Source organism: Ornithorhynchus anatinus, chromosome 2 (assembly GCF_004115215.2).
Source record: "Ornithorhynchus anatinus isolate Pmale09 chromosome 2, mOrnAna1.pri.v4, whole genome shotgun sequence".
Lineage (NCBI taxonomy): Eukaryota > Metazoa > Chordata > Mammalia > Monotremata > Ornithorhynchidae > Ornithorhynchus > Ornithorhynchus anatinus.
The window spans coordinates 37,285,878-37,405,509 of NC_041729.1; the positions used below are offsets into that span (position 1 = coordinate 37,285,878).

At 48.5% G+C, this 119,632-nt stretch overlaps 1 protein-coding gene and 1 long non-coding RNA gene across 10 annotated transcripts; one reads left to right on the forward strand and one right to left on the reverse strand.

The window, feature by feature from the left end:
* Positions 1 to 519: 519 nt before the first annotated feature.
* On the reverse strand, positions 520 to 3,324 carry LOC114807938. Its single transcript, XR_003755938.2, has 4 exons — positions 3,184 to 3,324; positions 2,959 to 3,072; positions 2,619 to 2,732; positions 520 to 1,195 (listed from the first exon to the last, which is right to left on the reverse strand). It is a non-coding gene; the product is annotated as an uncharacterized LOC114807938 (long non-coding RNA).
* Positions 3,325 to 3,452: 128 nt separating this feature from the next.
* On the forward strand, positions 3,453 to 115,272 carry TNRC18 (trinucleotide repeat containing 18). 9 transcript variants are annotated; one of them, XM_029054775.2, is made up of 31 exons: positions 3,453 to 3,829; positions 6,249 to 6,604; positions 38,495 to 38,650; positions 50,832 to 50,957; positions 53,379 to 55,244; positions 66,121 to 66,226; positions 66,666 to 66,719; positions 67,360 to 67,565; positions 67,950 to 68,096; positions 68,590 to 68,774; positions 71,034 to 71,457; positions 72,252 to 73,226; positions 74,126 to 74,301; positions 74,613 to 74,749; positions 75,102 to 75,230; positions 77,464 to 77,638; positions 78,656 to 79,019; positions 81,969 to 82,247; positions 89,056 to 89,310; positions 96,368 to 96,804; positions 97,874 to 98,041; positions 100,425 to 100,566; positions 103,685 to 103,802; positions 105,024 to 105,099; positions 105,621 to 105,729; positions 106,894 to 107,010; positions 108,497 to 108,661; positions 110,014 to 111,413; positions 112,659 to 112,895; positions 113,591 to 113,665; positions 114,974 to 115,271. In XM_029054775.2, exons 2-31 carry the CDS (start codon positions 6,397 to 6,399, stop codon positions 115,178 to 115,180), a joined length of 9,219 nt encoding a protein of 3,072 aa, XP_028910608.1. In that variant the 5' UTR covers positions 3,453 to 3,829; positions 6,249 to 6,396; the 3' UTR covers positions 115,181 to 115,271. The 9 variants fall into 9 exon arrangements, with proteins under 9 accessions (XP_028910608.1, XP_028910626.1, XP_028910617.1 ...); XM_029054793.2 differs by having other exon boundaries at positions 97,877 to 98,041; XM_029054784.2 differs by having other exon boundaries at positions 74,129 to 74,301.
* The last annotated feature ends 4,360 nt before the right edge of the window (positions 115,273 to 119,632 follow it).

Consider the following 119,632-nt stretch of genomic DNA (forward strand, 5'->3'; position numbering starts at 1 on the left):
ACTCCGCTATCGGTGGCAAAGATCAAGGCAATTAAACATTGGCTTCAAAATAAGGCCGCATTTCATTAGAGAGAGCCCGATCTAGGTCTAACACACATTTATACACACACACGCACACACACACACATTTATACCCTATATAAACACGCCCGCCAACTTGTTTACTGCTGAAAGAAGCCAACGTTAACAGGATCCACTTGGCGTTTTCCCCCCACCCCCTTCACCCCCTCCCTTGGTAACAGCTTCTCCAGTCCTTCGTCTAGGCAACGATTTGATTACATAAAAATGCTCTTAAAAATAATTCCTTGGTTCTTCTGGCTCTCAGGGAGTTAGGAAGGGGCCGCTTCCCTGAATCTCTCTCAAAGCTTTTGGGGGGTTTGGGGCAGTGACAAAAGACGGGAGGGGTGGGGGGAAGAAAAGAGATTGATCAACAGAGAAATTGCAGGTTTAATGAAATGCAGATTCTCTTTGCCGACTGATGAGAAACACACTTGAAAAATGCAAGCGCCATTGGCAAACTCAAGACAAACAGGCAGAATTTTTATTAGGAACTAAATGATTTATTGCATACATACCCCACCGTCACAATTACAGCGTCTTGTAGCATCCGGGTGTGAAAACATTAAACATTTATAAAATGTGCCTTTCCAGCCCATCACGCGATTAAGCCCGTCTTATTTTTCTCTGGTCTATATTTTTTGGAATAGGAAAACAACAACAAAAAAGACGACATTTCTCACTTTTTTTGAGTAGGGGAGGAGGGGAGCGCACCCAAAGCTGAGCATCGGTGAGTATTAAGTGGAGGTGGGGGAGCGGGGGAGGGAGGAAGGGGGCTCGGTTTGAAATCTGCAAGGTTTTCAAGGAATAAAGCAGTACTTTTTAAAAAGCTTAGAGGGAGCCTGTCACTCATTGCTGCTCCAGTGACCACTCAAAATCCCTCAGCATTCTCTGTTCAGGCAGCCATAAGCTTCAGACTTGCATTAATTTTCCTTGCAATCACCTCCTTTTTCCTCCCTCCCCTTCTCTTCCCATTTAGCTCCCCACCCCAAGCTTTTCCCCCTTTTCTCCCCTCTTTTCTTCGCGAGGTTCCTCCGCTAATTTGGGCGCCGTCCCTCGCCGGGTCTCGGCCGATGTCGCTGTCCTCTCACCGAGGGTCCGGAAGGTGCCAGGGTGATATTTAGAAGAGCGCTTCCTTCTTTAACATAGACATTGCTTTTTCCCCTTGGCTCATTACTATTTTAGTTACTTTCTTTCTTTCGCCACCCCCCCCCCCCCACCGATCTTCTGCTTCCAAAAGAGGGCAGCCTAGAAACCAGCTCGATAGGCTTCGGCGAAGGGTAACTTGAAACTGCCCTCCAGAGGCTCAACTTTTTTTTAAAAATTTATACTGGAATTAAATTAGACCTCTCTCCCTCCCCCCTCGCCCAAAAAGAAAATAGAAGGAATGGCCTCTAAGTAGCAGAACCACTCCCCTTCCTCTATAAAGTTTTTTTTTTAATAGGATAAATCGTTCAAGTCGAAATCCTAAAGTTAAACGGATTGGCAAAGAACAGAAGATTTTCTTGTTTTAATTAAAAACAAATAACAATGGTTCCTTTCCAGGCCGGGAACACAAACTGAACTGATTTGTTGTGTTGTGTCCCCTCCCACCACCCCCCCCCACACTAGTTTTTTCTTTAATAATTAAAAAAGAAAACTCATAACCCCAAGATAGTCATTAAATTCAATGTAATCACACGCGCACACACACGCACGCACACCTCTTTGTCGTTTTCCCCCATTTTTTTCCTCTTAAAAATAAAACATAGCCGCCGGCCCCCAGCCGTTGGAAGCCCCGTTAAAAAGGCCAGCAGAGCTGGTCAGCTTCCCAAAGGACACTGGAGCCCTGAAAGTTCAGGTGACTCGGGCTTCATCCAGGTCGAGGGCAGAGGGGTGGCAGGGTGACAATGTGCTTTTTCTCTGGAGGCGCTTGGCTCTGTCCTTTCCGAAAAAATCTGTGTATTCTTCTCTTCCCCAGGCAGGCGAGAGCGAGCGTGAGAGAAATTATGCTGAAAGGGCAGTATGGAAAGTACAAAGTCTGGGGAATTTGGCTTTCGGATCTTATTTTTTTTTTCTCCCTCTCCTCCCTCCCTCCATTCGGGAGTGGCTAGCAAAGCAGTTTTCGGGCTTGGCTCTTGCTTCCTCCTAGCTAAACAGATTTTTTTCTCCCCCTTGTTTCACCAGCCCCCCCCCTCCTCTCCCTGGAGTTGGGAGAAGGGGTTGGAGGAGCTGTGCGGGGCTGTAGGCGGATGGCGGGGAAATAAAGCAAGCCACCCAAGAGTTTTTAATATTGCAGGTGGAAAGGTTTCCTAAGTCTCCGCAGAGAAATGCAAATGGAATGAAATGTAACAAGGAGGAATTCTGTTCTAGGTCAACCATTTTAAATCCTGTTTTCCTCTCCGATTTCTTTTTCTGGGGGTGGGGTGTGTGTGGAAATTAGGGTAATCTGTTTTAGGCTCCTTTACTCTTAGTCCGAGATTGTTTTAAATGAGGGAAGCTCTTCTCATTCACACCCTACTCACCCCCCCACCCTTTCCCGTTTCTATAGGGACCCGTTTTAGAAGATTACAGACACTCACCCGGCCGCTGAGGCCTCCCCAAAATATTAAATCACTGGAGATCTGACACTGAGTTTCAAGGAGGAAGCAGGACAGGGAAAGCGGCGATTTCCCTCTCCCTTCATTCTTGTCCTCCTTCCAGGATTCGGGGAGAGAGAACGAATCGCCGTTTCGAAAAGACAAAAAAGAGAAGGGATCCTACACTTAGCCCGGATGGTCACTTACATTTTAGGGGTTTGGGGAAGGGAGAGAGAGGAGGACAGGGGAGACACGCAGAGAAGGGAGGGGAGAAGTCGGTCCCACAACTTTCTCTCCCTTCCCTCCCTCCCTTTCCCTTAGCCTGCAAACCCTAAGGAATCACCTTCTGCAGGCTGGTTCCCAGCAATCGGGGAGTTGACAGCGTTTCCACTGAACAGCGGAATGAAAAGAACTGAATTGCAGCTACAAGCATCTCCTACTATTTTGATCAGTCAGCCTAGACGGAGAGAGAGAGAGAATGGGGTGGGGGGGGAGAAGAGAGGGCGGGCAGGGAGGGGGTAAGCGGAGTGGGGAGGGCTGCCTGGAAACGGCCGCGAAAAATTCTCACCGCCAGTTTTGATCATTCAGCTCTGGCGGGGGGAGCCTAGAAACCGCTCGAGCCCCTTGGTCCATAATTGGTTTTATAGGAATGGCTGAGGGCCAAAGTGTTTACATGAGCGTGATTGGCAGGCCGGGCAGCCAATGGGAGATTTACTATGAGGCGCTGGCTGGCCAGTCCAGGAGGAGGAGGGAGCGGAGGAACAATGCTTGTTTCATTGCTAAAGAGTTGTTTCTCCCCCCCCCCTCCTGCCCCCCTCCCCCTCCCCCCCTTTTTTTTAGATCCAGAGAGAGGAACTTGAAAGGGGGGTTGTGTAATGTACCTTTTCCAATCCCGGGCTGTATATGGAGATTTGGGATTCTTTAAACCAGTGCTACCTGGATTTTATTAAAAAGCGGGGACCTTTGGAGAAGGAAAGCTGGATTTTCCAGGAAAGCAGAGCGAGCCGGGATCGGGCGCCTCTTTGCTCCGGGGTGGCGGAGTTGGTGAGCCGAACGGACGGACTAAAGGACATTTTTATACCAAAAAAAGGAAAGGCGGGCAAAAAGTCTGAGTTGGATCTAATTCCTGAGAGGGAGGTAACTACGAGGGCAAAGCGACAGGATGGCGAAGAAGCGAGATTGTTAGAAGGGAAGCGGACGATCCGCTCCACCAGGTAGGGTTTTGAGTCTTGTATTTTTTGCTAAGTTCTCTAGTTGGCTGGGCTTTTTTTCCCCCTCTCTCGGAAGATCAGATCCCCTCGTCTCCTCCACTCCCTTCTCCCCAAGTTAGCCCCTCTATCCTAGCTACATTCCTGTGAGATTCATGGAACCTTTCTGGGGACTAGAACCGAGAAGGGCTTCTTGGTCTCTCGTCGCCTCCCTCTTCCCCCCCCAGTTTCCCATCTAGTCCCCTCCAAGACCTCCTCTTCCCGCCTTCAGATTCCCGGAAAATAAAATGAAGTTCTTTAGAAACGATCCCTCTCCATTCCTGCTGCAGCCTACGAGAGAAGGTGGGGAGAAGGAGAGACATTTTATGATTACAGGCTGTTTTTAATTAAAAGCCGGAATTCAGCCATTTTAACTGCATTTAAGGAAGACTAAAAGTAGGGAGTATTAAGAGCAGCAACGTAGATGGAAAATCGGCCCCTCCAAAAAGCCAGAATGAGAAGTTTCAACTTCTTCATTTTTTGCCCTCTGCATGTTTTGAAATGCAGAGGTTTTAAAAAAAATGTATTTTTTTTGGTCATGTGAAGCGCAGCACCACGCTGTGCTTAAGATGGAAAACATGCATCCAAGGATGTTGCGATTTTATATTTTAAAAAGTAAATGTTTCATCTGGTAACCAGAGAATGGAAGGAGGGGGGAGGGAGGAGGGAACGGGTGGGCTGCTTGTAACTAAAACCAGGTTAAAATAAGAAACCATTAACAAAGTTGGTAAAAGATCAGTGGTAAAGGGCTAGAGGATAGATATTTTTGGTCCAGGATATTTTAAGCTTAAATTATGTGCAACTCGAAAGGAAAGGCGAATTCGGCAAACACATCCCAGTAATTTGCGAGCAGTTACTCATGAGATAAGACAAACTAGACTGGATGTTTGAGAGTTACCTACCTAATATGAAACCTTTAAGCTTCTGAGGGATTTTTTGTTATTGAGGTTTGTGTGTGTTGGGGGGGGGGGGTGGAGGGGGGACTGAGAGAGAGAGAGAGATAGCTGGAGGTGCTTTTTTTTGGTGAAGAAGTTTAAGGAATCCTTGTGGTTTTTAATCAATCACGTCTCTTCCATCTAATGGGAGAGAAAAATGTTGAGTCTGGTAGTCTCTCTTCCCCCAGGAAATCAGCAAATGACAAATCTTTTAAACAAACAGTTTTAAACTGGAACTACAGGGATATTTACCAAACACTGGGGAAGAGGTTTCCATCTCCGAACACGGTTAGGTTAGCGATGGGAAGGATTCATTTTTGCTTCTTTCTTTTACGATGGACACAATTGAATCTTTATCATTTTCCCCCCACTCCACTACTAGCGATCTGCGAACCAACCAGTTGCGGAATTTCCTTGCGAATTCTGTTGAAAATGAAACCAACCCGTGGTTTTAATTTCTGGGCAAAAAAAAAAATAAAACCCCAAAACAACAACCAAAAAAAAAAAACCAACAACCCAAACAAAACAACCAAACCAAACCAAAAAAAAAAACAACCCGAGTCGCGACTCCTCTAGAATCTAAGCAAATCGCAGTTATAGTAGAGGGAAAAGGAACCGCGTCTTCAGTAATAAATCAACTTTTACCGAAAAAAAATATTTTTAAGTAGGCTTCAGTAAAGCACATTAAAGTAAAATGAGGAAAGAAAAGGGTATGGGAGCTTGCGAATTTATCAGCTCGGGGGGGGCTAAAAAAAGGTTAAATATTAAACTTTACGGATCAGATAATAAGCAAATGTTTAGTGAGACATTTTGATCTCTGGAAGTAAAGGTTTCACAGTTTTAAAACCCAAAACATGTGACACTGCGAAACAAAATACATTTCGGCGGGGTAGATCGGGGCTCAGGAGCAGCTAAGCGAGGCTCCTCATCCCGGGAAGGAATTTCTGGAGAAAAGGGGGGGGGGGGGGGAAGGAACAAGATTTGAAAGCTTGGCTAAAGGGGAGAAGGGAAAATTCCTCCGCTTTACAGGACCGGCCGACTGCCTCTACAACGGCCGTTGTTCTTATTTTAGAGTAAAGCCGGGCGAAGATGGAAAGAGTTTTTTAAAGCATAAATTTAAATCGTAGTGTCCTTTTATTTGATTTATTTTCCTTGTCGACTTTCCAGAGTCGGAGACCTCCGGGGATTCATTCAATAGCATTTATTGAGCGCTTACTATGTGCAGAGAACTGGACTAAGCGCTTGGAATGGACAACTCGGCAACAGATAGAGACCGTCCCTGCCCAACAACGGGCTCACGGTCTAAACGGGGGATGAGGAGAGAGGGTTTCTAGGGTTTTTTGGCTGGCGGGTGCGGGGCGTGCGGGGTCCCCACTCGGGGTCTGCGGTTTCTGCCGGCTCGGCGGCTAAAGTCTAATCCGGCTTCTGTGTCTGATCTCTTCCCGTCGCAGGCAGAGGAGATGCCCGCAGCGGACGGTCCTCCGGCCGAAGACCATGAGACTTCCCCGCGACTCGGGCTCTAAACCCCTCTGATCCGGGGCAGGGGGGAAAAGGGTCCCGGGAGAGACCCGCGGCAGCCGGGAAGCTGGCTCTCGGAGGATGGATGGCCGAGACTTTGGCCCTCCCCGGTCTGTCCACATCCCCCCTCCGCTGCTGTCCGGCCTGGCCATGGACGGCCACCGGGCCGGAGCCGCCACGGCCGCCGGACGCCTGCCGCCCTCCTCCGGGCACCTGGCCTCGGGGCTGCCCGCCCCCCTGCCCCCGGCCAAGTACCTGTCGGCCGGGATCAACCTGCATTCGCACCCCGGTAAGGCCCCCGCGGTCGTCGTAATGGCGATGGTATCTGGCAAGCACTTACTAGGTGCCGAGCACTGTGCTAAGCGCCGGGGTATTTAGAAGGTCATCAGGTGGTCCCTTGTGGGGCTCGCAGTCGTTGTCCCCTCATCCCATTTTGCATCCGAGCGACCCGGGACTTGGGGGACGCCACTCCCGCCCCGATTTCCCCCGGGACCCGAGAAACTCTTTTTGCAGGAGGAAAAAGAGGTCACCGCTACCAAGGTGGGGGCAAGGAGGGTCTGCCCACCGACGGCTGCTTTCGGCCCCCTGCTCCCTTTCCCCGTCCTTCCCTCCTTCCCTCGGAGCCCCGGGCCAGTCCGGCATTCGACCTCAGCCTCTCCTCCCGCCCTCTCCCAGGACCGGCCTCCCTTGTCGACCCCGGGCCGGGCAGAGCGCATTCCCCTTCCCTTCCTGGAGTTTTGTGGGGACGCAGATCCTGGAGGTTGTGTGTGTGTGTGTGTATTTGTGTATGAGGGTATGTGTGTGTGTGTGTGTGTCGGGGAGGAGAGGGGACCTTCCTGCCTCCCCGCAGGGTCAGGTCGGTCCTGGCTGATGGAGCTGGGCCTCGGCGGCTCCCCGGGGACTGACCGAGCCCGCATGAGCACCCCAGGCTGGGAACCGGCCTCTTGGGACCCCCCTTGCCGGCAACCGAGTCCCGCTCCCCTCCCCGTTCCAGAGGCCGAGACTCACAGAGACACACAGAGACAGAGGGAGACGCGGGGGACATTGACGGCCAGGGACCCGGCTGCCAGAGAGTGTGCGATTGTGGGTGTGAGTGTAGGTGTGCGATGTGTGAGTGATTGTGTGTGTGTTTTACTCTGAGTGTGATTGTGTGTGTGTGTGTGAGAGAGACCCCAGGGGGATCGAGGCCCCTGGACTGGGGCGGGTTGGGCAGTGGCTCTCACATCGGGTCCGGACGGGCCTGCCTGCGGCCAGTGTGTCCCGTTCGGGGCCATGGCGTTGTCCGCTCTTGACCTTCGCTGCCCCAGTTGTTTCTCGCGGGGCGATTCGGAAAGTTTGTGGGTCCACGGTGGGGTCCGCCCTTAGAGAAGGGGATTGACCAGCGTCGGGACCTGGACTAAAGCCTAGGCCCTTTCTGCAGCGCCTGGGCTTTGCTAGGGGAAGAAGGACTGGATGGTCCAATCCGGCTCGGATGGTCCAGCCAGGCTCGGATGGTCCAGCTCAGTTCGGATGGCCCAGTCCGGTTCGGATGGCCCAGCCCGGCTCGGAAGGTCCAGCCCGGCCCGGATGGCCTCTTGTGCCCGGATCGTTCTCCTCTCCCGGGCTGGATTTCCTAGTGTCCGCTGCACCCCTGGCACCCGAGACCTCGTGCGAGGAAGGATTGGATTTTTAGAAACGGGGGTCCCCGATTTTCTAAAATTCCCCTTTTCAGGAAAATCTGCCTCTCCTAGGGGCCGGGATGGGATGTCTGTCTCTCCATTGAACTACCGCTGGAAACCACAACTATATACGCACATATTAATCTGCTGGATAGAACGGATGAGGCAGGGACTACGGGTCGAATAGAGCAATCTCCTCCCGTGCTTTTCTCTTCCCCTTCTCGAGTGGAGTTGAGCCCGAACGATTCGCCAGCCTCCGGTTAAATCGGGACCGTAGGGCCCCGATCCTCCCGGCTCAACCGAGCCAGCAGGCCGCCCCCGGGACCGGCTCCGGGGCGGCGGGGGAGAAGGCGGGTGGGTATTAAACTCCCCGGGATTTTCCGGCACATCTTCGGTGCAGATTCCGTCCTTAAAGTTGCGACGAGATCGCGGGGCCTTGGCGGGCAATTTTATTTGCGTAGTAGCTTGGCTTAGTGGAAAGAGCCCGGGCTTGGGAGTGGGTTCTAATCCCGGCTCCGCCACTCATCAGCAGTGTGACCTTGGGCAAGTCATTGTGCCTCAGTTCCCTCATCTGTAAAATAGGGATTAAGACTGTGAGCCCCACGTGGGACGACCTGATTACCTTGTATCTACCCCAGCTCTTAGAACAGTGCTCGGCACATAGTAAGCGCTTAACAAATACCATTATTATTATTATTTGTATTTTTCCTGTAGGGACGGGGTAGAGTGTAAGGCGTACGGGTGAGGGATTGGCGCTATTCATAAGGAGGAAGGAGGCTGAATTTCTGGGTGCCACGATCGAGCCGCATCGCCCTCACAGGCTTACAATGAATGATTTTGAAATTTGCAAACCTGATTGCCAACATTTGCAAAAAAAAGGAAACGGCCCGTATCAAGGGGAAGATTTATGGGCTGGAGGGGAGGTGGCTGTGCCAATTTTCCAGGTGCTAAAACAAGAGGTGTAAAATGAAAAAGCAATAAAATCAAGCACATGGGCAAACACCCCTTTCCCTCTTTTCCACCTCCCCCCTGCTGCCGCCGTCACCGTTGTGGCTTGACTCAGTCAGGCTCCATCCCTAGGTCTTCAGAAAAATGGTTTTTTTAGAGGGGAGGAGGGAGTGTTGGGAAGAGGGGGAGAAGCTCTGGGAAGAGGGGGAGAAGCGCCGGGAAGAGGGAGGATTGTTTTGCTTGCTTTGGAATGATCGATTCGAAATCTGGTTCAGAGAACAGGGCCGGAGAGGGCGGGTCGACAGCTTTGTGTCTTTGCAATCAATCACCCGTATTTAGTGGGCGCGGAGCACTGCACTAAGCGTTTGGGAGAGTACAATAGAAGAAGAAGATAGGAGTCCCGTTCCCGAGGAATTTACAATCCAGGGAGGGAGACAGACATAAAATCATTTACAAATAGGAGGAAGAAGTGCCCAAATTGTAGCGAGTGTAAAACGACGAGTACAAAAAGTGCGACTGGAAGTAGGGAGAGCAAAAGTGCTAATAAAGAGGATCAAAAGTGCTGAGAAAAAGACCGGGAAAACCTCCTGGAGGAGGTGGGATCTCAGAAGGGTTTCAGGAGATGGGGAGAACAGTGGTCCGTCTCGCCAATTTTCCCAGAAGTGAATCTTGTTTGATCGCTTCTCCTGTCCGGTCCTGTCCCGTACCGTCCTGTCCCGTCCTGTCCAGTGCTGTCTTGTCCTCCTTCTCCCGGGCAGTTTTCCTTTTTGGCTCGCCCCGGGTTTATTCTCCTGACTCCCTCTTGGCCCCGGGGGATTTGGGTAAGAGCGTGTGGCCGTCGCGGGTTTAGGGTTAGGGGTCGGGTGAGGGTTCGAGTTAGGGGTCGGGGAAGGTCGGGGGGGGGGGCGAAGGGGGAGGATGAGGGGAGGAGAAAGCGCTCATCAGAGCGGAGGGTCCGGGGGGGTCGCAGCCCGCGCCGCTGACGGGGGCAATACCCCGGCCCCCTTTACAGCTCACCCCCTGCCTCTGTTCCCGGAGGCATCGGCGGCTCCGCGAGCAGGGGGCGGAGAGGGAGATACCGCAGGCTGCCTGCGGGGAACTGACTGCGGGGGTCTTGATGCGGGTCTCTGGGTGTGGGGTACTGGGTGTGGGGTACTGGGTGTGGGGATCTTGATGCGGATCTCCTGATGCGGGTCTCTGGATGCGGGTCCCTGGGTGCGGGGTACTGGGCATGGGGCTCCTGATGCGGGTCTCTGGATGCGGGACCCTGGGTGCGGGGTACTGGGCATGGGGCTCCTGATGCGGGTCTCTGGATGCGGGACCCTGGGTGCGGGGTACTGGGCGTGGGGCTCTTGATGCGGGACTCTGGATACGGGTCTCTGGATGCGGGGTGCGGGATACTGGGTTTGGGGCTCTTGATGCGGGGCTCTGGATACGGGTCTCTGGATGCGGGGCGCTGGGTGCGGGTTACTAGGTACGGGTCTCTGGATGCGGAGCATGGGGTGCGGGGGCTCTTGATGCGGGGAGCGGCGTTCTGGATGCAGGGGTCTGGGTGTGGGGTACTGGGTACGGGGTACTGGATGCGGATCTCAGGATGCGGGGTTCTGGGTGTAGGGGTCTGGATGCGGAGACGGGACGGCCACCCGGCAGGGACCCGGGCTAGACTATCCAGAAGCTTCAACCAACTGCTCCAGAGGGCAAGCAGCGATCGTGTTATTTCAAGCCGAAATTTATGGCTTTAACCTCCCCCCCCCCCCCGCCCCCGTTGTTGGAAAGCGGCCGGGGTCTAGGCGGGGAGGAGGGTTATGGAGCCAGTCGGGATTTCCCCCACGGGTGGGAGTCCGTCTCGACCCCTTCCCTCTCCCCCGGGCCCGGCCCGCTGGATTCCTCTGTTCCTCTGCTTTTAGACACACAACTTCTGGGAAACTTTCCCCGGGGGCTTTTGAGCAGGACAGAGGGGTTCTGAGAGCCCGGTGGGGAGGGGGATGAGGAGGACGAGGGGAGCGAGAGACGGGGGTCAAGTCGTGAAATGGGGGAGGGAATGCCGCAGGAGCACAATCCCAATCCCCCGAGGAGCCGGGCTCCCAGACCACCACCGCCTCTCCGGTGTCCGAGCCGGGTCCGAGTATTATGGTATTGTAATGAGCTTTCCTTCTTCCCCTTTACACCCCACCCTCTGTCCCCTCCGGTGTCCCCCCACCCCCGCGACCTCCCTTCTTGGAGAAACCTTGGTCAGGAATTCTCCCTCCTGCAGGAAAATCCAGAAGAAAAGAGGGCCTGGATGGACGAAGAACCTGCCCCAGCCCCGGGGCCAGGGTGGGGCTTTAGCACGATGAGGACCCATCGAGGGAAATGGGGTGCTCAGTGGCCACCCGAGTGGCAGGATCCTGCCACCATCCTGGGCTCCGGGACCGGGCAGGAGGGGAGCCAAGCAAACCCAGGGCACATCCCAGTTCCAGGGGCAGGCACGCCATCCCGTTGACAGATTCCGGGGTCTCCCATGAGGTTCCGGAGTCCCCAGAGACCGCCCTGCCCCGAACTCCAGGCCGGTGTCTGTGGGTCTGGCACCGCAAAGATCCAAACCCAGTCCTCCCGCCTCCCTCACTCAAAAAGGCCTAGAAAATCCTGCTCTTTTTACAAGAAAATAACGCCTGCAATGTCTTCTATTTTAGGACATTTCGGAGCCCTGCTGAGGATCTGAGCTCCTCAGTCTGCCCAGACCCATCTCTCACCAAATGTGTAGGGGTAAGAGGGCCAGAAAAGGGGCCCTCTGTCCCCTGCCCTCCCCCCTACTCCCTTCTAATCCAGCCGATCCTAATTTTGTTTACCCCAAGGTCACCAGCACTGAATTTTGTCACCCCGTTCACCTTGACTGTGTTTTTTAGGGGGTGTACGTTTGCATCTACATAATCAAGTAGGTTTTAATGAGCAGAGGAATCTTCTAGGAGCGAGGAGGTGGAGAAGGGAGGGGAGGGCCATGAGATAGGAATGCATTTTGTTTTTCTCCCTCCCTTCTTTCCTCAGACCCCTTCAGTTAGCTAGGTTACACTCCCCCTCACACTGGCCTCACCCTGTTTCCCAAGGCCACTGTCTGCAGGGAGTGAATAGTAGTGGATGGACCCCTTCTATAGGCTTAGGTGTGAGGGGGGAGGTGGAGACAAGTGTCGGGTAAATAGAACAGGATATCTGCTCCATTGTCTTCTGGTGTTTGTGGGGGGGAGGGGGCTGAGGCAGGGGAAGCCTGAGTCCTCTTGGGACCTCACCTCTTCCTCTCCTTGCAGGTGGAGACAGACTAAGGGTTTGCTTTGTGCCAACTCCTGCAAATTCTTTCTCTTCCCTCTGCTACACTACTGTAGCTTGGACAGTCTCTAGAGGAAAAAAGAGGGGCCAGGAATCCATGGAAACTGGAGGTTCTGAAGAAGTTAATCTCATAATTCTTGCTGACTGATGTCATAGAAAAATCGCAGGCGCATGCATTAGCTAAGATAGACGTATGACAGTGAAAGGTCTCCAGGTACCCAATGAGGGTAAACTTGAGGTGTCTAATATATTGTATCCAGATGAGTTATTTTGTTGTAAAGAGGCTGAGTATGCCAGACTCCGCAGAATTCGCATTGGCCGTATACACATATGCACAAAAGCCTGCAGTTCATTTCCTCCTCCTGATTTTGATGAGAACACCACTTCCTTCTCTCTCCCCTGTGTCCTTGTGGTTGGCCATGTTTCCATGTGTCACATTTTAGAGGGTTTTTTGTTTTTTTGTTTTCTTTTGTAGGCCCATCCCCAGCCACGCAGACTTTTTCTCAGTAATCAAATTAGCCACAGAGAGTGGGATGTTTTGCATGCTTGTAATTTAGTTTTGGGGTGGGCTCCTGCTGGGGTATCAGGCATCCCTCTTCTGTGCCTGCCCTTCTCTCCCCGCATGCTCCACGTTGGCTGATGGTGAAATTTATTTCTGCCTTTACTGGAACTTATAACCTCATTCCTTGTTTACCTAGTCAGCCTCCATTTCATCTGCCACATGGGAGTTGGCCCAGAATAAAACCAGGGAGTGGAGAATACGTTCTTTCTAGGCCTAAAACTTCCTTCTCTTCACATTCTTTTCACATCTTCCTGGTAGTGGATTGGGACAAGGGAGAATGACACTGGTTTAGCTGGTGCAGTTTCACAGATGCAGACAGTGTTTAGAGGACCCAGTGTGGAGTGGAGGGAGGCCTTTCCAGAATACAGACGCTCCATTTCAGAGTAGGGAGAGCCCATCAAATCAGTGACTTTTCATTTTGGTCTGGAGCTTAAAGTAGCTCCTAAAGTGATTCACCTTCCAGAGAGGGTGAGTAATGTTTCCAACATCCTCTCCTTGTACTTTCCCAGCTAAGGAAGTGGGGGTGACCTTACGCTAATATTCAGTACCACTAACTCCATCTGTGGGATGGGGAGCTTCAATTGGGTTCTGTCTCCATGGAGACGACGGGTCTGGCTATCTCTGAGGATGCACAGTTGGACTTCGGATGGGAGAGGAAATGCCAGTAGAGAAGTTGGGGCGGATAGCAATCAACTTTGAAGGTTGGACCTGTATAATATTCCTTTTCCAGACCCATAAGACCCATTCTGCTAGTCTGCTAGACCTTCTCTGTCATGGTCTCTTGGCAGTGGCCACAGTTCAAACCCAAAAACAGAGCAGTCGCTTTACAGACCATTGCTGCCTATCCCTGGAAAGTAACGGGGAAGACAGTCAAGGCTCAGAGGTGGGGTGGTAGAGTTTGTGTCCCCTTTGGACAGTGCCTGGAATTTTCTGGCAGATTTACTGGCTTGGGAGATTTGAGAGGCAAAGAAGTTGGAAGTAATGATGAGAGGAAAGATTGGAGCGGGAGGGGGGAGAATATGTTGGCTGGAGTCTGATCCTGGGTGATTGTGGTTTGGATGAAAAATCTGATTTGGTCCTATTGTATGAAACTAAATTAGTCTAAATGGGAGTTAAATTTAATCAATTATGTAAACCTTCCCTAATTATTTTAGACATGAGGGAGCGCAGTCCACCTGGTAGGGAAAGGGCCAAACATCCCCCAAACCTTGAAATTGGATGAGGGCTGCATCTTTACAATGTTGAATCCACTTTTATCAGGCTCTTCCTTGGCTGCCCTCTGGATTGTAAATGCACTTGGGGTTCTCACAGTGGGTGAATCGGCAAAAATCCGAGGACGAGTGGGGGTAATTGTTGGGAAGAGGAGTGAGGGGAGAAGCTTCCCCTGTGTTTGTTCCCACTGAGTGACAATGTCTGGAGAGGGGGGTTGCTATGGAGAGTCTTTAGAAGCCGAAGGCCAAGTCTACAAAAAAGCCCTTGAAAATGGCAAGGTTATTGCTAGGAGGAGTCTGAATCTGTGAGAAAATCTCCAGCCCTCTCTCTCTTATCTCCTTCTGTAAACTACTCTCTCTCCACCTCTAAATCCCACTATGCAGGGCTTTGTCAATAGACAAGATTATAGCCTCTATTAGGTGAGAGAACCCTGCAGAAAAGTGGGGATCTAGTTAAAGGAGCCCACCTCAATAAAAAAATTGGGGAATGGCAGAGGGAAATTTAAGTTGGGTAAGGAGCAGTTCTCTGGGGCTCAGTTTTTGGGTGATTAGTCAGTCAGTCGTATTTACTGAGTGCTTACTGTGTCCAGAGCACTGTACTAAGCTCTTGGGAGAGTGCAGTATAACAATATAACAAACACATTCCCTGCCCACAATGAGGTTACAGTTTAGAGGACTGTAGACTGAAAATCTTAGAGAATTAGCTTCGTCTTCAAATTCAGCTTCCCCAAAGGACTCTTTCCACCTTCCCTCCCTCTAGTAGTAATAACTTTGGTGTTTGTTAAGCCAATCTATAAATCACTGTTTTTTCTTGAGCATTCTATTATGTGCTGTACATTATACTACACTTTACTAAGTGCTTAGAAGAGTAAACACATTCCCTGCCTACAAGGAGCTTTCAGTCCAAAAGGAGAGGCAGACTTTAAAATAAATTATGACTATCAATCAATCAATAGCAATTATTGAGAGTTTGCTATATGCAGAGAATTGTACTAAGTGCTTGGGAGAGGGTTGTCAGACACATTCCCATTCCACAACAAGCTTATAGTCTAGAGAGGAAAACAGACAGTATAAATAAATAATTTTTAATATATATTTAAAAGACTTGTACATGTGTACACATGTAAAAACCTACATAAGTGCTGTGGGGTGGAGGATGGGGCAAATATCAAATGCCCAGAGGTCACTGGTCCAAGTGCTTAGGTGTCACAGAAGAGAGAGGGGAAATGAAGGCTTAGTTGGGGAAGGCCTCTTGGAGGAGATGTGATTTTTACTAAGTGGTTTAGTGGTTACTATTCGCCAAACACCATCCTAAGCGCTGATGTATATTTAGTCCAATTAGATACAGTCCCTGTCCCACATGAGGGCCCCAGATTAATAGAGAAAACTGGTATTGAATCCCCATTTTACAGATAAGAAAACTGTGGTTCAGGGAAGTTGTGACTTGCCAAGGTCATACAACAGGCAAGGGGTGGAGGCAGGATTAGAACTCAGATCTCCTGACTCCGGGGCGCCGGTTCTTTTTCCACTAGGCCACGCTGGTAGTTAGGTGTTAGGGGAGAGGTTGACTAACTGTGGGGACTTGGGAGAGAGAGGAGTATATTTTTAGGTCCAGGTTTACCCTTCATTTCAGGGGGATTGTGACCTTTCCCCTTTAGGAGTAGTGGAAAGATATTACACCTTGGAAATAGCCACTTGCTTGTTTGCTTGGGGTGAGTAATCATTTAATCCGGGTGAGTAGGGAAGGCTGCTGATGACATTCATTTTATTACCAGTGTGTTTCCTTGGGGGAATGTAGGCTGGTAAGCATTCTGCACTTATTTACAAGCCTAGATTAAAATGTTCTGGCAAATACTGTGGGTTTAGTACAGTGCTTTCCATAATGTAGATGCGTAATAAAAATCTGAAAACATGATGACAAGGATGGAGGCTTAAATGAAGGGGACAGGGAGTGGCCAGCAAAACAAGAATCTCCTCCCGTAGAGGGATATGACCCCATTTGGTGGTAACTGCTGGAAGACTGGGTTTTGCTACCTCAAAACACTGTAGTAGCCACTCATAGATTTTCTCCCCCCCCCCCCCCCCCCCCCCACCATGCAGCTTCTTCATCCTTAGGAGAGCACAGAACTCTGATTGAAATGAATTCCCCCTGATGTTGGAGGAATCTTTCGTTTTGAGCCTGAGGATTCAGGAAGCTGTCTCAAACCATCCTGCGAGATGATGGCAGCCCAACGAAGAAAGAAATCTATTCAGAAAGAGGGTAGATGACTCGCAATGCCAGAACCCAAATGGGGGCCCTGAAAGATCCGTTGCTGTCTGTCTCAGCCAAGGCCTCTAGGTGGGGGCTGCTGCTCAAGCTAGGGCTATTCCATTCCCAGAAAGGCCCCCCATCTGTGGACTTCCTTAGATTAGGGTATCAGTTGCTCTCACCCTGGGGAGGAGGGGGAAAAGGTGAAGGTGAGTCAGGCTTTCGCTTGAGAAAAATGCCTGGAAGGCTCGGCAAGAAAGGCTGCGGTGTTCAGCGAGTCCCCGACAAAAGGAACAAAGGTTGGAGCTGATTCTCTATTACTTTCTCTAATTTCTCTTTTTTTCACTTACTATGTGTCAGGCACTGTACTAAGTGCGGGGATAGATACAAGGTACTCAGGTTGTTTACAGTCCACGTCTCACATATGGCTCATAATCAATCCCCATTTTGCAGCTGAGGTAACTGAGGCACAGAGCAGTGAAGCCACTTGCTCAAGTTCACACAGCAGACAAGTGGCATAGCTGGGATTAGAACCCAGGCCCTTCTGACTCTTGGGGCGGCGCTCTGAGTGACCAGGAACGAAGCCAAGAGGGACTGGGTGGTTGGGGACGCACCCTTTTCAGACCTGCCTTTTCCTTTTCTCTCTGCTTTTGGAACTAAAGAGATCAATTTCTCAATGGAAGGGAGATGGCAGAGTTATATCTAACCTGCCAGTGACCTGGTCTTAAGTCATCGAGTCTGAAAATAGATGGTGTTCCCTGCAGGGCACGACTAATGATTCTATGAAAGCTGGATTCTCTCTTAATACTGACTTAATTGCTGCTGCCAGAAACCTGGCACAGGTAAACTTGGGCCCAACACCTGGGCCATCCAGTAATAAAAGTGGAGAGGATGCTGGTCGCCCGATTGATCCCCACAAAGAAGAATTAGCTAATCTGAGGCCTTAAGTTCTTTTTAATTAAAGGGACAGAGCCAAGTTTCTTGTTCAGGTTCTGCCGTCTGGTTCATGTTGTCATCCACTGGTGGGGCGAGGTTAGAGAAATAAAAGACCTCAATATAAGGAGACTATTCCAATTTTTCCCTAGGAAGAAGCAAACTATCTCTGCCTACCCACAGAAGCCCCCCACCCAAAAAAAATCCAGGTAAACAGTGCTGTCCCCAGAGCAAGCAGGAAAGAAAACAAGGAGAAAAATGCAACGACATTGTGAAGCAACAGAACCATCGCTCCTCCGTCTCCAATTTAGGGAGGAGAGACTTTGTTTAATTCCCCCTTTAAGATCGGTCCTCAGAGCATATGGCATTTCCAAGGCGAGTTGCCAAGGGAAAAGATGGAAAAACCCACAACAGCTTTTTTTTTTGTTTTGTTTTGTTTACTTCCTTGCTTTTGCTCAGGCATCATCTATCATGTAGAAGCTTGGGAATAGGGCAGAGGATAGGAATGTTTGTGTGGTTGTGCGGAGCCAGTAGAGGGCACGCAAGAGAGCTGTTGTGGTGGGGAGGTAGGTGGGGGAGTGTGTATGTGTGTGTTTGTATTCCACTCGGATCAAGACGGTAAAAGAAACTGCAAAGGGAACAACTAAGGTTTAAAGTGTGCTGTGTTTACCTTTCTGATTTGTGCTGAGTGCCCCCACTCAGATGATTCCAGGAACAGACATTTTTAAAAAATGACTTCTGGAATCGAGGCAATGACAATACTTGCCGTATACAAAATGGACAGATAAACAGCACTTCCTTCCCTTGAAGAATTCTGTTGAGGTCAAGAGTCTGTGTCCTCGGGGTGCCCTACACTATTCTAGGGGAACTGGCAAGGCTGCTTTCAAGGAATTAAATATAGTGGAATTTTGGTTTACTGCATAGTTTATCCTTCTGGGAGAGGAAAGTGGGTTGCCTTCAGTGAAGGATATCCAAGGGTTGTTGGTATGTCTTTATGCACTTTTCTTTGGAGGAGTACAGACCACTTCAGGGGTCCCCTCTGAAGACCCAAAGGAGGTGGGAATGGGGGAGTTATCATTATGCCCATTTTATTGGTGAGGCAGTTGAATGAAGCCTAGCAGATGCAATTTCAGAACAGACTTTTCCCTACCTGCAATTTATTTCAGTGTCTCTCTCCCCTGCTGGATTGTGAACTCCTGAGGGCAGGGATCGTGTCTGCTAACCCTACTGTACTCTCCCAAGTGCAGTAAAAACACGATTGATTGATGGATTGGGTTTTCCCAATTGTATTAGGTCACCACTGGGGCAAGGTGGTAACTTCCAGACAGTAGAGCATTCAGGATCTTAAAAATCTAACCCGATCCATTGTCTTTGGTTGATTATTCCTTTGGCTTTCAGGTTATTATTATTATTAGTAGTAGTAATAATAATAATGTTTATTAAGCACTTACTATATGCCAAATACTGTACTAAGTCCTGGGGTAAATTCAAGATAATCAGATTGGACACAGTCCCTGTCCCACATGGGGCTTGCAGTTTCAGAGGGAGAAAGAACAGGCATTTTACCCCCATTTTCCAGATGAAGTAACTGAGGCACAGAGAAGTTAACTGGCCTGCCCAAGGTCACACAGCAAACAAGTGGTGGAGCTGGGATTAGAACACAGGTCCTCTGACTCCCGTGCCCTATGCTCTTTCCACTAGCCATGCTCCTTCACTCTCGCTGGGCTGGAGATAGTGGAATGCGGGACTGGATCCTGGATTCAAGTCCCAGTTTTTCCTCTGTGAGGGAAATGCCTCCCCGGGCCTCCTGGGAGTGTGGGAAGAAATAATCAGAATAAAATAAAATCTCCACTGCACTAAGAGCATCTTGGAAGATGCTTTTTATAGGAACAAGGAGAGACTGTGATATGTGCTTGTTAGGTGTTATCTGTTTTTAGCATTTGACAAAAATGGCATACTGTAGGCATTCTGTTTAGTTGCTCAGTCTGCCGTTTACTGCTGTTCTGCTCTGGGTGTCCATGTCAATAATGTATCTTTTTCATAACGCAAGGTCCGTGAGGAAGTGGATCCTGTCTTTGCTTTTATTAACCCCTGTGGCTGAGCTACTATAATGGTCCGCCCACAGCATTACCTTTAGTGAAGGGTGTCCTGAAGGAACTACCATGTTTTAGGACCCCTTTCTTTGGAAGAGTAGGGCGCATTTTATAGACACCCAAAAGAATGATCCCTTTTTTAACGATGAGGCAGTTGTAAGCCTAAAGAGGTCAAATCGCATCGCTTCTGAGTAGGATTTTCCTATTGCAATTGGGGTGACGAAGATGCTGGTGGCAGTCTTCCACAATAGCTTTGCAAACTACCCCAGGGCCACAGACCCAGGATTTTTAAGAAACAGGTTGTGGGTATGTGATTGTAACTGGACTCTATCTCCTCTTAGAAGCCTTCCCCAATTAAGCCCTTTTTTCCCTGACTCTCTCTCCCTCCGGTGTCATCCATGCACTTGGATCCGTACCCTTTAAGCACCTGATCTTCACCCCACCCTCAGCCCCACAGTGCTTAGCTTCACATCTGTAATTTATTTATATTAATGTCCATCTTCCCCTCTAGACTACAAACTGGTGGGCAAGGAATGTGTCTACCAACTCTGTTGTATTGTAACAATAATAATTATGGTACTTATTAATTGCTTTCTATGTGCCAAGCACTGTTCTAAGCACTGGGATAGATACAAGGCTATCAGGTTGGACACAGTCCCTCTCCTCCCTGGGGCTCACAGTCCAAGCAGGAGGGAGAACAGTTATTGAATCCCCATTTTACATTTGAGGGAACAGGCACAGAGAAGCCAAGTGTCTTGCCCATGGTCACAAAGCAGGTGTGTGTGTCTCTCAGATGGTGAAGCATTATGGAGTAGTGGATAGAGCACGGGTCTGGGAGTCAGAGGGTCATGGGTTCTAATCCCGGTTCTGCCACTTGTCTGCTGTGTGACCTTGGGCAAGTCACTTCACTTCTATAAACCTCAGTTACTTCATCTGTAAGATGGGGATTGAGACCGTGAGCTTCACGTGGGACAGGGACTGTGTCCAACCTGATTTGCTTGGATCCACCCCAGCACTTAATACAGCACCCTACACATAGTAAGCGCTTAACACATACCATAATTATTCAGCGTGGCTTTGTGGAAAGAGCCCAGGCTTGGGAGTCAGAGGTCATGGGTTCGAATCCCAGATCTGCCACTTGTCAGCTGTGTGACTGTGGGCGAGTCACTTAACTTCTCTGTGCCTCAGTTCCCTCATCTGTAAAATGGGAATGAAGACTGTGAGCCTCACTCATTCATTCATTCAATAGTATTAATTGAGCGCTTACTATGTGCAGAGCACCGTACTAAGCACTTGGAATGTACGAATCTGTAACAGAGAGAGACAGTCCCTGCCCTTTGACGGGCTTACAGTCTAATTGGGGGAGACGGACAGAGAAGAATAATGGCAATAAATAGAATCGAGGGGAAGAACATCTCATTAAAGCAATAGCAAATAAATAGAATCAGGGTGATGTACATCTCATTAACAAAATAAATAGGGTAATGATAGGGTAAATAGATAGAGACAATCCCTGCCCCACAACGGGCTCACAGTCTAAATGGGGGGAGGCAGACAGGAAAACAACACAAGTAGACGGATACAAGTAGACAGGCATCACTCATGTGGGACAAACTGATGACCCTGTATCTACCCCAGCACTTAGAACAGTGCTGTGCACATTGGGGAAGCAGCGTGGCTCAGTGGAAAGAGCCTGGGCTTCGGAGTCAGAGGTCAGGGGTCTCTGCCACTCCCGGCTATGCCACTTGTCAGCCGTGTGACTGTGGGCAAGTCACTTAACTTCTCTGTGCCTCAGTTCCCTCATCTGTAAAATGGAGATTAACTGTGAGCCTCTCGTGGGACAACCTGATTACCCTGTATCTACCCCAGCGCTTAGAACAGTGCTCTGCACATAGTAAGCGCTTAACAAATACCAACATTATTATTATTAAGGCGAGGAACACTGGCAGGGCACAAGGGAGGTGGAAGAGGTGGCTGGAGAGAGCTGGCCCAGGGACACTTGGGAGATGTAGGTGTGGGAAGTCCAGATCTGCCTAGCCATGTTGGGAACTGGATCCTACTCAGCCCTTTGCTGAGTGGGCCCTCCTCTCAGACCTTCCACCACTCCTATAGGGAGCGGCGGGAGGGTTCTTCAATGGTCAGAATCTCCTGACTCAGATGTGGGTGTTTCCAATACCCAACCAACACCCAGGGCACATTACTAAAATAATTCAGTCCATCAGCTACAAGTGTTGGGATTGTACTTGAGAAGCAGAAGCAGCGTGAGAAGCGTTGAGAGGCAGCGTGGCTCAGTGGAAAGAGCACGGGCTTTGGAGTCAGGGCTCATGAGTTCGAATCCCAGCTCTGCCACTTGTCGGCTGTGTGACTGTGGGCAAGTCACTTAACTTCTCTGTGCCTCAGTTCCCTCATGTGTAAAATGGGGATTAAGACTGTGAGCCCCACGTGGGACAACCTGATTCCCCTATGTCTACCCCAGCGCTTAGAACAGTGCTCGGCACATAGTAAGCGCTTAACAAATACCAACATTATTATTATTATTACTTCTGCAGGCTATAGAGACCTTTCCTGTCTCTCGTGCATCAGTGTCAATTGTTACTAATTGGTAATTAATGATCCAATCAACCGAGACATCTGCATTGTACATTGTTTCACATTGAGGGATAGGCTGTGAGGAAGCATTTGCGAGCTGATTTTTTTTTTAACTTGCCTGCCGTGTCACCTTAGGCAAGTCATTTACTTGCTGTGGGCCCCGGCTTCCTCATCTGTAAAGTGGGGGTGAAATACTTGTTTTCCCTCCTGCTTAGACTTCGAGCAGACAGGAACTGTGTCCCTTCTGATTAGCTCAGGTCTACTCCAGTGCTTGCCACATAGTAAGTGCTTAATGAATACTATGATTACCCTCATTATTACTGTCGAGAGAGAACCAATTGAAACACAGTCCTTGTCTTCTAGGAGTTTGCATTCTCAGGCCGTAAGGCAAGCCTCTCCTCTACATCTTCCCTTCTGCTTCCCGCTCTCTCCCTCTCAAAAATGAGCTGTTAGGGGAGAAGTGGGGAAGAGGATGTTTGCCAGCTTCGCTTGGAGGAGGGAGAAGGGGGCGGTTGATCATCAGTTCTTCTGGGTGGGTGCGATGTCTGCTGCAAGCAATGCAGGCAGCAAGTGAAAGCAAAGTAAAACACTGCTTTAGCAGGTGTAGTGAAAGCATTTCTCTTTCTAGTTCTGGGGAATTTTTCTTTCCATGAAAGGTGTAATTCAGAGTCAGCTCTACCAGACCCAAGCAGGATTCTCACAGGCAAAGGAGATTTGAGTGGTTATCTGGTGAATTCAATTAGTAGGGATGGGTCAGTCTGGGTCATGCAGATCCCCAATATTTCTCTCTCTTCAGCAGTGGATTATTTTTCTTCATCTAAATTTTCTGGATAATTGTCTCCAGTCTCCAATCTGTGTTATTGATGGAGACGCAGCCAGAACAGCTTTTCCTATACTACTATTAATACTATTAATAATGATAATTATTGTCAATCACTATTGCGAGCGCTGGGCTAGATCCAAAATAATCAAGTCCCACATAGGGCTCACAGTCAGAGTAGGGGGGAGAACATGTATTGAGTCACCATTTTGCAGATGAGGGAACTGAGGCCCAGAGAGGTGGCCACACAGCAGGTGAGTGGCAGAGATGGGATTAGAACCCAGGTCCTCTGACTGTCATGCCCATGCTCTCTCCACTAGGTCATGTTGCTTCTCCAATTTGAATGATGATGATGATGGTAGTAACAATAATTACTACTACTAATAATGTTAACAGTTATTAAGCACTTACTGTGTGCAAAGCCCAGGAGTAGATACAAGGTTGTCAGATCAGACACAATCCCTGGTCCACAATCTCTACTATCCCCATTTAAAAAATGAGTATACTGAGGCTCAGAGGAATTAAGTAACTTGCCCAAGATCACACAGCAAACCTGCGGCAGAGCTAGGACCAGAACCCAGGTCTCCTGACTCCCAGTCCCATGGTTTTTCCACTAAGCCACATTGTCTTTTGTGATTTCCATGCTTTTGTCCGACTTCCTGATTGCTCTACGTGTTTCAGTAAAAATCTTGAGTTTCCTTGTGCCCCTGAAATCCTGGGAGATTTCAATGCCAACAAAGCCTGGCCAGAGCATGAGGTTGGCCTTTGACACTGGCCCCTCTCTGCCAGACTGGTTGCACAGGTGATATTCTCTTATTGAGAATTTTCCATAAAAGGCAGCATGGGCTAGTGGAAAGACCACAGGTCTGAGAGTCAGGAAACTTAGCTTTACACAGCGTGGCCTAGTGGAAAGAGCACAGACCTAGAAATCAGAGGATCATGGGTTCTAATCCCGGTTCTGCCACTTGTCTGCTGTAGGACCTTGGACAAATCACTGAACTTCTCTGTGCCTCAGTTACCTCATCCGTAAAATGGGGAATAAAGACTGGGAGCCCCATGTGGGACATGGACTGTGTCCAACCTTATTAGCTTTTATCTACCCCAGGGCTTGGAACAGTGCCTGGCACAGAGTAAGGGGTTAACAAATGCCACACAAAAAAAGTCTCAACTCTGCCTCTAGCCTCCTATGTGCCTCGGGTAAGCTACTTAACCTTTCTGGGCCTCAGTCTCCTCAGCTGTAAAATGGGTATATGATAGATGGAGAGCCCAGGTGGGACAGGGATAGTGTCCGATCTCATAACCTTATATCTACTCTTATGGGTAGTTTATGGTATGCTTAGCTCTTTGTAAGTGCTGAAAAGACATTATCGTTATTGTTGTTGTTAGTGAGACTCTGATTCAAGTTGTCTGTGGCTGGGATAACTCTGAAGCTGGTAGTACAGCCCACTCGGGTTAAAACAAGGAGGGACTATGAGGCCCCCACAGGTCCTAAAGATGTTTTGTGATTGTTCATCTGGAGGGAAGCAGGGGAGAGTAATAGCCATGGCTCTTCTCATTCAGAGTTTCATGGGGAGGAGCTTGAAAGTAATGAAACTTGGAATTTTATAGCACCAAAGCCAAAGGATTTCCCCATCTGGAGGGTGGCAAGAGCGCTGAAGTATCTTTTGCAGAGCCTGAAGAGCAGAGAGGGAGCAATCACTCCCTCCAGGTCTTTAGAGCAAGTTAATCTCTGAGACAGTAATAGAACCAGGTCTCTTAATTTCCTGACCGGCTCCCTCCTTAGGTCACTTTGCTTCCTGGTGGGTCGGTATTGGCTGCCTTTAAAGTCCTAGGGACAGGAATGTGTTGCCGGGACTTGAGTGATTTGCTCAGAAAAGAGATTAGGAGGAAAGCTTAGAGTCCTCAACCCCTCAGCCTTTACATACATATCCATAATTTATTTTAATTTCTATCTCCTCCTTTATCAGTCAATCAGTCAATGGTATTTGAGTGCTTACTGTGTGCAGAGTACTGTAGTAAGTGCTTGGGAGAGTACGAAACAACAGAGTCATGGTATGTTCCCTGCCCATATGGAGCCCACAGTCTAGAACATGTCTACCACCTATTATATTGTATTGTATAAGTGCTTAGTACAATGCTCTGCACATAAGTACTCAATAAATATGATTGATTGATGGTTGAACCTCTGACAGAGCATTTCCATGAGTTTTCCACTTAGGGGCAGAGTCCTACACAGGGACCTTGGAAAAGAGGCCAGGAGGAAGTCAGAACTAAGGGCCCTTAGTGAATGCAGAGCCAGAGAGAGAAATTAGCCATCCCTCTCATTGACAGATGGTGACCAGCAGGCACGGGGGCTCCCTAGATCCAACAAGGGGTTCTGGCTGGTCTGTCACAGATAATCAATCATATTTATTGAGCACTTACTGTGTGCAGAGCACTGTACTAAGTGCTTGGGAGAGTATAGGACAACAGAAGTAGAAGACACATTCCCTGCCCACAATGGGCTTACAGATTCGAGTAGTTAGACCAAAGCTAGACCCCCAAAATAACCCCAGGCTGTTCATCAGACCAGGTTTTGCCTCAGTGAGGGCCATCTTTCTCATCACCGGCATTCTTGAGGGCCCTCCTGGATGTACTTGGAACAGAACATGTGGAAGGGAAAGTCAATTTGGCTGCTGACTCTGGGAATCAAGACAGAGAAGGGTGGAAGAGGAGGGAGAGAGTGCTGGTCATTTGAGCTTCCCCCTTCAGGATTTGGAGGATCAGCTCGTCAGCCCACAGCCTTCTTTTTCTTAACTCTGCTCTTCTTTCTTCTTCCTCCCCTTCTAAAGGTCAAATTTCCCAACTGTTGTATTATCAGAGTTGGCCAAGAGCTGCCAGCAAATGGCTAGTTTTACCGGCAATGCAGCCTACTGCTTTCTCCCCTTTTCTTGTTCAGTGGTCTCCAATAAGCACTTTCTCAGTAGACCATCCAGGTGGATTAAAGGGTTAAAAGGACCATACTTGCCTGAACATATGGTTTGCCCACAATTTTCATAGGCTTCTCAGGCAATTTTCCCATTCTATTTTGATTCTTTCATCATTGAAGTTTGACCTGTTGACTTTCTTTGTTTTATCTCATCTATCTACTATTACTGACAGAGATCTCTTCTTCCAGAAGTGTACAGCCGAAGGAGAGGAGGCCCACACACCTAGGAAAGAGGGAAAAGGGCTTATGGCTCAGCATCCCAAGAATGCTCCAATCAATCAGTGGTATTTATTGAGTGCTTACTATGTGCAGAGCACCGTACTAAGTGCTTAGAAGGTACAATACAACAGAGCTGAGAGACGTGATCCCTCCCCACAGGGAGTTTCACTTCACAGGGGGAGACACACATTAAAGTAGATTATGGATAGGGGAAATAGTAAGGCTATATTGTTGAATGCTGGTCTTGGCCCTTCCAGAGGTCTCTGCTATCGTTTACCATAGTAGGGATGATCCTCAGCCCTTTTTTTGTTGTTATTTTTTATGGTATTTGTTAAGCACTTACTATGTACCAAGCACTGAGATAGATCCAATTAAAGCAAGATTGGACACAGTCCCTGTACCACATGGGACCCACAGTCGAAGGGGGAGGGAAAATAGGTATTTAATTGCTATCTTTACAGATGAGGAAACTGAGGCACAGAGCAGTTAAGTGACTTCCCTAAGGTCACTCCTACTATTCCTCTCCAAACTCCAGCTCCTCTCCTCCAATTCTCTCCTTGACTGTCTCCAATCTGGCTTCCACCCACTTAAGTCCACAGAAACTACTCTCTCAAAGGTCACCAGTAATCTTCTTGCCAGTTCCAGTGGCCTCTCCTCCATCCCGATCCTCCTTGATCTCTCAGCTGTCTTTGACACTGTCAACCACCCTCTTGTCGAAACATTATCCAACCTTGGTTTTACTGACAGTGTCCTCTCCTGGTTCTCCTATCTCTCTAGCTTCTCATTCTCACTGTCTTTCACCTCTTCCTCCTCTGCCTCCCACCCCTAATGGTGGGAGTCCCTCAAGGCTCAGTTCTGGGTCCGCTTCTACTCTTTATCTACACCCACTTCCTTGGAGGACTCATTTCCTCCTGTGGCTTCAACTACCATCTCTATGTGGATGGATTCCCCAATCTACACCTCCAGCCCTGATCTCTCTCCTTCTCTACAGTCTCACATTTCCTCCTGCCTTCAAAACATTGCTATTTGGATGTCCTGCCTACACCTCAAACTTAGCATGTCCAAAACAGAACTCCTTATCTTCCCACCCAAACCCTGTCCTCACATGACTTTCCTGTCACTGTAGACAGCACCACCATCCTCCCTGTCTCACAAGCCCGTAACCTTGACGTTATCTTCGACTCATGTCTCTCATTCAGCGCACATATTCAGTCTCACCAAATCCTGTCAATTCAGCCTTCACATCATTAAAATCCTCCCTTTCCTCTGCATCCAAATTGCTACCACGTTAATCCAAGCACTTATCCTATCCCCTCTTGATTATTGTATCAGTCTCCTTGCTGACCTTCCAGCCTCCCGTCTCCCCAGTCCAGTCCATACTTCACTCTGCTGCCCAGATCTTTTTTCTACAAAAACACTGGGAGTCAGAGGTCATGAGTTCGAATCCCGGCTCTGCCGCTTGTCAGCTGTGTGACTGTGGGCAAGTCACTTAACTTCTCTGTGCCTTAGTTACCTCATCTGTAAAATGGGGATTAATTGTGAGCCTCATGTGGGACAACCTGATTACCCTGTATCTACCCCAGCGCTTAGAACAGTGCTCGGCACATAGTAGGCGCTTAACAAATACAAACATTATTATTCAGTCCATCTTTCCCCACTCCTCAAGAACCTCTTTGCATCCAACAGGAACTCCTTACCATTGGCTCTAAAGCACTCAATCACCTTGCCCTCTTCTACTTTACCTCCCTGATTTCCTACTATAACCAGGCCTGCAAACTTCGCTCCTCTAATGCCAACCTACTCACTGTACTTTGATCTTGTCTATTTTGCTGCCGACCTCTCACTCACGTTCTGCCTCTGGTCTGGAATGCCCTCCCTCTTCATATTCGACATAGGATTAGCCTCCCCACTTTCAAAGTCTTATTGAAGACATATCTCCTCGACAAGGCCCTTGTTTTTTCTTCTCCCACTCCCTTCTGCGTCACTGTGGCACTCACCTTTGCACCCTTTATCCACCCCTCTCTCAGCCCCACAGCACTTATGTGCATATCCGTAATTTACTTATATTAAGGCCCATCTCCCCCTCTAGACTGTAAGCTTGTTGCGGGCAGGGAACGTGTCTCCCAACTCTTATATTGTACTCTCTCAAGCACTTAATACAGTGCTTTGCATTCAGTAAGCACTCAATAAATACCATTGATGAATTGATTGATTGGTCACACATCTGGCAGAGCCAGGATTAGAACCCAGGTCCCCTGTTTCCCGGGCCCTTACTCTTTCCACTAGATCACATTGTGCCTCAGTACTGCATTGCCACTGAATTAGAGCCTCTGTGAATGTATGAGGTGTGAAGCATTAGCAGTCCTGTGACCCTGGGGCTCTTGGTGTGAGCAGAAAAAAAAGATGCAAGAGGAGAGGGAAGGATTTTTGGTGACTGTATATAGTCAAGTAATCATAGTGAGCACTTGCCAAAAGGGAGTTGGGAAAGGGAAGGAGAAGGAGAGTGTGGTTTTCCCACCAACCTAAAATATCTGGAATTAGATTTTAGTTTAATGAGAGAGGGGGTGGGGGAAGGTGAGAAGGCATCTGGTGTGGAGCAGGGAGGTAAATTTGTCTTCATTCCAGGGCAGATTGATTGGCTAGGCCAAGATTGGGTTGTGGCCTGGTGGAGGGGTGGAGAGGAAGAACCTGGGGAGAGAGGGGAAATTTTGATCGTTCCTGGTTTTTATAGGTCTTCATGGGTCTCTACTGAGGCAATCAATAGGAAATGGTCAGTAACCGTTATGAGGATTAAGAGACACAACTCACAACAAATGATCAAATTAGGTGACCCCCCAAATTAGAAACCCCAACTCTTTGATTCAAAGAAGATTGTCAGAAATCCAGGGTGTCAGAAAATAGCTTTACAGACAAGATTTTTTCTCAGTTTAAGGTGGGAAAATGCAGATGCAGAAAGATATGCTAGACTTGTCAGTCAGCCAGCCAGATTGGCAGTAAACCTATGCTGAGTTCACAGGGCATGTGTCCATTGAAGAATATGTTAAAGAATTGGTATCCCTGCCCTCAAGGTGCTTTTAGTCTAAAAGGAGTTCAGGAGGTTCAGCTAGCAGATCTGAAACTCCAGTACCCAAATCTCCTGACTGTTCCTCCTCTGCCCTCTCTACACCAGGGTCTTTCTTCTGTTGCTGGGTCCCAGAATATTCCTTGGTGTTAAATATGAAGCAATCTGTTTTTGTTTGTTTTTTTAATGGCCTTTGTTAAGCACTTACTATGTGCCAGGCACTGTATTAAGTCCTAGGGTAGTTACAAGATAATCAGGTTGGACAGAATTCATGCACATGGGGCCCACAATCTTAATCCCCATTTTACAGATGAGGAAACTGAGCCATAGATAAATGAAGTGACTTGCCTAAGGTCACACAGCAGACAAGTGGAGGAGCCAGTATTAGAACCCAGGTCCTCTGTCTCCTGGGCATGTGCTCTTTCCACTAGGCCACTCTGCTTCTGGTGGGCAGGATTTAAAATAAGGGTCTTCTCTCCTCCTTTTCCTTCTCTTCCTCCTCCTACCCCACCTCCTCATCCTCCTCCTTTATTCTCCTCTTCATTCTCCTTTTTCCTCCTCTTCCTCCTTCCCCCTCCTCTTTTTTCCTATCCTTCTCCTCCTTCCCCTCCTCTTCTTCTTCCTACCCGCCTCCTCCTCTTCCTCCTGCTATATTATAAGACTGTATAACACCAGACTTGAGAAGGAGGTAGGAGGGAAAGGGGAAAAGTGCAAAGCCCCAGGTCCAGAAACCTGGGGGGTTTTGGAGTGGCTATGAAACTGTTAAGTAGGAGGCCCTGAGGTTCTAAATGGGCCTCCTCAGTTCCAGAAGCCCCGGGCCAAATACTGGTTGCCCCTAGAGCCTGTTTAGAACCCTGTTTTTGTCTGAGGGGTGATTTTATTCACTCCCTCCTCTTTTCTCTGCATTTTACGTGCAGCCATTCCTCCTATCATATCTACAGGTTGGGGAATCTATTAACACCTCTCTGAAATGGCCAGGAAAGCTGCTGAAGGAAAGGCAAGGTTGTTGATCCTGACCTTCATAGAGCACCTTAGCTCCAGCTCCAGTCATTAGTAATGATAACATCAGCAATAATAATAATTTAAAAATGTGGTATTAGTTAAAGCACCTCTTAGGTGCCAAGCACTGTACTAGATACAAGACAATCAGGTTGAACACAATTTCTCTCCCACGTGGGGCTCACAGTGTAAGGGGGAGGGAGCACAGATATCTTATCTCCATTTTACAAATGAGGAAACTGAGGCACAGAGAAGTTAAGTGACTTGCCCAAGGCCACATAACTGGTAAATGACGGACCAGGGATTAGAACCTAGGTCTTCTGACTCCCAGGCCTGTGCTCTTTCCTCTAGATCATGCTGCAAGACCTTGGGCTAGTCATGGGTTCTAATCCTGGCTCTGCCACTTGTTAGCTGTGTGACTTTGGGCAAGTCACTGAACTTCTCTGTGCCTCAGTTACCTCATCTGTAAAATGGAGATTAAGACTGTGAGCCTCACAAGGGACAACCTGATCACCTTGTATCCCCCTCAGCGCTTAGAACAGTGCTTTGCACATAGAAAGCGCTGAACAAATGCCATCATTATTATTATTATTTAACCCCTTTGTCCCACAGTTTTTCTACCAGCAGTCCCCCAAGTTTGTGCACCTCCCAAGTTTTCCAGGCAGTTCCGTTAGATGAAAACAATCATACTTTTATGCCTTTGATGATGTGTGTTTCCTAAACTCCAACTGTATTTTCGGGTGATGATGATGATGATAGTCTGTGGTTCATATTCAGTGAAGAATGTGATCAGAACTGAGAGGTTGGTGGATCAGCAAAGATTTCTGGAATGAACTTTGCTGTGGGCAGGGAGGGGGAGAGGCAGTTGGGGAATCGGCCCCCTCACCCCGCTGAGCGATTGGCTGGCTCTTCCCAGGGCCAGAAGATAAAGCAGTCCTAAACCCTCAGCAAAGGAAAGCAAATCTGCATCCAGAGGATTTTTAATACCGACAGTAAAAAATAAAAAAGCAGCATGTGCAGGACGGATCTTGGCAACGCTTAAGGAGGTGAGCAAGAGAATATCCCAGGCACGGCAGGACCAGGACCAAGAACAGGAAGCCACCTGCTCTGCAGCACAGTTCATTGATGTTAGCAGAAACCTGGTGCTCCCTAGAGCTGGGGAAGATTAAGAACCGTGTTAGAGGACGGGGGAGGGGTGGCATTCAGAGTGGACTGGACGGATGGGAGAAGGAGAGACGGGAAGAAATACTAGGAGACTTTAAGACCCTCCAGGGGATTGGGAGGATCAACATTGCAAATAAGCTCTTTGAACTATTCATTAGTCTGGGGAAGGAGGTAGGGAGGAATCCTTGCAGGCAGAGAGGTGGTGGCTCGGCTATGTTAGATGCCTTGACCGTAGGTCGGAGAATCCTCCAAAGTCATTCAGTGCAATTTTTGGAGCACTTACTGTGTGCAGAGAACCATACTTAGCTCTTGTGACAGTACAATACAACAGAGCTGGTGGACTCATTCCCCCTGCCCTTAAGGAGCTTCCAGATTTTCTCAAGGTTGCTTCCAGTAAAGAGTATCCATTCGCTCCAGTTTTGTTTATAATTTACACACCCGGCCATGGATTGGGTAGAATCATCTGTTTTCAAGTTAAATTATTATTAATAGCCCCGCAAAGGTTGCTATTTCTCTATTCCTCCTGAGCCATTAACTGTCACTGGCTCAGATCCCCTACATTGAAAATACACAGTCGAGGAGGGGACTCGCAGGGGCACTCAAGGGGGAGAGACCCCACTTCCAACAATCCCCACGGGGTTTGCCCAGAATGGAGGACACTAGTCTAGAAGGACATCCCCGGATAGAGTGGAGGAAGTCCTGTGAGACAGACCTGAACAGAGGCTTGTCTTCCCTGTCATAGCATCCTCGAAGGTCACAGTTGTTCCTGGCATAGCATTGGTGGCACCCCCGTGGACACTTATGTAGAACTAACCCAAGGGTTGGACTGGGACTGGAGGGAGGAGACTGTTAAATGCCTCCTACTTGCCAAGCCCTGAGCTAACTAAGCATCAGGGTAGATAGAAGACAATCAGATTGGACTCATTCCCTTCTCTAAACGTGGTGCCCAGTCTAAGGGGAAAGGGAAACAAGCATCTAATCTCCATTTTACAGTTGAGGAAATTGAAGTGCAAAGAAGTTAAATGACTTTCCCAAGATCCCATAGCAGGCAATGGTGCAACCGGGATTAAAGCCCCACATGTGAGCCCCCTGTGGGACAGGGACTGTGTCCAACCTGATTAACTTGTATCCACCCCAGCACTTAATACAGTGCCTGGCACATAGTAAGCACTTAACAAATACCATTATTATTATTATTTTGCCTGACTCCCAGTCCTGGGTGATTTCCCCTAGGCTACTCTGGGTCCAGTGAAAGCACACTTCAGGGGGTGCATATTCCCCAAGGAGTTTGCTGAGGGTTGCAGACTGTCCAGGGCATGCTCCATGGGCAGGATCGAGGCAGGCTCTGGGAGGGAGGGAAAGAGCCTGGAGCAACAGATTCTGCCACCAGGTCATGGGGAAGGGGAGAAGCTCAGAGTACATCTTATCATCAGCCCAGCACTTAAGCTGGGAAGGTTTTGAAAGAAGGTCCTTGCCCTTGCTATCACTAAGTAGATGTCCAGAGTCCCCTAGCTGTGGATTTGAAGGCCAAAATTATTGAGAGAGAGCACTCTCTCTCTCTCTCTCTCTCTCTCTCTCTCTCATTTGCTTGGCTGGTTCCCGCCAGTGTCTCCCCAGAACTCCTCCACTAGGGCCCTTTAGCAGCTCTTACAAGCCCACACAGGTTCCACCCCCTCCCCCAGCCACCCCTTCCCTCCTCCCCAGTTCTGCAGGGCTGGATTCCAGTTACCTTGTGTAACTGCATTCCTGTCTCAGGAGGAGCCTCGGGCCGAGAGGCACAACGCTCCCTTGGCTGAGGCTGTGGATTATAAAGAAAACAGAACCAGACATGTGGGCCAGGGCCAGAGGCCAGAAGGGCCCAGGGCTCTGTGTGTGGGGGCGGGGTGTGGGGGTGTGTTTGTGTGTCTGTGTGGGGAGGGGGTGGGTGGCAGAGTGAATGAGACAGCGCCTGGTGTAAAGAGAGTGGGCTGGGGAGATGTGGGGGTGTGGGGAAGGGAAGGCAATAGGTTTTTGGAGAACTCTATTCCTTGGAGAAGACAGCTGTTTCTGGCCCCAGCTTTAAGGTTCTTTGTGTGTGTGTGTGTGTGTGTGTGTGTGTTGGGGGGAGGGGGCTTGCCCAGCAGCTCAAGCTCATCTTCCTTCGACTCTAAGTCCCTAGAGAGCTGGGGCCATGCCATGTGCTCCTGGGGGGCCTCTCCCAAGTACTCAGTAGGCTACTCGCCCACGGTAGGCACTCCAGACATTCCACTGCTGATGCCGATGATGTGGCACAGGGGCTCCGTTCAGGGCTGAGTCAGGGCTGTGGTGTAAGGCAGTCCGCTTCATATGGGAGGAAGGAAGCAGCAGTTCTGCCATGAAATGAACCGGGTAGAGCTGTTCCTGTTAAGAGGGAGGAGGACCAACAGCCTCCCCTTGCAGGCCTGGGAAACATATTGTACTTCCCCAAGCACCTAGTATGGTGCCATGCATACAGCAGGCATTCTGTAAATATGCCTGACTGAATGAAGGTGCTTGCTGAAAGGACACCCCGGTTTCGCTTCCCCCCCGCGGCCCCCAGGGTACACCGCAGCCTGCTTTGCTGTGGTTAATGCCTTTTCTGCATGCGACCTGAGCCTCTTCCCTGTCTCAGATTCATCCCTCTTCACTGCGCTTGGAAAGCTGGATTGTGCCAATATTGGGCAGTCCATGGTTATCGGGGCTGACTTTTGAGGGGTCTGGGATTAATGCTTCTGTTGTGACCGGTTAGAGAGACAGACTGAGGCTGAAAAGGAGTTAGCATCTCCCTTCTAGATTGTTAGCTCGTTGTGGGCATGGAATGCATCTATCAATTCCGTTTGTACTGATAGCATGGAGGGGACAGGGTAATATTGAACAAGGATAAACTAAAAGGAAAAAAGAGGTCAGAGAGCATACCCTCTTCCCCCAGGACTGTTTCCATTTCTCCCAGCCACAGTCTGGTCCCTGCCTCACTATAGTCAGAGAGTTAAAGTGTGTCTTTGCTCCTGGGTATCCCTGTCTTCCCAACTCCAGCTTTCCCCAGTTTAACAATCTGCTGGTGGGTGTCTTGCCCTGAACCTGGAGTTTGAATACAGTTGCAGAAGGTTGCACTAATTCATTCATTTTATTTTCCCCTAGGGACTCTTGAATGCAACATGCAAATTTAATGGCAAATAACATGTAAATGAGCATGGCAGGCCCTGGGCCCAGGCAGTTTTAAAAAGCAGAACCTCAACCCTGGGTTTTCATAAATCTCTTGGAAAAAGGTTCCTGATTCTCCTTCAGGGAGTCTTCCTCCCCCATGGGTTGATTTGGTGCTGATCCAATATTCCAAAAGAGCCCTGGTGTGCATGTGATGTGTATGTAGTCTGTTTAGCATATGATGTTCCAAATATAATAACACATATAGCATGAATTGTTCTACTTTTCAGTGTCTGGAAATACAATTCCTATCACCATCTGCCCAGCAGAAAGCATCTCTGCTTTTCCCTGCAGTTTTCATCTCCTGCGGCTTGGCTGCATGGGTGAGAAAATTAGATACTGAGAGATGCAGGAGAGCAGAAGCAAGGCATCTGGGAGAGGACTTTTCTACCTAAGTGGATTGGAGGATCGTGTTTACCCTAACCTCGCCATCCACCAGCCCTTTCTCCCCTGTGGAGCCACCCAGAGAAATCTGTGGGTCCTCCTTGGCTTTCCTTGGTCCAACATGCCCAGGGCACTTTGGGATCCAAGCAGTAGGGCAGCAAGTTATTTATTGTTATTATTATTATATAATCAATATAATATAGTGGTAATATATTACAATTATAATAATAATTGCAATTCAGCACTATATGCCAAACACTATTCTGAATTTTGGGGTGCATACCAGTTATCAGGTCGGACACAGTGCCGGTCCCATATGGGCTCACAGTCTAAAAGGAAGGGAAAACAGGGATTTTAGCACCATTTTACAGGTGGGGAAACTGAAATCCAGAGCAGTCAAGTGACTTGACCAAGGTCATGCAGGAGGCAAGTGACAAAACTGGGTTTAGAACCTAGATCTCCTGTCTCCCAGGCTTGTGCTCTAACCACCAGGCAAGTTAGACGAAAAGCAGCATGGCTTAGTGGATAGATCACGGGCCTGGAAGTCAGAAGGACCTGAGTTCTAATTCCGGCTCTGCTACCTGTCTGCTGTGTGACCTCTGGCAAGTCACTTCACTTCTGTGTGCCTCAGCTACCTTATCTGTAAAAAATGGGGATTAAGAGTGTAAGTCCAATGTGGGACAGGTACAATGTTCAACCTGATTAACTTGCACCTACCCCAGCGTTTAGAACAGTGCTTGGCATATAGTAAGAAGTACTATAATTATTATTATTATTATAGGTGGCAGGTTCACGGGGAGCAGGCTTCATCATGGTCATAGCAGTGTTGAGCAAGAGTTTGTCTTGCAAGGGGAGAAAGAGGGAGGGGCAAGACACTAAAAGAAGGGAAGCCAAAGGGTTTGTTGTCCCCACCAGGGCTGTTGACTGTTTCTCCCCCTGCAGCTCTCTCCCTCTTCCTGCCCCCTTGACAGGGCTATCTATCAAAAACCAGGATGAGGAGGTCAGTGTGGCATTGGTGGTTAAGTCATATTTTGTAAGAGGCAGAGACCCGGAGCTGCTCCCAGGGCGGCACCTGGGCGCTAATTTGATAGGGGCTACATCTGCGGGAAGCCCTAGGAAGCCTGCTGGGCCAACGGAGAGGCAGCAGGCTTCCGCAGCTTTTCCTGTGGCCTGAGGGCAGAGAGAAAGCTGCGGCACCTGGTTAGGTCTCCGACAGGCAGGCCGATGGATGGGTCTTGCCTTCTGCTCCCTCTCTCTGGAGCTGGCCTGAGGAGACACTTCTTTCCCCCACTGAAGCAAGTCCCTATGCCCTATTGGATGTAGAAATGGGACGATGTCCAGGGTTACCCGAGGCTGTGGAAATTGGGGGTAGATTGCAGGTGAGCAATCTACTTTGTTTATGTTAAGGGACTATTAAAATGCATTTGCTGGACATCTGATTTCTTTATACACCTCATTTCTTTAGCTCCCTTGGCCTTTGGGCAGATACTAATTTGCAGGACTTTTTGCTTTGTTTAGAATGGGATAGCCTTAGGCTTGGGTTGGGTTTTTGGAGGGCCATATACAAGCTGGGTTGGGTATCTTGGGCTCCAGACCACCTGCATTCCAGGTGTGGGGGCAGCCAGGATATGAGGAAGTTCAATAATAATAATAGTAATAATATAATAATTTTGGTATTTAAGTGCTTACTATGTGCCAGGCATTGTACTAAGCGCTGGGGTAGATACAAGGTAATCAGGTTGGACACAGTCCCTGTCCCACATGGGGTTCACAGTCTTAATCCCATTTTAAAGAGGAGGTAAATGAGGTGCAGAGAAGTGAAGTGACTTGCCCAAGGTCTCATGGCAGACAAGTGGTAAAGCCGGAATTAGAACCAGGTCCTTCTGATTCCCTGGCCCGTACTATATCCATTTCCCCATGCTGCTCATGCGTTGCCAGGCTTGCATTCTGTCGTGTGGCTGGAAGAGTGGCTATAGTACCACAGGGTCCAGCTTGGCCCACGTCTGCCCTCGGCCCTGTGTTGCCCCATCGGTGCCCCGGGACGGTGGCCACTGAGTCTGGTCTACTTCATGCTGAAGAGAAAGTGAGCTCGAGTGGAACTGGGGTCATCCTGTTCGTGCAGTTGGCCAGTGGGTTGCTGGGATCCACGATCCCAGCAGGCTCCTTGAACAATAGTGCAGCCCCACTGCTGCACTTCTGGGGCTTGAAATGGCTCTTTGGGATGATTGCAAGGTGCTATAGTGCTGTCCGTGCCCGACTGGACTGGCTTTGTGCCAGCCTGAATTAGCTGCCAGGAGCTCAGCCTGTGCTTCAGGGCTCTCCCGGAGGGAACCATGTCTGTTCCAGTTTGAGGCGGTTGGGGAGATTGGTTCACACCAACTGTTCGTGGAGCAGACTCTGGGGCAGCGTTTCCTGTGTGCAAGTCAATCTGTAGAGGGAGGCTGAGGAGCCAGTTGAGTGGGAGGAGCCCCATGTTTATGTGGCAAATGGTGGGGGCTAGCAAGAAGGGGATAGTGGAGGCAGAGGGAGAGCGGCCTGATGGTTTCTATAATCATTTTTCACTTAGAGCCCAGCTAGCCCACCCCTATCAATCAGTCATTCGAATCGTATTTCTTGAGCACTTACTGTATAAACTGTAAGGTCGTTGTGGGCGGGGAACGTGTCTGTTTATTGTTATATTGTACTCTCCCGTGAGCTTAGTAGAGTGCTCTGCACACAGAAAGTGCTCAATAAATACAATTGAATGAATGAATGAATACTAAGTACTTGGGAGAGTGCAGTATAATAGAGTTGGTTGACATGTTCCCTGCCCACATCAAGCTTACAGTCTAGAGGAACTATCTAAGAAACAAAATCTCCTCCTGGCTGTTTCGCCTCCTGCTTAGATTCTTGATAGAACTGCAAGTGCCCTGTTTCCAACACCACCCAGAGGACAGGACCTTTAATAATAATAATAATAATAATAATAATAATGGTATCTGTTAAGGGCTTACTATATGACAGGCACTGTAGTAAGTGCTGGAGGGTTGAGAAACATCTATCCACCCCAGTGCTTAGTACAGTGCCTGTCACATAGTAAGCACTTAACAAATGCCATCATTATGTTACAAGAAAATCGGGTTGGACACAGTCCCTGTCCCAAGTGGAGCTCACAGTCTAGATCCCCATTTTACAGATGAGGTAACTGAGGAACAGAGAAGTTAAATGATTTACCCAAGGTCACACAGCACACAAGCCACAGGGCTGGGATTGGAACCCATGACCTTCTGACTTCCAGGCCCGTGCTCTATCTACTACGCCATTCCAGGTTGTCTTTGAGTAGGCAAGTCCTCCAAGGGCAAATTTGCTATTTGCCCTTCATCTTGTGATAGCTTCTGCCTCCCCTGGCCCTAGCCCTTGAGTCAGCCAAGGCCCTGTCTCTTTCACTGCCCCCATCTTAGGGATGGGGAGGTGCCACCGCTGCCGGCCCCAGAAATCGTCCCGGACACTGCCCATCCTGGAGGGGAATGGCAAAGCGGGTCAGGGGCCCGAGACACTCTGTCCAAGCTAAGGGGCCCAGCCAGGGTGAACCCCTCAGGGAGGGTGTCTGTGCCTGACTTCCAGGCAGAGCTGACACAGAGTGTTGTGCTCTCCCAAGCGCTTAGTACAGTATTCTGCATAGAGTAAGCGCTCAGTAAATATGACTGAATGAATCGAATGAGCGGCCTGGGGAGGGATGAGGGAGTGAGGGGGCATAATTTGTGGGCGGGGGGATTGTTGTACAGAAGCACTGCTTTAATCCTGCTGCCTAATCGTGACTTCTTTCTCCATCCTCCCCCATTCAGGTGAGGCCTTCCTGGGTGGGTTTGTGGCCAGCGGACTAGGGACCTCCTCCACGCCCCATGGAAGCCCCGCCCCTTTACCCTCTGACCTTTCCTTCAGGTCACCCACCCCCACCAACCTACAGATGGTGCAGCTCTGGGCCGCTCACTCCCACGAAGGTAACATGACACCACACGAAATGGTGGCATCAAGCGATCAAGCGCGGGTGGGGTTCCTGGGGCTCCTGGGACTCTGGATCCCTCCCTTCCCCGAGGGATGGGGGTGGGTACCTTTTGGGGATGAAGGATGGGGAGGGTCTGCAGCCTCCCAGAGTTAGGCAACCTCTGAATGGTGGGAGTGGGGGGAACTGCTATTCCTGAGTCAATCAATGCTATTTACTGTGCAGAGCACTGTATTAAGCATTTGGGAGAGAGCAGTAGAGTTCAAAAGTAAGATCTTGCCCTCCAGGAGCTTACAGATCTTACCTGGCTTATCATTAGAAAGGACCACATGGCTCCTCAAGAAACATGGGGCTGCTAATAATAATAATGGTATTTGTTAATTGGCTTATATCCCAAGTGCTGGGATAGACACAAGATAATCACAATGATGATACACACTCTCTGTCCCACGTGGGGCCCACAGTCTAAGGTGAATTGATGCTGTGAGTCTCCTTGGTAGTTCTTCTATCACACAGCTCCTTGTGTGGGGTGGAGCATGTGGAGTTCAGTGTCACAACTGCGGTATAGGCAGCAGAGGTTAGTGTTTAATCCTTCCCCTTTCTCCACCAGTAAGTCATTTTGCTCTTCTCTGCTTGGCTTGCTCGGTGGAAATCTTAACAGGTGGTGTGGGTCCTTTATCTTATTGAAGCTGTTGGTAAGCATGTGTGTGTGTGTGTGTTTGTATAGGCACATGTGTATGCATGTGTGTGTGGAGGCAGGGAGAGAGAAAGCTCCCTGTGGTGATGGTGATGGGCGCAGGCATCACCATCAAAGTGGGGCAGTCTTGACACTGTAACGCTTCCTCTCCTGGTGCCGCTATTGCAGATATGGGCTCCTGGGCCCACATCCTGCATCCCTTGAGGCAGACCTGTTACCTCTTAATTGAGAAGCAGCGTGGTTTAGAGGATAAAGCCCAGGTCTGGGAGTCAGAAGGACCTGAGTCCAAATCCTGGCTCCGCCACGTGTCTGCTATGTGACTTCACTTCTCTGGGCCTCAGTTACCTCATCTGTAAAATGGGGATTTAAAGTGTGAGCCCAATGTGGGGCTGGGACTGTATCCAACCTGATTAACTTGTATCTACCCCAGTGTTTAGAACAGTGCTTGGCACATAGTAAGCACTTAAGTACCATAATTATTATCATTTCCCCATTCATGAGAGCAGCTGGGCAGGTGGGATTGACACCAACCACTTAACAAATGAACAGCAGTTGTGGGAGGCAAGGAGAGCTCCCCCCAAACTCTGCTGCAAATACCCTTCCTGTCCTTGACTTGGATGTCCTCCTTAGTGTGCAATAATAATAACAATAATAATAATAGTGGTGTATGTTACTTGGCACTTACTTTGTGCCAAACACTGCGCTAGGTGCTGTGGTAGACATGATAATCATATTAGAGTCCTACACGGCTTGGCTTTTTTTTTTTTAAAAAAAAAAAGGTATTTGTCAAATGCTTACTATGTGCTAGTCACTCTACTAAGCACTGGGGTAGATACAAGATAATCAGGTTAGACAGAGTTCCTGTCCCATATGGGGCTCCTAGTCTTAATCTCCATTTTACAGATGAGGTAACTAAGGCATAGAGAAGTTAAGTACCTTGCCTTAGGTCATACAGCAGACAAATGGTGAAAGGCGGAATTAGAACCTAGGTCCTTCTGACTCCCAGGCCCATGTTCTATCCACTAGGTCAAACTACTTTGTATGCTACTCACCTCCCTAATTAGGGCTGAGTTGTTTCAGAACTGCCAGCAAGGGACTCAAGTGAACCGCAGTTTTACTTTTTATTTTCCCAGTTCACTTTCTGGCAGGAGGTATGAATGAGCAGTAAAATGCTTTAGGGGTGAGCAACAGATAGGAGAAGTCAAAGGGCCAGGCTAGTCTACAAACTGGTTAAGCCTCTGAATAACTCCAAGTTAGCTGGATTTTCAAAAGGTAAATCTCCTCACCTTCTTGGGAGGATATGGAGCTCAATAATAAATAATAATAATATTGTGATATTTGTTAATTGCTATGTACCAGGTACTGTACAAAGTGCTGAGGTAGACACAAGCTAATCAGTCAGGTCAGACATGGTCTCTGTCCCAAAGTGGGCTCACAATCTAAGTAGGAGGCACAAAAGGTGTTGAATTCCTATTTTACAGTTGAGGAAACTGAGGCACAGTGGAAAGTTTGGGCCACACTGATAAAAACCCAAACCAACTTTCTTCGCATTTGTATTTATAGACAGATGTAGAGGCAATCTTTCATTAGTGACCCTTAGTTTACCCACCAAGTCAGCAGTGTTTAGTAAGCTTGGGCTGTGTGCCCCCACTAAGCACTTGGGAGAGTACAAGAGAAGCAAAAGAGTCAGTCCCTACCCTCAAAGGGTGTACATTGTTATGGGGGAGACAGGCAGACACAGATTGAAACATTGCTCTAAATAACAATCTGTACATAAAAGCTGAGGATGGGAGTAGGCACACTGTGTGTATTTGCATTGTGCATTTTGGCTACAATGTTGTTGGGAAATTAGGGAACATTTGCCAGGCTATTTGGACACAGAATGCTGGGGTAGAACCGGAGAAATGGTTTGTCTACATGGTGAGGCATAGTGCAAAGAGCCCAGGCCTGGGAGTCAGAGGACCTGGGCTAATAATAATAATAATATTATTTGTTGAACACTTGCTATGCGCCAAACACTGTACTAAGCGGTGGGATGGATACAAGCAAATTGGATATAGTCCCTGTCCCACATGGGGCTCACAGTCTCAATTCCTATTTTACAGATGAGATAACTGAGGCACAGAGAAATGAAGTGACTTACCCAAGGTTACACTGCAGACACGTTGCAGAGTTAAGATTAGAACCCATGACCTTCTGACTCCCAATGCTCTATCCACTTACACCATGCTGATACTCGACACCATGCTTGGGTTCTAATCTGGGCTCTGCTATTTGCCTGCTCTGTGACCTTGGGCAAGACACTTACCTTCCCTATGCCTCAGTTTCCTCATCCGTAAAATGGGAATTCAGTGCCTGTTCTCCTCATCACTTAAACTGTGGGTCAGGGACTATATCCAACCTGGTTATTTTGTATCTACCCCAGTGCTTGGCACATAATAAGCCCTGAACAAATATCACAAGTATCATTTTTATGTGGTTGTGGCTACCTTGAGTACCAAAATGTGAGTATTCCTTGATACAGTCCCCACTTTTTAGGAGATCTGGGGGTCCATGATTGCTGCAGTATGACAGTCTGCTGGATTGTAAACTCCACAAGAGCAAGGGTCATGTCTACTATCTCTACTGTACTTTTCCAAGTGCTTAGTACAGTGCTCTGCACAGATTAAGAGTTGAATAAATATAATTGATTGACTATTCAGGGTCAACTAAAGTGTCCCTAGCTAGGGGAACCCTCTCTAGCTCAGTGCCTCAGTGACCCATCTGGGTTCACATTAAGCTGCCATGGACTGAGCTATGAGTCCCTGCTGGACTGAACCGTGAGGAGCCCGCTCTTATCAATCAATCATTCAATCAATTAACCATCAGTCAATATCAATCAGTTGTATTTGTCAAGCACTTACTCTGTGCAGGACCCTGTACTAACCTCTTGGGAAGGTCCAACAGACTAAATAGACATGACCCCTTCTCTCAGTGAGTGTACAGTTTAGCAAGGGAGATTGAGACAGTTATTAAAATAATTACAGTTAGGAGAGGCAATCAAGTATACGGGCACGTATATGAGCACTGTTTTGGGGGGCCCAATGCCATATTATGGTGGTTGTATTTATCGCTATCCTTGTCTGTGATATTTTTGGTTTTCATTTTTCCTTATGTCATCCCCTGCCCATGTCTGCTCTTAGCCCCGTAGCTAGGGACCTTGTCCCAGCTCATCCACGTTACCTTTTCCCAGTGCTTAATAGAGTTCTTTGCACTCAGTAGGCGCTTAATAAATAGTTACTACCTGGAAATCAGTTTGGTGCATTTGCTGCACACTGAGCTGTTTCCCTCAGAGTCCCGCACTGCAGTGTCAGTGAGATGCTGGAGATGAGTGGGCTTAGAGCCCAGTGATGAATTTCTCTGCATTTAATTTTAGTAGCAGGCATCAAACTGTTCCTGACTTGGGGTGGGCAATATCTGTAAATTATAGGGAGCTACCATAAAGGTTAATATTTATGACTGCCCAAGGTAAAGCTGGCAGAGAAGGACTGCGTTCCACCCTGGTTATGTAAAACAACATACATACCGCCAGGATCGAGTAAGTTTCATAAATCTTTCTGACTTCCTTTGCAATCCCTGGAGCTGGCCTTGTGCATTTGCTCAGGATGAAGCTGTCTTTGACTGGATATGTGTGTGTGTGTGTGTGTGTGTGTGTGTGTGTGTATGAGGTTAGTGGTATTTTTTAGGCGCTTACTATGTGCCAAGCACCGTTCTAAGCACTGAGGCAGATACAAGGTAATCAGGTTCCTCATAGGGCTCACAGTCTTGGTCCCCATTTTACAAATGAGGTAACATGCACAGAGGAAAGGGAGTGACTTGCCCAAGGTCACACAGCAGACACATGGGAGACTTGGGATTAGAACCCACTTCCTCTGACTCCCAGGCTCGTGCCCTTTCCATTTGGCCATACTGCTTCTCCATCCTGCCTTACATCCACTCCCTACTTCTGAGAGATTAAAGGGCAAGGTTCCATGTCCCCAGACATTTTGACTGAGAAAGAGGCAAATAGAGATATAGTAAAGAATCCTAAGGAAGCAAGAAGGGAAGCTGTGATGATCTCCACAGTTTCAAGGATTTTTATCCAGTCATCAGGGAACCCCTACTCTCTCTCATCCCTCCTTTGGGTCAGTTGTCATGGTAGGGTGCCCCAGGAACCTGAAGCAGCTGTGCACTAAATTGCTTTTTCTACTCTTATTAATTTGATTTTGTTCGGTCTGTGGATATGTCACTTAATTGCTCTGTGCCTCAGTTTCCCTATCCACAAAATGGGGATTCAATGCCCATTTTCTTTATCTCAGGTTGTAGTCCCTCACGGGACAGAGATGGTGTCTGACCTGATTATTTGGTATCTGCCCCAGTGTTTAGTACAGTACTTGGTACATAGTAAGTGCTTAATGATCACATTATGATGCGAATGGCTGTGACATTTTATCACACAACCAATGGTATTTATTGAGAACCTGCTGAGAGTTAAGCATTGTACTTAAGCCAAACCTAGGGGAGAGGGCACCTACTGGGCGTTGAGACTTGGGTTCTAATTCTGGCTCCACCTCTTGCCTGCTGAGTGACTTCTTGGGGTAAATTATTTAATTTTTTGGGTCCTCAGTACCCTCTTCTATAAAATAAGGATTAACTACCTCATTTTAGACTGTGAGCCCTATGAGGGACAGAGATGCTATCTAATCTGATTGTATTATATCTACCTCATCCTTAGTATAGTGCTTGATAAGTGCCTGGCACATAGTAAGCGCTGAACGAATACTATAAAACATAAAACAAAACACACAAATAATGACAGTTATTTTTCTTGTTATTATACTAAGCTTTTGGGAGAGTACAACATTAGCAAGTCACATATTCCTTGCCCTCAAGGTATTTACAATTTAATTCCTTGAATATTGACTTGGGGTCTTGAGTAGCTGTTTGGGGTACAGAATCCTGTTCAGTTGGATGAGTTTTGTATGCCAGTCAATCAATAGTATTTATTGAATACTTACTCTATGCAAAGTACTTTGCCAAATCAATTGGTAGACAGGATTCCTGACCTCAGGGAGTTTACAATCTAGTAAGAGAGACAGAGTTTAAAAATGCATACATTAAATGCTGGTGGTTGGTGAGTGCCCAACTGCTTGTGGCTTATATCCTCAAGTGGATTAAAATACCTTGGGCTCTTGATGTTCTTTTGTTGTTTTTGATGTTGTTGTTGTTTTTCTCCCGTTAAGCACTTACTGTGTGTCAGGCACTGTACTCAGTACTGAGGTAGATACAAGCTAATCGTTTTGTACACAGTCCCTGTCCCACATAGGGCTCACAGTCTTTATCCCCATTTTGCAGATGAGGAAGCTGAGGCTCAGGGAAGTTAAGTGACTTGTCCAAGATCACACAGCAGACAAGTGACAGAGCCGGCATTAGAACCCAGATCCTCTGACTCCCAGACCTATACTCTTTCCACTAGGCCACAGTGCTGTTGCCTGAAGTTTACTTATCAAACTAGGTGTGGCCCAGTGACATGAATGAAGATCATGGCTTTCTGTTCCCATTTCTTCTGAACCTTTTTAACTGTGTTTTACATGCTCTTCTGGGCTGGTTCAGGGGTTTGGAGCTGGCCCCTCTGTTGCTTGTGAGAATTTCCTTCTCAAAGAGGTCAGGCTCCCTCTGTCTTTCTGGGTCTATGAGCAAATACAAAAGATGGGGTGATGGTTTGCTGGTCTGATCCCTGTTTCAGTTTATCTGGAGACTTTGGGTTTTTTTCTTAATGTTTTTTGTTAAGTGCTTACTATGTGTCCAGCACTGTTGAAAGCATTTGGGAACACAAGATAATCAGGTCAAGCAGGCCCCCAAAGGAGCCACACAGTTTAAGTATTGAATCCCCACTTTACAGTTGAGGAACTGAGACCCAGAGAAGTTAAGTGATTTGCCCAAGGTCACTCAGCAAGCAAGTGGTAGAGGTGAGATTAGAACCCAGGTCCTCTGTTTTATAATTAATTTAATTTAAAGCATTTAAGCACTTACTATATGCCAAGCACTGTTCTAAGCACTGGGGGGGATACAAGGTAATCAGGTTGTCCCATATGGGGCTCACAGTCTTAATCCCCATTTTCCAGATGAGGTAACTGAGGAACAGAGAAGTGAAGTGACTTGTCCGAAGTCATACAGCTGACAAGTGGCAGAGCTAGGATTAGAACCCATGACATCTGACTCCCAAGCCCATGCTCTTTCCACTGGAGCACGCTGCTTCTCTATTAGGCCTGTGCTCTTTCCACTAGCCCATGCTACTTCTGGAATTCAGTCTCTTTGCCTCCTCCTTTGTTGCCCATCTCTCAATGGCTGCAGAAAGCTACTAGCCTGGCTCGGGAGGTGGGTCTTGGCAGTGAGAGTAGGCAGGTGGGTTGACTAATTGTTTGGAACATTAAGACCAGCAGGAAAGGCTAAAGGAACTAGCGTTTTTCACCCGGGAGTTAGGAAAATCTTATAACTCTGCTCTATCAGAGACTACTTGTTTTGTTCTGTTTTGCTTCGCTCTCTGTTTCCCCCGTTTAGACTGTGAGCCCGTTACTGGGCAGGGATTGTCTCTATCACTCACATTCTCGAAGAGGCCTTCCCAGACTGAACCCCTGCCTTCCCTCTGCTCCCCCTCCTCTTTCCCCTCCCCTCTGCTCCTCCTCCTCCTCCTCTCCTCAGCACTGTGCTGATTTGTATATATTATTTATTACCCTATTTATTTTGTTAATGAGGTGTACATCTCCTTGATTCTATTTATCTTGATGATGTTGTCTTGTTTTTGTTTTGTTCTGTTTTGCTTTGCTGTCTGTCTCCCCCGTTTAGACTGTGAGCCCATCATTGGGCAGGGATTGTCTCTATCTGTTGCCAAATTGTACATTCCAAGCGCTTAATCCAGTGCTTTGCACACAGTAAGCACTCAAGTACTATCGAATGAATGAATCTGTTGCCGAATTGTACATTCCAAGCGCTTAGAATAGTACTCTGCACATAGTAAGCACTCAATAAATACGAATGAATGAATGAATGAATGAATGAAAGCTGAGAGGCGAGTGAACCGGTATTTGAAAGATTATCGTAGAGACAATGGTAGCAACTGGCTCTTAGTAATAGTAGAAATAGGAGTAGTCATGACCTTGGGCAAGTCGCTTAACTTCTCTATGTCTCAATTAACTCATCTGTAAAATGGGGATTGAGACTATGAGCCCTAAATGGGACAAGGGACTGTGTCCAACCCGATTTACTTGTATCCACCCTGGTGCTTAGTACAGTACCTGGCACACAATAAATGCTAAACAAATACCATTATAATAGTAACAGAAGTAGCAGCACTTACTGAGTGACAATGGTACTGACTGACTCTTAGTAGTAGTATTCATTCATTCAATAGTATTTATTGAGCGCTTTCTATGTGCAGAGCACTGTATTAAGCGCTTGGAATGGACAATTTGGCAACAGAGAGAGACCATCGCTGCCCAGTAACGGTCTCACAGCCTAAACGGGGGAGACAGAAAGCAAAGCAGAACAGAACAGAACAAAACAAGACAACATCATCAACATCAATAGAATCATGGAGATATACACCTCATTAACAGAATAAATAGGGTAATAAATAATATATGCAGCACAGTGCTGAGGGGAGGGGAAGGGGGAAGAGCAGAGGGAGGCAGTAGGAGGAAGGGGTAGTAACAGTCGCAGCAGGAACAGCACTTATTGAATAACCATTTCATTCGGTGAATCTACTGGACATTTGGGAAGAACAGAATAATCAAATGACATGGCCAAAACAGGCGGAAAGGGACTTCATTGCTGTGTGAAGAACTGAGGTTGGATGAGGCTTCCTTTCAGTGGGGCTTGTTAAAAATGGAAATGGATTTCACTGAGAGAAGCTACGGAATCTCCTTTCTGGAAAGGCTTTTAAAAACAGTCGTGACAGATTCTCATTAGTCTCCAGGGTGGTTGAGTTGTGATCCTGGTCAGACGAGAATGTCATAGATGGCTTCAGCCATAGGATTCTGTGATTCTCTGGCATCCAGTCCCAGAAAAATGACTTGTAAAACTCACTGACAGGCAACCTGGTGTTGTGTCAGAGGTAGCTTTGTCTGTATTGGGAGGAAAAGAACTCCATTCAATTTTGGATGGGAACAAAGTGACCCCTATCTGGAGAAAAGGTGCTAAGAACCTCTGTTCAAAGAGAGAGAGAGAGACAGAAAAAGAAAGGAAGGAAGAAAGAGAGGAAGAGAGAGTGACTGGTCCTTGTTTTGGAACCAGCCTCCCAGGTGGAAGCCAGCCTTGACCAGCCACCAAAAGGCTGACAGAACACCTCAGGACACCAACAGAGTGAGTTGTCAGTTGTGGGTAGCTGGTTGAATATCTCTACCCAAGCTGCTGTTGCTGGCTGCTGGAGGTTGGCTGACTGACTGAAAACAGCAAACAAGGAAAGGTGTTTCTGACAGATCAATCCAGGTAAATGGATCTCTGAATCCCATTCGCTGGAGACACTTGAGTCATCTTCCTTGTGGCTTTATCCCACAGACGAAGTATTCATCCTCTGTGAGCTGAGGGCCAGGTTTTGGGGCAGCCTCTTTAAAATGGGGCCTGTGGAAATCCACAATGTATTTTTAAAATGGTATTTGTTAAGTTCTTACTCTATGACAGGCAGGGTACTAAATATTCAAGTTACTCAGGTGGACACACAGTCCATGTCCCACATGGGGCTTCCCGTCTTAATCCCTGTACTATAGATGAGGTAACTGAGGAAAAGAGAGGTTAAATGACTTGCCTAAGGTGACACAGCGGACAAGTGGTGGAGCTGGGTTCAGAACCCAGATCCTACTGATTCCAAGGCCTGTACTCTATCCACTATGCCATGCTGGATACCATTTTCCATGGGACGACCTGTTGCTAGGAGCGATTTGATGCTTAGGTGCCTTTTTACCTCTAGCAGACCGAATGCCAAGTTGGGTCTTTTTTGCTACAGCACCTTTGCTCTTTGTTTCTAAGTGAAAACCTTTCTCACCTCTTCCCCCCCACCCCTTCAGCAATCAAAATTAATGTGACTCATAACCAGGAATGTGTGAGGGTGTGTAGAGGGCGGAGAGATGTGTGGGTGAGAAGGGGCATGTATGACTGTGGGTGTGGGTGATAGTAGAATTGAACTGATTATTTAATTTGGCCGTTTGCATACTTGTGCCATATTTAGCATTTTCCAGATTGAGACTCTGTAACTATAAATCTCAGTTTTTAAAACGGCGGCTGCAACTCTTCCCACCTCCTCCCTCCGCCTCCAGGCTTTTCAATCTTACACTATAGTCTAGAGCTTTCCACCTAGAACAGACCAATGGATTCTATCAGTAATCAATCAATCAATCAATGGTATTTATTGAGCTTTTACTAGGTGCAGAGCACTGTACTAAGCGTTTGGGAGAGTATAATGCAACAGCATTGGTGCCGGCATGGAATGCGTCTGTTTATTGTTGTATTGTACTCTCCTAAGTGCTTAGTACAGTGCTCTGCACACAGTAAGAACTCAGTAAATACAAATGAATGAATGAATGGACATCTTTCCTGCCCACAAGGAGATTGTGGTCTAGAGGGTGAAACAGGTATTAAAATGAATTATGGATATGTACATAAATGCTGTGGGGCTGAGAGTGTGGTGAATATCAAGTGCTCTAAAGGAAAAAGATCCAAGTACATAGGCGATGCAAATGGGAGAGGTAGTAGGGGAAATGTGGACTCAGTTTTGGAAGGCCTCTTGGAGATGTGATTTTAATAAGGCTTTGAAGGTGGGGAGAGTGTGGTCTGTCATATATGGAGGGGGAGGGAGTTCCAGGCCAGAGGCAGAATGTGGGGAAGTGTTCGGTGGCGAGATAGACGAGATTGTACCTGAGGTTCAGTGAGTAGCTTGGCGTTTAGAGGAGTGAACCGTAAAGACTAGATTGTAGTAGAAAATCAGCGAGGTAAGATAGGAGGGGATGAGTTGATTAAGTGCTTTAAGGCCTATGTCAAGGAGTTTCTATTTTTCCAGGACCAGAGAAACCTGTGTCTTCTTTGCTCTGGATCTCAGTTACCTCCTCCGTAAAATGGGAATGAAGGACAGTACCCTTATAAAGGTTCATGAAAGTAGCTAATTCAAGGGACACTTTCCTAAGGCTCCAGGATCTAAAAGAAATCAGGGAAGGCCTAAATTAAATTAGGCAGTGGCCTTTATAAATGGAGCAGACTGCTTCTCCTTCATTTTCTCCATTAGGGAGGTGTTCTTGGATTAGAGATGGAGAACTCCATTGTGTTTGCTGTAGGGAGATTCTGTGTTTCTTTTTGTGACCCGCACAAGCACTTTGATCTTTGGTCACCTTTGGTCTCACAATCTGAGAGTTTCTGATGAAAGCATCCAAATAGTGACTTTCTGACCTACTGGCTCATTGAAGCTTTCCCCTCCTAGGCCCCATTCCTCCCTCAAATCTCAGCCCCCCTTTGATTTCCACACTTCTCCTTCTACCCCCTACTCCAGCCAGGACAGCTGGGTCCACCTGTCCTGTTGGAGCCGGGCAGAGAGAGGAAGGGGGCTCTTGCAGCCCCTTAGAAACTGGAAGCCCTGGGTGACCTTCTGCCTCCCCCACTCTTAAAACTGACTCTGTCTCTTGGTCTAGTAAACTGAGGAGCATTTGCCTTGGACAAACAGTCCTTGTCTTCCTCTATGGTCAAGTTGGAGAGCGGGACTGAAGTGCTGTGGGCTCTGTGGAAGAAAATGTCATTTGCATTTATCGAGTGCTTACTTTATGCAGAGCAATGTCCTGAACTCTGGGAAGAGTGCATTATAACATCGAGCTTCCCTTCCCACAACGAGCTTACAGTCTAGAAGGGGAGTCAGACATTAATATAAAGAAATAAAATTACAGATATGTACATAAGTGCTGTGGGGCTGGGTGGGGGGATGAATAAAGAGAGCAAGTCAAGGTGGAGCAGAAGGGAGTGGGAGAAGAAGAAAGGAGGATTTACTCAGGGAAGACCTCTTGGAGGAGATGTACCTTCAATAGGGGTTTGAAGGAGGGGAGAATAATTGACTGTCGGAAGTGAGGCAGGATGAGAGAAGGCATTCCAGGCTAGAAACAGGATGTGGGCAGGAGGTTGGCGGCGAGATGTTCAAGTATCGGTGGTGGCGATGATTATGGATGGCCTAGGTCCTGAACCCTAGGGTCCATAATGGCCTCGGCAGCCTACCGAAGCAGGGGCCGCGGGCAAGATGAACGGATTCCCAGAACCCTGGGCAGCTCTGAGGCCTTGTTATGCAAGATAGCTTGTTCGAGTAAAGACACGCTAAATCTAGCATTGCCTCATCTGGCATTTGGGGTTGCCAGCCATAACAATCTGCGGTTCTGTTTGTTCCAAAAAAATGCTAGCATGCTGTTCCCAAAACATGTTTCCTCTTTCTGTTTTGCAGGCTTTTCCCATCTGCCTAATGGTCTGTACCCTTCGTACATTCCCCTGAGCCACCTGGAACCCCCCAGCAGCGGCAGCCCCCTCCTAGCCCAGCTGGGTCAGCACAGCCTCTTTGACTCTCAGAAAGGTCAGTGCCCGTGGGCGGGTTGTTGTAGCCCGTGCGCGTCTGTCTGTACACAAGTGACATATGCTCGCCCCTCCCCTCTTTGCTGCTTCTTTCCATATGGAAACTCCCCCTCCCCGCTTCCTCTTGGGGCTTTCGTAAGGCAAGATTTTCCCTCCAACTGGCCCTGTGCCTTGTCTGCCCTAGCCTTGGATTTGCCAGTCTTGCTGGCAAGCTGGGGAGGGGAGGCTAGGGGTGGCCGGGAAGGCCAGGTCTGGTGGAGTTGGCCCAGGGCTCTTGCTGCAGCAGGGAGGTCTTGGGAGCTGGAGCAGAGCCTGATGGCTAGTGATGGGGGGGGTGCTGAGCCAGGTGATACTTGACTTTCTTCTGGTTGGTTCCAGCTAGACCTGTCTTGACTTCTAGGGAAGGGGAGCGGGTTGCACAAGTGCGATGCTTTGCCCAGGTGCTGCTGGACATCGCTGGGTGTTCTTATCACACATTTCTGTACACACAACTTTAGGGCTGCCACCCTTGGGCCACCGGTTTCCATCCCACAACCTAACCTGGGGCATCTAAGACCAAGCCATCCTGCCCAGTACAACATTCTTGTTGTGAGATCCCATTCCACAAGTTCAAGTTGGCCTGTCTGCTTCATGCTCAGCCTATTTCCACCCTCTCCTGGGAGAGCAGCAGGAAGCTTACAGGAACAGCTGCCCCTTTGTCCAAGTGAGGGAGAAGCCAGGGATCCCAGTTTAACTCAGCCAAGAAAGATGCCCTTAGAAGGGTGAAAGGGCTCCTGTTACGGGGTAGCTTGGGCGGGGCCATGGTTTTTCTTTCTCTGTGGTTTCCCTAGGGAGGAGAGGCCAAAAAAACAATATGGAGAGCCCTTGGCTACTTTGGGTTTATCTCTTTGGCATCCTCCACTTACCATTCTGTAAGACAAATTCTGATGCCCAGTGATCTATGCCACAGGTTTGAGCCAACTGTAGGTTATGTATTTAAACTACGTCACCAATAAAGGTGGGTATGTCATTCAGTGTCCATTGGCACTAAGTTTATTGGCATCCCTTAACTATATATAAAAAAAAAAAAAGCCCTCATCCTCTCCTGTAAGCCAACCACTGCACCCTACCAAGTATCTGTTTTGCAATTCCTTCAGATAGTAAATGGACTATTTAAGCAGTTTGTTTTCTTCAGAAAACTTTCCACTTTCCTAAAATTTTTGCCACAACTGGCCACTGACTCCCAGATGTACTAAGATCTTTGCTGCAGGCCTCAGTCCATCTATCCACTGCAGGGGCAAGCCTGTCTGGCCTGGATCCTGAAGGGTGATGGATTTCCAGGTGACCAGGATGGAAAGGTTGGCTTTTGTATGATGGCCCTACCTGGCCAAACCTTGAAATTGGTTTAGAGCCAGGGTCCTTCCTTCTTCCTTCCCTACTTCAGATTAAACAGGGAGAGGAAAGGGCAGTGGGGCCAGAAATTTTGGCGAAGGATAAAGTAGAATTCGACTCTTGGCTGCTGCTCTATTTGCCCTCAGTGCTTAAGACCAAGGCTTTCGGGCATCTGCTTCATCAGTGACCTGGGTCTAATCTCAGGGTCACTCCTATGGGGGGCCCTTACTCCCAGTGAGCCACCATGTTGCTGTCACCACTTCCAGGGCCACATGAGGGCTAGGGGCTAGAAACTGGGTGCATCTGCTCTGTCCTCTCCCTAGGATGAGGAAACAGTGTGGCCAGGAGGTGCCAAGTTTTGGAAGGCAGAGAGAAGAGTTTTGGAGAGGAAGAGGGCAAGGACCTGAGAGGGTAAAGAGGTCAGGGCTGGATTCAGAGCCCATGAGTTCAGTGGAAGTGAGGGACTATAGAGAAAGGCAGCGGGAGGGGAGAAGGGGAAGGAATAAGAGGAAGGGCAAAGATAAACATCCACTAAGCGATGCCCAATAATTAATCCTGAATGAGTCCTGCTCCTTCCTTGTTATGAACAGGTCCTTTACACCGTCACTCAGAAGCTTGGCTGGCCTGGTCTCCATTCCATGGAACCTTTCCTAGGAGTCCCTCTCAGGATGTCTGAATGGAGCTTTTTGACCAGAACCCAGATGCCCAAGGATGCCAGAGCTGAGTCCAGGGCACTTTCCCACCCAATCTCAGGCCTGTGGGGATGGGGAAGGGAGAGGAGCGCCCGCTGTTGCCCGCATGCTAGAGGCAAAGCCCCCACTGGAGCTGGAACTGGTCCATTGGATTGTTCCCAGGGCTCCGGGGGGAGAGCGGACCTGGTTCTGACATCTGAAATCTTTTCCCTGGAATTCCCAAATATCAGGAAAAATCAGGCAAGCTCTTCCCAGGGGGTAGGAAAGTGCCTCTCCAGTTGGTGCTCCATCCAGCCCCATCTCCAGGGGTCCTTCTGCTCTTCGTGCAGGAAACTAACCTCTGCCCTGCTGTTTTGCAGATGGGTTTTACTTGCCAGGCCACGCGGGCCAGCCAGCCATGCATCCCCAGAGCAGCGTCGCCCGGACCCCGGCCGGCCACCCCGCTGGCTCCCTCCTCCGCGAGAAGGACCTCGGTCACCTACACAAGGGCTCGCGAGAGGGTCCGAAGGAGTCCAGCAAGGAGCGGGGGTGCCGAAGCGATCTGTCCCTGTCCTTCGGCAAGAAAGAGAGTAGGGCCAAGGAGGAGCCCCGCCCCCGCAGCGTGGTGGACCTCACCCAGGACACTAAGCCCGAAGGCGACCGGAAGCTGAGTGGGCTGGAGCGGGCGGCCAAGATGGGGGAGAGGCTCTCCCCGTACTTGGCCGAGCATGGGCCACACCGGAGCGGGGGCAGCGGAGAGCCCAAATCCAAGAACCCCCTGCAGACCTCTTCCCTGAGTAACTGTAATGGTGGCGGGGACCCCCTGCTGAAGGTCCTGGGCATGGAACAAGACCGCTGCACCAAGGACCCCAACCGCCATGACGAGAACGTGAGGCCTTCAGCCCACGCCCACCTGGACCGGCTGAAACGGGGGGATGCCAGCCTGCCCTCCGCCATTGGCACTTTGCACGTTTCCTGCACCTGCCCCCCACCCCACCCTTCCTCCCAAGCGGGAAAAATGACTCCCGCCTCCTCCTCCTCGTCCTCCTCCTCCTGCTCCTCCTCCTGCTCCTCCTCCTGCTCCTCTACATTCCCCCCACAGCCCATCCATTCCAACCTGTATACCATCTTCCCGCCAGGCAAGGACCTGGGCCGGGAGCACAGAGTTATCGCGCCCACCTTCGTGCCTTCGGTGGAGGCCTATGACGAGAGGACCGGGCCCATCCAGATCGCCTCGCAGGCCCGGGATGCCAGGGCCAAGGACAGGGAAGTGGGCAGGGTCGGGGTGCTGCAGTCTCCCCCAGAGAGGTGCCTGGCCGACCTCACACGCCCCCTCCGGTCCCAGGAGTTCCCTTGCCCCGGCGAGGCCAAGCGCCTGGACGTGCTGAGGGAGAAGGGCTCCGTGATCCGCTCCAACTCCCTGGTGCTGAAGCGTCACGTGACCTCGGAGCCCTTCCTCAGCCGGCCGGGGCCGGGGCCAGGCTCGGGCTCCCCGGACAGCAGGGAGTACCTCCCGCCCAAGGATGCGCTGAAACCTGAGGCGGAGCCCCGAGCCTGCGAGCGCGGAGAGCGCTTCCCCAGGCCGGCGGCCAAGGAGGCGGCCAAGGTGTACGGGGCTGGCCCGGACGGCTCGCGGCAGCATCCGGACCTGGGCCAGCTCAAGCTCCCTGAGCAGAAGTGGAAGCCCTTCGAGATGGGCCACTTCGCCACCACCCAGATGGCAGTGCTGGCCGCCCAGCACAACCAGGCCACCCGGGCAGAGGAGGAGGCGGCTAAGAAGGCGGCCTACCTGGACCCCAGCGGGCTGCCCCGGGCACCGGTGGTGGGGGGCCGGGGCGGCGGGGACTTGCACCCCTCCGCCCATAGCGAGGGGTCTGCCATGCAGAGCCTCATCAAGTACAGCGGCAGTTTTGCCAAAGAGGCCGCCTCCCGCCCTAGCAGTGGCAAGAAGAGCCCCTTTGGTGGGCTGGGCAACATGAAGCTGGATCCCTCCCACCTGGGCACCTCCAAGATCCAGCAGCTGCTCTCCCACCAGGGTGGGAAGCAGCTCAAAAGGGACCCAGAGAGGCCAGAGAGCGCCAAGTCCTTCGGGCGGGAGAGCATTGGGTCGCAGGGCGAGGTGGAGGTGAGGCACCCCCCTGTGGGCATCGCCGTGGCGGTGGCCCGGCAGAAGGACAACAGTGGGAATAAGCTGGCGCCCAGCCTGGCAGACCAGGACCGCTCCCTGTCCCTGAGCAGCATCAAAGGTAGGACGTCAGAGGAGGCAGAAACTGCCCCCTCTGTCTCTCTACCTCCCTCTTCCCTATGTGCCCTTTCACCCTCTCTCTGTCTCTCTTGTCTCTCTCTACTTTGTTTCTCTGTCTCCCTCTCCATCTCTCTGTCTCTCCATCTCTATCTCTTTCCACCTCTCCATGACACTGGATTTCTGGCTTTTATCGTCCATCTTTGCCTCTTCCTCAACCCATCAATCTGTGATATTTATTGCATGTGAAACAAATATTAGATGCTCGAAGGGTACTGTCGAAGCAAGACAGTCATTCCCTGCCCTCACAGAGCCTGCAGTCTAATCGAGGAGACAGATTCAGATTGTTTACAAATAGTGGGAGCAGGAGGAGAAACAAGAATGTGACAAGAAATAGTATAAATAGCCAAAGAAATAATTGAATGTACAGATAAATGCAAATATATGAGTGTTCAGAAGCGCTGAGGATAGGAGTCATATTTCTAAGTACTTACCCTGTGGAAGAGTCCGTGGAACTGCTGTTTTGTCCAGCCTGCTTAGACGTTTAGTGGTAGGTCCACGTTAGGGAGAAAGTGACCCTGGGTTTAAACAAATGACTTGAAAGTGAGTTTGAATTCTGCCCTGCCTATCTCTCTCATACTTTCCAAAGCAGAGTGGTCTGGTCTTCTAATAATAATAACAATAACAATAATGGTATTTGTTAAGCGCTCACTGTGTGGCAAGCTCTGTTCTAAACTCTGGGGTAGTTACAAGATAATCAGGTTGGACACAGTCCCTGTTCCACATGGGGCTTACGCTCTTAATCCCCATTTTACAGTTGAGGTAACTGAGGCACAGAGGAAGTGAAATGACTTGCCCAAGGTCACACAGCTGACATGTGGTGGAACCGGGATTAGAACCCTCATCATCAGTCCTGTGCTCTTTCCAGTAGGCCACACTGCTGCTCTTGACATCAAGACCAACTGCTGGAGTTATTCCCTGTAAAATACCCCTTTCACGGATCCTGGAGGGGCTTTGTTTAACCTTGTGGGACTACACTGGGAATTAGAATTACACCTACCAACAATGCATACTGATTTACCTTGATCCAGTAGTGTTCTTTAGCGTTCCGCCCTCCCCCCCACCCCCCCGGCCCCTGAGTGAATCAATAGTATTTATTGAGTGCTTACTCTGTGTGGCATTGCTTATGTTGCTATATGTTAGTGCTTGGAAGAGTATAAGAGAAGTATTAGACAATCTCTGCCCTCAAGGAGTTTGCAGTCCAGCAGGGAGGCAGAAACAAAAATGAATTTAAAATAGCAGGAAGTAACTGAGTATTTAAGATACGTATATAAGTCCTCCAGGGAGTATATACTTAAGCACTTATGTGGCGTAAAAGTGTTGAAATGGCAATTAGGGGTGGAAGAAAGGTGGGCAGATGAGAGATTAAACAGGGAAAATGGAGATGTGCTTTCAGGAAGGGCTTTGAAGATGGGAAGAGCAGTGGTCTGCATATGTGAAGGGGGAGAGAATTCCAGGCTTGGGAAGGGCATGAACAAGAGGTTGGTGGCAGCCCTGACTGACCAACAGGGAACACAGCTGCTCGATGCCCAGGTGGTCCTGCCCTGGTGCCTTGGGAAGTCCGCTAGCACTCAGGAGGAGCCGGGGCCGAGGTCTAATGTGAGCTGCTGTACTACTCTGCACCGGACCTCTGGGATCTGCTTTGCAGGAGATAATCTGCTCCCTTTCCCATCGTCATGCCATCTAGATTGCCATTCTGCACTTGCTCCAGCAGCATGTGGCCTTCTCCACTTTCAGAACATTGAGAAGACTGCACCTGTGGCTTCTGTTGTGGCTGGAGATGTAACCGTGGTTGCTGTTCTGTTGTGATTTTAGTGACGGACTGAGCAGCCACGAGCCTGAAACCCTCCTCCTCTAGCCCCAGCACCCTACTGCTCTGATCATATTAATCCTCCATCCTTGTCTTTGATATTTTCTGTTTTCATCTTTCTTTATGAACCTGTGGCCACCTCTGTCTCTCCCTTAATCTTAGACTGTGAGCTTCTTGGGGGTCAGGAACTGTGTCTTCATGTCATCTAGTACTTTTTGCCAGCTCTTAGTACCGTGCTTTGCACACATTAGGTGCTTAATAAGTACTTCTCCTCCTCCTACTGCCAACTGTCTTCAGCCCCAACCAGAGCCTTAAATCTTCTGAATCTGGGATTTTCTGGCCATTGTCTCCTTCTCATTTTATATCTCTTCTCTCAATTCTTTTTACTCTCTGCCTCCCTCTCTACACCTTTAACTCTCTCCTCACATTGTGCAGGTAACTCGGTTTCTGTAGGAGTGCGACTTAGCTTTCCTTAAAGGGATGGGGAAACATTTTCTTTGGGACATTTTGATATTTAGGTAATAGCCATAGGGTGATGATAATACTAGTGATATTCGTTAAGTACTTACTCTGTGCCAAACACTATACTAAGCACTGGAGTAGATATAAGAAAATCAGTTTGGACATAGTTCCTGTCCCTCGTGGGGCTCACAGTTTAAGTAGAAGGGACTACAGATATTGAATCTACATTTTACAGATAGGACACTGCAAAGTTAAGTGATTTGCCCGAGGTCACACAGCAGGCATGTGGTGGGATTAGAACCCAGGTTTTCCAACTCCCAGACCCATACTCTTTTTGCTAAGCTATGATGCCACCCTGAACTCATGATTAGATAAATTCAATTCTTTGTAATTGTTTCGGCCTGCAAAACTCATTAGTTACTTTACTTAATAGAGTGTGAAGCTCACATTCTGTTTGCCATTAAGTGGCCATTTGGTCATGTACTCTTCCTGGAGTATGAGAGGCCAATTCCTTTGTTTCACATTTCCATCACTCTCATTGTTGTTGAATATTTAATTGCGCAACAGTGGTGTGCTTGGTAATGTTAAAAGTGTAGAGGAAGACATGTTCTCTACCCACCGTCTCAATAAGAAAAATAAGACAAGTGAGACAGAGATGTCCCAGGGGCAGGGGTACTAATCTCCCAGGAGTGGTAGCAAGTGGGTTGTTTTGTTTTCTGTCACTTTATTGTCTGACCTTCCCCCTACTCTACTGGTCTCTTGGTTTCTAGGCCGATCAGTCAGTGACAACAAACTGATGGAGTTTGCAAGGAGAGGAAGGGGGGAAATCTAGGAAAAACAACTTGGGAGAAGTGGCTTTCGAGTAGAGGATTTCAAGGAGGAAAGCCAGTTGGCTAGGCAGCTAAGCAAGGAGCCTCTGTATGTAACAACAGAGAATAGAAGGGGCCTGGGGAAGATTTCTTCATCAGAACCAATGAGAAGCGGGTTGAAACCCTGCTCAGGACAAGCGACTTTTCTTACTAGGCAAATAGAAAAGATGGATTTCATTCATTTTAGTACCCAATAAAGAGAAGGCTGCTAAACATTTTTGGAACTCTGGTAAAGTTTTGAGCTTATTTGCAAGGTTGGCTTTTGGGAAACTCCATATTGGCCAAGATAGAATTAAGGCCGGGCAAAGGAGAAGTAAGAGTTTGACTATGACATGGGTAATAGGGAAAGCCAGTGAGGCAAACTAGGGGACCAGCATGGCTGTTGCAGTGGGACATGGCAATGTCATTTTTTGGCGACAGACATTCAAATTGACTGGAAGGGGAAGGAAGCAGGAGAAAAGAAGCTTTGAAGATGCTCTTCCTCTAAACTGTAAGTTCCTTGTAGGCAAGGAGTGTGTCTACCAACTCTATTTTACTGTACTTTCCCAAGCACTGAGTAGAATACTCTGCCCACAGTAAATGCTCAATAAATACCACTGATTGATTGAAGAGGAGGTCTTAGATACTAAGGAGGGATTTGAGTGAAGTAAGATATAGATCGAGGGGGTGAGCCAGGGAGGTGTGAGGGAATAAAGAAGATTGTAAAGGACGAAACTGGTATTGATGCTGGCCTGATTCAGACCCAGAGGAAATTGTTCAAGGCATAGTGGGCAGGGAACATGGCTATAAACTCCTTTATATTGTTCTTTCCCAAGCACTTAGTACACTGCTCTGCACACAGTAAGTGCTTAGAAAATACAATTGATTGATAGGTAGAAATTCAATCTGCCCCTTTCCAAATCAAGGCATTAATGTCCAAAAATATCTGAAGCTGACCCTGCATTCCATCTGGGTCCAACCCTGCTGTCCTCTTAGTGGCATCCTGGGCCCCAGCCTCCATTCCTCCTTTTCATGCTCTACCCCTGAGGAAGCCCCTATTCTGCCTTTTATTTTAGCTCCAGGAGCAGCAGGAATAATCTCTCCCATGCTCCTGGCTCCTCCTGGAATATCCACCTGGCAGCACAATCCTTGGTCCAGAACCGAGCTCTAAAAATTCTGCCAACATAAGCCCCCCTCACCTCCAGGAACAGATGCAGTGTTGCCCACTGGCCCTCCAGGATCTTTGCCCTGAGGATCTATTAATATATTAATCTTAGCTTGGGTTCCTGAAATCCAGGGAAGAGGCTTACGGCTCTTTTCTAGAACTGTAACAATCTGGAGACTGGGGAATCTGTAACCAAATATCATTTAAGAAAGCTGAGCCGATGTGGTTAGGATACAGTGAGAGAGAGAAGGTTATAAAGAGGATAGGTACAAGGTAAGGAGAAAGAATAGAGAGGCAGGAGGGGTAATAACAACCTAGCTCTAAGCACTGGCCTTGAGTCATTCTGCCCATTATAAAGATCTGTTGATTAGGAAGTTTCTCAGATTCCCTTCCACCCCATAACCCATCGACCTTTCTGTGCCCCTCACCCTGAGGACAGAGCTCACAAGGTGGATATTGACCAAGAGTTTCCCTGCTGCTTCTGAAGCACTGATCAGAGAAGAGTAAGAGGGGCCCAGAATGCAGTTAGGAAAGAGGCAAACGAATAGAATCTGTTATCAGGGGATTAGTCCGTGGGCTAATGACAGAGATGAAAAGACTCCAGGGACACGGGCACATCCCTCCTGGCTTGATTGGATGCTGCCGATACAGTGTTCCTGTCCATCACGGGCGGGACCCAAATGTTCCTGGAAAGCTGGCTCTGGGGGACGGTGCCACCATCAATGCATCCTTCCGATTGGTGTAGTTGCCCTTAGGTCACCTGACCTGCCTTTCATCTGTCACTTTCCAGGCCAGACGTGCTTCTAATGGCTGAATCTAAATTGATTTGTAGCACTGAGGGATCAGAGGAAGATAAACATATTCACTGGGGACTGTTGTCTTTTCCTTCTCCCCTCACCTTCCTTTTCAGGAGAGACATGGGGAGAGCCATCAACCTAGCCCTCGCACATCTTTCTCAAATCTTTTTTGTCTCAGTAGTCAGTTTTCTCTCTCTCTTTCCTCCCCACCTTCCCCATTTCCCCATTTCCTTCCCTTTGCCTCTTTCCGATCTCCACTTTCCCGTGGCTGTAACCAACAGCAGGGCCCCATCACTAACACAGCGAGCTGTTTGTTACCACTATTCAGTCATCCAGACCCTCCCCGCCTGCATTAAATGTAATTTACTGAGCTGAACTAAAAGCTGCAAACAAGGGTTGAATTCTAACAGGCCTCTGGGTCCGTTGCTAAGCAATGGAATTGGCTTTGAGACAGAAAACAAGACCCCCTCCACCCCCAACATTTTATTTTCTGTCCCTCCCTTCTTTACCCTCATGTGCCAAGAGAGTCTAGTAATAACATTAGCTTGCCTGCACCGAGTGGAGAGTGCTTGAATGTTTAGACCTTTTAAGAGCGAGAAAGCAGGCTTTAGATGACTAATCTGTAGTATTTGGCGAGTAAAATGCAAGTATTTAGTACTAGGCCTTGGTTACCAAGGAAACCAGGCCTAAGCCTTTCCTCTGTGCATAATTGATTGAATTTTGTATGCACTCCCTGCGTCATGTTATATATGGACAAAATGGTCATTCACGGAGAGAGACAATAACTGGTTTGTACCGAAATGAGCCATCCCATTTCTGGGGGAGGGAGCAAGCAGGGTTTGGGGGTTGGAGATGGGCGTGGAGAGGAGTGGGGGAGGGGGTGCCAGTGGGGTGGACTGTGTAAGCAGCATAGTGCATTAAAATTAAACCCATGATAAATTATGGAGCTGAAATAATATCAACAACCAAAATTAGACCTGCAGTTTGGAAGCTGGGAGGAGGCTGGCAGAAAAATGGGCAGAGAAATGCTAGGAAAGCAAATCAGGGATATGCTTCCATCTGAATTCTAGTCGTTTGAGATGTTACCTCTTCCTGTTTGTTTGTGGGTGGGTGTTTGTGTGTTTTTAAATAATGAATAGAAAAAGCTGGATGGGAAGGACCCGTGAGCCAGAGGTATGTGCTTGTTGGTAGAGTTAGCCAGCTCTCAAGATGCAAAGATCAATCAGAGATAGAAATAGAGTGCTATTACAATGGGTTCTCCTTAGGTAGGTTTGATGGATTGTCTTTTCTTGCTGCTAAGATGATCTTGTTGTATTTGTTAAACACTTACTTTGTGCCAAGTACTATAGTAGGGACGACAATCAGGTTGGACGTAATCCCTGCCCTTCATGGGCCTCACAGTCAAAGAGGAAAGGAGAAAAGATATTGAATCCCTATTTTACAGATGAGGAAATTGAGGCACAGAGAAGTTAAATGACTTGCTCAAGGTCATACAGCAAGTAAATGGATATCAAGCAGCAAGCTGGGATTAGGCCCATGCTCTTTCTATTAGACCACCCTGTTTCTCTCCCCCATTCTTCAACCAACTCCTTCAGAGGTTTGATGGAGGTTTTATAAGTCCAAAATCAAGAGAATGTTGATAAAAAGGTCTGTCTTGCACCTTCAAAGATGAGCTGCAAAAAGCAGTTCTCTATGCCCTCTTTAAAGCCCACTGGCTTTAGGGGATAAGGAATGGTTTTGCCAGGACAATGAGAGAGATGTGAAGGAAAGGACCTCAGTAGTTAACTCCTATGAATGTTACAGAAGAGGATATGTCCTTCATAGCTAAAAATAAGTCTATATGAGACCAGTAACTCAGTTCTGGGTCTCCAAATCTCTTGGTTAGCTCTTCTGTCCCTATGGCCTCATGGCTTCATGATTGTGTTTCTGTTGGATTTGGAATAGAGACAAGTTGGAATTTCCTGATCACTGAGAACTATCAAACACTGTGATAGGCTCTACTGAGGAAAGTTAGGGAATCTCCTTCGGGGCTTTTAAAAATGGGGAGAAATTCTCATCAGCTTGTATAGTTTAAGTGATTCTGCAGAAAGGTGGGAGTGGGGGGAAAGAGGTGTGAAGGACTGCTCAGAGTAACTGCACCGTCAGGTTCTGAATTGTTGGGGTGCAGAAGGATTAGTTTTCTTCTTATTAGTATGGGTTTTCGTTTTGTTGGAATCAACCCCTTTGCTCTTCTAGTGGAGGGAGAGAGGTGAGCCTCCCTTTCCCTGTGAGAATGTAATCCTGTGCTGAGGGGAGAGGAGATCTCAAGATCTGTTGGCTATAGTCTCCCCATGGCTTCAGCCAGAGGTGCTTGGCTAGGCCCTCCCAGGACACTGGATTCCAGAAAGGGAAGATAGGAGTGGGCAGGGGAGGCCGCGGAGAGCTACTGGGAGCTCTTTTGGCTCAGATCCGCAATGACAGGGAAAACCCAGTGAGAGAGAGAGAGAGGTAGAGAGAACCAGCTCCAGTAGAGGGGCTATGTAGGACCCTCCAGGCTGACCAAACAGAGTCCAACATGCCACTTTCCCGGGGGATTTTAATTAATCTTGATTAACTTGTAGTCAGTCAGTTGTATTTATTGTGTGCTTACCGTATGCAGATCACTGTACTAAGTGCTTGGGAAAGTACAGTATAACAATGCAACAGACATATTCCCTGCCCACAGTGAGCTTACTTGTACTTACTTGTATCTACTCCAGTGCTTAGAACAGTGTTTGACACATAGTAAGCACTCACTACTTACACATCATCATCACCACTGGTATTTATTGAGCACTTACTGTTCGCAGAGCAGTGTGCTAAGCATTTGGGAAAGTACAGAGTAACGGTTTGTACATATGTTCCCTGTCCATAACGAGCCAGCAAAAGACAGATTTTGCTGACTTCTTATTCAGTGTTCTGTCCACAGCACAAGCAGATCTTAATAAGTCAGAGACCTGCATCTCTCTGGGGAGTCACAGACAGAAAGCTCCAAGAAGAATGCATTATCAATATGATCATCAGTATTTGTGGAAAAGGGGTTGGGTGCCGATCACTGTACTAGATTCTTAGGACTATACGCTAGAAGTGAAAGAAGTGGTTTCTGCCCTCAAGGAACTTAGAATAGAATGGGGTGAATAATACAAGAACCAAAAGTTGAAAGCAATACTACTATCGGGGATCTGCCCAGTTTAGTAGTCTGTCTTGTCAGTGGAAAGGCAGGGGTACCAAAGGACACTAGGAGGCAAAGCGTCATGACCTGATGGAGTCTTCTGGTCTCCCCAGGTTACTCCTCTTGGGGCCTGGTATTTCTGCTGGTAGTATGAGAGCCCAAGCTTGCCAGAGTCCACGGAGTGGAGGAGGGATTGCTCCAATTCTGCCTGAATAGACCATGTTACTTTATTGTTACACTCCCAAGTGTTTAGTACAGTGCTCTGCACATAGTTAGTGCTCAAGAGAAGCAGCATGGCTTGATGAATAGACCACAGCCCTGGGAGTCAGAAGGAGCTGGGTTCTAATCCCGGCTCCTGCACTTGTCTTCTGGGTGACCTTCGGCAAATCACTTCACTTCTCTGTGCCTCAGTTATCTCATCTGTAAAAAGGGGATTAAGACTGTGAACCCTATGTGGGATGGGGACTCTGTTCAACTTGATTAGCTTGTATCTACTCCAGCATTTAAAACAGTGCTTGACACATAGTAAGCGCTTAACAAATACCAACATTACTATTTTTATTATTAATAAGTACCATCGATTGATTGACCAGGCTCTAGTGTTCGACAGCTAGTTGAAGTAAAGGAGGTCTGGCACCCTATGCTGGGCTTGGTCTCAAGATGGAATATTTTGAAATTACATGAAGCCTCCTGGTACTGGTGTATTTTTATAAATCAATTAATGGTATTTATGAAGGATATTGTTGGACCATGTAGTGTAAGAACCACAGACATGCAAAGGGTGGGCAGGATAGCTAGGATTTCTGCCAGGGAAGGCATCCAGACTTTGGTGGAACTGAAGAGACACCCACTACGAGCTGCCCGTCAGGCAAAATGCAGAGTGACCCACTTGGAACCTCTCTGGGGAGCAGAAACCCCCCTCCCCTCACCAGCAGCTAACATGCATGGTGCCCACCAGGTCAGCCCCCAGAAAGCAATCCCAGGGAAATGAGCAACAAGAAAAGTAATTAACCAGATGTAAATGAAAGCATATGGAGCCTGGAGACAATGAACATATTTCTCCTTTTAAAAGAAGCAGACTTTATTGTTTACTCTTGGGTCCTGGGCCATTGGAAGAACAGGGTATACATGCACCCCTCACTTCCCCTACTGTGTTGGTGACGAGCCCTGGATGTTTCAAGAAAGTCCAAGAGAAGACCCGTACTCTGTCGAGGCCAGTATTCAGGATGGGAGGGAAAGTTGAGGAGGGGAAAAGTCAGGGAGAGGGAAGGCTGGGTTTTGTTGTGAGCAGAACTGCCATCCGGGTCTGTGGCCTCGAGTCTCCTACTTTCTCGGGGCCTCAGTTTCCACACCTGAGAAATGGGTGTGTGGGGGGAGGAGGATTTGGGAGATGATGTCTGTAGAATGCTTTAAGCAACCTGACCTTCAAGATGCCAAGTTGTGGCAGTGCCTGCTTGGCCACTTGCCTGGGGTCATCGTGGAGCTTTGACCTGGGGCTCTTGAGGCGAGCTGTAAGTAGTCTTGCAGGGGCATCCACAGTGTAGCACCATCACTTCTGGGGATTACTTGGACTATGCTGGCCAGATGTCAGGTGGATAAACCCCATGAATGAACTAAACTCCCATTTAGCCTACAGTTGCAAAGCTTGATTGTGTCCAACCATTTAGCGGGCACCTGTTCCCTCTTCCGGTGGAGTAAGCTGAGAAGGGAAGTCAAGGGGTTGCTGCTCAGGAGCAGGGATGGGTCAACGGTTCGCTGCTCGGGAGCAGGGATGGGTCAACAGCTCGCTGCTCAGGAGCAGACAAGTCCAGAGGTAAAAGGTAAAGCAGGCTGGAGGATGAGGAGGGCTCGCCCCATCCGCCATTCCCACAGCACCTTTGTGCCCATTACTGTACACTGTAATTTATTTTCAGTTAGATTGCAACCTCCTTGAGGGCTGGGACCATGTCTACCTACTTTATTATATTGTACTGTCCCAAGCACATAGTACAGTGCTCAGCCCAGAGTAAGCACTCAATAAATACCATTGATTGATTGACAAGGGAGAAGAGTGCTGACGGGGAGAAAATGCTCTTTCTTGTGAGGTTGTCGTAGAGAGACTGTTTCTCCCCAGTCACTCATATTTATTGAGTGTTTACTGTGTGCAGAGCACTGTACTAAGCTCTTGGGAGAGTACAATATAACAATAATAGACACGTTCCCTGCCCACAATGAGCTTACATTTTACAGGGGCAGACGGGCAATAATATAAATAAATAAATTACAGCTATGTTGAAGAAGGTTGTGGAGGACTGGGGGAAGAGATGGTATCATCTAAGCCCCAACTGGATCTAGGCAGATGCAGGACGTTCTTTGAGACCATCACTGTCCTCAAAGTGGGAAAATGTGTGTCCACCCATGACCTGTGCTGATCACCTCCTCTGGGGACTCCAGCAGGGGTCCCTGGCCTTAGATTGGAGGGTTGAAAGTGCTGCCTCCAGCCCACAGTTCCAGAACAGGGGAGATGAGCCCGATCAGCCCCCCAATCTAACTCCTGTCCATTGTTTAGGACACTGTGGTCGCTCAGATGAGGACTGTGCAGAAGACCACAGCCGCCACAGAGAAGAACGTCTCCTGGGCGGGCGCTTGGAGCGGGACCAGGAGAAGCTGCTCAGGTGAGCGGTGGAGTGGCTACCAGGCTCGCTTGCTGGGGCCACAGAAGGGGTCCCTTTTCACTCCAGCTGACTTGTCCCTCATCTGGGATGAGGCCAGGGTTTTATCCCATTGCTCCCGAGATGGTCTGGACGTGTAATGCCTGCTCTCTGCCGACCTGTTGAGGGGGGTTTAGGGTATCAGATCTCACTGATTTCTAGATGGGAGTAGGGATCAAGGAACCAGAGCCCATCTAATTAAAGATGGACCTCTGCGGGAGGGTTTGGGAAGTAGGGATGAGGAATTGTCTTATGCTGTTGAATCGTCTCCGACCCATAGCGACTCAGTGGGGACATCTCTCCCAGAATGCTCACCTCCATCTGCAATTGTTCTGGTAGTGTATCCATAGAGTTTTCTTGGTAAAAATATGGAAGTGGTTTACCATTGCCTTCTTCCGTGCAGTAAACTTGAGTCTCTGCCCTCGGTTCTCTCCCATGCCGCTGCTGCCCAGCACAGGTGAGTTTTGACTTGTAGCAGATTGCCTTCTACTTGCTAGCCACTGCCCAAGCTAGGAATGGAATAGGTATGCCTCTGCTTGACTCTCCCTCCTGAAGGCGAGACTGGTAGAGTACTGGAAACTCTTCAGGTGAGAGTCTGAGAGGGGAGGGATGAGGAATGGAAGCTCTAAACTCCTAATATGTGTGGGACTCCAGCGGGATAGGCTTCAAACAAGATACCTCAAGTCCTACAAAGTCCAGTCCACAGACCCATATTTTATCGCTGACCCCCAAGACTGAGTCTCCAGAATTCCAGGAATCCCAGCTTTCTCTGCCTCTTTCCCCTATATTCCCCAGGCCCCTTCCCAACCTCTCGTCATCCCCACTTGCCTGGGGAGCTCAGCTGTCTAGGTAGTTCTTTGTCAGGACAATTCCTGGAGCTGGCTGAGATCTCTTCCCCTTTCCATCTTGCTTGGCCCCTAGGGCTTCTATATTAGTGGGCTGAGCTCCCCTGGGCTTTCCAGGATGAGTGAGTTTGCCAACAGTGGTACATCCTCCTGGGACCCGATGGTTTTGGGTGGGGTTTGGGGCAGAGAGGCTGGTACTAACCCCTCAGTTTCCTTTGTTCTCCTTTTCTTTTCCCTTGCCTATACCACCAGAGAAAGCAAAGAACTGGCCGACCTGGCACGGATCCACCCTGCTGGATGTGCCACGAATGGCCTCAACCCCAACCTCATGGTGACCGGTGGCCCCGCCCTGACCGGCTCAGGGCGCTGGTCTGCTGACCCAGCCTCACACCTGGCCACCCACCCTTGGCTCCCCAGGACCGGTAGCCCTTCTATGTGGTTAGCTGGCCATCCCTACGGTGAGTGCTGGGAGATAAAGGGGGTGAGCGGGGTGTGAAGTGTGAGAGTGGTGGTATGTGGAGAGAGTTCACGGAATTGACTTTTTCAAAAAGCTACTCACCCAGTCACAGTTGAGTCCGGGATCATTGGAAGATATTCAAAAAAGTTTATTTGGCTACCTGTGCCTGAGAAGTAGTTTTGAACTTACTGGCAAGAAGACTCATCTGAATCCAACAGGAAGGCTGGAGCAAGTAGGCTGAATCCCTTCCGTATAGTTCCCGTTCCCAGTTTCTTAAGACCCTGCATAGAGCCAGTGAGGCTCCTGTCCTTGTTCAGCAGGCTCCTGGACCCCTGGGCCGTGCCCTTGGTCGGACTCACTCATGTCTTGGTGTCCCTTCTTGCAGGCCTGGGACACCCCTCCTTACACCAAGGAATGACACCGGGTTTCACCCCTGGCATGGGGAGTTCACTTCCTTCAGCCTACCAATTTGCCAGAGACCCTCAGTCCGGGCAGCTGGTTGTGATCCCCAGTGAACACTTGCCCCACTTTGGTAAGTAACCACTTGGGAAGCAGAGCCTGGAGGCACCGCACCCCACCCCCCATTTCCCCTCACCCTCCTGCTGAGCACTGGAAAAGAGAAGAGGCCTTTACCTATCGCCGCCCACAAGCCTCCTGAACACAAGCTTCCACACTACCAGAATGTCAGGACCCAAATCCTGAGCTGGTGGGGACCTACCTCCATCTCTGGCCCTTGGGGACAAATAGAGTGGATCCGGCAGAACCTAGGGAGAGAGAAAAGCTTGAGGTGGCCGGACGAGATGGAGAGGCGAGGGGGAAGGGATTCTTACTCAGGGGGATGGATCTGGTGGGTTTTCCTGGGCTCCTTCTGGAACGAAACCTCCGGAGGGAGAGAGAGAGAGAATCTCCCTCTTCTACTGCTGTCTCCACCCTGGGGACCCCGCCCAGGCCGATGGCGAGGGTGGCACTGGGCCTTGTCATTTTATTGAGTCGTTTTTAGTTGTGTGTTTGTTTGCCCTCCTCAGCGGAGTTGATGGAGCGGGCTCCCCCGCTCTGGCCCGCGATGTATCCCCCGACTCGCAGCTCCCTCCAGCACGCTCACCAGCTCCAGCTGTTGTCTCACCAGCAGTTGCTTCGGCAACATGAGTTGTACATCTTGCAGCAGCAAGCGGCGCACGCCATGGAGCTGCAGAGGAGCGCGCAGCTGGTGGTGAGTCAGGGTTGGACCCCAGAGAGGCTTTTCCTACCCCAAAGCAGAAGAACCATGAGTGCATCTGTGTGGGGGCCAGAGCAGAGAATCCTAGAACTGAAAAGATCCTCTGGAGATCATCTGATCCAGCTCCCTGCCTTCCGGCAGGTTGACTACCTAAACCATCCAGATTGGTGGTGTCCATTTTTGGGGGATGTAGATTACTTCAGCCTGCTTGGCAATCCGTTCTTTGAATGAATCAAGCCACTGAGCTGTTTCTGACTCTTAAGCAAAACCTTACTATACTGCTGCGGTTAATCGATCAATCAGTGGTGTTTATTAAGTGCTTACTGGGTGCCGAGCACTGTGCTAGGTGCTTGGGAGAGAACAATACAGTCGAGTTGGTAGACATGTTTTCTGCTCACAAGGAGCTATTACTGCTATTATTAATAGTACTATTACTACTAGTGATGATATATAGGAGAAGTCTGACCTAATGGAAAGAGCACGGGCCTGAGAGTTAGAGGAACTGGGTTCTAATCCAAGCTCTGTCACTTGCCTGCTGTGTGACTTTGGGCAAAGCAGTTAACTTCTGTGCCTCAGTTTCCTCAACTGTAAAATGAGGATTAAATGCATGTTCTCCCTTCTACTTAGACGGCGATCCACCTGTAGGACAGGAATGGTGTCCGAACTGATTAACTTGTATCTAACCCAACGTTTAGAATAGTGCTTGATACATAGTAAGTGCTTAACAACTGCAGTAGTGATCATATGTGGCAAGCACTGAACTGTATGCTAGATTAGGCACAACGTTTTCTGAGAGAGGTTCCCCCTCTCAAAAATCTGAATTAGTTCATTTGTAGGTGGGACTATGTATAAGATATTGTGTGTAAAGCCTTTTGCCTGTTTTGGAGCCTCGTGGTCGAGTGTCCGCAGCTAAAAACACAGGTCAACAGTGACCTCTCCTGTTTAAAAGCGATTAGTATTTTCCACCCCTCTCTCTATTTCAGCGACATGCAGTTGCCCCTTTCATCCCAACCCTAGTGCAGTCTCTTTTCTTTCCTTGCTTCCGACAGTAGCTTCCATTATAGGAGTTTGGGGGAATTAAATCCTTAGGGGAAACCATCTATTCAGTCTGGATTTGATGCTGCTGTCACTATTGATAGGCTCAGCTTCCCTTGAGTACCCAAAGATCAGAGTTCATCCCCCCACCCCGTCATCCCCTGCTTTGGCCAATGTGGTGGTGTTCAGCTAGGGAAGGAGCCAGGAAGCCCATCACTATCTAAGTTGGTGCAATTCCAGGAATATTAGACGCTCCAGTGTGGGAGCAGGATGGAAGAAAGATACCGTCTTTCCCACTCTCCGTTTCCCTGCCTTGCCTCTCCCTCCTCCCCATCATACATTCCAGAGTGGTGAAGATGAATAGACATTGCCCAGAGTGGGCATTGTGACTGCAGGTGTGCCTGGCACTTGATAGAAATGTCAAACATTTTGATTCCATTGGATGAGGTGGAGAGGAGGAAGGAGGAAATGGCTGAACTCCACTATCTCCCCCTTTGAGGAGCAGCTGGCAGTAGTTCCCACACCTTGGACTTGTAGCACTTTGCTTAGTTGACTCCAATATTGTCTCAGTCTAGACGGGGCTGAAATCTGCCTCATGGGTAGCAAGGCCTCTAGAAAGGCATTTCATCAGTCCTGCTGTTCAAGTGTCAGGGACAGTCAAGAAACAGTCGTGGGTATGCCATTGGGGATGGTCACCTGGATGTGCCTCTGCTTCTCCAGGGTGGTAATAGGCCCCTCTCATTGGCATAGATTGTTTTGGTCGGTCTGCAGAGCAGTTGGCTACAGGAACAATTCCTGTTTTTCCACTGGCATCGACTCCGCGGGAGTCAAATTGCTATGTGGAGATGATCCTGTTATGCGACCCAAACTTTATTAAAAGCACATCTCCTCCAAGAGTCCTCCCCAGATTAAGCCCTCATTTTGTCTTCTCCCACTCCCTTCTGCTACAGCCTTGCACTTGGATTTGCACCCTATATTCACCCCTCAGCCCCACAGCACTTTTGTATATATCTATAATTTATTTATTTATATTAATGTCTGTCTCCCCGTCTAGACTATAACCTTGTTGTGAGCAAGGAACATGTCTACCAATTCTGTTATGTCATACTCTCCCAAGTGGTTAGTACAGTGCTCCGCACTCAGTAAGCGCTCAATAAATATGATTGATTGATCCTGGTCTTGGAAATGTTGACTCCATTTTATGTTTTTCTGCAACAGGAAAGGTTAAAAGTCAACGAGCAACGGGCTGAGATGGAAGAGAAAGTCTCCAAACGCAGCCTGGAGGGCAGCAAACAGGGTCTCTCCTCCTCAGCTTCAGGCCTGCTCCATCGCAAACCCCCGATCCTTTCCCCCAGCGCCTCTGCATCCTACAGCAAGGCCTTGAGTCCCCCTCCCTTATCCCCCCGGGCCTCACCCGTGACCGTGCTTAAAGCCAAGGTGATCCAGAAGATGGAAGAGGCACCGAAGCCACCAGCTTACTCCTACCCCGCCACCCCGAGCTCACATCCATCTAGCCCTCCCCCTGCCTCTCCACCCCCGGCCCCTGCCATCCCCCCCAAAGAAGAACTTCCTGAGAATGTGGAGAAGAAAGATTTGGAAATGGAAAAAGAGGCCTCCAGCCCATTCCAAGCCTTGTATCCAGGTAAGGGAGTCCCAGCCTGTGTAGCAGGTGAGACAACCATGGGACTGTAGCTTGGATTATGCCTTGCATTGCCTCTTGACGTCAGGAGATGGTGGTCTGCCTGAATTTGAGTTCAGCCCTTCTTAAAGAAAAGTCCACCATTATGAATGGCCCAGACTACAGCTATTAGTAAACAAAACAATAAAAAACTCTATCCCTCTCCTTCCTTCCAGGGAAGCACTTAGACAAGGCCAGAATGTAGATCAGCTTTCCTTGCCACTAGCTCATCATAAGTCAGTCACTTCCTGTCTGAGCAAGACCACCAGCTGAGCTTGGAACATGGAGATTGAATCTCTGTCAATCTGAGAATGGGTTGGGCCGACTGATTCCTTGGATCTCCTAGCCTTAGCTTGAGCATATAGCTATAGCTTGAGCCTTAGCTTGAGCTTAGCTTAGCACAGTCTCTAGACTGTAAACTCTAGACTGCAAACAACTCTGTTGTATTGTACTCTCCCAAGTGCTTAATACAGTGATCAGCACACAGTAAAGCATTCAGTAAGAACAACTGATGATGATGAATGATGATGAAAGGAAAGCATCCTGGTCATTTCTTTGAAAACATGTGTCATGGATTGGCCATCCTCTGTTGCAGTTTCATGGTCCCATTGAACACTCACCATGTCCTAGGCCCCAAACAGAATATACACTCAACTCACTGTCAATCTCCTGTCACCATTTTACAATGGAAGTTCCAGGAGGACAGACTGCTGGTGTTCCAACTCTGAACCTAATCGTCTTCCCTGTGTTTTTGGCAGAGATTCCGCCAAGATATCCATTCCAGTCCCTTCCTGCCTCTTTTGGGAGACATTATCCATACCTACTCCAGCCCACAGCAGCTTCCGATGCGGATGGCTTGGCCCCCGACGTCCCGCTGCCCGCGGAGGAACCCGAACACATGGCACTCACTCCGGAAGTCAAGCCCATACACCTGTCCCCATCCAAAATAGTGGAGCCTCTCCAGGCCTCCCAGGATGAAGAGGAACCCTTGGAGGAGAGGGTGAAGGCCGAGGTGGAAGAGGTGGAGGAGACTCGGGAGGAGATGTCTGAGCCGAACCTGGAGCCTCTGACGCTTCCCGCTCCTGCCTCTGGGCCAGCCCAGAGCCTGGACAACTGCGACCACTTGCTGCGTCCGGTGGAAGCGCTGAGCACCGTGGAGCAGGAGATGGCAGAGCTCCAGGATTGTCCGGCGGAATACCAGGTTGGCCAAGCTGAAGGGGAAACCCAAGCCCAGAACGAAGTGACGACTAGGATTGAGAGCTGCACTATTCGCATGGACTACAATGACAGGGGGACGCAGGAGGAAGAGGAGGAGGAGGAAGAGGAATTGAGGGAGGCTGCCCCCAAGGAGGGACTTGAAGCTGAACCAAGTGGACCTCCCCTTGGGGTAGAGCCACAGGACAGAGAAGTGGGGAGGGAACTCTTCAGCCTGGCCTCAGAGGAGGCAGTGCAAGTGCCAACAAGTCCCCCTTATCCAGAGGAAGTGATACCCTGCCAGCTTCCCTCGCTCGATATCAAGCCCGACGACCCTCTGGCTGGCATGAACGCCTTGGTGGCTGCCACGGAGCTGCCCCAGGCATACTCCTTGCTGACGGCCAGCAGCGTCACACAGGCTCTGGTGAACCTGGAGGTGGCCCACAACCTGTCCCTGGAGCAGAGCTTTCTGCAGGGGATCACCCTGCTGAGTGAGATCGCTGAGCTGGAACTAGAAAAGAGGAAACAGGAAGTAGAAAGTGAGTTGGAGGGATGTCTTTTTTTTCTCTAGAGGTTTCTAATCTGGAGGGCCTTCTAGGCTGCTAAAGTTGCTGGTCTGATCCCTGTGGTCACTAACCTTGGTAACGCTTTAGGGATTGGTGGTTCCCACCTTGGGCACCTTGACTCAAGGGAGCAAACCCATTTTCTAGTTTTATACATAAATGATTGTTCCTTAAACCCTAATGGCCATGTTTCCTTGCCTTCACACTAGTAAAAGACCCACCCCCAACAACTCCCTACGTTCCTCCTTTCCCATTCAAAATCACTTCTTTCTTCTCCTATCTAGCTACTCTTTCCTCCCGATCCCTGCCAAAGCCTTGTTTCTATCCTTCCTGCCAATGTTCCCTTCTCCTAAAGTCTCCCTCTGGGAAATACTGTCCTCAACTTCCACGAATACCTGATTCACCAGGTTTGCTGCTACCAGCCTACACTGTCCTGTTGAAACTGGCATAGCAGTAACCACTCTCCTTGGGCCTGTGGGGTCTGACTTTGTTTTTTGGCCTAGCCCAGAACCCGAAGATCCAGTCATAAAAAACTAGGTTCTTCTCCTTTGAGCGCCTTTAGGTATTTAAGATAAACAGTCCTTTGCCCAGGGGTCTGACTTCACAGATTCCTGTTTGTGAATCTCTGAGTCTTGTGTGTTGTCAAGAGGCCTCCTGGGAGGGAATCCTTCATTCTCCAAACACCTGTAGAGAATACGAAAATCTCCAAACACCTGGCAGGTTTCTGTAATTCACAGACGGGGCAGTGGGTTCAGGGAGGAGAGAAAGGATGCTCGGTTAATCCTTCCTAGGTGGTTGAGGGGAGAAAAACTTGGCTGAGACCCAAGGTGCTGCCCGAGTCTGGACACAGGCTACATCTCCAGTTTTCTCCTAAGCAGACCCAGAGAGTTGCCCTGTCCGACCCACCATGGAGAGCTTGCTGGCTGCCAGCACCCACATGCTGATGGAGGTGCTGTCCAACCCCTTCATGGACCCTCTGAAGACCATCCGACTGCCCCGTGAGCTGAACCCCAACAAGAAGTACAGCTGGATGCAAAAAAAGGACGAACCAGTGAGGCGTTCTCCCTTCTGTTCTTTGTAGAAGCTCAGCTAATAGCCCCCTTCCCCATAGAGCAAGGCTTTCTCAAGGGCCCCTTCCTGTTAGTCTCTCACTAGATGGAGGTTTAACCCCCATCTGTCCAAGGTGTGGGCTTCCACCTACCGAGCTCCACAGGCTAGATTTCTGTTGAAGGTACCCCTTAAAGCTGGCAAAACGAGCTCTGTTCCCACAGAGAGGAGAAAAGTCCGTCTCCGGTTGTTTGTGGTCCCGCTGGCGGAATAGGCAGCGTCTCACCTTCCCATCCTCTCGTTCCTTTCCTCAAGATGTACTCCATCAAGTCAGCTATCGAGAACATGGATGCGATGGAACTGGACTACCGGATGAGGCTGGCTGAGCTGCAGCGGCGGTACAAGGAGAAGCAGCGGGAGCTAGTGAAGTTGCAGAGGCGCCGAGACTCTGAGTAAGTTGCCCGTCTTCCCCCGGTGACAGGGGCTTCCCCACCCGCCCTTCATTCCCAGGCCCCGTTCAGGTCAGAGAATTCTTCTGAGAGGGAAAAAGAGCTTAGGAAAAAACCTCTGAGATCAACCAAAAACATTCTGAGGCTAGCGGTCCCGGTCTCTCCTTGAGAAAATCATTTCTCTCTCTGGTTCCTTTAGCTCCGGGTAGTGGTTTTGTGGCAGCAGGCAGTTCAGGGATGTGTGTGGGTATGCTTGTGTGAGTGTGTGTGTGTGTTTGTGTGAGTGTGTATGTGTGTGTGTGTGAATGTGCTGTGCCTTCTCTGGTTAACAGTCAAGCGTATGGTTCTTTTAAAGGGAAAAACGTGAAGAGAAAAGTAGAAGCTTGGCGAGAAGAGGCCCAGGAAGGCCCAGGAAACGGAGGCATGGATCAAGTGCTCTGTCGCCCCCTCTGGAGAAAGGGAAGAGTGACAGCAAGAGTGGAAAGTAAGGCCGGCACCTGGGGCAGCGGGGAATGGCAGGGGGGCTTCGCAGCGGCATACTGATGGGAGGACCGTGGTTCCAGGGGCTGTTGATGTGGCGTTGTGGCCCAGTGGGCCCGCGTTAAGCAAATGTCACTGTCCCAGAGGTGGTGTGGACGTGGTAGACCGGGCTCACGCTCCCTGGGCCAGAGCAGTAGCGTCTTTCATCAGTTGGGTGGCCACGCGGTCAGCTGTTGGTGCCCAGGCCCGCCGGGTAGCCGAGGCTCGGGCTGCTTGTAAACGCAGCTCTCCCAGTGGGGGTGAGTGTTGGCTTTCAGGGAAGGGTGACTAGGTGAGAGAGGAAGAGTGATGGGAAGATTTCCAGGCTGATAATTGAGGTTAAACAACAGGTAGGTGGATGGATCTTGTACTCAACTAGAGCTTCGGCATAAAGTGGCAGAAATCACCTTAGCGGGAGATGGTTGCATTTTAATCCAAGTCCTTTAAAAATTTGAGATTATTTTTGCTAAACTGTTTCTCTCTCTGGCTAGGAACAAACTTCTCTTCTCCTCGCTTGTCCTTAGTGAAGGAAGAGACTCAGCTTTCTTTGCCTTGGGACCATTCCCCTTGCCGTCCCTGCAGCTCAACTCAGTGGCCTCCGTTCATGGCAAATTGTAGCTTTTCTCAGTGACCTGCCCCTTCCTGGTTGCTCTTGATGGCTGTCAAGAGCTTTTTCCCTCCGTTTCTCCTGCCAACTCCCCTTCCCAGCCTTTGGCATGTTGGGGGTGGTTCTGGGGAGCTGCACTTTTCCTTTGCTTGTTTGTTAGGACTCCAGTGGGGTAATGTGTGTCCTGGTTTGCCTGATATTTCCCAGCCTATAGATAGGTGAATGTTGGAGTGAAGACAATGGATTTAGGTTTGGGTTAGAAATGTGAAGCAGGGAGGAGTGGGAGAGAAGTTCCATTCAGTTTTTGGTGAATCTTGATTGAGTCATCCAGGCCCAATCTCTATTGATATTAGGGGGGGAGGAGGTGGGGTGGAGGCAGCCCCTAAACTGTAAAATGGGTGTGTCTTGGATCTCTCAGGGTGGAGCTTGGGCACCTAGTAGTGGATTTGGGGCCAAGGTGCCAGAGAACTGTCTCTTCCTTGTTGCTAGTCACTTCACACTGAGAAGACTTCAGAGACTAATCCGACTTCTGGCAGTTTTTGATATCCCCGTCGGCAAAGGAGGTGGATGAAACAAAGGAGATAATTAGTAACAATGCCAAATGAAGAGTGGATTCTGAAGGCTATAGTTTTGGGAATGTGGGTTTTAAAAATTAGACTAAGACATTGGAATCCTCTTTATACTGGCCATTTTCCATGGCCATCTCTCCCCTGCCTGTCCCACTGAGAGCAGAAGAGAGTTGAGCTCTTTGTCTTTGTAACCCCATTCTCCCCGATCCTTCTCAAATCTCTGAAGAATCTGAATCCTTGTCCTTCATAAGACTCCCGGGTCAAATGGAGTGAATGTTTGTATGGTTGTGTGTTTGAGGGTGTGGGTGTGTGTGTATGTCTCTGTGTGTGTGTGTGTTGCTGTAGTTAGTTTATGAGGGTGAGAATTTTCCCTTCTCTCTGTGACGATGTGTCTGAACTGAACATTCAAAGAGGGGGGAAAAAATGATGCTGTACTTCCAAGTATCACATCTTGATGACTGGAGCGATTTTTACACTCAAGTGTTCCCCGTTTATAGGACCTGTTTGAGAACTGCTGATAAGCCACCCCCCTCAAATAGGTGCTGGATTGGCTAAATGATCATGGAGCTTCAGTGTGTAGCTGTGGAAAAATAAAGTGAGCTGTGATATATGCTCAAGTGGTGCAGTTAGTTGTGCTATTTAAGTGCTTTATATGTGCCAAGCGCTGTGGAAAGTCTGGGTTTAGATTCAAAGTCAGCACTTCATTCTGTTCTGCTGCATAATGTCCCAGAGACTCCCATACTAACTCCTGTGTGGTGATTTTGCAAACACCCAGTACAGAATCTCTGGATTCTGGGGAAATTGACGTTTTCCTATAACCCTCTCTCATCTTGCAGTACCCTGGAGTGTTTCTATTCTGAGCTGCCAAAGGGGATTAGAGCATTTTCTCCCTGTGGCAGTCAAGTCCCTTCTGTCCTGCGTTAGTGGGGAGGGAAGCCCCACCAAAACCGAGAACTGTATATAATCGTGGCCAATTGGGTAACAAGTCTGAGCTGGTCACCAACAGTGCATCTGGGTTGCAGGCTGAGCAAGACCTTGCTGCTGTCAGAAGATTCGGAGACTGGAGAAGGGGTGAGGAAGAGGCACAAGGGAGCCCTCCCTGAGGAGGAAGATGATGCAGACAGCTCCAGTGGGAGGACGAAAGGGAGAAACCAGAGCTGGGAGGAACATGAAGCTGTCTCAGGCTTTGCAAATGAGGTCAGTACACCCTGGTGGCCTTCCCCAGTTCAGGGTCCAAAAGGGGAAGGCTGATCAGGTCCCAGCCTTTTCAGAGCACTTCACAGGGTGAAGGTCAAGAGGTCAAGGGAGGGCAGAGGATGGTCCTTATTCAACCACATAGCCTAATGATTAATCTGCTTGCATCACATAATTCTAAAATGCCTTGAGTCACCGTTCTGGAGTTTTAGGGAAAACGGAGGTTGTAATCCTTTATTCAGTTGGTTTTCCATCATTTGCATTAGTGAAGGGGAGAAGTGGCCAATGGGTAATTTGGAAGAGGGCGAGGTGACTTGGGCCCTGATTGGGTAGCTGAGAGAAGGGGCCCTGGAACCTGTCTGGGGCGGGGTGCATGGCGGGGGGCAGAGCGGCTCCACTTTAGCCAGAGAGGAGCCACCGATGTGAATTTGAGTGCCATAGTGTGGGTGGTTAGAAGGAAGGGAGACAGCACAACTAGGGAGAATTTAAAAATCTGCTGTGGATAATCCACCCACAAATCATTGAGAGTTGACTAAAATGTTCTCTCGTTGGTGATAATGATGGTATATTAACTTACTACTTTATTTTTATGCCACTACATAAAGTTTCTGGTGAGTGAAATGAGCTGAGTAGGTAATTATTAGGTTCTAGGTTGGTCAGGGAAATGTCTAGGTCTTCTTCTGTCACCTTCTCTAGTTCCTTTTCCACTTCCATCACCATCCCCAGCTTTTGATCCAGTTCTGCCATTAAAAGTGCTGTCCACTCTTTTTGAAGGTGCACCCAAGGTTTGCAGGGGTCTCTAATGGTACTAGAAAATACCAGACACCTCTTTGTATGGGCTCCATCACCCTTCAAACAGTCAGGGAACAGACCAGGTGAAAACTGGCCACCCTACCAATCACTCAGTTATACTTTCATGTTCCAAGACCCAGTGGCTTCTGAAAGCGTGCACGGCGAGCAACCACCCAGTGCCCCGCTAAAGGCATCGTTATATAACTGTAACATCTCCTTTCTCTCCAGTTGAAGATCAAGAAGAAGAAGATGGCAAGTGACCAGGAGCAGCTGGCAAGTAAGCTGGACAAAGCCCTGTCTCTCACCAAGCAAGACAAGTTGAAGTCACCTTTCAAGTTTGCAGATAGCTCTGGTGGGAAACAAAAAATCAGTGGGGGTGTCAGCAGGTACTTGTCATCCCATGACACCTTCCTGAGCAAGGAAGAGAAGAAAAACCTGGCCAAGGGCTTAAGTCTATCGCTGAAAGCCTCCAAAGAAGGTAAAAACAAAATGGCTTCCAAAATGAAGAAGATGGAGGTGGGGTTAAAAGTCAAAGGTCAGCTGAAGGTTTCCCACTCACCAGCAATATCGGAAATGAGCAGCTACTCCTATAGTAAGTAACATCTGTGTTGCACTTTCGTAGGATGTCCCTTGGCTCTTCTGGTTTATTTTTAATTCAGTGGGTAACTTATGAGAGATGGTGTCATAGCAGACTGGACGTGCAGTCATCTTGCTGTTCCTTACAAAAGCGAAGGCTTCTCTTTGCCATCCACATGGTGCAAGCACTGCACTGGCAGGCTCATGTTTCTTTGAGTGAATTTGCTTTGTGTGAGGGAACCTGATGGTTTGGTTTTGAAACTAGTTTGTGTGTTGTTTAAGAAGGAGCTGCTGTTCATAGAGTTGAAGCGTGCTTTCTGTCTGGATATTTGGTTGTTATTGGATTTTAGGGAATTTTATCGGGGTTTGGGGTGGAAGGTGACAACCGCTCTGAAGGGTCTTATATGGATGGAGTCCTCACAGTCCCTGTGGGAGGAAGATGGAGCCTCAGGTGGCTGAGTCTTGGCTTAGAAAGTCTTTGGAATTTTCTTGTCTTGTTCTTAAAGGGCTCCAAGGGATTCAGAAGTGTTTCTGCCTTTCTCAGGCTTGTGTTAACAGTTCGCCCCATGTGACCTCACCATCTGGAGCTTGTGATTCCTTCCAGTGACTGGTCGTATTCTTTGGGTTTGAGAATGGGATGCTGGTGACCACAGTCAAGAGAGCTGCCGTCCAGGGTTTCTTCGGTTCAGCTGCCCCGATAATCTCTCATCAACCCTGGTGGGGAACCATGGCCGGGAAAAGGAGGGAAGCAACAGCATCCTGCCATACCTGCCTTGAGACTTATTTTATGAAAGGGAGAGAAGCAGCATGGCTTAGTGGCAAGAGCCTGGACACTTGGATGTCAGAGCAAATGGGTTCTAATCCCAGCTCTGCCACTTGTCTGCTGTGTGACCTTGGGCAAGTCACTTAACTTCTCTGTGCCTCAGTTACCTCATCTGTAAAATGGGGATTAAGACTGTAGGCCCCATGTGGGACAACCTGATTACCCTGTATCTACCCCAGCACTTAGAACAGTGCTTGGCACATAATAAAGTGCTTAAAAAACACCATAATCATTATTATTATTATTCCCCTTTCCACGTTTGTTACTATACCGACCTACTTTCTTGCTATGCATACTTCAAGGATCATGCAGGCCAGACTCCACATTTCCATAGATTGGCCTTGCTTTTCATTTCAAGAGTTGGCCAGCAGTGGAAATAACAAAGTTAATTTATTTCAGACCACCTATCTCCTCCTTTGGGTGAAATTTACAGGTAACAGAGATGCTAACCCTACAGGATTAGCATATATGAGGAGGGCGCGCTCCACCCCTTCTGTCTTCCACTCTTAACTAGCTCTGATTGGCTACTTGCAAGTAGACAATTGGAACTAGATGTGGATGATGCAGCCCCGTAAACCTACACTGCGATAGTAACCTCTTGGGAGGTGCTGATTTAATGGAATGGGAATATTATTATTTTTATCATCATCATTATAATAATCATTACTTAATAATATATCACCAATAATATAATTGTATATTGATAATAATAATTGTAATTGTTAAGCACATACTGTACGTCAGGCAGTGTTCTAAGCGCTGGGGTAGGTGCAAGATAATCAGGTTGGACACAGTCCTGGTCCCACAGAGGGCTCACAGTCTTAATCCCCATTTTACAGATGAGGAAAATGAGGCATGGAGAAGTGAAGTGACTTGCCCAAGGTTACACAGCGGACAGGTGGTAGCGTCAGATTTGAACCCAGGTCCTTCGGACCCCTGGGCCCATACTCTATCCATTAGGCCATGCTGCTTCTCTATTACCAATCTTTAATCCAAACACCTCACTTCCTTTCCTTCCAATCAGGGGTGCCCTGTACTGAAATTTCTAAATGGTCCCTAGTTTTAGATTATTTTAAAGGTTAGCTTAGAAATGGTCCTTGTTCAGCATTCCCAAAAGAAATTTGGACTACTTATGTGATTTGGGATATATTTTATTTCTGAGCAAAACACTAAGGATAATTCATTTAACGTTTGAAAAATGGAATGGTTCAGTGATGTGGGCCTGAAAGCCCTCACTCCGGGTCTGTGCAGGAAATAAACTGAGCGGATTTTGTCTCATTTGGAGTTAGGACAGGTTCTTTGGTAAGAGCAAGATTAATAGTGACTTTGGAGAGTAGGGAGGGATTGCGGGTGTTGGCAGATCAGAATTTTGGTGTGTTTACTTCTTTTGACATTGTTTTTGTTTTGTTTGGTTTTTTTAGGTGGGGGATTAGTGAGGGTATGGGCTATAGGCTCTTGTGTTTAACAGAGGCTATCTTAGTATAATTGTCACCAAGGAGAGGGCCTGGAATGGATTCTGGGAGCCGGGTAGAGGAAATAAATCCTCCCCACATGATTGAACTTGAGGGTTTCTTTTCTCATGCTCACTAGGCCATGCAGTTGGCCAGAAGACTTAACCAAACCCAATTGGTTTGGAGAAGAGTTTTAATGAATCCCTACTTCCCACCGGGCCATTCCCCGGCTGTAAAGGAGGCTCTTGATTTGGAAAATTGCCTGGGAGTCAAAGGGAAATTTGAGCCTGCATGAATAAGTATTCCATACCAACGCAGGGAGTGTGTTCTACCTCAATCACCTCCTTACCACCACACCTCTCCAAAAGGCCTACTGAGCTACTGGATGGTGAGTGCGTGGCCAACTTATAACCTAGAAAAGAGTATCAGGACTGAATCTTGCCAAGACTCAAGAAAGATGATATGCTGATTTGATGCCTCAACCAAATCCCAGTCAGGGTGGTCCAGGACTAGAATGGAAATTAGATTGATGGTGCGTTGTGAAAGTGGCATGGGGGAAATTTAGCTCGACCTTTACCTATGAGTTCTGTCTCTTTGTTTCTTCAGCACTATTTCACCCAGCCATTAAAAAAGGAAAAGTTAAAAAGAAAATTCTTTGACTTATCTCTGTTACAAACTACTTTGACTGCAGATTCGGACTCAGAGGAAGATGATGAATCCTTGAAGGATGAGTGGCCTTCTCAGTCTCCCTCCAGCTCCAAAACGAGACCTTCCAGTCTCTACAGTGTAGTGACCAAAAAGAGCAGCAAGTCGGCTGGAGGCCTCAAGCCAGTCAAGAGGGGCATGCCCACCACTGGAACTCTCAAAGCTAAGCAGGCTGCAAGCAGAAAGCAGCCATTTTGTTTGCTGCTTCGGGAGGCTGAGGCTAGATCTTCCTTCAGTGACTCTTCGGAGGACTCGTTTGATCAAGGTTACTAGCTAAAAACACAAAAATCCTTCCATATTTTGGAGAGAGCGAGTGAGCGAAAGAGAGAGAGAGAGAGAGAGAGAGAGAGTGAGAGAGAGAGTGTGAGAGAGAGAGAATGAGAGTGAGAGAGATGGTAATACTGAGGTCTACCATCTTGGATGGCCAAAAGAAGGGTGGCCATCTTTGTTCTTGGCAGCGTAGCCTGCTTTTATCAGTATAACTTTTTTTTTTGTATTTGTATCACTGTGATAATATTATTGGCTGGCTCTTTTAGAGCTCTTATATGGACTGGTTTTTAGTCTTTACTTTTCTCTCCACCTTCCCCTCCAATCCCTTCAGCAAATTCACTCCTTTCCTGGCCAACATCACCATGAATTTTTGTTTATTTTTTGTTTTGTTTTGGCATGGGCCCTATTGAGGCTTCAAAGGGACTTTTTTGTAAATGGAATACTGTTGTGTGGGCGTGTGACTTGATGTTTGTATTGCGATTTGGTATACCAAGCTTTATTAAACATATCGAGTTCATTTTTAACTAAACCAGTGTGCCTTGTCTCTCTTGCTGTGTCTCTTATTAGGTGATTAGGTTGACGCTTCACTTCATTCGCTCTACCCTCCCCCACCTCCTCACCACTCCAAAAAAGTAGAAATGGAATTAATGCAGTCTGATGCTCTCTCTATTATTCAAATATCCCTGTTAGCAATTGGCATTCATTTCATTTTCAAGATGAAATTAACTGTTGCTACCACCACTATCATCCCCATGCCTTTTTAAGCTTCTTTTTATTTATTTTTTATTGGTTTTCTGTTTTTTGTTTGGTTTTTCAAGGATCTGTAGTGCTTCAGCAGTGATTTTAAGAATTCGTCTGTAAGAAATCTCTTGGTCGTAGAGTTCTATTTTGAAGGATGGTAGTTCAGCTCGAGGTCCCAGAATACTTACCATATCATTTTGGGTTGGTTTTTTTAAAAATATTTTGTCCACTCTTTAGGATTGGAATATTTGACATTTTACACTTTCATCAGGAGTGTTCAAAGAAGTGGAAACTAATTGAGTAAATGACCAAAGTTGGGGAAGTCCCAGGTTCTGCTGGCTTTCCAGCTCTCACTTTGGCCTTTTGGAGCTGCCTCAGAAGCCTTTCTGGTTGTCCTTTGTGATTGGGAAAGGAGATTGCTAGAGGCATTTTTTCAAGAGAATCATGGGAGTTAATGTATTAATACACTCCCATTAAATGAGATTAAGAGCAACGAGCCCGTGGAATTTGCAAAATTCTCTTAGCATCCTAACAGAGTGTAACTGATCTGGAGTTTAAAGTTCAGGGTGGGAGAGATGGAGTATAATCTGACATATTAAGGAGAAAACAATTTCTGGGTTGTGTTTTTTTGTTTTGTTTTTCCTCCAACCCTGTGTGTACTCTTACCCAGTTCCGCTCTTTACTCCTTTTCCCCCTTTCAAAACATTTTTTGAAGACTAGAACACAGAGTAAAGGCAGAAAAATGGTTCATTTTTGGTTGAAATGGTTTTGAAGGGACCTTCTGATGCAACTATCATATCAGCAAGAAATCAGTGCAGATTTGAAAAGGACCAATGTAAGGCTCTTAACTCTTGTCCAGAGCCCCTATGGTCATGGTGGCTAGCCTTGCTTTTTAAGGTTTTAGTGTTTCCTCGAATAATCTGGTTCATTTTCCATTCAAAACTACATCTTCCATGTGTCCATTTGATCACTTCTTTGTTCTTTTTGGTTCTTTTTTCTTCCTTTGTTTTTTGTTGGGTTTTGGTTTTTTTTTTTTGGTGGGAGCCAAGTGCCCCAACCTGCAACCTTTTGAATTATCTGGACCTGGCAAACAATAGGAAAATGTGTCCAGAGCCACTGAGAGAAGACCAACTAGCCTATTGTCTAGTCCATCTTTAATAGAGTTGGGTGGGGAGGGGTTGAATGCAAGAGGGAAATGCATATGGTCATCGGATGGGATCATTTAGTGGGGAAAGCACTGGGAATTTGGCGGGAGTGGGGAGGGTAGATATTATTTCTTTTTTTTTTTTTTGGCAAATGAATCTTTTCGGAAGTTTCTCTAAGGGATATTTGGGTAATAGGGTTTCTAATGGCTTTCCCTGATACTAAAACGATTAATAACTTCAGCTTTTCTAGCGTGCTCGCTTTCTCCTTGCAGCTGCTTGACCATCCCTTCACCCTTGACCCTTATCCATGATGCTTTGAATGTCTGTATCGGTCTCTTGCATTTGCTCTCATGCTGCACTAAAGAAGCAAAGTGATGGCTGGGAGTAGGGCAGACACTGCTCAGCGAGGGGTCACTAACCTTGAACCTGAACCTTGCACATTGTTATGTAGGTAGGAAAAATACATTTTCTTTCTGTCATCTGTAAAATCTTGGATTTTTTGGTGTTTATCCCCATTTTATAACCCTCAGATTTTTTTTGCATTTCTTGGGTTTTAAAAAAAAGAAAGGAAGATTACACAGTGTCCATTTGGGTTTCTCTGGTGGAAAGCATCCTTTGCAACTTGACTCAGTTTGTTCCCATGCTGCAGACTCCAGAAAGGCTTTCCCAATTCTCCAGTATCCTAATGGGATATCATTTCCAGTCCCAAGCACAGTGGGGCCTAAGCCACCCGCACTGGGCAAGAAGAACCCTCTGAAGGAAGTTCCATGATTTCCTTACAGAAATTTCTCTTGGTCTCATGGACTTTTGAGTCGGGTGAGAGGCCTGTGGTTGGGATGGAAATTGGAGAGAATGAGCCCAGCAGTAGAAAGTTGACTGGATGAGTTTTAATTCTCCTACATTAGAGGACTTTAATGTCAAAGTTGATGGGGCAAGGGGTGTCTTTTGGCCTCCATTTTGCTCTGAGCAAATATCACAGGGGTTTGTGGAGGTCATTCCTCTTGAACTCTGTGATTTTGTAGGAGACCAAGATATTCTGCCATTCATTTTGTACTAAGACCAGGAACCTCAGTAATTAATTAATTATCTGTAGCAATCTGGTTCCCTTTCAGTGAAGTCAAGAATCGTCCCCTTCTTGGGGGAATGGCCAGCAAAGGCTCTCCCTTCCCAAACCAGCCACCCTGGATGGTCTACCTCCCCTGCTAGACCCATAAGAATTATTGTGGCCGGAAAAGTATTTCTGGAGTCAATAGCGTTACACATGGAAGTTAAATCTTCCCAACCAAGGGAGAGACATTTCTGTGCTTGAAAATCCAGGGTATAATCTTTGGAAAGGAAATGCCACACAAAAAAATAAAACCCGCCTCCAAAAATCCAGAATTGGAGAGCCCAATGAAAGCCAGATGTGTAGGGGACCCAGATGCTGTGGAAAGTCTGCCTACACTTAGCCTGCTTTGTATGCTGTAGGCCTGCTTGGCGCTATGACAAACCATATTATTTTATACAATGTGAAATGAATCTCAAGTGTGTGTTGTTCTGCCCTTTCTCTCTTCTCCCCTCTGCCCTGCTGCTTCCTTCCTGATCATCTTGTTCCATCCATTCCTTTTTGAAACCTGATTACTGACCATTTTCTATCCATGGTAACAAAACTTTTTTTCTTCTTTTCACTTACCACTCACTCAACTAGCTCAGCTGATTTTGAAAGATCGACTAATAACAGATAAATTCTGCCTCGGTCTGGTATCTAGTGCCAAATTAGACAGATAGAATGAACTTTTGTTCTTGTCAGTATACCTTGTGGCTGTCATTTATGGTCATGGATGGCATTAAAAACAAACCAACTCTTTTTGGCATTTCCTTCCCCCAGTTTCCTTCACAAAACACAGGCTGCTCAGTATGGAAAAGATTTATCATTAAAAATCATATTTTACTTTAATCAGCAGCCCATATTTTAAAAAACATCAGTGAGATGTCCAAACCACAAAAGTTTGCCCGCCCTGGGCCACCAAAACTAGGCATGCCAAAGAAGTCTCCTTTAAGTGTGTTTTTACCAGTTGAAATATCGGCACATTCCATGTATAGGTGTATGTGTAAGACTGGCATATTCTCCAAAACCTGGAAAAAACATTTGTAAAACCTCAACTTTAGATTTTTCTTTGACTCGAGATGTGAATCTTAATTTTCAACCTTCAAAAATATTGAATTTTGCTCTGTTTACATATGGTAAATTGATGACATCCCCTCTGGCCTTCCTCGGGTTTGTCCCTGAAAGAGAAGGATGGATGGAACTAGGCTGATGTGCATGAATTGGCCAAGGAGCGTGCTTAAAGAAAGTTGGGTGAATGAGCTGCTTTCTTGGCAAGGAGGCCTGAGGGCTTTACTGCCTGTACCCCTTGAAGAATGGCTCTTTTGTGAGTACAAGGGAGGTAGCGTTCTCTTCTATGGGTGTTGTATGTATTTCATAAAGTGTACTGGACGCCCATTAAATTTGAAATAGTATGAGTCCTATCATTGTACCATCTATTTTTCTAATAAATAGAATGCATATTGGCCAATCCAGTGAAGTTTTAAGTATATTTTATTATTTTGTTACATTACTAATGTCTCTATCATGTGTTTTATGGAAAATGTGACTTGTATCTGGAAAATGACTGTGATGCCCATATAGGATTCTTGAAGTATTAAAGAGAGAGGGCAGCATTACCTGTTGGCTTCATTGTATGGTTCCACTCACTCACCTTAACCTTGCATCCTAATCCCTGTAAATTCAGATAATAGAATTTTTTTTCCCCTTGCGTGAGCAGGGTTCCTTTGGTTAGAGAGGAGGGGCTGAGATACTCCATATCCAGAAAAGATATTTGGAAAAAATAACCCCAGTAGGGCCGAGGAAGATGTTCTTGGACCAAGGAACGGTTTGCCAGAATCTTGGTCGATCCAAAATATGTTCCTGTTTCTCTGCATCTCTTTTCCTGCCCCATCACTCACTCCAAAAAGCATAGAACCAAATCTCTTAGCCCGTTCAAGATTAAATGAGCTTTGGGGGTGACTGAATGTCTGGATTCTGCTATTGAGTCACTATAGTATTTTTATGGAGAAAACTCCATATGCTCATCCTTGATCGATAAGTTCCAGTCTACAGGACAGGACTTCTTTGTTGTGGACTCTGTTTTGATGAAAGCTCCTCCTCTAGATTGTCAGCTCTTTGTGGGCAGGGAGCACATCGATCAATTCTGTTGTATTGTAGCCTCCCAAGTGCTTAGTACAGTGCTGAGCACAAAACACTCAGTAAATATAATTGATTAAAAACAGACACCAAGAATAACTCCATGGTCAGTCTTCTCTAGTCAGCCTGTTTATCTCAGCTTACTTAAGTGCACTTGCCCTAAGTCAACACACATCTCCTGATTAGGAGGCGGGCAACCTTCTCCTCCATGTTTGCTTTTGATGAACTCTTTGTGGCCCAGGTTAGAGAAGTGAGTTTCGTTCTTTCCTCTCTCATTTGATTGCCTTCCCCTTCTTCCCACAATCTGTCTCTTCTCCCTGCCCGTCCAACCACGTTTCTCACAACATGGAGTTGGGTGCTGACAACCAGGACTATCAACTGTTCTGGGGGGTGCTTAGCCCTTCTGTAGAAAACCAATTCTTTTTTGATGGTGATTGTTGTGTGTTTACTATGGGCCAGGCACTGTTCTAAGTGTTGGGATACAAGCTGATTAGGTTGGACAGTGTACATGTGCCACATGGGGCTCACAGCCTTAATCCCCATTTTACAGATGAGGTGACTGAGGCACAAAAAAGTTAAGTGTCTTGCCTAAGGTTACACAGTAGGCAAGTGGCAGAGCCAGGATTAGAACCCAGGTCCTTCTGACTCCAGGCCCCTGCTCTATCCACTAGGCCATGCTGCTTCTTGACTATCTTCCTTTAATTCCCAGCCTCACCTTCCCACATGGCAGTGATGCTTTGTGAGGGAAGGACAAATCCTGAAGTAGTCCTATTCGTCTGCTTCATAAGCTCCCTGCTCTGGGAGGTTGTTAGCTGAACCTTCTATGAACACCCCTCAAAGCACATGAATCAACCCCCTGTCACTGCCCTCTGCTTGTACCTACCCAAGGCCACATAGGAAGAGCTATATTTCCAAGCCTGCTCTTTTTTTTTTTGCCGGTATTGCTCCTTAAAGGGATCCTATCCCTGGGATCTCCCAGACCCGAGTTAGGCAAGACAAAGGAAATCATTAGCATGACCTCTCCTCTTCCTTTTTTCTCCCATCCCTGCAGTTTCTCTCTTTCTTATCTTTACCTTCCCTCCCCTGCATATTTGAATTTCGCTTTGCTTTGTCTTCCTTCCTTCTTGGCATATCTGTGTGACTGTGCTTTTGGGTACATGAGTGAGTGGGTGTGGTTGTGTTTCTCCCTGTCCTTTGTAAGTGTGTCTCTTTTCCCCTCTCCCTTCCACAGCACATACTGATGGTTGTATTCCCTTACAAAAACTGATTTTCCGATTAGTAAGCCAGGAAGAAATGCTACAAAGCTATAGATACAATTCCTGGAGTTCCAAATCATTTTCCTCCTTGGATGGGGAAAGGGGAATTTGTTTTTTTGTTTGTTTTTTCAATGCTGGGTTCGTCTCTGTCAACCATTTATTAGCTAGGGAAATCCAATGTCCTGAATTCAGGGCTGAGTTGATCAGTTGGTTTGAGCAATTTTGGGAAACAGATTTTCTGTTGCCGTTCCAGACCACCACTTTTGGAGCTCTAAATCAGGTCAGATATGGCAGAACGAAAGCTCCAAAATGTTAGTGGCCAGACTGATTTTGAGGGGTTACTGGTGAACTTGGGGATGGATTGTGTTGGGGGACAAAGACTTGGTTGGCTGAACTCTGCCAAGATGGATAATGAGCTTCCTGTTTTCTGCGTGCTAGATTATAGTTCAGAAGAGGAGGAAGAAGATGAGGACGATGAAGAGGAGGAGGAGGAGGAGGAGGAAGCTGACGACTATGGGATGAATAGCCATGATCGGCTCTCCTCCCCATCCTTGGATGAAAGTGGTTTGGGGCTGTTGGCGAGGTTTGCTGCCAGTGCCATGCCTAGCCCCATAGTGCCTCCCCCTCTCTCCATTGTCCAGCTGGAGGCCAAACAGAAGGCTAAGAAGAAGGAAGAGAGGCAGAGCCTGATGGGTAAGTCGCATACTCTGGGAAGGGGGTCAGGAGGGAGATGGGAAAGAACCGACAGACTCAGCTCAGAGGCAAGGCTCCCACTGACGCCGCCTTCTTCTTCTTCTTCATCATCATCATCGTCATCATCATCATCATCATCATCATCATTACCATCATATAATATTTGTTTGATATTTTAGAACATATAATGTGACCTCTTGCAGACAGGCACTGTTCAGAGCCAGATGGAATTAACTGGGGCCCTTTTGAAATGAAAGAATAATGAAGAAGATTGAACCCAGCATCAAAGCCCATATTTTCATGGATAATGAGAGGGCTAAAATCTCTCTAACACCCCAAGCAGTTCTTCTCTCTGATTTCTCCCTGGCCCTAAAACAGCACTATATGGGAAGGGAGGACATCAGTTATTTACAATAGTCATCTATCATCAGATCTAAAGTCTGGTTGTTTTGACTCTAGATATTCGGGTGGCATATCTGAACCAGGGATCAAGAGAGATCTGGGTAGCTCAAGGATACGGGGGCTCATGGCCATCTGATAGCTATCTGTAGCAAGAGGGGAAATCCCAATGGATAGAGGAGATCTGGGTTCTTTCCTTGGAGTCTTAAGTCAGAGGAACAGAACAGGCAAGTGAAGGAACTTTTCCAAAGGCGACACAGTGAGCTAGAGGCAGAACCGTTTTCAGGAACCAATTGTGGTGTAAGTCGAAACATTGTACGCTGGAACCAATTTTCCCACAGGAACAATGCTTATAAATGGGGGATTGGTTCCTGAACTAAGGCTGGTTATCCTATTTTTATCAAAATTACCCAGAATCGTATCCTCAGTCAATTATAGATGAGGAGTAGAGCTCCATTAATGTGCTTATATTGTGACTAGCAATCATATTGACATAAAAATCATATAAAGTTAAAAATACAGCACATAAAAATATAGTATTGAATTGTACAATGTGCATTATCCCCACCTACTAGTGGTCTAAAAAGCACAGACAGATTTTGACTGCGTATTTTATTTTTAAAACAATAGCTCATGTCTGAGCCTGATTGTCCCAGTCCAGCTCTCTTCCTGGCTATGGAAGAGAGGGGGTTCACCAGTCATGTAGGGGTCCTGCAGTGGTGGCAGGAGCGGCATTACACAGGGAAGCAGAAAAAGGGATGAAGAAAGGAGGGGATGGGGTTACATAATGTTCATTCATTCATTCATTCAATAGTATTTATTGAGCGCTTACTATGTGCAGAGCACTGTACTAAGCGCTTGGAATGAACAAGTCGGCAACAGATAGAGACAGTCCCTGCCGTTTGATGGGCTTACAGTCTAATCGGGGGAGACGGACATACAAGAAGAATGGCAATAAATAGAGTCGAGGGGAAGAACATCTCGTAAAAACAATGGCAACTAAATAGAATTGAGGCGATGTACATTTCATTAACAAAATAAATAGGGTAATGAAAATATGTACAGTTGAGCAGACAAGTACAGTGCTGAGGGGATGGGAAGGTAGAGGGGGAGGAGCAGAGGGAAATGGGGGGAAAAAAGGGTTAAGCTGCGGAGAGGTGAAGGGGGGGCGGTGGAGGGAGTAGAGGGAGAAGGGGAGCTCAGTCTGGGAAGGTCTCTTGGAGGAGGTGAGTTTTAAGTAGGGTTTTGAAGAGGGGAAGAGAATTAGTTTGGTGGAGGTGAGGAGGGAGGGCACCTAGTAATCACAAATAGGGTAATCAGAATAAATAAATTGCTCACTCATACATAAATACATAAGTGCAGAGAGAGGCTATTACAAATAAATATGGGATCGTATCAGCCAGTTCTCTTGTACTTCCCCAAGCATTTAGTCCAGTGCTCTGCATCTAGTAAGCACTCAATAAATACCCTTGATTAAGTGATTGGTCTAAAGCTGGCTGATGAGCTGTCATGGCTTGGGAGTTAATCGGGGAAGAAGGAGGTGGGATTTAAGAAGGGCTTTGAAAGTAGGGAGAGTTGTGGTCTGTTGCTCTGTGGTGGGGAGGAAGTTCCAGACTAGTGGAACAGTGTGAGTGAGGGATGGAGATGGAAGAGAGAGAGTGAGGTAGAACTAGAAGCTTGGTTTGGGAGATGCAAGAGGAAACAAGAATGAGTGGAGAGTAGGAGGTGTTAAGAGTTGATTTGTAAGATTGGAAGAGTTGGAGGAGAGACTTGAAACAGACCTTCAGGAGTTTTTGCTAGATGCGGAGGGAAATGGGAAGCTATTGGAGGTTTTGAGGAGAGGAGAGATGTGAGATGAGTGACATTCAGGAAGATGATGCCTCCAGCCTTGTGTAACACTGACTGAAGAGAGGAGAGGCTGAAGCCGTGGAGACCAACAAGGAGGTTCATACAGTATTCTAGCCAAAATATGACAAGCGCTTGGACCAAGATGGTAGCAATCTGGGTGGAGAGGAAATGGGCAGAAGTAGGAGACATGATGGAAGAACTGGCTGGATTTATCAGTAACTTGAATGTGTGAGTTGAAAGCTTGTGAAGAGTTGAGGATGATGCCAAAGTTGTGGGCTTCTAGGGCAGGGAGGGTGGTGGTGTCATCGATGGAGATGGGAAAGTAGCAGAGAGGGAAGGGCTTAGAAGGGCAGATGGGAGGCCAGTTTGGGATATATTAAGTTTGAGGTGACAGTAGTACATCCAATGAAGATGCCTAGATGCAAGAGAATGATTGCCAGGAGTTGCCGAATCAGGGCTAGAGAGGTAGATTTGTGAGTGAAGGAAAAAGTAGGTGTAGTGCAAGATCCTGGCATTGTCAAGCTGGAGTTGATATCCTAAACCTGAAATCGGTTGTAAATTCAGATGTTGGAAGTGACATTTGTCCTCCTAATTCGAAGACTTCCCGTACCTCAGCTTCGCGTGTATAAGAATGATAATTGTGGTGTTTGTTAAGCACTGAACTAAACACTGGAGAAGATACAGGATAATCAGGTCCCACATGGGGCTCACAGTCTTAGAAGGTGGGAGGACAGGTATAGATTTCCACTTTGTGGATGATTCTCCCCCTTTGAAAGTTGCAAGTGCCACTCAGAGGAGGGAGTTGGATTCTGTCGCATAAAGCAGCTGACTAAGCCATCACCTGTCAGTAGTGAGGGGGAGTGTTGAGGGCTGATGTGCAGTGTAGTTTCCATTTAAAACATTGGTGCTAAGCACATTAATAATAATAATTTTGGTATTTGTTAAGCGCTTGCTAGGTGCAGAGCACTGTTCTAAACGCTGGGGTAGATACAGGGTAATCAGGTTGTCCCACGTAGGGCTCACAGTCTTAATCCCCCTTTTACAGATGAGGTCATTGAGGCAACGAGAAGTTAAGTGACTTGCCCAAAGTCACACAGCTGATAAGTGGCAGAGCCGGGATTAGAACCCATGACCTCATGGTTCTGACTCCTCTGACTCCTAAACCCGTGCTCTTTCTACTGAGCCATGCTGCTTTTCTAATGAAACTGTGTCAAATTCTGATGAGCAACTGGCAAATGGCGCTTTCATAAAGGGTGAAGGGGAACAGAGAGAGAAGGAATGAGGGAGGAAAAAGGAACTACCCCCCACAATCTTCAGGTCCCCCCAGGAGACTAATTTTATTATTATTTGAATTTAAGTGCTTACTATGTGTCAAGCACCGTTCTAAGCCCTGTGGGAGTTACAAATGAATCAGGTCAGGCACAGTCTCTGTCCTACATGGGGCTCACAGTCTCCTTGGGAGGGAGAATAATGGGAGATGCAATTTCAGAAAGACTATAGACTTTTATCTAAGATTCATATAAGAGGAAGCTTCTGTCCAAGTGACCTGGGTTGGGAGCATGTGTTCCTAGGCAAAACGCTTAGCACTTCTGCATTTCAGTATCCTCATCTTTAAAATGGGGCAAACATTCTCTTCTCCTTTATTACCTCACAGAGAGGCTGTGAGGATGACTGTAATTACAGATATGAAAGTGATTTAAGCTCTTAAGAAGAAAAGTGCTATTAAAAGAAAAGATATCACATTTTTGCTTTCACACGCAAATGCACACCCACACTCACCCACAAACACACACATCTGATATCAAGAAAGAAGACACAACTTCTGAATAACTGACACAACTCCAAAACTTTCATCTCTAGGATAGCTGATTTTTTTTTAAATGATATTTGTTAAGCATTTACTGTGTGTCAAGCACTTTACTAAATGCTGAAGTAGATACAAATCATTCAGGTGGGAAACAGTCCCAGTCCTATAAGGGGGTCTCAGTCAAGTAGGAGGAAGAATAGGTATTGAATCCTCATTTTACAGTTGAGGAAATTGAGGCACAGAGAAGTTAAGTGACTTGCTCAAGTTACCCAGCAGGCAAGTGGTGGAACAGGGATTAAAACCCAGGTCTTCTGACTCCCACGCCTGTGGTCTTTTCACTAGGCCACACTCTATTCCGTTGTTCTGTGCTTGACTAATGCTTGCAGTATTAATTGTGTCCAAACTCTATCTAATAATGCTACAGGACCATGTTCTTGAGCTTCCCTGTAAATCTTTATTTGCTTGGATTTTCTAGAGAAGATCTGCCTGATCATAGAAAGAAATTTAGAAGGAGGAAGAGATAGGACCAGCTGGCTTTTAGGAGCTTTAAGAACCAAACTGGTGGAAGAAGCCTATCTCCTCCTCCCTTCTCTCCTCACATATATCTACACAACAGTGAGGGGAGCATGGAGTTCATTGGCTGCCGTCTCCCAAACACCAGAGAAATGGCTAAGGTCATTTTTGCCCCTGCCTTACATGTTGTTCAGAGGTGGGGAGCACGTTGTGAATACCAGGCTCAGTTAATGAATATTGATAAGAAGCTTTTCACTGAACTTAGGTAGAAAAGGCCTTACCCAGATGCTCCTGGACTGTCTGGCAAAATCTTAGTCATTTCTCTCATGTGTAGGAGATGGCAACCAATGAACTCCATGCTGTCCCCCTGCCCCACTCACCCCCTTACCTGGAAATCTCTCCTAATTGTATTTTATTACTAGCTCCCTATAAGGCTTGAAAACATTTTGGAACTGGACAGAACCTGGCAAGTAGGAAGCACTTAACAAATACCGTTAAAAAGAACTGTTAAAAGATGTTAATAATGTAGCTACTACACTACTAGTATTAGTAGCAGAATGGGAAGCAGTGTGGCCTAATGCTTAAAGCATGGGCCTGGGAGACAGAAGACCTGGGTTCTAATTCCGTTCCACCACTTGCTGGCTGTGTGACCTTGGGAAAGCCACTTTACTTTTCTCTGCCTCAGTTTGCTCAAAATAGGGATTCAATATCTCTTCTGCCTCCTACTTGATTGTGAACTCTATGTGAGACAGGGACTGTGTCCCACCTGATTAACTTGTAACTACTTCAGCGCTTTGAACAGTTCTTGACCCACAGTAAGCGTTTAACAAATACCATTAAAAAAAGAATAAAAGTAAATAGAACCAAAACATGGAAAACCAAGCCCACTCTGGCCCTGAGTTTCCTCATCTTTAAAATGGGGATTAGATCTTATTCACTCTACTTAGACTGTGAACCCATGTAGAAGCCAGGGATTTTTCTGGCTTGACTGTACCCAATCCCAATTCCACCTTCCAAGATGAGACCAGATCTGACGGACACTTTACCTGGCTCTCACTTCTGGAGCACATAAGTGGTCTCTATGGGCTTCTGGAACACACCATATACATAAACAACAGCATCCCATCTTCACTTTCCCTCCCCTGGCCAGTATCTTGCCTTAGATGATGTGAGGGAAGTGAAGAGGTAGCCCAGACAGGAAACAATAGCTAGTCTGAGCTAGCTAGCCTGAGATAGCTAGCTACCCCTCTAGACTGTAAGCTCGCTGTGGGCAGGGAATGTGTCTGTTATATTGTTATATTTTACTCTTCCAAGAATTTATTATAGTGCTCTGCACACAGTAAATGCTCAGTAAATATGATTGTCTGGCTGACTAAGGGGCTTAGGAGAGACCATGAGTCCCTTTAGGAATTTGCTTGGCAAGGGTTTGCCTTTGGCCACCGCTCCACCTTCTTGGGCTTCTCCAGAGAGCCAGGTAAAGTCCAGCCCACAAGGTAGAAAATACTAAAGTTGCCAAGGAGCAGGCATCTGTGGAGCAAGTGCAGGTTCATAGAGGTCAGTGCTCTAGGGTCCATTACAGATGAGGAGTGGGGACTTCCAGGAGATAGGGGATTTTGAAAGGAGGCTAAAATGCTCCTCACCCAGGTAGGGGGTTTTGGTGAGGGAATTTCCAGGTCCCCTGAGGAAAAGAGTTTACTTACCTCTAGGAAGTATTCCACAGGGACTTCAGCCAATCCCTGGCTCACCTGACTGCATGGACTGATCTGAGGACACTGCCTGGACTTGGGTTCTTCCTTCTTGAACTATAACTTTTTCCCGAACTAAACTTACTCTGCTTACCTGAAAAGGTTTCACAGGGGTGCTTAGTGTGGCTTTGCTGTGATCTCTATTCATTTTCCCGAAGCCTTTTTTGCCTAACTAACCGGCCCCCCGACTCGGTTCTGGTCTTTTTACAAGATCAGCAAAATGCTTCTCAATGTAGGTTTGCTGGATTAGGGGCAAAATGAGGAGTCGGCTGGTTCTCTGTGGACTTGGGATAGCTATAGATTTGGCCATGCTCCATTGGAGGGGCCAGAAGAAAAGGGAATCTAGCTATAGCCCCTGGGCATTTGTTGTGACTGACATCCGTGGGGAATTTTCTGCTTCTGCATCGTTTCTTTTTGTGATTCAATGGATGGGATCACTCTTCTCCAGTGGAAGGGATCTACTCTTCTTTTTGGCTCATGGTGGGGTCTAGGATAGGGAGAGAGCAAGGAGGAATTGGGGGTGGAAACCAACCTCTAAGGTGCAGTGAAACCACCAGGGCCGGCACTCTAAGCTGGAATTTTGTTTGCCCCATCGGTCTCGCACAGTGTCCTCCAAAGAGTGTAAAAGAAAGCTGAAGGCTGGCACTGAATCAGGAGCTAAAGGGCCCCCTGGAAGACTACATTCGCTCCATCCTGAACGGTACATTCATTAAACCTCCTATCCGTCTGTCCTGTTTGTGTTTAGGAACGGAATTTGAATACACTGACTCGGAGAGCGAGATCAAGATCAGAAAGAAATCGCCCTCCGGGCTGCTGCGGGGGAAGAAGGGGCTGATGGAGCAGGGAGCCATCCCACCTCCAGCCCCCTCCGGTTCGCTGGGCCCCAGCCCCGGGACCACAGACAAGGTCAAACCGGCCATGGAGAAGGGGCGGAAACTGAAGAAGCTCAAATCCCCCAAGGAGCTGAGCTTTGAATTCGGGTTGGAGGCGAGTGATGACGACCTGTGGAACCGGCGCCGGAGCGAAAGGATCTTCCTCCATGATGCCACCGCCACGGCCCTCTTGCCGCCCACCCCTGCCAGCTCCACCCCCATCTCCAAACCCAACCGCTGCAGCAAAGGTCCCCCGCTGAGTCCCAAGAAAGAAGGGGTGAAAGGGAAGGAAAGGAAAGAGCTCAGCAAGGTAGGTGATGGTGACAGGGATGGCTTGGGAAATATTGTCTTCCCAGAAGTTCTCTTTTCTAGAGCCTCCAGCTGGGCCCTGGCAGAAGGGCAAGACCTGCAGCTTCCAACCATCGGAACTCACTGCTTTAGAAGCTTTGGGGCCCGAGTGGAGATTTCATCCCAACGGAATCACGAATCTCCGCTTCGTCCCTTGCTCTAACTCCATTGGGACTCCCTCCTTTGGTATTAATTTACTTTGCAGACAGCTGATCTCTCCCTTCCAAGCCAGGTCTTTTTTTGAGAACTTCCTGTTGATTTTTAGTCTCCTTTGGGGGCATTTTAAAAAATTTCACTGGGCTGGTCCCCCAACAAGATGGCACCCCCCCATCTCTCCCTCCCCATATCCTGGAAAACTGCTCCTAGAGGTAAACTCCTTAGTGACTTCCACTCCCAAAGGTTTCTATCTCAAAATGAAGGGGAGAAGAGAGGGCCTAGAAAGAGACTAGAGAAAGAAGCAAAGATATAGCCCACCATCTCTCCTTTAAGGTCAGCCTTGCCTTTTCCCTTCATGTGGAGTTTTGGTCAGTGCCCATCCTGGTCTGTGGTAACAGCCATCCCTTCGCCACCTCCAACTACTTGGCTTCCCGGGTCATTAGCTTCCTTTTGGTCTCCTGTGAGTTGTGGGAGAGTCTGGAGCTGGAGCTTGGAAGTTGCTGGAGGGAGGATGGGAAAGGTGACAAAAGGTTACACAGTCCCAGCTCTTTCCTTCTTTGAAAGCAGGGACAAAAGGGGAGGGGATGCAGGAAAGGGAAGGTGTAGTGCTTCTCTCTAGAATGGCCATTTGTCATCAGAAAAAAATAATGAAATCACATGGTGTGAGAGTCCTCTCTGCAGAGGCAGAGAGGAACAGAGAACTTTTCTCTTGATTTCTGAGCTGGAGAGTGAATTGAAGACCCTGACCTGCTGTCTTTCTGCATCCTGGTTGGGTGTCAGGGAAATTTTTTTGTGGCTGGTTAGCTGAGCTGCCGAGAGCCCCATCTCCCTGGGGCTGCTGGCTGTCCTGAGTCAGCCTGTGCTTGCTTCTTTAGCAGAAGAAGAAGGGAAAGGAGGGACCGTGCTGCTCTTCTTCGTCCTCTTCCATGTCTCCCCCTGCCGTCTCCAGTTTGCCCTCTGAAGCTCGAGCTCCCTTGGCAAGTTCTCTGACTTCCACCAAAAAGAGTAAAACCAAGGTGAAAGCCAAGGATCTAAAGAAAGAGGTAAGCAAGGGTGCACCGAGGAAAGGCGGGGAGAGGGAGGGGAAGAGGTAGGCCAGAGAAGAGGAGCGCCGGGACGAGTAATGGATTAGCTCCCCTGGCTGCCCTAAAAAGTCCCAGGAACAAAATGGCCTTTACAAAAGCTTGTCATCTAGCCAGAAATTGGGATCTGAAGAAGCAAATGGGAGACCAGTTAGTGGGTACTCGGGAGCTTAGTGTTTCAGAAGGAAGGCGCCAGCCAAGATGTTGGGAGAAGCAGCATAGATGAGTGGAAAGAGCACCGCCACCTGGGAGTCAGAGGACCTGGGTTCTAATCCCAGCTCTGCAACGTGTCTGCTGTGGTGACCTTAGGCAAGTCACTTAACTGTCTGCTGTGGTGACCTTAGGCAAGTCACTTAACTGTTCTCTGTGCCTCAGTTTCTTCATCTGTAAAATGGGAATTAAATCCTACTCCCTCCTATTTAGACCGTGAGCCCCAGGAACTGTGTCCAACCTGAGTATCTTGTATCTACTGCAGCACTTAGTACAGTACTTGACACATTAGTCAGAGTTTAATAAATACCATAAAAATGTTGAGGACCAGGCCTATACTAGGGAAAGAACACATTGAAGCCTGGTTTATTATTATGATTGTTATTGTTAATGATATTATTGTGATTAGTAATAAATAGTATAATGTTAAAAGTAATTATTTTGCATGAGTCTCACAATGTAATCATAGCCAGATGTTTCTCACAAATATAAAAGCAGGAATTCCCCATGAGGAAGTCAGGGATAGTTCACATATATTAATGGATTACTTCCTTTAGAGATAGAGACAACACAGGCAAGGAAATGACTTTCAGTAACCTATTAAGTGGACTCACTGGACTAGTGTAGACCCTGCCTAAATCGTTCTTATTCAAAGTACCAAGAGTTCATTAAGAATGCAGGCTGGATGGATTGGATATTCAGTGCAGGGAGAAAGAGAGGTAGGAAGGAGAAGCTGGACTGGAGAAGCTAAGGAACTGACTGGGAAAACCCAACAACAGAAGGAATATTCTATCATTTCAACTTTCTCCTAGAAGAGGGTAGGAAACCATGTGCAGTGGTCCTAGACAGGATGGGAAATTCAGCTTGATGCAAGTGGCTTTAACAGGAGGACACCAAGTTGTCATTTTGAAGCTGAGCCACTGCAAACTCCTCCTCTTGGCATTGCCTTGGACAGCACAGGCAAACCAGCCCTTAAACTGCTTCTTGTCACTCTCTCTGAAGAGCAGTATTTCCCAGTTTGGCTGAGGAGGCCACGGGCAGTAATTAAATAAGATTACTGGATATTCAGAGCCCTGGACTGGTTGTCAATAGGCTCAAGAGTGAATGGTTCAATAGAGCCTAAAACGTGCCACATCCACTCTGAAGTCCCTGGGCCCCCAGGAATATTCCCCTAAAATATGTTGGATGACTGATAACCCCAGAACCTGGCCGTTAATGAGTTTGGAGCCCCATTGCTTCTCTTCTGTCATGTCTGTAGATTGGAGAAGTCCAGGATGTCAGCCTGTCAACAATATAGGGAGGAGGACGACCCTGTAGGCACCAATTGAAATTGGTCCTTGTCTCAAGGCTCTCACAATCAACCATCAACCCTTGATATGTATTGAGTCCTTTCTGTTCATTCGGTCATATTTATTGAGCACTTACTATGTGCCGAAAAACTGTACTAAGCACTTGGGAGGGTAAATATAACAATTAACAAACACATTCCCTGCCCACAACAAGCTTACAGTCTGGAGTCTGTGTGCAGAACACTGTACTAAGTACTTGGGAGATTACATTAGAGGAAGTAGACAGGCTTCCTGCCCACAGAGAGCTTACCATCAATCAATCAAATGCATTTATTGAACACTTACTGTGTGCATACCCTGCACTAAGCTCTTGGGCAAGTACAGTATAATGAGAGTTGGTAGACACATTCCCTGCCCTGCCATCCAATGGGGGAGACAAATACAACACAATTTACAAATAGAAGGAAAAATGCTTGAATAATAGATTATGTGAATAACTGTGCACAAAATTAATCTAATGCGGGAAACAGTTACACTCCAAAATGCAACAAGCATAAAATGTAAATGGTAAGAGGCAGCATGGTTCTTGCTTCAAACTAAACGTGACGAGTAGCGTTGTCTCGAGGGCAGGGCCAGAGCAGACATTCTCCCCTTTGAGAGGGATTCGCTGAAAAATAGAGAACTGCAGTTGGAATGAGTCAGTTCCATTTGGGTCACTCTTTGAGTCAGCAAGGATCCAGTGAAATGCGTGGAGCTGGTACAGGGCTTGGGGCCAAGTGGATGCTTAATAAATACTGTTGATGGGTTTGATGATGGTGGGATTTTTCCAAATCTCTGTTCCCCAGAGCCGAGGGAAAGGAGGAGCGGTGAGTAAACTGATGGAAAGCATGGCGGCTGAAGAGGACTTTGAACCCAACCAGGACAGCAGCTTCTCCGAGGATGAGAATCTCCCCCTGAGTATGCTGGTGGAGAGGCCTGTGACTCCAGGTGAGAGGAGTGGGGCTGTTCCCCCTATTCTTTGGGGCTCAGAAATATCCAGCTCAGACCATCGATGGGATCAGATCAGAGTCTGCTGGGCAGTTGAAGAGAGACTGACCCAGCATCACAGGCAGGGGATGTTGTAGCACTGATATCCACTCCCCTGTACCTGAAGAAATCATTCAATTTAAACTCACTCTCACTTATTTGTGGTAACTTGGATCAGTGCTTACCAACTGGGTCAAAAGCCCTAGGGAGGAGAGAAGGAGATACCCCCCAACTGCTCATTCTAGAATGAAGTGAGATCACCCTCTGTGCTTTAAGATGAGTCTTAAGATCTAAGCTAGCAACACCCTGAAATTGCAGGCATAGAGTGGAGGTCCTAAAGTTCAAATGGAGATTATTACAACCCACAGATAATTCTAAAACTTCATTTGGATCAATCTTTTCCCTTCCTATCTAAGAACAATAATAATAATAATAATTATGGTATTTGTTAAGCACTTACTATGTGTCAAGCACTGTTCTAAGTGCTGGGGTAGATCCAAGGTAATCAGGTTGTCCCACGTGGGGCTCACATTCTTAATCCCTGCTTTACAGATGAGGGAACTGAAGCACCGAGAAGTTAAGTGGCTTGCCCAGTGTCACACAGCAGACAAGTGGCGGAGGGAGAATTAGAACCCACGTCCTCTGATTCCCAAGTCCATTCATTCAATAGTATTTATTGAGCACTTACTATGTGCAGAGCACTGTACTAAGCGCTTGGAATGTACAAATCGGTAATAGATAGAGACAGTCCCCGCCCTTGTCCATGCTCTTGCCACTAAGCCATGCTGCTTTTGTATCTCATCCCCATTCCCTCCACTCCATGCAAGCCAACCTCTTACCAAAACTGTCAACATGGAGGCTTGCAGCCCAGTCTGAATCTCATCATCCTTCATTTCTTTGCCCTATCATTTTTTAAATGGTATTTGTTCAGTGCTTACTATGTTCCAGGCACTGTACTAAGCTCTGGGGTAGATGCAAATTAATCTGGTGGGGCACAATCCGTGTCCCACATGAGGCTCAGAGTCTTAATCCCCTTTTTACAGATGAGGGAGCTGAGGCCCTGAGAAGTTAAGTGATTTATCCAAGGTCATACAGTAGACAGATAGCAGAGCTGGGATTAGAACCCAGGTCCTTCTGACATCCAAGCCTGGGTTCTATCCACAGGGCCATGCTGCTTCTCTTGGGTGAGGTGCCAGAAGGCAGTGAAATGGCCCAAAGGCAGGGATGCTAAAGGGATCAAGTTAAGCCACTGAATGGAGAGTCACTTCCTGAATGACAAGAATTGCCTCTATCACAGAGAAGCAGCGTGGGCTAGTGGGTAGAGCACGGGCCTGGGAGTCAGGACGAGCTGGGTTCTAATCTCGGCTGTGCCTCAGGAAAAGGAAAACCTTGGGAAAGTCACTTAACTGCTCTGTGCCTCAGTTACCTCATCTGTAAAATGGGGATTAAGACTGTGGGACTGTCCAATCTGGTTAGCTTTTATCTATGCCAGCGCTCAGAACAGTGCTTGACTAATAGTAAGCACTTAACAAATATTATCATCATTATTATTATTATTATTATTACCACTTTACAAGGTGACTAGAGGGGAGTTCTGGCCCCTGAGCCATGCAGGGTCTGGATCCCCTCTCTTGACAACCCCCGCCATTCATTGTTTGACCTTTGGCGCATCATATTGCCAAGTCATCAGGTTCGTTTTAAAACTAAGTGAACAGACCAACCTCAAGGGATGGGTGGTGCCGAGCCCAGCTGGGTAATCGACAGTGCCTCATATAACCATTCCAGAAATGTGCTTTCGTCCTTGGATTTATGGAGTCCACCCATCAGAAAGGAAGGAAAGGGACCCACCTGTTGTGTGTTTCATCAGTTTCTCTGGACTCAGATCTATGGAATTGGAGTTTTAATCCCTACTCTGCCACTCACGCAATTGTATGCCAGGATACATCACTCTCCACATCTGGTGCTTCTTGTAAAATGGGGACTGATCCAGGAAGTTGATGAAATTACTATAAAACCCCTAGAAAACTTAGGGTTACTAAAAGCCTCAATAATCCCCTAGGAAACTAAAAATCTCTAAAACTACATGGCACCAGAGTCTGATGGAAATGAAAAGAAGCAGTAAAATCCCTAGAATTTGGAGAATTGGGGCTGATAAATTGGTGCTGTGGAAAGTTGAGTCTGGGTCTGCAGCTTTGAAAACAAGAATCCCAAACAGATCTGTTCACCGTAACCTGTTTCCCCTCAGAAAACCAGAATTTGCTCAATGCTCTTGGCCAGAAAGCCACTCGCCTAGGTTCCAGTGGCGAGTCAAGATGGATACCAGTGACCTGGAAAGGGGAAAGATGAATTGGAGGTGCTGTTAGTGTCCTGGGCCTCCCTGTGTCCCTAAGGAGTGAGCCAGCTAGCTAGATGAACTCCAGTCAGTAGGGACTATCTAAGATAGATTAGCCAGTCCCTTTGCTCTCCTCCTTCTGGCCGCTTGCCTTTTGGCCACTTTATGCCTCTCATTATCACCTCTACTGGAGAGTAAGCCAGGGAAATAAAAGGAACTGGAACTCCAACCAGTCCACTTTGCCCTTTGTTAGCAGTGCGGGTACAAGGTTTGGCAGTGGAAACTGTTGGCTCCACTAAGATTTTTTTCTTTTTGGTTTTTGTGTGGATTCCATTGACCCGTGTTCTTGCATTCCCCCCATAGTTGGCTGAGTGATGATATTTTCATTCTGTGCTTGGGTCGGAGGCAATTCTGCAAAGGGCGCAATTTTAAAAGATCAAATAAATACACAAATGGGAGCTGGCAGTCAGCATCTGCTCTCTGCAGGCTGCTCTCCTGACCAGGGCTGTTGAAACTAGGGCGAAGATCCCGCCTCCTGCAGAAGGGAAGTGAGCTGCATTCTAATTGCGGCTCCCTGCGTTCTGCTGAGCTCGAAAGCTGACACTCATCTGGTGACAGGCAATAAATCCTGCCCACCACCCGGGTGCTGTGATTCCACGCTGACTCTTGCAGTTCTTTCTAGGGCAGGCCAGGAGCTGGGGACTGAATGGGCCAGCTAATTCTCCGTGTTCCCTCCCTGCCCCGCAGCCCCCCGGTCCTGCATCATCGACAAGGATGAGTTGAAAGACGGCCTGCGGGTCCTCATCCCCATGGATGACAAGCTGCTCTATGCCGGTCACGTGAAGACGGTGCACTCCCCTGACATGTGAGTAAAGGGGCTGTCTCCTGCCCTAAGCTGACCTGACTTGCTACGTCCAGACAGGAGTCTCTTGGGAGGTACCAGGCTAAGATTTCCCGGAGTGGATGACTTCTAGGTTCTGAAGTCCCCTAGACTTCATTCTTGGGACACCTGAGAGGAGCCTTAAGAGGGCATATGCCAACTCACTAAGCCAGACAGGGTCCTGCAGACATCCTTGAGGGGTGCTGTGACCCAAATTCCTGGGATCTCCTTTGGGGGGCAGGGAGGCAGCACTTTTTTTTAATGGTATTTAAGTGCTTATTATGTGTCAAACACTGTTCTAAGCACTGGGTAAGCACAAGTTAATTAGGTCAGACAGGGCCCCTCTCCCACAAGGGGCTTCCAGTCTAAGTAGCGGGGAGAAGAGGTATTCCCATTTTACAATTGAGGAAACTGAGGCACAGAGAAGTTAAGTGACTTACCCAAGGTCACACAGCAAGCAATTCACAGAGCCAGGATTAGAACCCAGGTCCTTCTGACTCCGAGGCCCGTGCTCTCTCCACTAGCCCCCACTGATTCTCTTCGTGCCCAGAGCTGCAAAACCCCAGACCTGACTCTCATGTGTGCTCGCTTGAACATTTGACAAGGGCCATCCCCACTCTTCTCCATGATTCAGGGCTGGAGCGTTAAAGGGGCTCATCACCCTCCACCCTTACCCTAGGAGAAATTGTCACCGACTGGAGAAATCCAAACATTTCCTGATTACTCCTGCTCTGTTGCCTCTCCGAGCTTAGAAGGACAGGATCAAAAAACATTAATGAAAAGAGAGAGAGAGGAACAGAAAAGAGAAACAAAGAGAGAGATGACTAAGGGGAGGAGGCAGAAGAGGGGTGGGGAGGGGCAAGCCGGGATGGTTCTAAAGAGCCTCCGAGAAGGGTCAGAGGTGGTGAATGAGCAGAGAAGAAACATTTCCCTCTTAGAGCTATCTGGGTGCAGGCAGCTGTGTCCTCTCCAACTGGTCATAAAGGAAAGGAGGACCTCCTTCTTCAGCAACCTCACTAAGACCTCAGAGCCAGGAACCGTCCTGGGAGGTGGGGCAAGAGAGGGGTGGGCTTAGTGGGGTCAGAGCTCGGGAGGAGGGGATCAGCATGAAGGGGAGTTAGGGGGAGCCGGTGTCTGAGGACTCAGCCTCACTCTGTTCTGAGGAGAAGCGGAGGCCTGCTTCATGGGTGTACTGTCTCGTTTCAGCTACCGAGTGGTGGTGGAAGGAGAGAGGGGCAACCGTCCCCATATCTACTGTCTTGAGCAGCTCCTGCAGGAAGCGGTAAGTGTTGCTTGTTCTCTCATCGAGTTGGGGACCAAAGCTGGGGAAGAGCCTGGTGGAGGGAATTTGAGGCCTATTCTTGTCCAAGGGCCCCATCTTGGATGCTTTAGCAAAGATGGGGAAGAGACCAGAGGGGTTCAGCATTTTCAGGAGCCTGGTTCCTGTAAGAAGGGCCATGAGCTGTGTTTGGATTACCTGGTCCCCTGGGGACTGTGAGGTTGGTGCGTTATTGGCAGTGTCTCCCCTTTGCCAAGGGTGACTGTACATAGAGACTATAGGACAATGAGTGCCAAAGAGGCTAGGTCTGCTTGAAGCCGGGGATCCCAAGGAGAGGTAGGGGGCTGTTAATAAGAGTCCTGTCCAGTAGGGTCTTGGGAGGAGCAATCACTTGTCCCCTCAGGTCACATTTTGCCAACTCAGTGACAGAAAACAGCTTGTTCAGGGCAGCTCCTGGCATGGGGGTGGGGTGGGGGACTGCGAGGGGTATACTAAGCTGCTTGTCCTATCGCTCCCTCCTACAGATAATAGATGTGAAGCCACCCTCAGTCAGGTTCTTGCCAGAAGGTACCAGAATCGCGGCCTACTGGAGCCAACAGTACCGCTGCCTCTATCCAGGCACCGTTGTTCGAGGTAAGATGGTGCCCAACTAAAGTCCAGCATCCCCTCATTCCCGTCAGACAGCCAAAGGTGTGGCTCAGAGATCAGCTCTAAGATACATCAGCTTCAGCATGGACCATCTCTCCTGCTCCCAGCTAACTAGCTCTCCTTCTTCCTCTGGTTATCAATGAGTCAGTACCGTTTACTAAGCACTTCCCCTATGCAGAATACTGCACTTAATGCTTTGGAGAGTCCAATCATGTTAATAGGCGTGATCAGTCAATCAACACGTCATATTCATTGAGTGTTTACTGTGTGCAGAACACTGTATTAAGCGCTTGGGAGAGTACAATGTAACAGAATTGGTTCAGTGAGCTCCATTCTCTGGAGGAGTGGATCTAGTGGATTTTTGGAAATAATAGCTTTTCACCCCCGTCTCCCTCCTGGTCTGGCTTCTCGGTCCTTGCTGTTCCCGGTCTCAAGGAGTAGTAGTAGCTCCAATAGGGTTTATCAAGCTCCCACACTGGAGCTGTGAATGGGGGAAAAAAGTATAGGCTCACAGTGTCAGCTGGGAGTCGCCACCTGAAACACGGACCAGACTTGGGCTAAGCCCTTGAAAAAGAATACCTGGAGGGGGTGGGGATGGCGACGGAGCTGAAGAGGCCACTTTACTATTCACCCCTCCCCCAGCCCCACATCACTTATGTCCCTATCCACCTGTAATTTATTTTAGTGTCTGTCCCCACCTCTAGCCTGTAAATCCTTGTGGGCAGGGATCTTCTTTACCTATTTTTTTGTATCATACTCTCCCAAGCACGTGGTATAGTGCTCTGCACACAGTAAATGTCCAATCAATTTGATTGATTGATTGAATGAAATGAAAAATGGTGCCGAAGAGATGGAAGCATAGGGAAGTGTGAGGCAGAAATCTTGGCTTAGAAGGTGCCAGACACATGGGTCTCTGAGGCTGTCCTGAGTCTGGAGCAGTCCGACTTCTCAGAGTTTGTCGGGAGGAAGGGAATGGGGAAGAACTGCTTTGGGGCTTGGCCCTAAGACCTAAGAGGGGTTGGTGGCCCAGGCAAGCTCACAACCGCCAAATCGCTGCTCAGACAGAGCCTCTGACTCTCCCTGAAGGATCTTTCTGAAAGTCTGGGAATTTTGCTGCCACTCACATAGTCTCTCCTGATTTTTTCTCAGGGTCCCTGGATCAAGAAGAAGATGGGGATCTGATCACAGTGGAATTTGATGACGGGGACACCGGGAGGATTCCCTTGTCTCATATTCGTCTCCTACCTCCAGAGTATAAAATTCAGTGTAAGTTCGGGCACCTGCTGCCTGCTCCCTCCTTCCTGTCCTTTCTCTCCCCAGCTACACCCCCAAGGTCCACCCCCAATTGCTCCCCAGGTGAATTGCAGCCTCTCCGCTCCTGCTTCTAGCAATTTGAACTGGTTTGGAAGAGATCATCTGGTTTCACCCCTGCCTCCTGCCAGCGTTGGGAAAGTTAACTTCCATGAACAGGGCTCTCTTGTTCATGAATGGTTAGGGCACCCCAGGCCATATGTAGAGCACAGAGACATGAAGGCAGAGGGAATCCCTACAACGTCCATGTTTCTGGACATCCTCTTTCATCCCTGGACTGACCAAACTCTGTAAGACCCTTCATTGAAGGGAAATGGACAGTAGGTTTCTTAACTCTTCCTAGAGTGTCTATTTTCTGGGGGCCTATTTGCTCTGGTGCCTCCACAAAAGCACAGTATGAGTCCGGTAGGGGCTGGAAATCCGGAGCCAAGTACAAATCTTTTAGCTCTAACCGGAGCCTAGCCTGGCCCTGGCCAACCCCCTCCTAGAGTCGATCCCTGATGTTTGGAATAATGTTCTGGCTCAGCTGGAAAGTACCCACATATAGGGGGCTAATAATAATAATAATTGTGATATTTGTTAAGCGTTTGCTATGTGCCAGGCATCATACTAAGGACTGGGCTGGTTACAAGCAAATCAGGTTGCACACAGTCCCTGTCCCACGTGGGGTCTCACAGTCTCAATCCCCAGTTTACAGATGAGGTAAATGAGGCACAGAGAAGCGAGGTGACTTGCCCAAAGTCACACAGTAGACAAGTGGCAGAGCCAGGATTAGAACCCATGACCTTCTGATTCCCAGGCCTATACTCTATCTACTATGCCATGTTGCTTCTCATGCCAGGCTTTATTGGGCATGTGTGATTAAACCTGGGGCTCCTGCAAGTTATAGTCCCAGCAGCCCACAGGAACAACTGCCAACAAGGGCTGTTACCCCACGTGCCCAGTTGGCTGCCATTCCCCTGGCCTCAGACCAGGGCACCTGATCCCACCCAGTTTGGTGCCAGCCTAACCCAGCCCTGCAGGCTCAGGATCCTTAACACCTCCATGCCAGGGCTGGCCTGGGCCGAGAGACAAGTACATTCAAAAATGAAAAAGAAGCAGAGCAACAGCCAGGTAGAGGTGGCTCGAGTGGAGGCAGTGAGCAACCAAAGCTGGTTTATCCCCAGCAGTTACAAATCCTCCTCTCTCCCCGGCTCAATTGACCTCCACAATGAGATAGGCCCAGATTCTCTGGGGAGCACTGACACTACCCCAGTATCTCTGGGCCCTGAGCTGGGGGTTGTAAACATGGAGGTTCTCCAAGAAATGGGATTCCAGAACTGGGATTTGGCCCTTGAATATTGATTTTCAGGCAAAGGTGATGCAAGCAGCTGTCCCAGGCCAGGTTGGCTCCCGCACCATCCTGCTGGGTCCTGACTTTCTCCCTCCTGAACCACTTTAGGTGCTGAGCCATCCCCCGCCCTTCTGGTACCCAGTGCCAAGCGCCGCAGCCGCAAGTCCAGCAAGGAGACTGGCGAAGGAAAAGAATGCAGCACAATGGGGACCGAGGAGTCTGTGGCAAAGGCCAAAGGTCGCGGTCGGAAACCCAGTGTCAAAGCCAAAGTCGGTAGGTTGTCAGGACGGCTTGTGGTAAAGAGGGGCCCTGGGAGTCTTGTTTGGGACTCATTTCCCACCGTCTCCATCCCCAAAGAGCACCCTTTGTCTCTGGTCTGGGGCTGGGGGACTAGTAACCCTGACTAGAGAGTCTCCCAGCAGGCAGTAAGTCTCCTCTTTCCCTTCCTTCCCAGACAAGGCCCCACTGGAACCTGGCCCAAGGCCTCTCCCTACTGTCTGTGCCCCTGTCAGGTCATCAGGACTCCTTGATCAGCTCTCACTTCTCCCTTCTTCCTTCTCCCCAATCACCATTAGATTGGAAGCCCCGCTAGACTGTAAGGTCCTTGAGGGCAAGGATCATGCCCGTTGTTTTCTCCCAAGCACTTAGTATAGTACTCTGCACCCACATGACTGTTCAATAAGTATTATTGATTAATTGATTGGGGGTCCCTTTGTTGGTTTGCTTCCTGCTTGGTCACTCCCCTGGAGAAGAACTGTAGGGGAGGTGGTGTTGGGTATCGGCCTCAAGGCCCCTGCCCCCTCTCCAAGAGTGAATAATAGATCTTGGCTCTCTCCTTGGTTGGTCATTTCCAGATGCAGCTAAAAAGAGAGCAGCCGCTGACATGGCAGCCAGAAGGGGAAGGCAGGGTAGCTCTAAGTTCTACTTTCTTGATTACTAGGAAGAGAAAGCTCTATCAGTGGCCTCACATTTCTGCTTCTCTAGGAGATGGCTGCAAAATATAGTAGCCTGTGCGAGTGCCAGGAACAGGCAAGGCCCAGATCTAAACACCAAATGTCTCTCCATTCCTTTCTCTCCACACATGGATTTGTTTATCTAATATAAAATTGCCCCTCCACCCAAAGATTTCAAACCCATGACCACCTTAGTCTGGCCTCTGCTAAGAGTAAGGCCCTAATCAATAGGTGCCTCTTGGGGGCAGAGGGGAGAGAGGAGGGAGAGAGAGAAAGAAAAATGGAATAATAAAAGGAAAATGAGAAAAGAGTCAGAGGAAGTAAGAAAGGAGTGGGAGAAAATACCTCCACTTTGGAGCTCATTTTAGGAGATAAGGGGATGTACGGTGAGGGATTGAGTGAGAGTTTTTCCTCCAGCTATCCAGTGATGTACCAGGTGTACATCTCTGTACCCTCCACCACTGGCCTTATCTGAAATTTGTTTTCATGTCTGTCTCCCCCACTACACTGTAAACTCCTTATGGGCGGGGATCATGTCTACCAATACTATTGTATTGTACTCTCCCAAGTACTCCGCGACAGTAAGCACTCAGTAAATGCCAGTGATTGATTGATTATACCCACCACCTCTCCCTGGGCCTTTCAGTGAGTTTTCTTTCTGCCCCTTTCCAGAAGAGGCGGTAGTCCTGGAGGAAGCAGGTCCAGGTGATTCTTCAGTGAGTGTCTCTGGAGCTCAGGAGAAGCCCCCTAGCCTGGGCAAACAGAACTCCAAGAGTTCAAGGAAGAGTCAGCCATCTCTACCAGACCCTCCCTCCGCTCTACCCGAGGAGAAACGCAACAAAGCCAACAAAGTCAAAATGACAGCCAAGCTGCACGGCCCCCCACCCCCTTTCCAGCCGCCGGTATTTGGCGGCAACATGATGAGTGGCGAAGCGTATGGCGAAGTGCCAGGGCCTCTGGGCACCTTTGGGGCCACCGACAATCCAACCAGCAAAACCAAAGCGAAGAAGGGAAGGTCTGGGGAAGAGCCGGGGTTCAACCTGGCACCCAAGGGGCAAAGGAAACCATCAGACAGCGAGGTCCTTATCAAGTTAGACCACGAAGGGGTGACGTCACCTAAAAGCAAGAAGACCAAGGAGGCCATGATGCTGATGGAGGACTCTGGTCTGGGGAACCGGAGGGAGAGCAAAACCCTCCTGGGGCTCGGCTATCCCTCAGTTACGGGAGGTCAAGTCAAATCTAAATCCTCCAGGGCCAAGGCCACGAATGCAGAGTCGTTGGCAGCTAATTTTGGAGGCAAGTTTGGAAACTCCGGGGACTCTCTGGCACCCGAGAAGGACCAGGGAGACAAAGCGGTGACGGAGGCGGCGGATGAATCTGAGAGCAACAGTAGTGGCGGCAGCAGCTCAGAGACAGAAGGGGAGGAGGAAGAGGAGGGAGAGGGGGAGGAGGAGGGGGAGGGAGAGGAAGAGGGGGGAGGAGGGAAGAATGGCGGTGACCCCCAGGAAGACAGCAGTTCTTCCAGTTCCCGGGCATCCACCCCGCTCTCCTCGTCCAACTCTTCCTCCTCTTCCAGCAGCAGCTCGTCCTCCTCGTCCTCCTCTTCCTCCTCTTCTTCTTCCTCCTCCTCTTCTTCCTCCTCCTCCTCTTCGTCGTCCTCCTCCGCCTCCTCCACCTCTTCCTCCTCCAGCTCCAGCTCCTCATCCTCATCCACGACAGACGAAGACTCCTCGTGCAGCTCGGACGATGAGACAGCCGAGGCCCAGCCCAGCTCTTCCGCCCCGCCGGCTCTCCCCACGAAGCAGGCCAAGCCTCCGGGAAAATCCTCCCGCGCCTCCTCTCACCCTCCCAGCCAGAAACAGAAGCAGCAGCAGCAGCAGCCACCACCCCCCCAGCAGAAGCCACCGCCCGGGGGCAACAAGAGCCGACCCAAAAAGCGGGAGGGAATACACCTGCCCACCACCAAGGAACTGGCCAAGAGGCAGAGACTCCCATCTGTGGAGAACCGACCCAAAATTGCCGCCTTCCTCCCCGCCCGGCAGCTGTGGAAGTGGTTCGGCAAACCCACGCAGGTAATGCTGGCAACCGCTAGCCTGGGACCCCTGACCCAATTACCCTCCATGCTCTGCCTGCACTGGTTCCCAGCCCCTTCGGTCATCATGGAGTCGGGGACAGCTCCAACAGGCCCTGCAGCTCAGCCCTCCGGAGAAGCCCCCCTTCCCTTTGGGAGTAAAATGGATGACACTGGCGTTCTGGGCCAGTGGGTGAAGGGAGCTCTCTGCCGGGCCAGGAGAAGACACTAGGGCTTTCCGCACCTGTGAATATGTATCATAGAGAGGCAGACAGGGTGCTTCACTTGAATCTTGGTTTTTTGTTGCTCTTTCCTCCTTCCCCCCAATCAGAGCTCAGATTCTGCTGGAGGGTCAGCTGGGGATCTTTTGATCTACTTCTCTGCCCCCACCCTTTTTGTGGCAGAAAGGCAATATGAATCTGAAAAAGGCAATATGACTCTGAGGAGGTGACCACCAGTACTGCTGAGGCCAGGCACCTGTCATCCCCCAAGGCCCTGTGAATCAACTAAATTAATGACCTTATCCAAAAACCCAGTTCCTGCCGCAGCTAGCCAAGCTGAGACTTCTGAGAGTAAGGATGATAGCCCTTGGGGTTTACATCGGCGTGAGAAGCAGCGTGCCCTAGTGGATAGAGCATAGACCTTGGAATCTAATCCCGGCTCTGCTGTTTCTCTGCTGTGTGACCTTAGGCAAGTCACTTTACTTCTCTGTGCTTCAGTTCCCTCATCTGTAAAATAGGGAGTAGGACTGTGAATCTTCTATGGGACGTGGACTTTGTCAGGTCTGATTTTCTTGTATCTACTCCAGCTCTTAGTATAGTGCCTGACACATAATGAGTGCTCAACAAATACCATATTAAAAAAAGTACTTATATATATATAGACACAAATATATAAAGAATATACATGTAAAATAATATGTATATATTTTATATATGTATACACATATATATAATGAATATGTAAAATACAAATAATATGTATATCAGGTCTTTTCATTCATAAAATGCCAAATATTTTCTCATTTATTCCATCATTAAGTGAGGACAGAAGGTGAGGCTTATCCACCATTGTACAGAAGGGAAAGCCAAGGCCCAGAGGAGGACTGGCTGGCAAAACCAGGGCTAGTTAATAGCTCTTCTAGCTTCCAGTGCCTCACTTTGGCCAAGTCTTCAGAAGTTTGGTAAAGGATATCGTGGCACATGTCACCTGTCACTCATTCACCTTTGTTTCTGCAACCCCACAGAGGCGGGGCATGAAGGGGAAGGCCAGGAAGCTCTTCTACAAGGCGATCGTGCGTGGCAAGGAGATCATCCGTATCGGAGACTGTGCCGTCTTCCTCTCCGCTGGCCGGCCCAACCTGCCATACATCGGACGCATCCAGAGCATGTGGGAGTCTTGGGGGAATAACATGGTGGTTAGGGTGAAATGGTTCTACCATCCTGAAGAAACCAATCCTGGCAAGAAACTCAACGAAGGCAAGGTAGGTCCCTCCGCAAGCAACCTGTGTACTTGGGAACCCATTTTGGGAAGCTAGGCTCTGTCAAGGGGCAGCAAGAGGGAGGCCCATGAGGGACATGGACTGTGCCCAACCTCATTATCTTGTATCTACCCCAGTGCTTAGTACAGTGCTTTGGCACATATACCACTGTTATATTCATAAGAGGGAAAGAAACTGTTCAGGGGTTGAGTGGGGATAGAGAAATCTAGAATGACTCAGCTAAAGGCCATCCTCAATTAAAGCTTTAGGTGGGTCACCTGCAGACATGCTCTAAATGCCCCTCTCTAAAAGCACTCATAGACACTTGGGATAATGAGAACTGGAAACAGAATCCTAGATCTGGGAAGGACCATAAGAAGTCATCTGGTCCAGTGACCTGCTTCCAACCTGATAAATGTTTGAAGACCACACTATTGCCACTTTTGTAGTGTCACTTTCTGTAAAGCTCTAAAGGATTGGGTCTGTAAGGACAACAGTAACAAGTCTCCCCCTCTAGACTATAAGATCTTTGTGGGCAGGGAAGGTGTCCACCAACTCTGTTGTATTGAACTGTCCCAAGCACTTAGTACTGTACTCTGAATACAGTAAGAGCCCACTAAATACTACTGATTAATTGACTGATTCGATCCTGTTTTCTCTCACTCCTTTCCCCTTGGGGTCCCCATCTGGGCAAACAGCGCTGGGATCAGAAATCGGGCAGAAGCCTTCCCGCAGCTCTCCAAGGATCCAACCAGAGGAAGGACTTCATGGAGGTAATTCCCGCCTCGGACAGAAACCGAGCCCTTCCCTGATGGAGCTGGGCATCCTGCATGCATGGCCCTACCCTGGCAGGAAGCTACTTCCTTGGCAAGGAGGCGGGAACAAGGGACTTAAATAGATAGAGCCAGTTCTCTTGGGTGAGGTCATGCTGTCAACTCCAAGGGGATCCAGGTGTCCCTTCCACTTCCAAACCCCAGGACCAAAGAGACTTTGAGCTCTCCTCTCTCTGTCTCTCTCTCTTTCTGCCATAAGCGAGAAGAGTTGCTTCAATAGTTGGCCAGCTAGAGAACATTTCCCCCCAAACCCCTCTTAAATTCCCCCAGTTTGTTGCAGGACAGCTTTCCAACCTCCAAACCTTCCCTGGACTGGTTCCAAGCTGCAGTGGGAATTTTACAGTGTCAAAGACTCCCTGAAGCCCCTGTCTCTTGTACCCTACACTTACCTGGGAAAGGAATTTCCCAGGACTCGGTGAAACCAATCTCCCTAGGACACACGTCTTTGCTCTCTCACTCTTGGTAGGTCTAGAACCCAGCCCCCAGGCATTTCCTCCAGCCTGCTGTGCAAGGCTCAACCAGGACCGAAGGGACACTCACACCCCCTTGACTTCCTCTCTTCCAGAGTGGGAGGGAGGTCCAGTGGGTTAGGAGGCAGGAGTCCAGCTGTGGCCTAATAGAAAGAGCATGAGCCTGGGCGTCAGGGGACCTGGGTCCTAACCCCTGCACTACCATTGGCCTGCAGTGTAACTTTGGACAAATCACTCAACTTATCTGTCCCTCAGTTTCCTCATCTGTAAAATGGGGTTTCGATACCTATTTTCCCTCTCCCTTAGACTGTGACTGCCATGTGGCACGGGGATTGTGTATGAACTTATCTTGTATCTACCCCAGTGCTTATTACAGTGCTTGGCACAAAGTAAGCGCTTAACCAATACCACAATTATTCTTATTGTTGGAGGGCCCCATTGGCTCTGCCGGTGGCCAGAGTCTTTTCTCCTCAGCCTGGAGAGGATTCCCTTTTCCCCTCCCTCTCTCCCACCGCCGTGGAGACTGATTCTCCCAGAGTTCATACTAGCACCTAGAGAGTCTATCTTGCCCGTGAGGAGCAGCTTCAGCTCTGGAAGAGCCTGGCCAGCCTCAATCCTGGCATCAGACTGACCCGCGGCTCTGCTCCCCATCAGGGGCGAGTGGTCAGAATCCCGCTCTCCCGACTGCCCCTCTGCACCCCGGGACCGTGGCTCACCAATCTGCTGTGTTTTCTCCTCTTCCTCTTCCCCACTCCACCTCGCCCCTACCCCGGTTCAGAGGGCGCTGTACCAGTCCTCGCATGTGGATGAAAATGACGTCCAGACCGTCTCCCACAAGTGTCTGGTGGTGGGCCTCGACCAGTACGAGCAAATGCTGAAGACCAAGAAGTACCAGGACAGCGAAGACCTGTACTACCTAGCTGGGACCTACGAGCCCACCACCGGCATGATCTTCAACACGGACGGCGTCCCGGTCATTTGCTGATCGCCTGGGAGAGGGAGCAATTCAGGGACGTGTCCTGCCAGGCCGGAATCCGGTCCTCCCCGGGATGGGGGTGGGGGGGATGGGGCGTGGGGGGGGAGAGGGGAAGGGAGGGTTGGGGGGGGCGGGCGGGAGAACCGGAGGGACCCGGACGAAGAGGCAACGCTCGACAGACGACATGATTGTTTCTTGAACTTTCCTGACCTCGGGGGTCTCACAAGGAGGCGGGGCTCCGAGACGGAGGGAAGCGACCTGAGCTGAGACTGAGACAGCACTGAGGACGCCCCGCCAGCCCTTTCCCCCGCACAGAAGGGGCTCTCGCTGCCTTTCCTCCCCTGGAAACAGGGAGTTCTTGTGATCACTGCCACAGGGGAAGATGCGTGCATGCACATGTGTGCACGCGTGTGTGTTTGCGTGCATGGGTGGGTGAGAGAGTGTGTGTGTGTGTATGTTTGTGTGTGTGTGTGTGTCTCTCCAGCCTCCATTAGAATTCTGAGGTGCCCTGGGCTGGGGACACCTGGTAACCATCAGGGTATATCTGACGCCTCCTTCCCACCCTGGGCTTGGTCTTCTGGGGAAACATCCGGTTGGGCCGACGGGCCGCGGGAGAGGGAGGCAAGTCTTATCTCGAGCACCTTGAACCTGCCCTTGGCTGCAGGGTCGAAGGCAGGGGCGATTCATCTCAGGCAGCTGCTCAGTGCCCAGGGCGGCTCCCCCAGGAGCCAGGGGCCGAACGGACAGCATGTTGGGAAAGGAGGCGCCCCGAGGCCGAGCTCTCATCGGCCGAGGCCCGTCGGGGGGGCCTGGCAGGGTGAGGATGAACCACGAGACTCTGAGAGGCTGAGACACAGGGCCCCCGCACCACCCCAAGATGCCTGCAATCAAAAAAAAAAAGGTGGGGTTTTCTTTCTTTTCTTTTTTTTTTAAAGAGCTGTAATCTGAGAGTATCTATCTCGGGGTGGGTGGGGAGGGATGGGTTTAATGGAACCAAAATGACCATTCAGGATATGAACTGCATGAGAATTCTTCCCCTGCAAGGATGCTCCAATGTCATAATCCATTTGCTGGGGTGGGGAGGGCTAGTTCAGAGCCCGAGAGGTGTCTGGGGTCTGGGTAAGGGGCTGGGGCGGGGGGGGGGGGTGGTCCCTTTAGGCTGAGCCTGCAGCCCTTCGCAAGCAGTAGATGTGTGTGGGAGGGGGTCAGCAAGAGGGAACCTGAGGCTTGGCCCTGACGAGCTGCTAGCAAGGCCCATCTGGTCCCGCGTGGCCCCGTCCCCGTGGGAAGACCCACCCCCAGACATCAGGGTCCACCTGGCAGCCGACTGCCAGGCCAGCCTGGCCTCGGAGCCGGCGACAACAGCGATGGAAGGGGTGGAGCGGCACAATTCCCACCCCCTTGCACTTAGACCCGCTCAAGAAATGCACTGAATAGTGCCCCACGCCTTCTTGGAGGTGTTTCCCCCACCCAACCTCTCCCCTCATTACCCCCCAACAACCTCCCTGGGCACAGGCCAGCAAAAGGGTGACTTCATCTCTCCCTGTGGGGAGCTGCTGGAGGAGATCGACCTTTGAACCATTTGCTCTGCTACTTTTGATGAGCCCTAGGGAAGGAAGCCTGTGGGGTGAGGAGGGGGAACCCCCGTCCAACCAACCTCACCACGCTCACACTACGAAGAACCACAATGGTGCTGAATTGTCACCCCTTCCCTCCCCGCCCTCCCTCCCCTACTCACCCATCCTCCCTCCTCTACCCCCAATCAGGGCTCTCTCAAGAACCTGGTGGAAATTACTGTTTCTAAACTGTACAGTTTTAATGTACCGAAAAAACTCTTTAGCCCACCTGTATAATACGTCTTTAAATGGATTCAACTTTTTAATTATATATAAATATAAATATATATAAATATATATATAAATATAAACTTTTTAAAACTGTGAAAAAGTTATGAAATTATAAAGCGAACACAGTCTGACGTTAAGAATATTATTTTTTATTTCCTGTTGGATTGTGAGTGTAGAATCATCTGGGATCACCCACCTCACTTTCACGCACACTTCCCACCCCGAGCCCCTCCTCCCCCTCCCTTCCATGCCTAAAAGTGTACTGTACTCACCCCAACCAACTGTGTGCGGAAATTACAGAAAAACGAGAAAGAGAGAGAGAGAGAGAGAAAGCGAGAGAGAAAGCGAGAGAAAGGAACATTTTTATGCTCGTGCCCAATAGAAAGCACTTATCTAACCCAACGCCTTCTATGAAACACAAGGGTTTGTCCAGACAATCGTGAGGAAAGGAGAGCCAGGCTTTCATTTTGTTTTGTGGGGGGGATGTCTTTTTGTTTTGAAAAAAATTTTTTTGAATTTTGTTTGTTGGCGAATTCCGTGTGATCTTTTTTCATAAAAAAAATTCAATTGAAAAAAAAATAACCAACCGATCTTCTCTGTCCTGGTTTTTCCTGTGGGTTTCTGGGTGCCCCTATCCAGGGCTGGAGGGTACAGTGGGGGCAGGTGGGGGGAAGCTCTCTGAGGGCAGGAGATGGTATGGGAGGCAGCGACTGCCCTGGGAGAGAGACTGGCCGCACTGAGCAGGCAGGCGGTATGACCAGAGGGCGGGGTGGATGGCAGACAGATCTCGTGCAGGAGAACGGAGCTGGCATCTCCAGAGTGGCTGCCGAGGGGGCGGGCTGGGGCGGGAGGGGGCTAGGAGGGCTAGAGCTGGATGCACTGTCATACAGAAAAGGGTGACAGAGTAATAATTAATAATTGTGGTATTTGTTACTATGTGTCAGGAGCTGTTCTAAGTGCTGGGGTTGATACAAGATAATCAGTTTGGACACAGTCCTTGATCCACATAGGTGTCACGGTCTTAATCCCCATTTTACAGATGAGATACCTGAAGCACAGAGTAGTGAAGTGACTTTCCCAGGATCATACAGCAAACAAGTGGCAGAGCTGAGACTAGAACCCAGCTCCTTCTGACTCCCAGGCCCATGCTCTATTCACTAGGCCACGCTGCTTCTCTAAGTAGAAAGGGCTGAGAGACCAGCCCCATTGGCCCTTTTTGGTTAGAGTCGATTGGATGAGAGCTGTCCCCATCAGGCGGGGGGAAAAGTGAAGGACTTAATCCCCATTTTAAATGAGGCACGGCCAAGTTAAGTGACTTGCCCCAAGTCACACAGCAGGCGTGGCAGAGTCAGGATTAGAACCCAGGTCCTCTGACTTCCGGACCTGTGTTCTTTCCCCTAGGCAAGAAGCAGCATGGTGTAGTGGATAGAGCATGGGCCTGGGAGTCAGAAGGTCATGGGTTCTAATCTCGGCTCCACCACTCATCTGCTGTGTGACTTGGGACAAGTCACTTTGTTTCTCTGTGCCTCAGTTCCCTCGTCTGTAAAATGGGGATTGAGACTGTGAGCCCCACATGGGACAGGAACGGTGTCTAACCCAATTTACTTGTATCCACCCCGGCACTTAATAGAATTCCCAGGACATAGTAAGCACTTAACAAATGCCGTTATTATTATTACTAGGCCATGCTGCTTCCAACCTGTGCATTCTCTCACTGTTCTCAGTATGGTGTTCTGCGTAAAATAAGAGCTTAATAAATACTACTATTACTATTTCTTCTTCTACTCTTCCTCCTCCTACTCCAGCCCTAGAGAAAGAAGCAGGTTGCTAGAGCACCCTGTCCTCTTGAGGAAGGCAACATCTCCAATCAAGTAGTGACTTGGAGTGCTGTGCTCAGCCCTCGGCGTATATCGATGAGTACTGCAGGCCGAGCACTATGACCACTGTGATTGGGAACGATCAGTAGAATAAAAAAAAAGCAGTCTATGTCTTCGAGGAGCTTCCGAGCTACTGTCCACTTGTTTTCTTCCTGAGATAACTGTTCTCAGAGCCGTGTTCCTCTAGGTCCAAGCTCCAAGCTGGGGCATTTGATGGAGAGATGCGACAGGATTTCAGGTGACTCCCTCCCCATCCCCGCCGCCTCCGCCCCGAATCTCTCCAGCGTCCCGCGGGCCTGGGTTCGGGGTCTTAGAGACTAAGGAAGGAGCCACCCTCTAGGGGGTGGCCTCATGGGGGCACTTTCCCTCTGGCTTCTGGCATCAGGGAAGATTAGTTCTGCTTCTGCTCCTGCCTCCTTGGGAGGCTCTGGGATCTGAGCCCAGGCCATCAACTGCCCTTCCTGCCTCACCGAAAGGGACTCTGGGGGAATCAACCAGGGGCTGGAAGCGGAGTGGAGCCTATGGGTTCCTCCCTGGAGCAAGCACGCGCATGGTCCCGCCTCTCTGTGCATGTACCCACTCAGGCAGTGTTGGTACTACAGTCTGGAGCAGGGGCATAGCCAAAGGAGATAGGACAGAGAATAAGGGAAGGGACAATGGAGTGCTGTGGAGACCTCTAACAGGGGTGAGGGTTACCTGAGGGCAGGGACCCCTGGGTTGGAGAGACATTGGGGGTC

Coding starts and splice junctions, on each gene's coding strand:
- TNRC18 (XM_029054775.2), top strand. CDS start 6,397: ATGGATGGCCGAGACTTTGGCCCTCCCCGGTCTGTCCACATCCCCCCT. Junction 6,605..38,494: donor CAACCTGCATTCGCACCCCG/GTAAGGCCCCCG, acceptor TCCCCCATTCAG/GTGAGGCCTTCCTGGGTGGG. Junction 68,097..68,589: donor TGAACACTTGCCCCACTTTG/GTAAGTAACCAC, acceptor TGCCCTCCTCAG/CGGAGTTGATGGAGCGGGCT.